Genomic DNA, 138258 nt, shown 5'->3' on the forward strand with positions numbered 1-138258 from the left:
AGTCCCACCCATCAACAGTCAAGTGGATTAAAGTTTTACTGAGCTCTGCCCACCAGAGTAACAGTCAGCTCTACCCACCACCAGTCCCTCCCATCAAGCCTCTTAGATAGCCTCATCCACCAGAGGACAGACAGCAGAAGCAAGAAGAACTACAATCCTGCAACCTGTGGAACACAAACCACATTCACAGAAAGACAGACAAGATGAAAAGGCAGAGGGCTATATACTGGATGAAGGAACAAGATAAAACCCCAGAAAAACAACTAAATGAAGTGGAGATAGGCAACCTTCCAAAAAAGAATTCAGAATAATGATAGTGAAGATGATCCAGGGCCTTAGAAAAAGAATGGAGGCAAAGATTGAGAAGATGCAAGAAATGTTTAACAAAGACCTAGAAGAATTAAAGAACAAACAAACAGAGATGAACAATACAATAACTGAAATGAAAACTACACTAGAAGGAATCAATAGCAGAATAACTGAGACAGAAGGACGGATAAGTGACCTGGAAGACAGAATGGTGGAATTTACTACTGTGGAACAGACTAAAGAAAAAAGAATGAAAAGAAATGAAGACAGCCTAAGAGACCTCTGGGGCAACATTAAATGCAACAACGTTCACAATATAGGGGTCCCAGGAGGAGAAGAGAGAGAGAAAGGACCAGAGAAAATATTTGAACAGAGTATACTTGAAAACTTCCCTAACATGGGAAAGGAAATAGCCACCCAAGTCCAGGAAGCACAGCGAGTCCCATACAGGATAAACCCAAGGAGAAACATGCCAAGACACATAGTAATCAAATTGGCAAAAATTAAAGACAAAGAAAAATTATTGAAAGCAGCAAGGGAAAAACGACAAATAACACACAAGGGAACTCCCATAAGGTTAACAGCTGATTTCTCAGCAGAAACTCTAAAAGCCAGAAGGGTGTGGCATGATATACTTAAAGTGATGAAAGGGAAGAACCTACAACCAAGATCACTCTACCCAGCAAGGATCTCATTCAGATTCTATGGGGAAATCAAAAGCTTTACAGACAAGCAAAAGCTAAGAGAATTCAGCACCACAAAACCAGCTCTACAACAAATGCTAAAGGAACTTCTCTAAGTGGGAAAAACAAGAGAAGAAAAGGACCTACATAAACAAACCCATAGGGCTTCCCTGGTGGCACAGTGGTTGAGAGTCTGCCTGCCAATGCAGGGGACACGGGTTCGTGCCCCAGTCCGGGAAGACCCCACATGCCGCAGAGCAGCTAGGCCTGTGAGCCATGGCCGCTGAGCCTGCGCGTCTGGAGCCTGTGCTCTACAATGGGAGAGGCCACAACAGTGAGAGGCCCGTGTACTGGGAAAAAAAAAAAAAACCATAACAATTAAGAAAATGGTCATAGGAACATACATATTGATAATTACCTTAAACTTAAATGGATTAAATGCTCCCACCAAAAGACGCAGACTTGCTGAATGGATACAAAAACAAGACCCATATATATGCTGTCTACAAGAGACCCACTTCAGATCTAGGGACACATACAGACTGAAAGTGAGGGAATGGAAAAAGATATGCCATGCAAATGGAAATCAAAAGAAAGCTGCAGTAGCAATACTCATATCAGATAAAATAGACTTTAAAATAAAGAATGTTACAAGAGACAAGGAAGAACACTACATAATGATGAAGAGATCAATCCAAGAAGAAGATATAACAATTATAAATATATAAGCACCCAACATAGGAGCACCTCAATACATAAGGCAACTGCTAACAGCTATAAAAGAGGAAATTGACAGTAACACAATAATACTGGGGGACTTTAACACCTGACTTATACCAATGGACAGATGATCCAAACAGAAAATTAATAAGGAAACACAAGCTTTAAACACAATAGACCAGAGATATTTAATTCATATATATATAGAACATTCCATCTGAAAACAGCAGATTGCATCTTCTTTTCAAGTGCGCATGGAACATTCTCCAGGCTATATCACATCTTGGGTCAAAACTCAAGCCTCAGTAAGTTTAAGAAAATTGAAATCATATCAAGCATCTCTTCTGACCACAAGGCTATGATATTAGAAATCAATTACAGGGGATAAGTTGTAAAAAACACAAACACATGGAGGCTAAACAATACATTACTAAATAACCAAGAGATCATTGAAGAAATCAAAGAGGAAATCAGAAAATACCTAGAAACAAATGACAATGAAAACATGACAATCCAAAACATATGCGATGCAGCAAAAGCAGTTCTAAGAGGGAAGTTTATAGCTATACAAGCCTACCTCTACCAAGAAACAAGAAAAACCTCAAATAAACAATCTAACCTTACACCTAAAACAACTAGAGAAAGAAGAACAAACAAAACCCAAAGTTACCAGAAGGAAAGAAATCATAAATATCAGAGCAGAAATAAATTAAATAGAAACAAAGAAAACAATAGCAAACATCAATAAAAGTAAAAGCTGGTTCTTTGAGAAGATAAACAAAATTGATAAACCATTAGCCAGACTCATCAAGAAAAAGAGAGAAAGGACTCAAATCAATAAAATTAGAAATGAAAAAGGAGAGGTTACAACAGACACAGCAGAAATACAAAGCATCAAAAGAGACTACTACAAGCAACTCTATGCCAATAAATTGGACAACCTGGAAGAAATGGACAAATTCTTAGAAAGGTATAACCTTCAAAGACTGAACAAGGAAGAAATAGAAAATATGAACAGACCAATCACAAGCTCCGAAATTGAAACTGTGATTAAAAGTCTTCCAACAAACAAAAGTCCAGGACCAGATGGATGCACAGGTGAATTCTATCAAACATTTAGAGAAGAGCTAACACCCATCCATCTCAAACTCTTCCAAAAAATTGCAGAGGATGGAACACTCCCAAACTCATTCAATGAGGCCACAATCACCCTGATACCAAAACCAGACAAAGATACTACAAAAAAAGAAAATTACAGACCAATATCACTGATGAATATAGATGCAAAAATCCTCAACAAAATACTTGCAAACAGAATCCAACACATTAAAAGGATCGTACACCATGATCAAGTGGAATTTATCCCAGGGATGCAAGGATTCTTCAATATATTCAAATCAATCAATGTGACACACCATATTAACATATTGAAGAAGAAAAACCATATGATCATCTCAATAGAAGCAGAAAAAGCTTTTGACAAAATTCAACACCCATTTATGATAAAGACTCTCCAGCAAGTGGTCATAGAGGGAACCTACCTAAACTCTCCAGAAAGTGGGCATAGAGGGAACCTACCTCAACATAATAAAGGCCATATATTACAAACCCAGAGCAAACATCATTCTCAATAGTGAAAAACTGAAGCCATTTCCTCCAAGATCAGGAACAAGACAAGGATGTCCACTCTCACCACTATTATTCAACATAATTTTGGAAGTCCTAGCCATGGAAATCAGAGAAGAAAAAGAAATAAAAGGAATACAAATTGGAAAAGAAGAAGTAAAACTGTCACTGTTTGCAGATGACATGATACCATACATTGAGAATCCTAAAGATGCCACCAGAAAACTACTAGAGCTAATCAATGAATTTGGTAAAGTAGCAGGATACAAAATTAATGCACAGAAATCTCTTGCATTCCTATACACTAATGATGAAAAATCAGAAAGAGAAATTAAGGACACACTCCCATTTACACTGCAACAAAAAGAATAAAATACCTAGGAATAAACCTACCTAGGGAGACAAAACAACTGTATGCAGAAAACTATAAGACACTGATGAAAGAAATTAAAGATTATACCAACAGATGGAGAGATATACTATGTTCTTGGATTGGAAGAATCAATATTGTGAAAATGACTATACTACCCAAAGCAATCTACAGATTCAATGCAATCCCTATCAAATTACCAATGGCATTTTTCACAGAACTAGAACAAAAAATCTTAAAACTTGTATGGAGACACAAAAGACCCTGAATAGCCAAAGCAGTCTTGAGGGGAAAAAAACGGAGCTGGAGGAATTAGACTCCCTGACTTCAGACTATACTACAGAGCTACAGTAACCAAGATAATATGGTACTGGCACAAAAACAGAAACATAGATAGATGGAACATATAGAAAGCCCAGAGATAAACCCACACACCTATGGTCAACTAATCTATGACAAAGGAGGCAAGGATATACAATGGAGAAAAGACAATCTCTCCAATAAGTGGTGCTGGGAAAACTGGACAGCTACATGTAAAAGGATAAAATTAGAACACTCCCTAACATCATACACAAAAATAAACTCAAAATGGATTAGAGACCTAAATGTAAAACCAGACACTGCAAAACTCTTAGAGGAAAACATAGGAAGAACACTCTATGACAGAAATCACAGCAAGACCTTTTTTGATCCACCTGCTAGAGTAATGGAAATAAAAACAAAAAATTAAACAAATGGCACCTAATGAAACTTAAAAGCTTTTACACAACAAAGGAAACCATAAAAAAGACGAAAAGGCAACCCTCAGAATGGGAGAAAATATTTGCAAATGAATCAATGGACAAAGGATTAATCTCCAAAATATATAAACAGTTCATGTAGCTCAATATTAAACAAACAAACAACCCAATCCAAAAATGGGCTGAAGACCTAAATAGACATTTCACCAAGGAAGACATACAGATGGCCAAGAGGCACATGAAAAGCTGCTCAACATCACTAATTATTAGAGAAATGCAAATCAAAACTACAATTGAGGTATCACCTCACACCAGTTAGAATGGTCATCATCAGAAAATCTACAAACAACAAATGCTGGAGAGGGTGTGGAGCAAAGGGAAGCCTCTTGCACTGTTGGTGGGAATGTAAATTGATACAGCCACTCTGGAGAACAGTATGAAGGTTCCTTAAAAAACTAAAAATAGAATTACCATATGACCCAGCAATCCCACTACTGGGCATATACCCAGAGAAAACCATAATTCAAAAAGACACATGCACCCCAATGTTCATTGCAGCACTATTTATAACAGCCAGGTCATGGAAGCAACCTAAATGCCCATCGACAGACAAATGGTTAAAGAAGATGTGGTACATATATACAATGGAGTATTACTCAGCCATAAAAAAGGGATGAAATTGGGTCATTTGTAGAAAAGTGGATGGATCTAGAGGCTGTCATACAGAATGAAGTAAGTCAGAAAGAGAAAAACAAATATCGTATATTAACGCATATATGTGGAACCTAGAAAAATGGTACAGATGAACCTGTTTTCAGGGCAGAAATGGAGACACAGATGTAGAGAACAAACATATGGACACCAAGAGGGGGAAGCGGCATGGGGGAGGGGGAGGGGGTGTGATGAATTGGGACATTGAGATTGACATGTTTACACTGATGTGTATAAAACTGATGACTAATAAGAACCTGCTGTATAAAAAAATAAATTAAAAAAATATGGACCTAAATATATATATGTGTGTGTGTGTGTGTGTGTGTGTGTGTGTGTAAAAGAATCCTACTGCCAAAGCAGGGGACATGGGTTCGAGCCCTGGTCCCAGAAGATCCCACATGCCGTGGAGCAACTCAGCCCCTGCTCCACAACTACTGAGCCTCCATGCCAGATCTACTGAAGCCCATGCGCCTAGAGCCTCTGCTCCGCAACAAGAGAAGCCACCGCCATGAGAAGCCTGTGGACCGCACTGAAGAGAAGCCCCCACTCACCGCAACTAGAGAAAGCCCATGAACAGCAACAAAAACACAATGCAGCCAAAAATAAATAAATAAATTTATGTTTTTAAAAAGTCCCTCGGCAAGTAGCATAGTAGGGCCAGGTAGTAAACAAATATCCATTGACTAATAATATTTAATGGGAAAAAAATACATTAATATGTAATGTATTATACATTAATCCTTTAGATGGTAGAGGCAGTTTATAAAACTGTATATATGAACCTTATTATTGTCAAAAATATTTTTCTGTATATTTTTCTATATAGAGACAGAAAAAAATGACTAAAGAAACTTACATCCAAATATTAACAAGTTTATCATTTCTGGATAGTGGCTTATGGATAACATTTGTGTGTTTCTGGGATTTTAACTAATAGACTTCCAGAGTTATATGCACCCCAATGTTCATAGCAGCATTATTTATAATAACCAATGTATGGAAGTAACCTAAGTGCCCATCAACAGATGATGCATAAAGAAGATGTGGTATATATACACAGTGGAATACTACTCAACCATAAAAAAATTCATTTGCAGCAACATGGGTGGACCTGGACAGTATTATGCTAAGTGAAATATGTCAGACAGAGAAAGACAAATATACTGTATGTTTTCACTAATATGTGGAATCTAAAAAAATTTTAATGGATGAATATAACAGACTGACAGATATAGAGAACAAACTAGTGTTTACCAGTGGGGAGAGGGGCAAGATTGGAGTAGGGGATTAAGTACAAACTACTATGTATAAAATAAATAAGCTACCAGGATGTATTATACATCACAAAGAATATAGCCATTATTTTATAATAACTATAAATGGAGTGTAACCTCTAAAAACTGAATCACTGTGCTGTACACCTGAAACTAACATAATATTGTAAATCAACTATACTTTAATAAAAATAAATAAATGAAATTATAAAGAGACTTCCAAAGACTCAGCAGCTGGTAGGTGTGATGTGCTATGTTCTCTCACTTCCATCCTCCCCACTGCTACCTGATCACCTCAATTGGAAATAGATGGAGGGAACCTTCTCAAACCTAGAATCTCCACTTGTTAATGTCCCTGGTGTGGCCATCTGTCTCAAGTTCTCCCAGCTGGGTCCCAAGCAGCTGGACTGAAGGCACCACTTACCAGCGGTGCCATAAAATTCCCTCTTATTGCCCTTTGGTGTCTCCTCAGTAAAGGACTGTCAGAGGAACATAGGAACAGCTTGGCTTTCATTCAGGAACTCTCCCAAAAAGAGTGTGGAAGAACTCAGGTGATCCTTTGAGGAAGAGAGAGTGAGGTTCCCCGTGGGGCTCTCCATTCTACATCTTCTACCACTGATGTGCATCTTAGAATCGAGAAAAATACATTTTAAAAAGCATTATAACGTATGTTGAAAATATACTGAAATAAGTTTTTTGTCTGAGTCCTGCCAAGCTTCACAATGCTGAGAATGATTTTCCTAGCATTTATTTTTGCTCTTTGGGAGTCCTTAAAGTGCAATCATCTTTGAATTGTCTATTCTGAATTCTTTTGTCTATATTTCCTCTCAGTTTCCTGGGATGGTTTTTTTATCTCTACAATGGAGATAGAACAGCTACAGAAATCTGTAAAAATATTACTTAAGGTCGTCCCTAATTTCTTTTTGTTTAAGTATTGTCTTTATTTTTTTTAAGTATTGTCCTTAAATATTTCAAAGGGTCTCTGAGGTGGAGTGTCTGAAGGCCAGCACCAACAAGGTGCTCTGGGTGACCATGACAGCCTTCACCAAGTGACCCTGCTCAGAACGAAGCGTCCTCCTTTCTCTCACAGGAGCCAGTCATTTTTCTTCTGTGGACTTCTGATTTTCTGCAGTTTGCACTTCCCACACTATAATTGGCTTTTGTTTTATGAAATGGTGGGTGGCTTTTTCTTTTGTGTATGTATGCAGGATTCTGCTGGCCTTCCTCTTTCTGCCATACTGGCATTCCATTCCTTGTAGCCACCCTCACTGTTGCCTGTTTGGGTTCTGGTGTGCTTTGACTGTCAGAGTACCTCCAGGCTCCTCACATGCACATCTTTTGGATTACCTCAGGTTGAGTTTTTCCACATGTGCATGTACATCTAGCATTCTGCCTGCAATTCAGACAGAAGTCACAAAAAGGCCTTTAAGTCACCAAAGGTAAATATCTGTATCTGTTAGTAAATTTTATACATAGACCTCAGTTGAGATGTATACTTAGCAAAATTATTTTTAAACTGAAATACACAGTAAATAATATAAAGTGCCCCTTGGCTCTTGCTTCCCATGTAACTCTATTGTATTATTACACTTGTTATAATTTTAACTATTAAATCATAAAAGTCCAATTGTTTCATATAGCCAGTTTGGGATGAGCTCCCATTCTAGTTATGCTGTATATAGTTTGAATTATATGGAAATTGTTCCTTCTTCTGGCCACCCCTGCCCATCTTAGTATTTTGCAAGGTTTAATTAGTTGTATAACTGGTACCCTTTACTTGCTACAGTTATTATAATTTGATGGTACCCTTTACTTGCTACAGTTATTATAATTTGATGGCAAAATAGACCTCTCATCATTGAAGGAGAGAGAAAAGATGTGTGTCTAATTGGTCCCAAGATTTTTTGAGCTGTGCCATTCATGGTACTCTTTGCCTATGCATCTCCTTTCAGGAATTTTTTTCGGTCTTACTATTTTTATCATTTCTATAGAGAAGAGGCTTGTGACCAGTACGAATCTTGAGTACAGTTTTATCTTTTCCTGTCCACAAGTAAATTAATGTCTGCTCTTAAATAAATATCTACTTACACGTTCTTGGGGGAAAAAAATAAAATGTCAGTACTAGCAAATGTTGCATGTAAATCGTTAGCAAGTAATGACTACAACTCAGATAATTAAGAATTCTGTAACAGAAAGCTCTGCTATGTTTTAATTTTTATATGCAATTATGAAAATTAGCATATTGTAAGAATATAAAACTTTGCTTTGTAAAGTTTATTTTTACTATTTCTTTATCACTGTTTATCGTATCACCATTGATTTCATAATGTAAATACTATATATTGAGCAAATTAAATTTTTTATTACCATAGTTCATGTTACTAGTGGGGCTTTCAGGTGTTTAGAGCTTTTTTTGGTTAACATTCAGTGCAAAAGTTATAGATGTTGTATAATGCTAGAGTTGAATTTTAAGGGATTCCCTAATATGTATACTATCTTTTTATCTGAAGTAATAAATAAACTATGATCTTGAAAGTGCCAGAATCAGAAAAAAAAAATATTTCAAAGGGTCAAAACTCAGGAAATTACAGAGTAAATATTTGCCCTTTTTATCATTTAGCACATATTTGTTTGGTGCCTTCTCTGTGACAAGTCCTGGGAAAAAGTGATGAATTAAAATATACACTCTTCTTGCCCTCCAGGAGCTTAGACTCTAGTGGACTTCAATCTCACTCACCTCAGGAAGTGATGTTCCTTTTCTCCAATCCAGTCATCTGCCTACGCTCTATGCTCTGTAAATTTTCCAAAATCAAAGTTTTCCATACACACTAAACAGAGATAGGTACAAGAGGAAAAGGAATTACAACAAAAGGAGAAGTTGCCTCACATATTGTCTTCCTAGTTATTGGTTTAACATCTACCTTTACAACAATATTGCAAACTCCATGAGGGCAGAGACCATATCTTCTTATTCATTGCTTTATCTCCACCACCTAGAACATTGTCTGAAATGGAGGAGGCACTCAACAAATACTGATTGATTTATTGAATGAATGACTGAATAAATGAACAAACTGAAGAACATTGCCTAACGGGGAATTCCCTGGCAGTCCAGTGGTTAAGACTCGGTGCCTTCACTGCCATGGGCCTGGGTTCACTCCCTGGCCAGGGAACTAAGCTCCCACAAGGTGTGCAGTGTGACCAAAAGATGAAAAAAAAAGAATATTGCCTGACAAACGTAGGTGCTCATTTATGGATAGTTAGATGAACAGGTGGTAGAGTAGATGAGTGGATAAACATATAGATCAGTTAACAGTGATGAGAAGGGTGCATAGGTCAAGGAGTGGATGGATGGGTGGGTAAACAGATAAATTGTTTATTGTTTGGTGCATATGTGGGTGGGTGATTTTAAAAATGGAAAATTTCAGTATAGTTATCAAGATCCTTGTGATAATGTTCAATTTGTAAAGAGGTTTGAATTTGCTCCAGTCAGGAAGAACTCACAGAAACACCACCAGGGTTTGGAGCAACCCAAGGAAGTGGCCTGAACATTCCTAAATCACTCCTCCACCCCCACCCCAGGTCATGGGGCTCCAGCAGCACTCACGGGTTCATACCAGGTACATATCCTTATTTTGCTGCCCTCACCCATTCTCCCTACTGCTGGCAACAGCATCTATTTACTCATTGAAGAACTGCCCACCCCTCCAAATATGATCTCATGAATGTGCACATTACATAAGCTGGGCTACTCAGATGTTTGCTCCTTGGAGGTTGAACCTGGAGCAGAAAAGCATTGTATTTGTTTCCTAGGGCTGCCATAACAAAGTACCACAAACTGAATGGCTTAAAACAACAGAAATTTTTTGTCTCACAATTCTGGAGTGTAGAATTTTGAAATCAGGTTGTTGACAGGGTCATGCTTTCTCTGAAATCTGTAGGGGAGAATCCATCCTTGCCTCTTCTATCTTCTGGTGTTTGCTGGCAATCCTTGGCATTCCTTGGGTTTTAGATGTGTCACTCCAATCTCTGCCTCCATTGTCAATGGCCATCTTCTCCTCACATGTCTCTGTCACTTCTCTAATAAGGGGACCAGACATATTGGATTGGCCACACTACTCCAGTATGACCTCGTCTTAACTTGAGTACATCTGCAAAGACCCTACTTCCCAATAAGATCACATTTGCAGGTATTGGGTGCTAGGACTTCAACATATATTTTGGCAGGATACAATTCAACCCCTAACAGACACAAAGCCTGAAACCATACGGAGCCCATTCATCTGAAGAGAGAAGCCTAAAGGGACTCCCTAGATCCATGATCTGCCATGGTTTCTGTGCTTTCCAAAGTCTAATGGGGAGCTTTTCCCTGATTCTGTGAACTATACCTACCTAATCATATCTTTCAATTTTATTTGTTTACCCTTTTAAGACAGAATTGGTTTATGTTGCCTACAACCAAAATATCCTAACAGCTAGATGTAGTCTTCCAAGACAAATGGATTGAGTGTGGTGCACACACACACACACACACACCTACACACACACACACAATCAGTCATCTCTCCCATCTCTCTTCCCCTTCGACCTCGATGAGTGAGATTGGCAAGAAGAGGCCAAAGGTTCCTTTGTCAACTCAAATGAAAACAAAAGACCTTTTATTTAAGGAGGGTGCCTCTCTCCCTCTGTATTTTAGTGCAAGAAGTTTGAATGGTTCACCAGCTGGATTATGTGGAATCCTTGCCTAAACTTATCACAGGGATATCGTGAAAACTAAGTAGGGGGAAGAGATTTGATAGCAAAACATGACCTACGAAGTGTTACGCAATAGTGAAGGCCATATCTTTAATCGACGGGTATAGAGAGTAAACTTTAGATCCAGAAGACCCCTATTAATAGTTAATCTCTTGCCCTACTTTATTTTCCTTTGTAAACACTTTTATTACCTGAAATTGTTTTATTTGTATTTATTTATTTACTCACCTATAGTCGGTCTTCTCCACTAAAGACAAGTCCCACAAAGGTGGGGCTTGGTTTCACTGGCTTCAGTCTCCACAGTGCCTGAAGGAGTGAGTGAGTGAACAAATGAATGACTGAAAGAAGCTGCATTGTCAGGACTGAAGACAAATTACTTAACTTGAGGTTTTTGTTATTTGTTAGATTATCACAGGAATTAAGATAAACAAAGACTAGTTATTCACAATGTAGTTTTGAGACCAGTGGCATCAGCAACATCTGGGAGTTTGCTGGAATGCAGGTTCTCAGGCCCCAACTCAGACCCACTGAGTCAGAATTTGCATCTTAACAAGATACCCAAATGGGGGGGGGTGTTCTGAAGATGGCGGAAGAGTAAGACGCGGAGATCACCTTCCTCCCCACAGATACACCAGAAATACATCTACACGTGGAACAACTCCTACAGAACACCTACTGAATGCTGGCAGAAGACCTCAGACCTCCCAAAAGGCAAGAAACTCCCCACGTACCTGGGTAGGGCAAAAGAAAAAAAGAAAAAACAGACACAAAAGAATAGGGATGGGACCTGCACCAGTGGGAGGGAGCTGTGAAGGAGGAAAGGTTTCCACACACTAGGAAGCCCCTTCGCAGGCAGAGACTGCGGGTGGCGGAGGGGGAACTTTGGAGCCGCGGAGGAGAGCACAGCAACAGGGGTGCGGAGGGCAAAGCGGGGAGATTCCCTCACAGAGGATCGGTGCCGACCGTCACTCACCAGCCAGAGAGGCTTGTCTGCTCGCCCGCCAGCGCAGGCGGGACTGCGAGCTGAGGCTCGGGCTTTGGTCGGGGCGCAGGGAGAGGACTGGGGTTGGCAGCGTGAACACAGCCTGAAAGGGTTAGTGCACCACGGCTAGCTGGGAGGGAGTCCGGGGAAAGGTCTGGAGCTGCCGAAGAGGCAAGAGACTTTTTCTTCCCTCTTTGTTTCCTGGTGCACGAGGAGAGGGGATTAAGAGCGCTGCTTAAAGGAACGCCAGAAACGGGCACAACCCATGGCTAAAAGCACGAATCCCAGAGATGGGCGCGAGCCGCGGCAAAAAGCGCGGACCTCAGAGATGGGTGGGAGACGCCAAGGCTGCTGCTGCTGCCACCAAGGGGCCTGTGTGCGAGCACAGGTCACTATCAACACCCCTCTTCCGGGGAGCCTGTGCAGCCCGCCACTGCCAGGTTCCCGGGATCCAGGGACAACTTACCCGGGAGAACACACGGCGGGCCTCGGGCTGGTGCAATGTCATGCCGGCCTCTGCCGCCGCAGGCTCGACCCGCAATCCGAGCCCCTCCCTCCCCCCGGCCTGAGTGAGCCAGAGCCCCCGAATCAGCGGCTCCTATAACCCCTTCATGTCTGAGCAAAACACAGACGCCCTCCAGCGACCTACACGCAGAGGCGGGGCCAAATTCAAAGCTGAGCCCCTGGGAGCTGTGAGAACAAAGAAGAGAAAGGGAAATCTCTCCCAGCAGCCTCAGAAGCAGCGGATTAAATCTCCACAATCAACTTGATGTACCCTGCATCTGTGGATACATGAATAGACATGAATAGACAATGAATCATCCCAAATTGAGGAGGTGGACTTTGAAAGCAAGATTTATGATTTTTTCCCCTTTTCCTCTTTTTGTGAGCGTGTATGTGTATGCTTCTGTGTGAGAATTTGTCTGTATAGCTTTGCTTCCACCATTTGTCCTAGGGTTCTATCTGTCCGTTTTTTTTTTTAATTTTTTTTCTTAATAGTTTTAATAACTTTATTTTATTTTACTTTATCTTCTTTCTTTCTTTCCTTCCTTCCCTCCTTTAGACAACGAATCATCCCAAATTGAGGAGATGGACTTTGAGAGCAAGATTTATGATTATTTTCCCTTTTTCCTCTTTTTCTCAGTGTGTATGTGTATGCTTCTGTGTGAGATTTTGTCTGTATAGTTTTGTTTCCACCATTTGTCCTAAGGTTCTATCTGTCCAGTTTTTTTTTAATTTTTTTTCTTAATAATTATTTTTTAATTTAATAACTTTATTATATTTTAATTTATTTTATTTTACTTTATATTTTTTCCTTCCTTACCTTCTCCCTTCCTTCCTTCCTTCCTTCCTCCCACCAACCTTCCCTCCCTCCCTCCTTTCTTTCTTTCTTTCCTTCTTTCCTTCTTTTCTTCTTTGTTTCTTCCTTCCTTCCTTCCTTCCCTCCTTTCTTTCTTTCTGTCGTTCTTTCCTCCTACTTCTACTAATTCTTTCTCTCTACTTTTTCTCCCTTTTATTCTGAGCCGTGTGGATGAAAGGCTGTTGGTGCTGCAACCAGGAGTCAGTGCTGTGCCACTGATATGGGAGAGTCAACTTCAGGACACTGGTCAACAAGAGACCTCCCAGCTCCACATAATATCAAAAGGTGAAAACCTCCCAGAGATCTCCAACTCAACACCAGCACCCAGCTTCACTCAACGACCAGCAAGCTACAGTGCTGAACACCCTATGCCAAACAACTAGCAAAACAGGAACACAACCCCACCCATTAGCAGAGAGGCTGCATAAAATCATAATAAGTCCACAGACACCCCAAAACACACCCCCAGACATGGACCTGCCCACCAGAAAGACAAGATCCAGCCTCATCCACCAGGACACAGACACTAGTCCCCTCCACCAGGAAGCCTACACAACCCACTGACCCAAACTTAGCCATCGGGGACAGATATCAAGAACAACGGAAACTACGAACGTGCAGCCTGCAAAAATGAAACCCCAAACACAGTAAGATAAGCAAAATGAGAAGACAGAAAAACACACAGCAGATGAAGGAGCAAGACAAAAACACACCAGACCTAACAAATGAAGAGGAAATAGGCAGTCTACCTGAAAAAGAATTCAGAATAATGATAGTAAGGATGATCCGAAATCTTGGAAATAGAATGGACAAAATGAAAGAAACATTTAACAAGGACCTAAAAGAACTAAAGATGAAACAAACAACGATGAACAACACAATAAATGAAATGAAAAATACTCTAGATGGGATCAATAGCAGAATAACTGAGGCAGAAGAACAGATAAGTGACCTGGAAGATAAAATAGTGGAGATAACTACTGCAGAGCAGAATAAAGAAAAAAGAATGAAAAGAACAGAGGACACTCTCAGAGACCTCTGGGACAACATTAAACACACCAGCATTTGAATTATAAGGGTTCCAGAAGAAGAAGAGAAAAAGAAAGGGACTGAGAAAATATTTGAAGAGATTATAGTTGAAAACATCCCTAATATGGGAAAAGAAATAGTTAATCAAGTTCAGGAAGCACAGAGAGTCCCATACAGGATAAATCCAAGGAGAAATATGCCAAGACACATAGTAATCAAACTGCCAAAAATTAAATACAAAGAAAGCATATTAAAAGCAGCAAGGGAAAAACAACAAATAACACACAAGGGAATCCCCATAAGGTTAACAGCTGATCTCTCAGCAGAAACTCTGCAAGCCAGAAGGGAGTGGCAGGACATACAGAAAGTGATGAAGGAGAAAAACCTGCAACCAAGATTACTCTACCCAGAAAGGATCTCATTCAGATTTGATGGAGAAATTAAAACCTTTACAGACAAGCAAAAGCTAAGAGAGTTCAGCACCACCAAACCAGCTTTACAACAAATGCTAAAGGAACTTCTCGAGGCAAGAAACACAAGAGAAGGAAAAGACCTACAATAACGAACTCGAAACAATGTAGAAAATGGCAATAAAAACCTACATATTGATAATTACCTTAAATGTAAATAGACTAAATGCTCCCACCAAAAGACCCAGATTGGCTGAATGGATACAAAAACAAGACCCATATATATGCTGTCTACAAGAGACCCACTTCAGACCTAGAGACACATACAGACTGAAAGTAAGGGGATGGAAAAAGATATTCCATGCAAATGGAAACCAAAAGAAAGCTGGAGTAGCAATTCTCATATCAGACAAAATAGACTTTAAAATAAAGCCTATTACAAGAGACAAAGAATGACAGTACATAATGATCAAGGGATCAATCCACGAAGAAGATATAACAATTGTAAATATTTATGCACCCAAAATAGGAGCACCTCAATACATAAGGCAAATACTAACAGCCATAAAAGGGGAAATCGGCAGTAACACATTCATAGTAGGGGACTTTAACACCCCACTTTCACCAATGGGCAGATGATCCAAAATGAAAATAAATAAGGAAACACCAGCTTTAAACGATACATTAAACAAGATGGACTTAATTGATATCTATAGGACATTCTATCCTAAAACAACAGAATACATATTTTTCTCAAGTGCTCATGGAACATCCTCCAGGATAGATCATATCTTGGGTCACAAATCAAGCCTTGGAAAATTTAAGAAAATTGAAATTGTATCAAGTATCTTTTCTGACAACAATGCCATAAGACTAGATATCAATTACAGGAAAATAACTGTAAAAAATACAAACACATGGAGGCTAAACAATACACTACTTAATAACGAAGTGATCACAGAAGAAATCAAAGAGGAAATTAAAAAATACCTAGAAACAAATAACAATGGAGACACGATGACCCATAACCTATGGATGCAGCAAAAACAGTTCTAAGAGGGAAGTTTATAGCAATACAAGTCCACCTTAAGAAACAGGAAACATCTCAAATAAACAACCTCACCTTGCACCTAAAGCAATTAAAGAAAGAACAACAAAAAAAACCCAAAGTTAGCAAAAGGAAAGAAATCGTAAAAATCAGATCAGAAATAAATAAAAAAGAAATGAAGGAAATGATAGCAAAGATCAATAAAACTAAAAGCTGCTTCTTTGAGAAGATAAACAAAATAGACAAACCATTAGCCAGACTCATCAAGAAAAAAAGGGAGAACACTCAAATCAATAGAATTAGAAATGAAAAAGGAGAAGTAACAAGAGACACTGCAAAAATACAAAAGATCATGAGAGATTATTACAAGCAACTCTATGCCAATAAAATGGACAACCTGGAAGAAATGGACAAATTCTTAGATATGCACAACCTGCCAAGACTGAATCAGGAAAATAGAAAATATGAACAGACCAATCACAAGCACTGAAATTGAAACTGTGATTAAAAATCTTCCAACAAACAAAAGCCCAGACCAGATGGCTTCACAGGCGAATTCTATCAAACATTTAGAGAAGAGTTAACACCTATCCTTCTCAAACTCTTCCAAAATATAGCAGAGGGAGGAACACTCCCAAACTCATTCTACGAGGCCACCATCACCTTGATACCAAAATTAGACAAGGATGTCACAAAGAAAGAAAACTACAGGCCAATATCACTGATGAACATAGATGCAAAAATCCTCAACAAAATACTAGCAAACAGAATCCAACAGCACATTAAAAGGATCATACACCATGATCAAGTGGGGTTTATTCCAGGAATGCAAGGATTCTTCAATATACGCAAATCTATCAATGTGATAAACCATATTAACAAATTGAAAGAGAAAAACCATATGATCATCTCAATAGATGCAGAAAAAGCTTTCGACAAAATTCAACACCCATTTATGATAAAAACCCTGCAGAAAGTAGGCATAGAGGGAACTTTCCTCAACATAATAAAGGCCATATATGACAAACCCACAGCCAACATCATCCTCAATGGTGAAAAACTGAAAGCATTTCCACTAAGATCAGGAACAAGACAAGGTTGCCCACTCTCACCAGTCTTATTCAGTACAGTTTTATAAGTATTAGCCACAGCAATCAGAGAAGAAAATGAAATAAAAGGAATCCAAATCGGATAAGAAGAAGTAAAGCTGTCACTGTTTGCAGATGACATGATACTATACATAGAGAATACTAAAGATGCTACCAGAAAACTACTAGAGCTAATCAATGAATTTGGTAAAGCTGCAGGACACAAAATTAATGCACAGAAAACTCTGGCATTCCTATACACTAATGATGAAAAATCTGAAAGTGAAATCAAAAAAACACTCCCATTTACCACTGCAACAAAAAGAATAAAATATCTAGGAATAAACCTACCTAAGGAGACAAAAGACCTGTATGCAGAAAATTATAAGACACTGTTGAAAGAAATTAAAGATGATACAAATAGATGGAGAGATATACCATGTTCTTGGATGGGAAGAATCAACATTGTGAAAATGACTCTACTACCCAAAGCAATCTACAGATTCAATGCAATCCCTATCAAACTACCACTGGCATTTTTCACAGAACTAGAACAAAAATTTTCACAATTTGTATGGAAACCCAAAAGACCCCGAATAGCCAAATTAATCTTGAGAACGAAAAACGGAGCTGGAGGAATCAGGCTCCCTGACTTCAGACTATACTACAAAGCTACAGTAATCAAGACAGTATCTTACTGGCAGAAAAACAGAAAGATAGATCAATGGAACAGGATAGAAAGCCCAGAGATAAACCCACGCACATATGGTCACCTTATGTTTGATAAAGGACACAGGAATGTACAGTAGAGAAAGGACAGCCTCTTTAATAAGTGGTGCTGGGAAAACTGGACAGGTACATGTAAAAGTATAAGATTAGATCACTCCCTAACACCATACACAAAAATAAGCTCAAAATGGATTAAAGACCTAAATGAAACTATCAAACTCTTAGAGGAAAACATAGGTAGAACACTCTATGACATAAATCACAGCAAGATCCTTTTTTACCCACCTCCTAGGGAAATGGAAATAAAAACAAAAATAAACAAATGGGACCTAATGAAACTTCAAAGCTTTTGCACAGCAAAGGAAACCATAAACAAGACCGAAAGACAACCCTCAGAATGGGAGAAAATATTTGCAAATGAAGCAACTGACAAAGGGTTAATTTCCAAAATTTACAAGCAGCTCATGCAGCTCAATAACAAAAATACAAACAACCCAATCCAAAAATGGGCAGAAGACCTAAATAGACATTTCTCCAAAGAAGATATACAGACTGCCAACAATACATGGAAGAATGGTCAACATCATTAATCATTAGGGAAATGCAAACCAAAACTACAATGAGATATCATCTCACACCAGTCAGAATGGCCATCACCAAAAAATCTAGAAAGAGTAAATGCTGGAGAGGGTGTGGAGAAAAGGGAACACTCCTGCACTGCTGGTGGGAATGTGAATTGGTACAGCCACTATGGAGAACAGTATGGAGGTTCCTTAAAAAACTACAAATAGAACTCCCATATGACCCAGCAATCCCACTACTGGGCATATACCCTGAGTAAACCATAATTCAAAAAGAGTCATGTACCAAAATGTTCATTGCAGCTCTGTTTACGATAGCCCGGAGATGGAAACAACCTAAGTGCCCATCAATGGATGAATGGATAAAGAAGATGTGGCACATATATACAATGGAATATTTCTCAGCCATAAAAAGAAACGAAATTGAGCTATTTTTAATGAGGTGGATAGACCTAGAGTCTGTCATACAGAGTGAAGTAAGTCAGAAAGAGAAAGACAAATACCGTATGCTTACACATATATATGAAATTTAAGAAAAAAAATGTCATGAAGAACCTACGGGTAAGACAGGAATTAAGACGCAGACCTACCGAAGAACGGACTTGAGGATATGGGGAGGGGGAAGGGTGAGCTGTGACAAAGCGAGAGAGAGGCATGAACATATATACAGTACAAAACGTAAGGTAGATAGCTAGTGGGAAGCAGCCGCATAGCACAGGGATATCAGCTCAGTGTTTTGTGACCACCTTGAGGGGTGGGATAGGGAGGGTAGGAGGGAGGAAGATGCAAGAGGGAAGTGATATGGGAACATATGTATATGTATAACTGATCCACTTTGTTATAAAGCAGAAACTAACACACCATTGTAAAGCAATTATACCCCAATAAAGATGTTAAAAAAAAAAGATACCCAAATGATTTATCTGCACAGTATAGTTTGAGAAGCCTTGAATATGAAAGGTACATGAAACTGTTCATTTATTAAGGTAAATGAAACTGTAAAATAATAAACACATACATTATCATTATTATATTGTTGCCACATGTCCCTTGCTCTTTCAGTTGAGTGTCAAAGGCAGGTATCCCAAGGGCCTAGTAGAGCACAATATTTCATACAGGACAGTGATAGTAACAATGCATAATAATCTTAGAGGAGCTCTGATATATTTCTGGAGAGAATATTCTGGCAAAAAATATTTGCAATCATACCAAAACCCTTTAAACTTTTACATACATGAACAAAAATTTAACAAGATGTCCAGCATAGTCTTAAATTGGGGGAAAATGGAGACAATTTGAAACAGTAGATTTAATGGTTTAAAATAAATTATGTTTATCCAAACAGTAGAAAGCTTGCAATCATGTTAAGTATTGTATAAATATATGTATTATTAATACAATAACTAAGCAAGACTCATGCAGCATAATTTTTTAAAACTATTTTATTTGTTTCCAATTCTACCTGTTGATGTGAGAAAGGGTATTTATATTTCGCTCCTTGGATGAAAATCAGGGCAAGTTTTATAAAACACTTGGACACTCTTAGATCATGAAAAGTGCTCCCAACATCAGTGGTCCTTTTAAAAAAAAAAAATCTCACTTTGGTAAGAGATAGTCCAGTTCCATGTAAAAATTTAAATGTCAATCTTCATTCAAGGTTAAAATTTCTCCTTCCTCCACCTGTGCTTCCCACAGCTTCACCACCTACAGTGCTAGTTCTTAAAGGATGGCTAGGAATTATACACAAAGAAAGGGTCAGGGAAGGCAGTACAGATGGAAGGAACAGTCTAAACAAAGTAAGAAGCAACAAAAAGCACACCTTCCTTGGTGGACTCTAAGGAAACCATCCTGCCAAGATAAAGTCCTCATAAATGGCAATAAGCTCTCAGAAGCTGCCAGAAATTCAACCTATCAAAACTAAGTAGAATTTGAAATTTGCAAAAGGAATACTGCATGTGTGTGCCAATAGTATTGTGAGCTGTTGAGAGCATTGGTGTGAGAGTTAACCAGGTGTAAGTTCAAATCCCAAGTTTGCCACTTAGTAGCTGGATGACCTTGAGCAAATTGCTTAAGCTCCCTAAGCTTCAGTTTCCTCATCTGTAAAATGTCCCCTTAGGTTGTGAGGATTAAGTAACGAAATGCATACAAAGAACTAGACACTGTGTCTGGGACACAGATAGTGCTCAAGAAAAGGCTAAATGTTGCCTTCATGACTCAGGAAACTGCAAGCTTGAACTTACCCTTCCCAGTGGTCAAGGATTGGAAACATCTGTCATTTGCAATTCCTACTGAGAAGTTGAGGTTTCCATCTGCCCCTGCCCCGTTCCCAAGAACCAGCCTCTTCCCAGAAAAATGCAAGAGAGGTATTCATTGTGGCCCTGGAAGCCACAGGGCAAGATCCAGTCTCAAACTGGGATCAGAAAAAGAGAGACATTTCTTTCAAGTAAGTACTTAGAGAAGACAAATTTTTAGAGACCAGTGAGACTGGAGTCCAGAGAGCCCTTCCAGAAAGCGCTGCCTTTTCTAAAATAATCTCAGGATATTCTTGAGATGCTGGAGGTCAGGGAAGTGAAACCCAATAATGATGGATTACATTTTCCACCAGCCTGGATGAAGGGGAGAAGAAGTCATGGAAGAAGGAGTGGTTTAAAATATTTTTGAAAAATTATTCATTTTAAATTTGTTAACAAATTAAAATTTATACTTGATTAAAAGCAACGTCCCATAACTCGCTCCTTGCCATCCAGTGTCCTGTGCCCAGAGGCAACTATTTCTAATTCTTTTAGCTCTTTCTCCTGGGTGTCAAGTCCATATCTCTATACAGTGGAGCCTCACTACTCGATGGTTCCATATTTGTGAATTTGTCTACTAGCTAAAATTTATTTGTAACTCCAAAATTAATACTCAAGGTGCTTTTGTGGTAGACAACAAAAAATTTGAGTCATCTCTAACATGCTTGTGCCCAGGTGAGGTAGAGCAAGGCAGTAGTCTGCCTTCTTGTTTCAGCTCTCACACAGATGTCTTCAAAAATAATCAATAAAAAATCTATAATAGGAAAATAAAAGAGTTTTATTTGACCCAAATTAAGGACTATGGTCAGGGAGACAGGCTCTCAGATTAATCTGAGGAACTGCTCTGGAGAAGCATGGTTTTCAGCACAGTTGTACATCTTGTCAGAACAAAGAACATCAAACAAGTCAGGGACACCATCCTTTCAAGGTTTCAAAAATAAACAGATCAGCACATACACAGCAAGTCAGTATGTCTTTGACACCTAGGAAGGCAGTCTTATCACTGAAGGAATACCAGCATTGGCATCACAGGAAGAGAGGCATTTAATCTTTATTGTTAATGTGGACATTCTTTACTTCTAGTCAATGTACTCTTTTCTTTAATGATTAAAGCAGATGTACAATGTATGTTTGATAGACCACAAACAGGCTGTTTAGGTTAACATAAAATTTAAGTCAAATCATGTACAATCCAGAAACCAGACGTTCCCATACCTCAATATGTGAAAATTTCCTTCCATTATTTCTCCCTTCTGATTGCAAATCTTTCAATAGAAAGCACTGATGATCAAAATATTTGTCCCTCAATGCCAGGGTAGTTGCTGCCTGCCCTGGGTTCATCATGTCCCTCAGTGTTAGGCTTCCGTTTTTGTTGTTTATACATGTAAAGAGATTTGCCTAAGAGGGAGGTGGCCCATCGTTCAAGCAGAGTGCCTTCACTGAGCAGGGCTGCAGTGGAGCAGAGACTGAGTGCAGCTGGAACCAAGTGGAGCACAGCCCCAGCATGCGGCGGAGATACTGACCCTGCCCGGCCCTGCCCCTGAGGCAGAGCTGGCAAGGGGGAAGATTGTCAGGTGCTCTCCATTCAGAGCCACGTCATCTGTGGCTACATGGGCAATCAGGCGGTCACACTCCCACTACACATTTTGGGGTTCAAGATTGATGTAGTGAACTCTGTCCAGTTTTTAAACCACACAGGCTACTCACACTGGAATGGCCAAGTGCTGAACTCAGATGAGCTCCACGAGCTGTATGACAGGCTGGAGCTGAACAACATGAACAAATATAACTATGTGCTCACAGGTTACATGAAAGACAAGTTCTTCCTGGCCATGGTGGTGGACCCCAGGAAGGAGCTGAAGCAGCAGAACTCCAGGCTCTTGGTCATGTGCATCCCCGTGATGGGAGACAAGTGGAACAGAGAAGTTTCCATCTACCTCCCTGAGGACCTTCTTCTGGTTTACAGAGAGAAGGTCATGCCAGTTGCAGACATCACGACCCCCAACCAATTTGAGGCTGAGTTGCTGAGCGGCAGAAAGATCCACAGCCAAGAAGAAGACTTAGCAGTGAGTGATGGACATGCTGCATTTAATGGGCCTTGACACAGTGGTCATCACCAGCTTAGACCTGCTATCCCCAAGGGGCATTAACTACCTGATCATGCCAGGGAGCCAGATGACCCAGACCCCTGATGGCACCATGATGATGCAGAGCATCCTCATGGAGATGTGCAAGGTGGACACAGTCTCCATAGGCACCGGGGACCTCTTCACTGCCGTGCTCTTGGCATGGATGCACAAGCAACTCAACAGTCTCAAGGTGGCCTGTGAAAATACTGTGTCGGCCATGCACCATGTTCTGCAGCAGACCATCAAGTGTGCAAAAGCCAAGGCTGTGGAAGGACTGAAGCCCAGCCCAGCCCAGCTGTAGCTGAGGACTGTCCAGAGCAAGAAGGACATCAAGAACCCAGAGATCATCATCCAGACCATAGTGCTGTGAGAGCCGTGTGAACCTACCTCCTTAACACCCAGCGTTAGGTGTCTCCATTTCCATCCTTGTGAAAAATGTAACGTCTGCCTTAGAGCTGTGACCAAAATTTGACATTTTTTTCATTCATGAGGAAAAAAAAAAAGAAGAGATTTGCCTAGTTATCCACTTGGGGGGTGGGAGGGAGGGGGTGTCTAATCAGACATAGTGAACAAGCACAGACGTATGCTAATGGGGAAACATTTTATAGACTATACATTTTATCAATTATGTTGAATTGTCACATAAACATTGTTACACCTGCTTTTTTTTAATTTTTATTTTGTTTATATTTTTATACAGCAGGTTCTTATTAGTCATCAGTTTTATACACATCAGTGTATACATGTCAATCCCAATCACCCAATTCATCACACCCCCACCCCTGCCGCTTTCCCCCCTTGTGTCCATACGTTTGTTCTCTACGTCTGTGTCTCAATTTCTGCCCTGCAAACCGGTTCATCTGTACCATTTTTCTAAGTTCCACATATATGTGTTAATATACGATATTTGTTTTTCTCTTTCTGACTTACTTCACTCTGTATGACAGTCTCTAGATCCATCCACATCTCAAAAAATGACCCAATTTCATTCCTTTTTATGGCTGAGTAGTATTCCATTGTATATATGTACCACATCTTCTTTATCCATTTGTCTGTCAATGGGCATTTAGGTTGCTTCCATGACCTGGCTATGTTACACCTGCTGTAAACAGTAGGCTTAAAGCAAGTAGTGATACATGTTCTGAGTAGCTTCATAGCCAGGAAAAGAATAATAATACATACTATGACAATCATAATCATTTGTAAGCAAAACGGGAAAAAAATGTCTGATCTTGTAGCCATTTCACCCTTTTGGGAAATTGTGTGTGTGTGTGCCTCTACTTCTCCAGAGCTGTTGATATAAGTGCAGCAAGTAGTGCGAGCAATAACATAAATGCTTCCTTGTTTAACCAACAAAAATATGAGGCAATTCTGTTATCTAATATTATATGGGCTAAGGAATTTAGGGATGTCTGTTATGCTGCAATGCTTTTTTTCAGTTTCCTCAACTATTTGACCAATGGTGGGTGATAGATTTCTAATCATATCTCTGTTTACACATACTCCTGCATTAGGAACCAAGATTGCCAAAAGATTTTGTCATGAGATATCTTGGTATCTTGCTAACATGGATCTCTTGACTCTGTAATGAAGAGAGAAAGGAGGTTCATCTACTTACTTATGTATAGACAATGGAGTAACATATTATGCTAGTAAAAATAAACCTTCTATTTGCCAGCTAGTAAGACTATGTGCCCATCTTTAGGAAAGTGGATCAATTCCAATACCACATGAAGACAAAACATGGGGGAGCACAAGTGATCCCTCCTAGAGTGCTCTCATTGATAGCTTCATCAGTTGGAAGTTTTGTTAATGCGGTATTAAACCATGGGTCATTTCTCTTGTAGGCTTTCCAAAATCTATCTGTATGGTATTTGATGTAAGGGGGTTGCTGGCATAATTTTCTTGTGTTTTTCTCTTTAAGGCATTTGTTAATTAAGTAAGGAACAGAGTGAGGTGTCCTAGTGTAAGTTGTGTCAGGTCTCTAAGGATCATGGATAGTATCAAACAAAGGATAGACAAATTAATATGTTAAAGAATTTGAACCTGAAATGTTAGGCCAGAGGGAGGTCAGTCAAGGTGGGTGGTAATGTTAGAAACATCTGAAAAGTCATGATATAGGTGTTAGGAGGGGCCAAATTGGTCTTGTACTGATGGAGGAATTTGATGACAAATACAACAGTTAGATTGCCTCCAGGAGCTATACTCTGTGACAACTTTACTAAAGAATTTTCTTTCCATTTTGAACATTGCATCAAAAATATAGCTAGAAGTAAAACAATAACTTTCAATTTTGATAGGGAGATGAGTATTTGGTAAACAGTACAATTGAATTAATAGGATGAGCCTTACAGGCCCAGTCCAGATTCTTGGGTCAGCTGTCTACCATTGTTGTCATCTTTTTGTCTGGTGTGGATGTCATCTGAGGTCAGAAGTCCTTTCTATAGAACAGTCAGGTGCAGAGGCTTTCTTAAGTCAGAAATATTAATTCAAGAGTCAATTCCCATAAGTTTCACTGTACATGAGCTACTTAAGAATACCTGATAAGGATCCTTTCATCTAGGTTGGAGAGTCCTTTATATGATGTCTTTTCCAGTAAGCATGATCTCCTGGATGCAGGTCATGTGGCATCTGATCTTCATCCAAAGATAGACTACTGTGATCAGCTTCAGAAGCAAGCTTAGAATATCCTTTCAATAATTCAATAAACTTTACAATAATGTAACATAGCAACAAAGAGGCATCTTGGATGTAGGTAGTAAATAGAAAACCTCAGTACATACAAAACTTCAATATCCACAAAGATATATTACGGAAAAATGATTTTTCTCTCTAAATTATCTTCATTTTTCACCAAATATAGTCAAATTAAGACTGATTTATTTTCAAAAATAAGTCTGATTTCAATAAACTTGGCCTGATTATTTACATAAGTGGAATTGATCGTATAGGTTCTTTTAAATTTGGCTTTGCTGGAACTTTTCAAGAGGAATCTCAAATTGAACTTTTAAAAGTCCTCTCAAGATGAGGAAAGCCATGCCAAGAACTTGCCATCAGATTCTGCCTGCAATACCTACAGGTTTAGGTGTATACCTCTCTTCTTGAAGTCTAAAATATCTTGAGGTTCCTGCACCTGCCAGGAAGTGGTCTTACTTATTCACCTGGAAATGCTGCTGGGAACCTAAGGATTTCTAATCTCTGGAGGGATCAAGTAGAGAGGAAAGATAAATGCTTCAATCTGCTTATAAAGATATAATTTACATAATTGCTGTAAGTTATAATTAGCTTAAGAGGAAAGGTTCCCTTATGTCTGGAAGACAAAAATTAAAAGCCAGTAATATTTCAGACAAAAAGTCATAAAAATTGTATTTACCAGTTCATTCAATCCCATGTAATTAATTTTCGTTCTGCTCAAGTCCAGTTTTTCCATTAGTTTTATTTACCTTGCCTGAAGATTGAAGGTGACAGTGACAGTGATAATTTCAAGAAATTTTCAAGTTTTTTTTTTAAGACTCATATGATTTGCCCAATGAAGTGAGTGTCTTGATCACTGGGGATTGTGGAAAATATTCTCCAAGTGGAAAATACATTTTCTAACAGTTTCTTTACCATTGTGACATCATCAGCCTTGCAGAAAGAGAATGCTTTAACCCATCACATGAAAAATGGGGTTCGTCAGAGAACTGGGAAGAATCCAGTAGCCATCTTGGGTTTCCCATAACCCTGACTGTTTAATTCACAGGTATTGCTTACCCACCTTAATATCTCTCATTTAGGAACAGACTGTTGCCTTGTTACAAGGACATCAGGGTGGCAAAATCCCGACAATAAGGGGTCAATTTTCTTGCAGAATTGGAATGGATTTTATCTACACAGATTCTGTTGTTGTTGCCTTTGCATGAAAGTCATCTAGGGCATTCTCCTGATACTTGGGTTCAGTCCCTTTAGCATAAGCCTCAGTTTTGATGACAACATAACATTTTATGTCAGGACATATAAGACTTCCAGGAATTTCATATAATTTCTGGAACTCATAATATACACTTATGTAGATATAACATGAAGAAGACTTAACATTACCTTTTATTTGACAATGCTTCCCACATAATTTAACATACTGAATAAACCTAATTAGTTTAATATCTCTCTTTGAGATGCTTCAGGACAAAAATCACTTTCTTTTCCCTTAACAAAATGCATTTTCATTCTTCATAATTTCTTTTACTGAAAACACACATCTTATTTTCATTGTATACTGAAATATTTCTTATTATTTATAATATCTTTAATTACCTATATATTATCAATTTTAACCTTTAAAAAAAACCTTTTAAAAGGTTTTTTTTAACCTAAAAAAAAACCTTTAAAAAAACCTTAATCTCTGGCAAAAACCAAGATGCAAGCAATTGTGAACAGCATTTCCTGATTGGCAAACTTGTGAACATATTCCATAATCTCTAAAAACATACATTTTCTCATAACCCAATTTCTTCCCTCAATGAGGTACAAGACATCTTTCCAACAAACTCAAGCATCTTTAGTTTTTCTCTAATAAGGAGACAAAAGTAGGTAAATTTAGACTTTCTTAGCAATTAATGTTTTAGTATTTTACCTTAATTGGAAGTGATCTGTATATTCAATGAACTCTTATCATTTAACTTAATCTAGGAAAATTCTAAAGTTTCAAATCTGGAGAAACTATTTTTAGGTAGACATATCACAAAACAATCATTCTTAAAGAGTTCACTTAAAAACTTTTATCCCATTTATCCTCTATTTATTACTTACAAAAATATCATCTTACCAAGTTAATTTTCTTGTTGACAAATTTTGTAACAGAGATAATATGAGCTTATTGACTTTTAGTAAACCTAGGTAAAAGTATTATACTTAATGTTTATGACTCTAAAGACATGTCTGTATTAATCAAACCAAAAACTTATACTTGTTTTCATTCATTAAAGATTAATCCTAGATCACATGATCTTTTAAAGATTTGGGGATAGTTTTTTGTTATATTTGGAAATATTTGATTTGGGGGTAGAGTTAAGATGGTGGAGTAGGAGGATGTGGAGTTTGTGTCTCCTCACAAGTACAAGAATGCATCAGAGCAATTCTCCCAGAGCACCTACTGAGCACCAATGAGGGACCTCAGACACCTAAGGGGACGGGAGGAATCCCCGCACAACTGGGTAGGATGTGAGAGAGAAGGAAAGGGTAAAGAAAAGTGGAGGCGGGATGGGACCAGCACCCCTGAGGTGGGGCTGGGAGAGAAGAGAGGGGATCACCAGGGACAGAAAGGGACCTTCAGGGGATAGGGGGTTTGGAGGGGAATGCAGCAGTTAGTCAGTGGAGGGTAGGACAGAGTGGGACCTATGTACATGGTCCATGCCACAGCCCTGCACACCCCAGCCTGAGCTGTGTTCCCTGGTAGGGAGGAAGGCTGGGTGCCAGACAGTGGAATTTGGAGGGTGGACCCAGGCAGGGGATGGCTGTTGGTGGTGGGGAGGCAGCATGGGGCAGCAGGAAGTGAGGCACCATTGATGAGTGGAGCACAATTGGCAGGGCCTCCATTGTGGCACCCTTCCCCACCTGCTGACCCAACCTCCTCGGGCAGTGGCACAGGTGCACACCTGATCTGGCTCATCCTCCCCTCAAGCCAGGTTCTCCCCTGCCTGTTCAGGCCCTGGTGAGCCTGCTAGGGTCCTGGGCCTGAGCCCCACACCAGCCAAAGCCTCTTCAGGCCACATGGGTACTGGAGCTGAGCCCTGCCACCACCAAGGTCTCCTCTGGCCATGTGGGTCCCAGTGGACCCAAGCACCGCACACCCCACAAAGCCTCCACAGGCTGCATGGGTCCTGGCGGCCCATGTGTGTCCCCTGATGGGGCCTCCTCTGGCCTTATGGGTCCAGGCGGACTGAGAACTGCCCACCTTCAAGGCCTCCTCTGGCTTCGCAAGCCCCTGCAGGCACACACATGGAAGCCTGCACCCCAGCTGGTTTACACAGGCACGTGTCCTCTGGGCCAGCTTCAGGAGCAGATGCTGGTTGAAAGGAATACACGCAGAGGTGAGGCTGACACAGCAGGTCCAGAGACCTACCTAGAAGTCTTGGAGGGCCAGCTGGGGAGGCAGGGTTGCATGCACTTCACCGTGGGAACAAGGACACTCATAGTGGAGGTACCAGGGAATTGTTTAAAATTAATTAATTAATTTTTTTTGCTGTTGTTGTGTTTTGTTTTGTTGTTTAATTTTCATTTTTATTTTTTCTAATATATTTTTAACTTTTCTAATTTTATTTTATATTTTATTCTTTGTTATTGTTCTGTTCTTTTTTGTTGTCTGTTTTTTGTTGTTGTTTTGGTTTTGGTTTTCTGTTGGTTTGTTCTTTGGATATTTGTGTGTTGTTTTCTTTCATTGTGTTTTTTATTTTCTTTTGTTTTTATGTTCTTTTATTATTTCTTTTTTTATTTTTGTTTTTGTCATTTTTGTGTGTTTGTCTTTTGTTCTCTTAGCTTTTCTTTTTTATTTTCTTTTATTTTTTGTATTCTGTTTATGTTAGTTTTGTTTTTATTATTGGTTTTGGTTTTGAACTCTCTTGTTTGTTTGGGTGTCTTCTGGTTTTATGCTTTCCTTGTGATTTTTTTTTCTTGTTGTTGTTGTTTGCTTGTTGCTTTGCTTTTTGTTTGCTTGGATTTGTTTTTCTAATTTGTTTTGGGTTTTATTTTTCTGTTTGTTTTCTTTTCTTTTTTTGTTTGTGTGTTTGTTCAGTTTTGTTTTTATTATTTGCATTGGTCTTTGTCTGTTTTCTGTTTGTTTTTTACTTGCCATGCCATGCAACCTGCGGGGTCTTGGTTCCCAGGCCAAGGGTCAGGTCTGAGCCCCTGTGGTGGGAGCGCCAAGTCCAAGACACTAGACTAACAGAGAACTTCAGGCACCTGGGAATACAAATCGGTGTGAGCTCTCCCAGAGGTCCTCATCTCAGCACCAAGACCTGACTCCACCCAACAGCCTACAAGCTCCAATGCAGGAAACCTCAGGCCGAACTACCAGCAAAACAGGAACACAGCTCCACCCATCAACAAAAATGAGACAATAGAAAAATATGTCACAGACGAAGGAACAAGGTAAAAATCCACAAGACCAAATAAATGAAGAAGAAATAGGTAATCTACCTAAAAAAGAATTCAGGGTAATGATAGTAAAGATGATCCAAAATCTCAGAAATAGAATGGAGGCACAGATCAAGAAAATACAAGAAATGTTTAACAAGGACCCAGAAGAACTAAAGAACAAACAGTGATGAACAACACTATAAGTGAAATGAAAAATACACTAGAAGGAATCAATAGCAGAATAACTGAGGCAGAAGAACAAATAAGTGAGCTGGAAGATAGAATTGTGGAAATAACTGCCACAGAGCAGAATAAAGAAAAAGGAATAAAAAGAAATGAGGAGAGTTTCAGAGACCTCTGGGACAACATTAAGCTCACCAACATTCAAATTATAGGGGTCCCAGAAGAGGAAGAGAAAGAAGAATGGTCTGAGAAAATATTTGAAGAGATTATAGTCAAAAACTTCCCTAAGAGGGGAAAGGAAATAGTCAATCAAGTCCAAGAAATGCAGAGAGTCTCATACAAGATAAACCCAAGGAGAAACACACCAAGACATATATTAATCAAATTATCAAAAATTAAATACAAGGAAAAAATATTAAAAGCAACAAGGGAAAACAAAAATTAACATACAAAGGAATTCCCATAAGGTTATCAGCTGATTTTTCAGCAGAAACTCCACAGACCAGAAGGGAGTCGCAGGTTATATTTAAAGTGATGAAAGGGAAAAACTACAAGCAACATTAATCTACCCAGCAAGGATATCACTCAGATTCAACAGAGAAATCAAAAGCTTTTCAGACAAGCAAAAGCTAAGAGAATTCAGCACCACCAGACCAGCTTTACAACAAATGCTAAAGGAAATTCTCTAGGTGAGAAACACAAGAGAAGAAAAAGACCTTCAAAAACAAACCCAAAGCAATTAAGAAAATGGTAATAGGAACATACATATTGATAATTACCTTAAATGTAAATGGACTAAATGCTTCAACCCAAAGATACAGACTGGCTGAATGGATACAAAAACAAGGCCCATAAATATGCTGTCTACAAGAGACCCACTTCAGACCTAGGGACACATGCAGACTGAAAGTGAGGGGATGGGAAAAGATATTCCATGCAAATGGAAAGCAAAAGAAAGCTGCAGTAGCAATACTCATATCAGACAAAATAGACTTTAAAATAAAGTCTGTTACAAGAGACAAGGAAGGACACTACATAATGATCAAGGGATCAATCCAAGAAGAGGACATAACAACTATAAATATTTATACACCTAACATAGGAGCACCACAATACATAAGACAAATGTTAACAGCCATAAAAGGTGAAATCAAGAGTAACACAATAATAGTGGGGGACTTTAACAGCACACTTACACCAATGGATAGATTATCCAGACAGAAAATTAATAAGGAAACACAAGCTTTAAGTGGCATAATATACCAGATAGGTTTAATTGATATTTATAGAACATTCCACCCAAAAGTGGCAGAATACACTTTCTTCTCAAGTGCACGTGAAACATTCTCCAGGATAGATCACATCTTGGGTCACAAATCAAGCCTCGGTAAATTTAAGAAAATTGAAATTGTATCAAGCATCTTTACTGACCACGACATTATGAGATTAGAAATCAATTACAGGAAAAAAAAACTGTAAAAATCACAAACACATGGAGGCTAAACAATATGCTACTAAATAACCAAGATCACTGAAGAAATCAAAAAGGAAATTTAAAAAATGCCTAGAAAAAAATGACAATGAGTACACAATGACCCAAAACCTATGGGATGTAGCAAAAGCAGTTCTAAGAGGGAAGTTTATAGCCATACAATTCTATCTCAAGAAACAAGAAAAAAATCTCATATAAACAACCTAACCTTACACCTAAAGCAACTAGAAAAAGAAGAACAAAGAAAACCTAAAGTTAGTAGAAGGAAAGAAATCATAAAAATCAGAGCAGAAATAAGTGAAACAGAAATGAAGAAAACAATAGCAAAGATCAATGAAACTAAAAGCTTGTTCTTTGAGAAGATAAACAAAACTGAAAAACCTGTATCCAGACTCATCAAGAAAAAAAGGGGTGAGGACTCAAATCAATCAAGTTAGAAATGAAAAAGGAGAAATTACAATTGACACCACAGAAATATAAAGGATCATAAGAGACTATTATAAGAAACTATACACCAATAAAATGGAAAACATGAAAGAAATGGACAATTTCTTAGAAAAGTACCACCTTCTAAGACTGAACCAGGAAGAAATAGAAAATATAAACAGATCAATCGTAAGTAATGAAATTGAAACTGTGATTAAAAATCTTCCAACAAACAAAAGTCCAGGACCAGGTGGCTTCACAGGTGAAATCTATCAAACTTTTAAAGAAGAGCTAACACTGATACTTCTCAAACTCTTCCAAAACATTGCAGAGGAAGGAACGCTCCCAAGCTCATTCTACAAGGCCACCATCACCGTGACACCAAAACCAGATAACGATACTACAAAAATAGAACATTATAGACAAATATCACTGATGAACTTAGACACAAAAATCCTCAACAGAATACTAGGAAACAGAATCCAACAACACATTAAAAGAATCATACACCATAATTAAATGAGACTAATCCAAGGGATGCAAGGATTCTTGAAAATGCACAAATCAATCAATGTGACACACCATATTAACAAATTAAAGAATAAAACCCATATGATCATCTCAATCGATGCAGAAAAGCTATCGACAAAATTCAACACCCATTTATGATAAAAAATAAAAACAACTCTCCAGAAAGTGGGCACACAGGGAACCTACCTCAAAATAATAAAGGTCATATACGACACACCCACAGCAAACATCATTCTGAATGGTGAAAAACTGAAACCATACCCTCTAAGATCAGGAACAAGACAAGGATGTCCACGTTCACTACTGTTATTCAACATAGTTTTGGTAGTCCTCGCCAAGGCAATCAGAGAAGAAAAATAAATAAAAGGAAAACAAATTGGAAAAAAAGAAGTAAAACTGTCACTGTTTGCAGATAACATGATACTATACACAGAGAATCCTAAAGATGCCTCCAGAAAACTATTAGAACTAATCAGTGAATTTGGTAAGGTTGCAGGAAACCAAATTAATGCACAGAAATCTCTTCCATTCATATACACTAACAATGAAAGATCAGAAAGAGAAATTAAGGAAACACTCCGATTTACCATTGTGACAAAAAAAAATAAAATACCTAGGAATAAACCTACCAAAGGAAGGAAAAGACCTGTACTCAGAAAACTATAAGATACTGTTGAAAGAAATCAAAGACAACACAAACAGATGGAGAAATATACCATGTTCTTGGATTAGAAGAATCAATATTGTCAAAATGACTATACTACCCAAAGTAATCTACAGATTCAATGCAATCCCTATCAAATTACCAATAGCATCTTTCTTAGAATTAGAAAAAAATTTTTTTTAATTTGTATGGAAACACAAAAGACCTCGAATAGCCAAGGCAATCTTGAGAAAGAAAAACAGCTGCAGGAATCAGGCTCCCTGACTTCAGACTATATTACAAAGCCACAGTAATCAAGACAATATGGTACTGGCACAAAAACAGAAAAATAGATTAATGGAACAGGTTAGAAAGCCAAGAGATAAATCCACTCACCTATGGTCACCTAATCTATGACAAAGGAGGCAAGAATAGACAATGGAGTAAAGACAGTCTCTTCAATAAGTGATGCTGGGAAAACTGGACAGATACATGTAAAAGAATAGAATTAGAACACTCCCTAACACCATACACAAAAGTAAACTCAAAATGGATTAAAGACCTAAATATGACTGGACACTAGAAAACTCTTAGAGGAAAATATAGGCAGAACACTCTATGACATAAATCACAGCAAGATCTTTTTTGACCTACCTCCTAAAGTAATGAAAATTAAAACAAAAATAAACAAACGGGACCTAATTAAACTTAAAAGCTTTTTCACAGCAAAGGAAACCACAAACAGGACAAAAAGACAACCCTGGAATGGGAGAAAATATTTGCAAACAAAGCAACTGACAAGGGATTAAGCTCCAAAATATACAAACAGCTCATGCAGCTCAATATCAAAAAAACAAACAACCCAATCCAAAAATGGGTTGAAGACCTAAACAGACATTTCTCCAAAGAAGACATACAGATGGCCAACAAACATGTGAAAAGATGCTCAACATCATTAATTATTAGAGAAATGAAAATCAAAACTACAATGAGGTATCACCTCACACCAGTCAGCACGAACATAATCAAAAGAAACTACAAACAGTAAGTGCTGGAGATAGTGTGGAGAAAAGGGAACACTCTTGCACTGTTGGTGGTTATGTAAATTGATACAGCCACTATGGAGAACAGTGTGGAGGTTCCTCAAAAAACTACAAATAGAACTACCATATGACCCAGCAATCCCACTACTGGGCATATACCCTGAGAAAACCATAATTCGAAAAGAGTCATGTTCCAAAATGTTCATTGCAGCTCTATTTACAATAGCCCGGAGATGGAAACAACCTAAGTGTCCATCATTGGATGAATGGATAAAGAAGATGTGGCACATATATACAATGGAATATTACTCAGCCATAAAAAGAAACAAAATTGAGTTATTTATAGTGAGGTGGATGGACCTAGAGTCTGTCATACAGAGTGAAGTAAGTCAGAAAGAGAAAGACAAATACCATATGCTAACACATATATATGGAATCTAAGAAAAAAAAATGTCATGAAGAACCTAGGGGTAAGACAGGAATAAAGACACAGACCTACTAGAGAATGGACTTGAGGATATGGGAAGGGAGAAGGTTAAGCTGTGAGAAAGTGAGACAGTGGCATGGACATATATACACTACCAAATGTAAAATAGATAGCTAGTGGGAAGCAGCTGCAAAGCACAGGTAGATCAGCTCAGTTCTCTGTGACCACCTAGAGTGGTGGGATAGGGAGGGTGGGAAGGAGGGAGATGCAAGAGGGAAGAGATATGGGAACATATGTATATGTATAACTGATTCCCTTTGTTATAAAGCAGAAACTAACACACGATTGTAAAGTAATTATACCCCAATAAAGATGTTAAAGTAAAAAATACTAGATGGAAAGTGCTTCAATCATATTTGTCTTAAAAAAATAAAAAATAAGAAAAAAAATAAAGCAGAAACAAACACACCATTGTAAAGCAATTATACTCCAATAAAGATGTTAAAAAAAAAAAAACTACAAACAGTAAGTGCTGGAGATGGTGTGGAGAAAAGGGAACCCTCCCGGACTGTTGGTGGGAATGTAAATTGATACAGCCAATATGTAGAACAGTATGGATGTTCCTTAAAAAACTAAAACTAGAACTACCGTAGGAGCCAGCAATCCCACTCCTGGGCATATACCCAGAGAAAATCATAATTCCAGAAGATACACACACCCCAATGTTCATTGCAGCTCTATTTACAATAGCCAGGACATGAAAGCCACCTAAATATCCATCAGCAGAGGAATGGCTAAAGAAGGTATGGTACATATACAATGGAATGTTACTCAGCCATAAAAATGAAAGAAATTGTGCCATTTGCAGAGACATGGATGGACCTAGAGACTGTCATACAGAGTGAAGTAAGTCAGAAAGAGAAAATCAAATATCCTATATTAATGCATATATGTGGAATCTAGAAAAATGGTACATATGAACCTATTTGCAAAGCAGAAATAGAGACACATGTATGAAATAAATGTATGGACACCAAGGGGGAAAAGGGGGTGGGATGAATTGGGAGATTGGGATTGACATATATCCACTATTGATACTAAGTATAAAATACATAATTAATGAGAACCTACTGTATAGCACAGGGAACTCTACTCAGTGCTCTCTGGTGACCTAAATGGGAAGGAAATCCAAAAAAGAGGGGTTATATGTATACATATAGCTGATTCATTTCGCTGTACAGCAGAAATTAACACAACATTGTAAAGCAACTATACCCTAATAAAAAGTTTTAAAAATAAAAAGTAAAAAGAAATATTTGATTTAGGAATTCCCTGACAGTCCAGTGGTTAGGACACCATGCTCCACTGCAGGGAGCATGGGTTTGATCCCTGGCTGGGGAAATAAGATCCCACATGCTGTGCAGAGCGGCCAAAAAAAAAAGAAATATTGATCTGTAAGTGTTAATATTTAAGTCAACTAGTAGAGCTCTTTTAAAAATTAATTTTTATATCATCTGGAGGTAGAAACATCATATTTATAATGTGCACACAGACATACATACATCCAGCTAGACACAGAGATCTCATAGTTTTCCTGCTTGAGTTTTAAAAGGCCTCTTTTCCCTTTTTTTTTTTTTTTTTTTTTTTTTAAGTTTTAGGTTCTACTAATTGAGCCAGGGCTACGTAGTCTCAGGCAATGTGGGCTATGTTTACATTTCAAGGGCATGATACGAGTTATAATTTCCAATATTCTCCTAGGAGTGCTTTTGTTCTCTCAGGGTCAGAATTTTAAAAAGATGTTTTATCAAGGCAGCTTATTCTAACTGTGCGCACAAAAAAACAGTTTTGGAATTTCAAAAGTGTCCCATCCTGGCCATTGTAGGGCTAGTAAGTACTTGCAAGTATTAGCTCTGTACCAATTGTACATGAACCTAACTGGAGTTCCAGTGGGTGGCTTCCTGTCCAGGAGCTGGTAGGCATTAAAAGCACAAGTTCCCGCCCTTAGTTTTGTTTTTTTTAGTTTCATTTTACTATAAAGGACAAATATTTCCAATATGCCACTTTTTAAAAAGAGGTCAGCCAACTCAGTTCACTCCAAAGTTCCTTCTAGGCTTTTCCTGCCTAGAAACTCCCTCTAGGTTCTCTGCCTAGTAACTTTCCCCTAGGTTCCTTCCACTAGGAAATGTACTGGTTTGTTATCTTAAGACTCCAAGTCTTAAGATAACAAACAGCTCAAATAAAATTCATGGACTGTCACTTAATGCAAGGAGACCCAGATATCAGGAAAAACTCACTGAAGCACCTGAAAGGTGCTATGAAGCTGGAGGGGCTCACGGGGCCCGTTCTTTGTACCAAGCGCTGGTCCAAAGTAGACTCCAGGCAATTTCAGGTGGGTTTCTCTGACATGCTACGGACTATGCCAAGCAATGTCATTGGAAATAATCAATAAACAATCTATAATAGGAATAGAAAAGTGTTTTATTTGGCCCAAATTGAGGACTATAGTTGGGGAGATAACCTCTCCAATAACTCTGAGAAACCACTCTGGAGAAGCATGGTTTTCAGCACTTTTACATCTTGTCAGAACAAAGAACATCAAACAAGTCAGGCATACATTCTTTCAAGGTTTCAAAACTAAACAGATCGGCACAGCACATACACAGCGAGTCAATAAGTCCTTGGCACCTGGGAAGGGCGTCTTATAATCGAAGGAATACCAGCACTGCCATCCCAGGAAAGGAGGCATTTAATCTTTATTTTTAATATGGACATTCTTCTAATCAATGCACCCTTTAATGATTAAAGCAGATGTTTGATAGACCACAAACAGGCTGTTTTATCGATAGTTTAGCATAAAGTTTAAGCTAAATCATTTATAAGCCAGAATGATTTCCCCGTACTTCAATATGTGAAAATTTCTTCCATTCCAGAGATGACAAGAGGATGGAGATCAGTGGGCAGTGCAGTGTCCTGCAAAGAGCTCCAGCTCTGGGGTCACTTGGATGCAGTATGAATCCCAACTCTGGCATCTATTAGTGGAGCAGCCTAGGGTTAGTCACTTAACACTTCTGAACTTCAGAAAATTTTTAAAAATAGGATCTACAAGGATGAGTTGTTTTTAAATTTAAGATTATGATCTATGTGAGATATGTGTGTGTGTGTGTGTGTGTGTGTGTGTGTGTGTGTCTGCACATATTTTCCCTAGGAGCAATGGTTCGTTATTGGCTAATTCAGTGTTCATGGCAACTTTATAGAACATAATTCCCATGAATAATAAGAATCTACTGTATATAATATGTTTCTACTACTAATTCTCAATTTACCAATTTTAGACATCATCTGTGGACTTCCACGTGTAATAGATGAGTATTAAGTTCTCTTATAAAACTCCCACCTCCCAATACAGGTATATTTAGACTTATTTTTATTTTAGTTCTTCTCTTGGTTACTTTTGTTACTTCAAGTAATATACTAAAACCTTGATTACTTGCTTATCAACCATATCTTTGGCATCTCACAATGTAACATGAGCCTTTTGGCACCTCTAACATTTGCCTTCATCTATTCTTTCTTTCTTCCACCCTCAAATTCTGTCACCTGTGCCTTTATTTTTGCATTGTTGATGTTGACTGGAGGGCTTTTACCCCAACTAATTCTCTAAATTCTCTGACATAAATTGGGTGTTCTTCAAGTCAGTACAATTCTGACACTGGCCACCTGGAGTAGCAGCAGACCCCACAGGTTTAAGAACTCAATCCCACAAGACTGCCCTCACTTCAGATGGCAGTTCCAAGAATTGCATCCGCAAGTTACCTGTACTCTGTGACTTGGTTACAAAGTCATGGGTTCCCACAATCCCCCTCCCTCAGTGCCCAATAATTTGCTAGAAAGACTCACAGAACTCAGAAAAAACGCTGTACTTACTACTCCAGTTAATAAGGAAGCATACAAATGAACAGGCAGATGAAGAAGTACAGAGCATGAGGTCCAGAAGGATGGCAAGTGCAGGGGCCTCTGTCCCTGTGGAGTTGGGGTGCACCACCCTCCTAGCATGTGGATGTGTTCACCAATTCAGAAGTTCTCCAAAACCCATCACTGAAGGGTTTTTATGGAGGTTTCAATACATAGGCATGATTGTGGCAGTTAGTGATTAACTCAAACTCCGGCTCCTAATGATTAGAGGGTAGTACTGAAAGTTCCAAGATTTTAATCAAGGCCTGGTCTTTCTGGCAAGCAGCCCCCAGCCTACGGCTATCCAGGGCCCTGCCAAGAGCCACCAGTTACAATGAAAGACATTCCTGTCACCCTTATCACTCAGGAAATTCCAAGGGTTTTAATAACTGTGTGTCAGGAACCGGATAAAGACCAAATATCTTTCTTATTATATCACACTGACAATGTTTACATTCTGTTTCATAACTATAATTAAGTCTTATTTGCTTTGTTCATAGATTAATTTTTTTAATTGCAGAAGTTATATTTCCTTTTTCACGTCCATTTGCTTTCCTAAATTTTCTAAATGTTTATTTTTTTTTTGCCCTACTTTTCTTTACCATATCCCAAATCTTTTTCCGAATTTCTCATAACATCAGATATTCTACGATGTCTTCTTTTGCCCCAGAGAACTCCTCCCAGGGCAGTCAATTCTCCTTTGCTTTTCTGGATTGGATCTACTGTTTCCTGCATCCTAGGTCTTCCTCTCTCTTGATTCACTTCCTTGTTTTCTAGAGCTCATTTTGAGAATGTTTCTAAGACAGGTTTTGTGAGAATTAAATTTTCTTCGTCCCAGCATGTCTGAAACATATTTGATTGATGGTCTGACTGGGTATAGAGTGTTCATTTGGGTTCTTTTATAGATAAGCTGTTTTTTCTTCCTAAAAGCTTTTAGGTTTTTTATATTTCCACAGTGACCTTCATTTCACAATGCTGTACTTTGGTGTAGCTATCTCTTATTTATTTGATGGGTATCCAGTAAACTCTTTAAACTGGAGGTTCATGTTCCACATTTCTGGGCAGTTTCTCACATTATTTCTGTGAGAATTTACCCCACTGTATTTTTGCTCTTCTCTTGTATTGACCCTCTAGGTTTCTTATCCTTTTACTCATTTTTTGTGTTAAATTTTCTTATGTCAATTATTTCAATAAAACTGGAAAAAATAAATAAAATAAAATAAGGATTTTTAAAAGTTTGTTTCTCTCTTATATTGGAGGATTTCCTTAAATGTTTGATAGCATTTGAGAATGAGGATATAGTTTTTTTGATCTATTTGGGAGGTTTCACTGATACGCTTTGCTTTAGGGTAATTGAGTGGGGAGTTGGCCTTAATACCAAGTAACGTTTTCAAAGGAAACATTTCACTTTTTTTTTTAATAAATTTATTTATTTTATTTTTGGCTGCCTTGGGTCTTTGTTGCTGCACGTGGGCCTTTCTCTAGTTGCGGCGAGCGGGGGCTCCTCTTCGCTGTGGTGCGCGGGCTTCTCATTGGCTGGCTTCTCTTGTTGCAGAGCACAGGCTCTAGGTGCGCGGGCTTCAGTAGTTGTGGCACTCGGGCTCAGTAGTTGTGTCTCGCGGGCTCTAGAACACAGGCTCAGTAGTTGTGGCGCATGGGCTTAGTTGCTCCACTTCATGTGAGATCTTCCTGGAGCAGGGCTCGAACCTATGTCCCCTGCATTGGCAGGCGGATTCTTAATCACTGCACCACCAGGGAATCCCAGAAACATTTAACTTCTAAGGACCAGAGCCCTCTGGATTTGGGCCCACAGGGTGGAGATCTGGCAGCCATATATTCACCCTGAATGTGACAGTGAGGGGACTGACTATTCTTTATAGAGACTTTCTATTCATTCCCTTGTTTTTGACAACACATTTCATATCCACTGTCTGTCACACCTGATATTTCCAGGACTTGAGTTTCTCTGAGAATATTCTGGAAAGCCTCAGTTACATTCCCATTTTCACTCCTAGACTATGGATTTCACTACTCTGCTTCATTACTAACCATTTCTTCTTCAATTTTCTATCTTCTAGGAAATCTTGAAATCTCTTATTGGCTGATGGCCTTTCTCCTGTTAACCTTTGTCATTGTAGGTTTATACCTTTTTATTCCTATACTATAATTTTAGCAGGGAGTCAATAGGAAGGAAAGATAAGTATGAGTTTTCAATCAACTATCTTTAACCAAAAATCAAAATATGAAGTTATATTTAGAAAAATAAAGGACCAAGACCATTCTCACACTCAGCATTCTGGATTTTTCAAAATCATACCTGCTACTATAATAATAGCTAGTGTTTATTGAACATATATTACAAGAAAGCAGGACAGAAATCATTCCAATATTTCTAGACCACCTTACACCTGCATTGGGATTTGGAAAGAGCTCACTGTGAACCTTTTCCTAACCTGGGTGTAAACTGTCACATTTTCCCTGTGGTGCAGTCTGAAAAAGTTAATAAATTCCTACGGGTTCACCTAAGTGACAATTCCTCCCCTTCTTTGGTCCCTTACCGCTGAGCAAGAAAGGAGGAGAGGTGAGCACAGTCTTATCTCACTGGGATAAGATGCAACAGCCTCAGAGTCTCCAATTCCTCCTCTTTCCCAGAGGACACCCCCACTCTTTCTTATTTACTTATTACTCTAGTAATAAATAAAATTGTTGAACATTTTCCATGTTTCAGGTTCTGTGCTCTGTGCTTCAGGAACATTCTCTCATTTCACAGCACCTTACAAGATGGGTATTATTACTCCCATTTTACAGAACCAGAAGCTGAGATCAGACAGATCTCTGTTTCGTCAGAGATCCAGATTAAATCATGCCCAAGCCCTCTGATCTGTTGTGTCAGCAGTACCAACAGGTGAACCCAAATTTGTCAGTTTTTAAGTCCTGAACCATCATGCTATAAATTCACTGCCGGGGTAAAAATACCAGACATGGGCTCCAAACCCCAAGCCAGTTTGAAAACTCTGGGTTACAACAAACAGCCATCTGTACATGGACTTTTCTCCCCCTGCTCACTGGAGGTCATAGCTGAATCCAGAACCCTGAACCCTCCTTATCCTCTTAGTGAGTTGTTTCAGGGTCAGAGCATGCTCCTGCCACCGCCTTCCTCCTCTTCCTCACTTTGAATAATTTTAGACTTATAGTAAAGTTGCAAAAATAGTACACAGAGAACTTGTCTACCCTTGTACATAACCACAATACACTTATGGAAACCAGGAAATTAGTATTGAAATAATACTATTAACTAACCTACTGCCCTGTTCACATTTCACAGGCCTTCCCCACCGATGTCCGCTCTCCATTCCAGGACTAAATCCAGGATCGCACATGGCATTTAGTTGTCACTTGAGTCTCCTCTGATCTGACACAGTATCTCAGTTTTTCTGTCTCTCATTCTCAATTCTGAAGAATATTCACTACTTATTTCATAAACTATCTTCCAATTTGGGTTTGACATTTTCTCATGATTAAATTGAGGTTGTATATTTTGGGCAAGAACACTACAGAAGTGATGCTGTGTCTTCTCAGGTGTGTGAGGTCAATATGCATTATTACAGATGATGTTCATTTTGATCACTTGATTAAGGTGATAACTGCCAGTTTTCTCCACTCTGAAGTTACTATGTATCTTTCCCTATGTAATTGACAAATACTTTGTAGGGAGATATTCTGAGACTACAAATATCCTGTTTCTCAACATAATTTTACTCACTTATTTTATAATCCATCAATGATTCTTGCCTATGATTATCAGATGGAAACCTCAGGTACATCTTGTCTTCGCATCTCACTCACTTCCAAATTAAAGTGTCTATGTGTGCCCGAGTGAAAGGGTCTAGGTCATAAGCCTGTGCCCTAGCCGCAAGGGAGGTTGAGAATTTGAGCTCTGATTTCTAGACTGAAATAATAACATAAGAATTTCTACAAATATGTAAAGATGACTTTCCAAGGGTGGTAGGCAGCCATGAATATGAATGATGTCCACTACGGTAACTAAGATATTTTAAAGTGAGAAAACAAAACACAGAAAAATATATGTATAGAATACTACCATATAAAATTAAATAGTCTATGCACAAAGACTATCTCTGGAAGGTTCAAGAGGAAATAGTAACAGTTTTCTCCGGGGAAGGGAACTTCATTATCAGAAGAGGACGAAGACTTAATTATCAGTGTATATTCTTTTGTACCCTTTGATTGAGATGGATGCTAAGGAAGGAAGAAGAAAGAAAGAAGGAGGGGAAGGGAGGGAGGGAGGCACCATCTTTCTTGCTCCTCTCACTCTCAACAGCAAGGAGCAAGGCCTCCTTTGCTCTTCCTCACACTTCTTCATCCGGTGCCTGTCGATACATCAAGACACACCTCTTTACCCTGTCAGGGAGAACATTTTAGAACTTGCCTGGGCATAGAAAGTGCTCATTATTTGTACAGCTGGAAAGGAGAGTGTAGCTATAATAGGCACATTCTGCTTCTTTGCACTCAATAGAACACATTGTCCACAAACGTGAACACAACTGCTGAGTCCCAAGGACTCAGTGCAAACAAAAATACATTTTCGGTGACTCTTGTCATTTCTTAGTTGCCAGACTTGCAGAATGTTTATAAGCTGAATGCACAACACAGAAGTTTACATTGGGTAATGGCCTATTTGTTTTGTCAAATAAAAGCATCAGTCCAGAAAAAACAACTCTTTTCTCCTTCTAGCAGCTTTCTCATTCTCTCTAAGTTAATTATAAAGAATTTTTTAAACTTTGAGGGCTCATGTGGTGGAAGTAGAAAGGTGTTAGAGGAAGAAAGTCACTTGTGCTTCACAGGTTGAAGTAGCCAGGATGGTCAAAGGCCCTCTACTGCTGTATTTCCCTTTTCTGTTCAGCGATTAAGAACATGGACACATCTCTCATCCACTCCAATGTATTTATTACCAAGCTCATACTGCTCGCCACATGACAGGCCAATAAATCGAGAAACAAGCTATTGGTGCAAGGAATAGCGAATTTACTTAGAAATCCAGCAGACTAAGAAGATGGTATACTGGTGTCCCAAAGAACCATCTTCCTGGAGTTAGAATTCAGGCTTCTTTTACAGTAAAAGAGGAGCAGTGTGGCTGGTTGTTTCAAACTTCTTGGTGCTGGAATCCTTTGTGCTTGCAGCTATCCATGTAGGTCAGGTCACCATGTTCCTGTAAACCTCCAACAAGGTTCCTGTAAACCTCTGTTCCAGAACATTTTATCTCTACATGAATGAGAAGTGTTATATCTTTAAAGGGAGGCAGAGCCTTGAGAATGGGCTATCATGTACATTTCAGGTTTGTTCTTTTCTGTTACACACTCATATCCCACATGATAATGCAAACATGACTAACTTACCTATTGAGGGTAATGATTCTCAGGCCAGCTTTGCCATATATAAGTATCTGATAATAGTTATTGTTTCAATATTTGCACCATGAACATGGAAATTTTTAAGATCAGGAAATACATCTCTTGAAGTACAGTAACCGTCTGCTAACTAAAAAATACCTTAAAACATTTTTCTAGAGACTACAGGTTATTGTAGGCAACTAAATCTTCCAATTCCATCTCAAAACACATCTCCTCTCTGAAGCCTTTTCTCATACTCCCCACCACACCACACAACTGGGAGAGGTACACACCTGGGAGAGGTACACATCCCTCCTCTGTATTCCTTCGTATCATATTATGATATGAAGATAAAGTCTGTGCCTAATCTGAGCATTCTCAGCACTTGTTTTGGTGTCTAGCTCACAGTTATACAGTGGCTGAATGAATAAATAAGCTTATTCATTGCTTGATGAGTATGTATGGATTAAATAACAGACTCAAAATGTTGATTCTGCTTGTTTTTTAAGAGGGATTAAGGTGAATATTGCTTGTTTATATATGTATGAAATTTTGAAGTCCAGAATATACTTTTTAATACACTTCTGAACTAGAACCTTAGGGGATGAGTTGGACCTGCATCACAATAATAACTAGGTAGTAAAAAAAAAAAAAAAGCCTAGGACATTCAATATGGATGAAACTAAAAAATATAATGCTGAACAAAAGAAACCAGACACAAAATAGCATACATCATCCAACTCCATTTATGTATGGTACAAACATCAGCAAAACCCATCTGAGGATTAGAAGTCAGGATAATGGTTACTCTTGGTGAGGGGTGGTAGTAACTAAAAGGTGGGATTAGGGGACTTCTGGGGACTGGCAATGTCCTGTTTCTTGATCGGAATTTCATTACAACACAGGTGTGTTCAGTACGTGACAATTCATCAGCTGTATATTTATGATTTGTGTTCTTGCGTATAATATATAATATTTCCATTAAAAAGCTTAAAAAAGAATTTAGGCCAAGCAGAAAGCTTAAAACCAGTTAAATTCTTTATCGCAATCCAGATATTTTCAACTAAAATGGAAAACCAATTTGGCGTCAAGAAAGCCGTTACTGCTTCCTGATCATATCCAAGATCCTGAAGACAGTCTATGGTCTAGTCAACCATGCACAGTCTCCAGAAAGCAATTCTTAGACACTTTCTGCCCCAAATAAGTGCATATTTGCTCAGTCAGTATTAGGCATGTGGGGAAGTCAGATCAGAAGACAGCTGACCACTTTCCTATAGCTGACAAACTCTACCAAATTAGGAAATTCAGTTTCAAATTTTTTAATCATTTTAATTATAAAATCCCATATTTGCTGACGGTTGTTCAACTGACCTTTTAAAATTAAATGTAAAGTACTTTCAAAACCATAATAATGGCTGAATATGGTAATGTCCAAGCAAAACAAAGATTCCATTTCTAAATTTTACAACATCTTAAATTAATACTTTAGTTATCAAAAGCTTTATGTACTTGACAAAAATCGCTAAAGACTATTATACTGCATAAAACTCCTCCATGGACTGAATGCAGTTCTGGTGGTGGGAATTCCATCCCTTTACCCATTTTACAGATGAGAAAACTATAATTTCCTGTCTATTTTATAACCACTGTATCCTCAAAGCTCAACCCCAGGCCTGGTGCATAGTAAACACTCAACAAAAGTGTGTAATTTGGGCGAAGGAGGCTTGGAGAGGTTGTGTAACTTCCCCAAGGTCACCCACCCTTCCTGCTCTCTTCGGATGAATCCCACAGGAGGGTGAGCGGAGCGCTGGGTGGTGAATGTGAGGTGAGCCACCCAGACTTCCGCGAGGGGCGGGGCCTTGGGTTTCCCCAGGGTCTTCCATCGTGCATGTTTGGGGTGCCTCACCCTTCTCAGGGGTTTACACCACCCTCTTACTCAGAGATGAACCGCTTTTGTTTCTTCCACCTGGCGACCACAGGTCCTCCAGGCTCTCTAGAGGGGAGGCGGTTATTCCCGCCTGAAGCCGGGGCTCCTGGCGCGTGGACGCACCCCGGGGTGTGAGTGACTGGTACACCCTGAGGGCGGGGAAGTAGCAGGACCTTAATCACCGGGCTAGTACTGGGCGGGCCTCGAGGAACCGGGAAACTGGAGGCGGTCTAAGGGAGGGTGGGCAGGATGAGAGGTCGCAAGAGGGGCACGGGGCTGAGCCTCCGCCAGGTTCTCCCTGCCCTCTCGCCGCGCGGTAGCCGGGCGACCACCCTTTGCCCGTAAAGTCTGCGGAGCGCCTCCTCCTTTGGGCAGCGGGACCTGGCAGGCGGGGGCTGGGCGTGCAGCCGCCTGCCCGCTGTGCTGGCCGGCCTTGCCCCGGGGGCCGCGCGGGGCGGAGACTGGGCGGCGGGGGCGGGTGCCTGTCTAGGTGGCAGGTCCGCGCGCAGCCCTCGCCAGCCGAACCTCGCGGAGCAGCTGCCGCCACCGCGCGCCCCTGGCTCGGCCGCAGTGGCCTCTGGCCGGGTCTCCAGGGGGCAGCGACTCCGCACGCCGCAGGCTCCGGAAAGGAGGTGGGTGGCGAGGGGCCGGGACCAGGCTGGGAGGGGAGGCTGCGATGGGCACCGCTGGTTCCCGAGACCCCCGCCCCTGCCTTTCTACAGCCCCTTGCACTTAAATGGCTGGTGGATTAAAAACCGCGTCCTCGGCTTGTGACCACCTTCTCCGTCCTTGCGTATCTGGCTGCGCAAAGTAAACTGTCCGTCCAGCCGCGGGGGGGGAGGAGGGGGAGGGGGCAGGTTTATGCCCACCCACCACACTCCCCTGGGCCCCAGGACCCTCCAGAGCTGGCAAAAGACAGGCCAGAGGCCTTTATGGGGGTAGGGGGCAGGTTTTTACCCACCCACCACACTCCCCTCGGCCCCAGGACCCTGCAGAGCTGACAAAAGACAGGCCAGAGGCCTTCGGACCCACTCACTCTCTGATCTTCCAGGGGAAGCGTTGGGTCTATTTCCCCGCATCTTTCTCTCTGTCTGCCTGCCTGCGTCTGTCTGTCTTTCTTGATTGAGTTTTCTATAAAGGACCCGAGGAAGTGGGCAACTGGGCTTCCCCAGAGGAAGGCAGGTCTGGTGGTGCGCTTTGCTTCTTGTTCTGGTCTTTAACTTAGATGTGCTTTCCTCAACAAGTAACAGCTTGCTGAACGTGAGAAGTTCGCTCAAAAAGGCGCAGAAAAGATAGGAGAGGAATGTGGGGAAACCAGATTGCCTAATTTTAGCCAGAATTTCGTTGTAAGGGAATCACCATTTATTGCCTAAATGAGAAGTGTTTTGATTGCCCAGGTTAGGAAAAGAAAAAACCCTCTGTCTGATTGCTCACGAAGCAAGCAGTAAGGAGTCACCTTAAAAGTAAGGTTATTTTCTTTATGTACAAAACATTTTAAATAACAAAACCTCAAATCATAGCATTTTAGAAATTGTAAGGATCTTAAAGTCAAATACTTCAATGGCGTGTTATGAGTTTGTCTATGAAAGAGTTATCTTTATTGTGTCCTCACTGGGAAAGATTTATGTTAGTAGGAATGCTTAGTGAAGGTACTGAGAGTTTAGCTCAGAGTTTTAAGAGTTGTACAATATATCCTTGTAGCTTATTTTATTTTTTTTAAATTTTTTTTATTGGAGTAAAATTTCTTTACAATGTTGTGTTAGTTTTGGCTGCTTATTTATTTTATACATAATAGTTTGTACCTCAATTTCCTACCCCTATCTTGCCCCTCCCCCCTTTCCTCTCCCCACTGGTAACCACTAGTTTGTTCTCTATATCTGTGAGTCTGTTTCCTTTTTGTTATATTCACTAGTTTGTTTTATTTTTTTAGGTTCCACATATAAGTGATATTGTACAGTATTTGTATTTCTCTGTCTGACTTATTTCACTCAGCATAATACCCTCCAAGTCCATCCATGCTGTTGCAAACAGCAAAATTTCATTTTTTTTTATGGCTAATATTCCATTCCACATCTTCTTTGTCCACTCATCTGTTGATGGACACTTAAGTTGCTTCCACATCTATTGTAAATAATGCTGCTGCGAACATTGGAGTGCATGTATCTTTTCTAATTGGTGTTTTCAGTTGTTTTGTTTTGTTTTGTTTTGTTTCTGATATATACACAGGAGTGTTATTGCTGGGTCATGTGGTAGTTCTATTTTTAGTTTTTCGAGAAACCGCCATACTGTTTTCCACAGTGGCTACACCAATTTACATTCCCACCAACTGTGTAGGAGGGTTCCCTTTTCTCCACATCCTTGCCAACATTTGTTATATGTAGTCTTTTTGATAATAGCCATTCTGACAGGTATGAGGCAATATCTCACTGTGGTTTTAATTTGCATTTTCCTGATGATTAACATGTGGAGCATCTTTTCCTGTGCCTGTTGGCCATCTATATGTCTACTTTGGAGAAATGTCTATTTAGGTCTTCTGCCCATTTTTTTAATGGGCTGTGTTGTTTTTGCTTTTGTTTTTGTTTTTTACTTGAGCTGTATAAGCTGTTTGTATATTTTGGAAATTAACCCCTTGTCTTTCGCATCTTTTACAAATATTTTCTCCCATTCCATAGGTTGTCTTTTCATTTTGTTTATGGTTTCCTTTGCCATACAAAAGCTTTTAAGTCTAATTAGGTCCCATTTGTTTATTTTTGCTTTTATTTCATTTGCTTTAGGAGACAGATCAAAAAAAATATTGCTACAATTCAAGTCAAGGAGTGTTCTGCCTATGGTTTCTTCTAGGAGTTTTATGGTTTCTGATTATATTTAGGTCTTTAATCCATTTTGAGTTTATTTTTGTATATGTTGTTAGAGAGTGTTCGAATTTCATTCTTTTACATGTAGCTGTCCAGTTTTCCCAGCACCACTTATTGAAGAGACTGTTTTTTCTCCATTGTATATTCTTGTCTCCCTTGTTGTGGATTAATTGACAAGTGTGTGGCTTTATTTTTGGGCTCTCTGTTCTATTCCATTGATCTATGTGTCTGTTTTTGTGCCAGTCCCATACTGTTTCAATTACTATAACTTTGTAGTATAGTCTGAAGTCAAAGAACATGATTCCTCCAGCTCTCTTCTTTTTCAAGATCATTTTGGCTATTCGGGGTCTTTCATGTTTCCATACAAATTTTAAAATTATTTGTTCTAGTTCTGTGAAAAATGCTGTTGCTATTTTGACAGAGATTGCATTGACTCTGCAGATTGCCTTGGGTAGTATGGTCATTTTAACAATATTAATTCTTCTAATCCATGAATATGGTATATCTTTCCATCTGTTTATGTTGTCTTCAATTTCTTTCTTCAGTGTCTTATAGTTTTCCAAGTATAGATCTTTTACCTCCTTAGGTTGGTTTATTACTAGGTATTTTATTCTTTTTGATGTAGTGGTAAATATGATTGTTTCCTTAATTTCTCTGATAATTCATTGTTCGTGTATAGAAGTGCAGCAGATTACTCTATATATATTTTGTGGTCTGCAACATTACTGAATTCATTGATGAGCTCTAGTAGTTTTCTGGTGGCATCTTTAGGATTTTTTATGTATAGTATCATGTCATCTGCAAACAGTGACAGTTTTATTGTTTCCTTTCCAATTTAGCTTCCTTTTATTTCTTTATCTTGTCTGATTGCTGTGGCTAGGTCTTCCAATACTATGTTGTATAAAAGTGGCTAGAGTGGGCATCCTTGTCTTGTTCCTGATCTTAGAGGGAAATACTTTCAGCTTTTCACCATTGGGTATGATTTTAGCTGTGGGTTCATCATATATGGCCTTTATTATGTTAAGGTACGTTCCCTCTATGCCCACTTTCTGCAGACCTTCTCAGAGGTCACCATAGTCCTGGCTTAATAAGTGATCTAGTTAATTTGAAGGGAGGAAATGAGTCCTGGAGCTAATTTTTCAAGTAGCTATTGCAATTTGAGGGTGTGAGAGGAAGACCAGCATTAGCTGGAGCTTGTTATGAATGCAGGGTTTCCACATCCACCCCAGACCTGCCGACTAGAACCTGCATGTTAATAAGATACTGCTGAATAGGATCTGCATATTAATAAGGTTCTCAGGGTTCATGTGCACTTTCCATTAGAGAAGCCCTTTCCTGGGCCGTTTGCATGCACAGATGTTTCTCAAAAACAGGCCTTATGAAAACATAGATTTCTCATAAGCTGTCTTTACCTGGAAAAATGAAAAATACTTGTTATCACTTAAATGACTGATTTTTATTTTAAATCTTAAGATAGCCAAGAGAGGTAGTATCATTTGCTTTCTATTTAAGAGAGAGCTGACATTTTTAAGTTCTGCCAATTTGGAATCCCAGTGTTCCTATTACCCCCACAACACTCAGTTCTGATACTGCTTAGCTTCTTTCATCATAGTTCCTCCAACGAGGAGAACACTATGGGTTTGAAGTTCTCACCCCTAACTGTACTTTGAAGAGTGGGTTTGTATGTCTGTCACTCCTGTTTTAAATCTGTTGCTAAAGGTGTGTCCAAAAACTTAATTGATGCACTTGTTTATCAACCTCTATATGATATAAAACAGTTATTCAAGTAAATCAAATATGTGGCAATAACTAATGACCTGCATCTCTAGGTGCTTAAGATAAAACTACGCTATATGACTAAAAAAGAAACGGTTTTGCTCTATTTTTATTTTTTGAATTTTCATACCAGAAGATGTCATCAGTATTTATGGGAGGAATGTAATAATACATATGTGTATACATTAGAGATAAATTTTTTTAATGTTTATTTATTTGGTTGTGCTGGGTCTTAGTTGTAGCAGGCAGGCTCCTTAGTTGTGGCTCAAGGGCTCCTTAGTTACAGCTTGCTGGCTCCTTAGTTGTAGCATACAAACTCATTGTGGCTTGCATGTGAGATCTAGTTCCCTGACCAGGGATCGAACCCTGGCCCCCTGCATTGGGAGCACTGAGTCTTAACCACTGCACCACCAGGGAAGTACCAAGATAAAGATTTTAATTTCCTTTAAATCAGTTCTACTGAGGTATAATTTGCATACAGCAAAATACATTAAAGTGTACATTTAAATTCAATGCATTTTATTGTATACAAATTATACTTCAATAAAGTTGACTTTTTTTAAGTGTCAAGGATTGCCATGATTTGTTACCTATTGCTAAAATAGTTCAGAGAAGGTCAAGAAGAGTCAGTAGAGAGGGATGGATGCACTGGGCAGGCACAGAAAATAGCCAGGTGGACCTGGGAGGGTGGAAAAGTGAAGTACATAAATTTAGAAGGCCTGAGATGATTTTTATAAGACTTTTTGTCTTTAAAGTTAAGATGCCGAATTTAATATCAGGAGCCCTGTGGCATTTTTGAAGAGGGGGCTAAAATGGGGGAAAAAAAGTTTTGCTCTGCAAGGTCTGCTTGGCGAGTCCCAGCCTCCTTCTGATCTATCTGCCTTTTTACGCAAAGACACCTGCATTTGCCACAATGCTCTCATCCAGTGACTTTGCGTCTGCTTCTTGGGAGCTCGTGATCCAAGTTGACCATCCAAATGAAGAGGAGCAGAAGGATGTCACACTGAGAGTGTCTGGAGACCTGCACATTGGGGGAGTGATGCTCAAGTTAGTGGAACAGATCAGTAAGTTGCTGCTTCTTTATGGTTTCTCTACATTTGAAACCCTCTCTGTTGCATCACCACTAAATGGCTGAACTGGATTGTCTGACCATCTAAATTTTTTTGATCATCCATCTTGTAATGGTCCCTGCCTGCAAGAGGAAGAGAAATGGGAAGCCCTGAAGGAGCCCAAACCACCCCCTGACCCCCAATGTGAAAATTTGAGTCTTTGGTGGCAAACGAAAGCTCCCCAGTAGGTGTAAAAACCTATTTGCACAAGAACAGGACCCCTTCCATGGCGACTTTAGACCACACCTGGGGCCTTAGATTATTGTGTGATTCTCTGTTAATGCTTGATTGCTCCGAGATGCAGGCGGCCTGGTGCCAATATGTCTTTTAACATTGTCCACCATTTGCTACTCACCCTGTTTAAAACAAGGAAAGAAGTCTTCAGGGTCAGAGTCTTCACATCACGAGTCAACATGAGGTACCTAGAATTTAATAATGTTCTATTTTCTTTGTATTTATTTTTTGTCTTCTACTTAAGACCACAGATGTTAGCTTATCATTTACACTAGTGATATATTTTTAAGTAAGCTTTCATTGGAGTATCATATACGTACAGAAAAGTGCACTTATTATAAGTGTACAGTTCAGTGAATTTTCACAAAGTCATATAACCACCACCCAGATCAAGAAAGAGAACATTACCTGTTCCCCCACCCAAGTCCCGCACCTAACCCCTCCCAGCCACTGCCCCACCAAGGGCAACCACTATCCTGAATTCTTACTCCATGGGAGTAAACTGTACAGTAAACTGTATATAAGTGGAATTATACAGGATAATATACTCTTGGGCATCTGCTTTCTTTCCTGCCACATTATGTCTGTGAGATTTAACCATGCTATTGCATATAGTTTGGGTTCATTGATTCTCATTGCAGTATAATATTCCATTGTATGACTATGCCACAATTTATCCATTTACCTGTTGATAGATATTTAGATTGTTTCCATTTGGGGGCTTTTACAGATAGTACCTGTCTTTTGGTCTATATAGTACACGCATTTCTAATGGGTATATAGCTCAGAGAAAAATTACTGAATAGGACTTTCCAAAATAGTTATAGCATTTATACTTCTAATAGCACTGAGAGAAACATTTCCTAATTTAAATAGAGAGAAAGAAAGAGGGAGAAACTATTTTTTAAGTAAATAAAAATACCGGTGGCTCTTAATTTAGCAAAATAAAAGATTGAATACTGACTCTAACATTGGCAAAGGGGAAAGATTCAACCTAGATACCAAGGGGCATTGAAGAAGGGGAAGAATTCAATGTTGATGCTACCATTAAGAGAGAAAATATTCAGCTCTGATTTCAGTGTAAACACTTTGGAAATTGGTAATATGGTGGAGCTAATAAGAGATGGACATTCCTGAGAAGAGTGAAATGTCAGCTTCCCAGTACTTCTGCGTGGAATTTGATTGGGAGCTGTTGATATTCCCTTGTGGAAAGATTCATTTCTATTAGAGAAATAATCTTGATTAAACAGAGGTGATGCTCCTGGCCTTCCCAGAAAGGACCATGGCACCAAGGGACTTGGGAGAAGATAACTTTAGTATTTCATCAGGAACAAAAATTGTATGTCTCTCTTCCTTCCATAGTATTTAAATATAAAGAAGGTAAGGTTCAGTCTGTCTTCTACCTGCCCCGCCTTAGGGACTTTGACAAGAAGCCAAGAATGATGAAACCTTGGATTGTAAGAGGAGGTGGGAGCTGAAGACCAGCGTTGGCTTCAGTTTTGCACACAAGGAACTTGACTCTGAGGTGCGAGTGCTCACTCTCACTTTACTGCACTGTGTTCTCCGTTCTTGCAGACATAGCCCAGGACTGGTCAGACTTTGCCCTTTGGTGGGAACAGAAGCACTGCTGGCTTCTGAAAACGCACTGGACCCTGGACAAATGTGGGGTCCAGGCAGATGCAAAGCTTCTCTTCACCCCTCAGCATAAAATGCTTCGCCTGCGCCTGCCCAATGTGAAGACAGTGCGACTGCGAGTCAGCTTCTCGGCCGTGGTCTTCAGAGCGGTCAGCGACATCTGCAGAGCCCTGAGTGAGTTTCCGCAGGCGCCTGCGCCCTCTGGACTCTCAGCAGAGGAGAACAGGAAAATACGTGCACTTCTGTCCACAAGCAGTTGGCTTTACAGAACATGTGCCTTATTAGGAGCATACTTTTCGAGCGCAGTTCTGGAGACTTTAGCCATTTAAGTGAAGTTAAAACAAACGGAAAATTATTGGAATAAATCAGATTCACTTCCACAAAGCTTAAAACTATTTCAAAGAGATTTGTAAACAGAAGAGACAACCCCATTAAGATTTCCCCCCAAAACTCATTTCTCTAAGCCATACTGAAATCATCATTATATTTAAGACAAAAAAAAGTTCCATTAAATTATTATCACCATAGAGCCAATGTGTCTTTATTGTTTTTGAGATAATGGTGATGCAATGTCTTAATTGCTTCCCTAACATTTGGCTCCAGTAAATAACTCTGTCCACAAACATCATTTGTGGAGTTTATTTTAAGCAGGAAAGTACACTTAATTATGGATCAGAAACTTTAACAGCCACTAGAGACAACACTGTCCAAACTATTTCTTCTTCCTGGGACTTCCATAATAGGAGCAAACCCTGGGTCAGGAAGGTGTTCTTATTTTATATTTTTTGAAAGTGTGTAGGCATATTCTTGAGTTCCAAGGCAAAGATTTAGTATTTGAACACAGTATATACAGTATGTGAGTGAGTGATCTATCTCCCCATTAAACTGTAAACTGCTCATTCATTCCTTCAACAAATATATACGTATTGGTTTGGCAGGCACTAGGATGAGTGCTAGGGATGGGTTAAGCAAAAAAACAGACCAAAATCTCTGCCCTCCTTGAGCTTACGGTGTAGCATACAGAGACAGAAAATAAATCATGTAAAAAAATAAGATGTTAAAAGGAGATAGGTAGTGGAGAAAAAAAGGAAAAAGTATATAGTGTACACAGGATTGAGAGTGCCAGTGTTGGGTAGGGCAGGTTGGTATAGTATTAAATAAGGTGAAGACAGAACCATTTCTTGAACATGTCTGTGTTCCTAACACCTAGGAGAATGCCTGGCACACATCAACTGCTTAGTAACTGCTTGTTTGTTTGTTTTTTTGCTTGTTTGTTTTTTAACACCTTCATTGGAGTAAAATTGCTTTAAGATGGTGTGTTAGTTTCTGCTTTATAACAAAGGGAATCAGTTATACATATACATATGTTCCCATATCTCTTCCCTCTTGCGTCTCCCTCCCTCCCACCCTCCCTATCCCACCCCTCTAGGTGGTCACAAACCACCTAGCTGATCTCCCCGTGCTATGTGGCTGCTTCCCACTAGCTATCTATTTTACGTTTGGTAGTGTATATATATGTCCATGCCACTTTCTTACTTTGTCACAGCTTACCCTTCCCCCTCACCATATCCTCAAGTCCATGCTCTAGTAGGTCTGTGTCTTTATTCCCGTCTTACCACTAGGTACTTCATGACCTTTCCTTTTTCTTTTTTTTTTTCCTTATATTCCATGTAAATGTGTTAGCATACGGTATTTGTTTTTCTCTTTCTGACTTATTTCATGCTGTATGACACTCAAGCTCCATCCACCTCACTACAAACAACTCAATTTCGTTTCTCTTCATGGCTGAGTAATATTCCATTGTATATATGTGCCACATCTGCTTTATCCATTCATCTGTTGATGGACACTTAGGTTGCTTCCATATCCTGGCTATTGTAAATAGAGCTGCAATGAACATTTTGGAACATGACTCTTTTTGAATTATGGTTTTCTCAGGGTGTATGCCCAGTAGTGGGATTGCTGGGTCATATGGAAGTTCTATTTGTAGTTTTTTAAGGAACCTCCATACTGTTCTCCATAGTGGCTGTACCAATTTATATTACCACCAACAGTGCAAGAGTGTTCCCTTTTCTCCACACCCTCTCCAACATTGATTGTTTCTAGATCTTTTGATGATGGCCATTCTAACCAGTGTGAGATGATATCTCATTGTAGTTTTGATTTGCATTTCTCTAATGATTAATGATGTTGACCATTCTTTCATGTGTTTGTTGGCAGTCTCTATATCTTCTTTGGAGAAATGTCTATTTAGGTCTTCTGCCCATTTTTGGATTGGGTTGTTTGTTTTTTTGTTATTGATCTGCATGAGCTGCTTGTAAATTTTGGAGATTAATCCTTAGTCAGTTGCTTCATTTGCAAATATTTTCTCCCATTCTGAGGGTTGTCTTTTGGTCTTGTTTATGGTTTCCTTTACTGTGCAAAAGCTTTGAAGTTTCATTAGGTCCCATTTGTTTATTTTTGTTTTTATTTCCATTACTCTAGGAGGTGGGTCAAAAAGGATCTTGCTGTGACTTATGTCATAGAGCATTCTGCCCATGTTTTCCTCTAAGAGTTTCATAGTGTCTGGCCTTACATTTAGGTCTTTAATCCATTTTGAGCTTATTTTTGTGTATGATGTTAGGGAGTCTTCTAATTTCATACTTTTACATGTATCTGTCCAGTTTTCCCAGCACCACTTATTGAAGAGGCTGTCTTTTCTCCACTGTATATTCTTGCCTCCTTTATCAAAGATAAGGTGACCATATGTGCATGGGTTTATCTCTGGGCTTTCTATCCTGTTCCATTGATCTATATTTCTGTTTTTGTGCCAGTACCATACTGTCTTCATTACTGTAGCTTTGTAGTATAGTCTGAAGTCAAGGAGCCTGATTCCTCCAGCTCCTTCTTTCGTTCTCAAGATTGCTTTGGCTATTTGGGGTCTTTTGTGTTTCCATACACATTGTGAAATTTTTTGTTCTATTTCTGTGAAAAATGCCAGTGGTAGTTTGATAGGGATTGCATTGAATCTGTAGATTGCTTTGGGTAGTAGAGTCATTTTCACAATGTTGATTCTTCCCATCCAAGAACATGGTATATCTCTCCATCTATTTGTATCATCTTTAATTTCTTTCATCAGTGTCTTACAATTTTCTGCATACAGGTCTCTTGTCTCCTTAGGTAGGCTTATTCCTAGATATTTTATTCTTTTTGTTGCAATGGTAAATGGGAGTGTTTTCTTGATTTCACTTTCAGATTTTTCATCATTAGTGTATAAGAATGCCAGAGATTTCTGTGCATTAATTTTGTATCCTGCTACTTTACCAATTCATTGATTAGCTCTAGTAGTTTTCTGGTAGAATCTTTAGGATTCTCTAAGTAGAGTATCATGTCATGTGCAAACAGTGACAGCTTTACTTCTTCTTTTCCGATTTGAATTCCTTTTATTTCTTTTTCTTCTCTGATTGCTGTGGCTAAAACTTCCAAAACTATGTTGAATAAGAGTGGTGAGAGTGGGCAACTTTGTCTTGTTCCTGATCTTAGTGGAAACGCTTTCAGTTTTTCACCATTGAGGATGATGTTGGCTGTGGGTTTGTTATATATGGCCTTTATTATGTTGAGGAAAGTTCCCACTGAGCCTACTTTCTACAGGGTTTTTATCATAAATGGGTGTTGAATTTTGTTGAAAGCTTTCTCTGTATCTTTTGAGATGATCATATGGTTTTTCTCTTTCAATTTGTTAATATGGTGTATCACGTTGATTGATTTGTGTATATTGAAGAATCCTTGCATTCTTGGAATAAACCCCACTTGATCATGGTGTATGATCCTTTTAATGTGCTGTTGGATTCTGTTTACTAGTATTTTGTTGAGGATTTTTGCATCTATGCTCATCAGTGATATTGGCCTGTAGTTTTCTTTCTTTGTGACATCTTTGTCTGGTTTCGGTATCAGGGTGATGGTGGCCTCGTAGAATGACTTTGGCAGTGTTCCTCCCTCTGCTATATTTTGGAAGAGTTTGAGAAGGATAGGTGTTAGCTCTCCTCTAAATGTTTGATAGAATTTGCCTGTGAAGCCATCTGGTCCTGGGCTTTTGTTTGTTGGAAGATTTTTAATCACAGTTTCAATTTCAGTGCTTGTGATTGGTCTGTTTATATTTTCTATTTCTTCCTGATTCAGTCTTGGAAGGTTGTGCTTTTCTAAGGATTTGTCCACTTCTTCCAGGTTGTCCATTTTATTGGCATATATTTGATTGTAGTAATGTTTCATGATCTTTTGTATTTCTGCAGTGACAGTTGTTACTTCTCCTTTTTCATTTCTAATTCTATTGATTTGAGTCTTCTCCCTTTTTCTCTTGATGAGTCTGGCTAATGGTTTATCAATTTTCGTTATCTTCTCAAAGAACCAGGTTTTAGTTTTATTGATCTTTGCTATCATTTCCTTCATTTCTTTTTCATTTATTTCTGATCTGATCTTTATGATTTCCTTCCTTCTGCTAAATTTGGGGTTTTGTTTGTTCTTCTTTCTCTAATTTCTTTAGGTGCAAGGTTGGGTTGTTTATTTGAGATGTTTCCTGTTTCTTAAGGTAGGATTGTATTGTTAAAAACTTCCCTCTTAGAACTGCTTTTGCTGCATCCATAGGTTTTGGGTCATCGTGTCTCCATTGTCATTTGTTTCTAGGTATTTTTTGATTTCCTCTTGGATTTCTTCTGTGATCACTTGGTTATTAAGTAGTGTATTGTTTAGCCTCCATGTGTTTGTATTTTTTACAGATCTTTTCCTGTAATTGATATCTAGCTTCATAGCATTGTGGTCAGAAAAGATACTTCATACAATTTCAATTTTCTCAAGTTTACCAAGGCTTGATTTGTGACCCAAGATATGATCTATCCTGGAGAATATTCCATAAGCACTTGAGAAAAATGTCTATTCTGTTGTTTTGGGATGGAATGTCCTATAAATATCAATGAAGTCCATCTTGTTTAATGTATCATTTAAAGCTTGTGTTTCCTTATTTATTTTCATTTTGGATGATCTGTCCATTGGTGAAATTGGGGTGTTAAAGTCCCCTACTATGATCATGTTACTGTCGATTTCCCCCTTTATGGCTGTTAGCATTTTCCTTATGTATTTAGGTGCTCCTATGTGGGTGCATAAATATTTACAATTGTTATATCTTCTTCTTCGATCAATCCCTTGATCATTATGTACTGCCGTTCTTTGTCTCTTATAACAGTCTTTATTTTAAAGTCCATTTTGTCTGATATGACAATTGCTACTCCAGCTTTCTTTTGATTTCCATTTGCATGGAATATCTTTTTCCATCCCCTCACTTTCAGTCTGTATGTGTCCCTAGGTCTGAAGTGGGTCTCTTGTAGACAGCATATATATGGGTCTTGTTCTTGTATCCATTCAGCCAGTCTGTGTCTTTTGGTGGGAACATTTAATCCATTTACATTTAAGGTAATTATCGATATGTTGGTTCCTGTTCCCATTTTCTTAATTGTTTTGGGTTTGTTATTGTAGGTCTTTTCCTTCTCTTGTGTTTCTTGCCTACAGAAGTTCCTTTAGCATTTGTTGTAAAGCTGGTTTGGTGGTGCTGAACTCTCTCAGCTTTTGCTTGTCTGTAAAAATTTTAATTGCTCCATCAAATCTGAATGAGATCCTTGCTGGATAGAGTAATCTTGGTTGTAGTTTTTTCTCCTTCAACACTTTAAATATGCCCTGTCACTCCCTCCTGGCTTGCAGAGTTCCTGCAAAAGATCAGCTGTCAACCTTATGGGGATTCCCTTGTGTGTTATTTGTTGTTATTCCCTTGCTGCTTTTAATATATTTTCTTTGCAGTTAATTTTTGATAGTTTGATTAATATGTGTCTTGGTGTGTTTCTCCTTGGATTTATCCTGTATGGGACTCTCTGTGCTTCCTGGACTTGATTAACTATTTCCTTTCCCATATTAGGGAAGTTTTCAACTATAATCTCTTCAAATATTTTCTCAGTCCCTTTCTTTTTCTCTTCTTCTTCTGGGAACCCTATAATTCGAATGTTGGTGCATTTAATGTTGTCTCAGAGGTCTCTGAGACTGTCCTCAGTTCTTTCATTCTTTTTTCTTTATTCTGCTCTGCAGTAGTTATTTCCACTATTTTATCTTCCAGGTCACTTATCTGTTCTTCTGCCTCAGTTATTCTGCCATGGATCCCTTCTAGAGTATTTTTCATTTCATTTATTGTGTTGTTCATCGTTGCTTGTTTCCTCTTTAGTTCTTCTAGATCCTTGTTAAATGTTTCTTGCATTTTCTCTATTCTATTTCCAAGATTTTGGATCATCTTTACTATGATTATTCTGAATTCTTTTTCAGGTAGACTGCCTATTTCCTCTTCATTTTTTCGGTCTGATGGGTTTTTACCTTGTTCCTTCATCTGCTGTGTGATTTTGTGTCTTCTCATTTTGCTTATCTTACTCTGCTTGGGGTCTCCTTTTTGCAGGCTGCAGGATCGTAGTTCCCGTTGTTTTTGGTGTCTGTCCCCAGTGGCTAAGGTTGGTTCAGTGTGTTGTGTTGGCTTCCTGGTGGAGGGGACTAGTGCCTGTGTTCTGGTGGATGAGGCTGGATCTTGTCTTTCTGGTGGGCAGGTCCACGTCTGGGGGTGTGTTTTGGGGTGTCTGTGGCCTTATTATGACTTTAGGCAGCCTCTCTGCTAATGCATGCAGTTGTGTTCCTGTCTTGCTAGTTGTTTAGCATAGGGTGTCCAACACTGTTGCTTGCTGGTCATTGAGTGAAGCTGGGTCTTGTTGTTGAGATGGAGATATTTGGGAGATTTTCACTGTTTGATATTTCGTGGAGCTGGGAGGTCTCTTGTGGACCAGTGTCCTGAAGTTGGCTCTCCCACCTCAGAGGCACAGCGCTGATGCCTGGCTGGGACACCAAGAGCCTTTCATCCACACGGCTCAGAATAAAAGGGAGAAAAACTGTACTTCCCCGGTGGCACAGTGGTTGAGAGTCCACCTGCCAATGCAGGGGACACAGGTTCATGCCCCAGTCCGGGAAGATCCCACATGCCACAGAGCAGCTGGGTTCGTGAGCCATGGCCACTGAGCCTGCACATCTGGGGCCTGTGCTCCACAACGGGAGAGGCCACAACAGTGAGAGGCCCGTGTTCTGCAAAAAAAAATAAAAAATAAAAGAAAGGAGAAAAAGAAGAAAGAAAGAACGAGGATAAAATAAAAGTAAGATAAATAAAATAAAGTTATTAAAATAAAAATAATTATTAAGAAAAAAAAATTTTAAGTGAAAAAAAACGGACGGACATAACCCTAGGACAAATGGTGAAAGTAAACTTTTACAGACAAAATCTCACACAGAAGCATACACATACACACTCACAAAAAGAGGAAAAGGGGAAAAAATAATATATCTTGCTCCCAAAGTCCACCTCAATTGGGATGATTCATTTTCTATTCAGGTATTCCACAGATGCAGGGTACATCAAGTTGATTTTGGAGATTTTATCCGCTGCTCCTGAGGCTGCTGGGAGAGATTTCCCTTTCTCTTCTTTGTTCACACAGCTTCCGGGGTTCAGCTTTGGATTTGGCCCCGTCTCTGCGTGTAGGTCACCTGAGGGCGTCTGTTCTTTGCTCAGAGAGGACAGGGTAAAGGAGCAGCTGATTCGGGGGCTCTGGCTCACTCAGGCCGGGAGTAAGGAGGGGTACGGAGGCGGGTTGAGCCTGCGGTGGCAGAGGCCAGCATGATGTTGCACGAGCCTGAGGCGCGCTGTGCATTCTCCCGGGGAATTTGTCCCTGGATCACGGGACCCTGGCAGTGGCAGGCTGCACAGGCTCCTGGGAGGGGAGGTGTGGATAGTGACCTGTGCTTGCTCACAAGGCTTCTTGGTGGCAGCAGCAGGAGCCTTATCGTCCCATGCCTATCTCTGGGATCCACGCTCTTAGCCGCGGTTTACGCCCGTTTCTGGAGCTCCTTTAAGCGGCGCTGTTAATCCCCTCTCTTCGTGCACCAGGAAACAAAGAGGCAAGAAAAAGTCTCTTGCCTCTTTGGCAGGTCCAGACTTTTTCCCAGACTCCCTCCCTGCTAGCAGTGGTGCACTATCCCCTTCAGGCTGTGTTCACGCTGCCAACCCCAGTCCTCTCCCTGGGATCCAACCGAAGCCCGAGACTCAGCTCCCAGCCCCCGCCTTTCCCGGCGGGTGAGCAGACAATCCTCTCAGGCTGGTGAGTGCTGGTAGGCACCGGCCCTTTATGCGGGAATCTCTCCGTTTTGTCCTCCGCACCCCTATTGCTCCGTTCTCCTCCGCAGCCCCAAAGCTTCCGCCCTATGCCACATGCAGTCTCCGCCCGCGAAGGGGCTTCCAAGTTTGTGGAAACCTTTCCTTCTTCACAGCTCCCTCCTACTGGTGCAGGTCCCGTCCCTATTCTTTTGTCTCTGTTTTTTCTTTTTTCTTTTGCCCTACCCAGGTAAGTGGGGAGTTTCTTGCCTTTTGGGAGGTCTGAGGTCTTCTGCCAGTGTTCAGTGGGTGTTCTATAGTAGCAGTTCCACGTGTAGATGTATTTCTGATGTATCTGTGGGGAGGAAGGTGATCTCTGTGTCTTATTCTTCCGCCATCTTCCTCAACTCCAGTAACTGGTTGTTGACTGAGCAAATGAATGGAAGCTTCCATTACAAAACATAAGTTTCAGAATTGTCCCTGATGCATGGTGAGCAAATGACAAGCACAGGGCACCTTGCTTTCAGTAATATTCTATAGAAAATTTGAAAACAGGGTAAATGAGTAAATAAAATTCTACATTTCACATACCACAGTGGACTGGAAGCACACATTGTAGCTGGGGCCGAAAACTTGGAAGTTTTGAAATAAACAGAAACATTCATACATTCTTTTCTTTTCCAGATTACACCTTCATGGTAGTTCTAAAGGACTCAACTTGGCATTTCTAATAAACCCTTTTTTTTTTTCTTTTTGACCATGCCACATGGCTTGCGGGATCTCAGTTCCCCAACCAGAGATTGAACGCAGTCCACAGCAGTGAAAGGGCCAAGTCCTAACCACTGGACCACCAGGGGATTCCCTAATAATCACTTTTTATATGTGACCAATTGAAACTAAATCAAATTTAGCAATAGGGTGATTTTTTTCCCTCGAAGAAAAGACAAGACACAAATCTTGGGCTTGGAGATATCGGTGTTTTGTATGTTTTGTTTGTTTGTAGAGCTTCGAAATTTTGATTCATTTCCAGGTTTTGTGTATAAATTATGCATTTGGAATGTTCACAGGTGTGTGTTGTAACCTGATAGTCAGGCTTGGTTAAAGGGAGGGAATCGAGCCCAGTTGCCAGCCTCAGCCTCAGCACCAAGCAGTGTTTGAATTAAGAGGTAGGAGGACCTATGGAATCAGTGCATTTACCTCCAGGAAAGCTGCCCAGAAACTCTAATATCCACATTCCTTGGCTTTTACCTAGGATCCTAGCAGCGCAGTGTGTTTATAAAGTTATCAGTTCTGATTGGAAATGGCAGTTATAAGTATATTTGATTAATGGAGGAAAATGGGGACTATCTTCTTAGTTTGAGTACTCCAGAAGCAGACCTGAGATAAGAATTCAAGTACAAATATTATTTATTTGGAAGGTGATGCCAGGAAACACTGGCTGGGAGTGGGAAACTGAGACTGGGAAAAGAAGGCCACTAATGAGCAAGTATCACTGATCAAGTCACACTTTGGGCAACTGGGGACCTCTGGGAGGCAGTGTGGACATGTCTTGGAGCTGTGCCACCCAAGGGGCAAGGGAGCTGGGGTGTTAATACACCATTCTCATCAGTCATTGAGTCATCAAGGGCTGTTCTTGGGGACCGTTAATTCACTGAACTTATGTGGCCTGTTGCATCTGTATCTGAGCAGTGTGGACTCTGGCATCCAGAGCAAGCCCTTGGGTAGAGAGACACATCCTAGCTGCCTTTGGAAGGGGGTCAGAGCTCACTGAAATGGTGATGGCCAAGGGGTGGGTGGGGCACCTACCATGTCTGCCTCGGGGATGAAAGTAGCTGTTGGGCAGAGAAAGGCTCTGAAGACCGCTGGTCCATAAAGAAAAAAGATGGGGTCTTTTGTTGTTGCTTAAAAACCTAAAAACAGAAAAGGAAGGAAGGGAGGGAGGAAGGAAAGAAGCAAGGAGGGAGGGGAAAACGTAGTCAATAGATGACACAAGCATAGCGAAATGCTGAGAGCAGTTTAAGCAGAGTGACAAATCACAGGAAGGAGCCACTATACTATCCCCTTCACATTGGATATGTTTGAAATATTTTCACAGTAGATTAAAAAACAAACTAGAAATTTTCCTAGACTGAATCTCCCTCCACTATCTGACCCACACACACACCCATTTTGGGAGTCACTTATCCCCTTCAATTTCTTCAAAAGGAATGCGATTTAGTTCCATTTATCTCTCAGGAATTTCCTGAGAAATGGTTTCAGATGCCCAACATGACTCTTGAGTCTTAGAAGGAATTTTCTTTTTACTTTTTGCATGTCTTCTTTCTTTTTTATATATTTTTTATTTTTTAGATATTAGAAGAGCAGAAGAAGTTTCCTTGTTAAAGCCTTCTGGTGAATATTTTAAAAAGAAGAAAAGAAAAGAAAAAAATAATAAGGAGCCCATAATTGAAGATATTTTAAGCCTGGAGTGTTCTCCAACAAATTCAGGTCCGCCAGGTAAGATTTATGATAGGTGTTTTGTTGTTTTAATTCATTATTAAATCCAAGCATTTCTTAAATTCTTAAGTCCCAAGAACTCTCCTCCCCTCTGGTCACCTTTCTTCTCTCCCCCAAACAAAGAAGGACTAAAATTGAAGATTCCAGTGATGAGGATAGAATATCCAACTAATTTGAGAACTAACAGAAATTTTTTGACAAGGTATGTTGTATGGCTCATTATTTTAATTGTATGTATTAGGTCACGGATGAATGTAAAACTTTAGTAGAATTGGGCATGAATTTGTGGGATAAAGGAAATTTGTTAGATCACTCGGATATACCTCTCTTCCTGATTCTACCTTCATATGACTCTTTCCTGAACTCAATTTAAATTTTGAGTTGGGCGTGTAACAGGAGGGGCAGTAAAAATTCTGTAAAGGCATCATCCTTTTATTTTTACAGTCGTACATCAGAGCTGTTGCAGACCACAGCAATAAAGAAAGTCAAACGAATTTTTTTTGTTTCCCAGCTCATATAAAAGTTTACACTCTAGGGCTTCCCTGGTGGCGCAGTGGTTGTCTGCCTGCTGATGCAGGGGACATAGGTTCGTGCCCCGGTCCAGGAAGATCCCACATGCTGCGGAGCAGCTGGGCCCGTGAGCCATGGCCGCTGAGCCTGCGCGTCCGGAGCCTGTGCTCCGCAACGGGAGAGGCCACAACAGTGAGAGGCCCACGTACGCAAAAAAAAAAAAAAAAAAAGCTAAAAGTTTACACTCTACTGTTACTATTAAGTGTGCAATAGCATTATGTCTTTAAAAACATGTACATACCTTAATTAAAAAATACTTTATTTATAAAAATGCTAACATAATCTGAGCCTTCAGCAAGTCATAGCAGTAACATCAAAGATCACTGACCCCCATGACAAACATAATAATAATGGAAAAGCTTAAAATATTAGGAGAATTACCAAAATGTGACACAGAGACACGAAGTGAGCAAATGCCATTGGAAAAATGGTGCCAATAGACTTGCTCAACACACAGTTGCCACAAACCTTTAATTTCTAAAAAAACAAAAAACCAGTATCTGCGAAGCACAATAAAATAAGATATGCCTATATATAAGAATTAATCTCGGTCGGAGGAAGATGGCGGAAAAGTAAGACGCAGAGATCACCTTCCTCCCCACAGATACACCAGAAATACATCTACACGTGGAACAACTCTTACAGAACACCTACTGAACACTGGCAGAAGACCTCACCTCCCAAAAGGCAAGAAACTCCCCACGTACCTGGGTAGAGCAAAAGAAAAAAGAAAAAACAGAGAGAAAAGAATTGGGACGGAACCTGCACCAGTGGGAGGGAGCTGTGAAGGAAGAAAGGTTTCCACACATGAGGAAGCCCCTTCGCGGGCAGAGACTGCAGGTGGCGGAGGGGGGAAGCTTCGGAGCCGCGGAGGAGAGCAGAGAAACAGGGGGGTGGAGGGCAAAGCAGAGAGATTCCCACACAGAGGATCGGTGCCGACCGGCACTCACCAGCCGGAGAGGTTTGTCTGCTCACCTGCCGGGGTGGGCAAGGCTGGGAGCTGAGGCTCAGGCTTCGGTTGGAGCGCAGGGAGAGGACTGGGGTTTGCAGCATGAACACAGCCTGCAGGGGGTTAGTAGTGCACTACGGCTAGCCGGGAGGGAGTCCGGGAAAAGTCTGGACCTGCCAAAGAGTCAAGTGACTTTTTCTTCCCTCTTTGTTTCCTGGTGCGCGAGGAGAGGAGATTAAGAGCACTGCTTAAAGAAGCTCCAGAGACGGGTGGGAGCCGCGTCTAACAGCGCGGACCCCAGAGACAGGCATGAGATGCTAAGGCTGCTGCTGCCGCCACCAAGAAGCCTCTGTGCGAGCACAGATCACTATCCACACCTCCCTTCCGGAGAGCCTGTGCAGCCCGCCACTGCCAGGGTCCCAGGATCCAGGGACAACTTCCCTGGGAGAACGCACGGCACGCCTCAGGCTGGTGCAACGTCCCACCCTCCTCTGCCGCTGCAGGCTCACCCCGCATCGTACCCCTCCCTCCTCCTGGCCTGATTGAGTCAAGAGGTCCCGAGTCAGCTGCTCCTTTAATCCCGTCTTGTCTGAGTGAAGAACAGACACCCTCCAGTGACCTACACGCAGAGGCAGTGCCAAATCCAAAGCTGAGCCCCGGGAGCTGTGCGAACAAAGAAGAGAAAGGGAAATTTCTCCCCCAGCAGCCTCAGGAGTAGCGTACTAAATCTCCACAATCAACTTGATGTACCCTGCATCTGTGGAATACAAGAATAGGCAACGAATCATCCCAAATTGAGGAGGTGGACTTTGAGAGCCAGATTTATTACTTTTTCCCCTTTTCCTCTTTTTGCGAGTGTGTATGTGTATTCTTCTGTGTAAGATTTTGTCTCTATAGCTTTGCTTTCACCATTTCTCCTAGGGTTCTATAGTTCCGTAGTTTTGTTGTTGTTGTTTTGGTACTTTTTAAAAATTTTTTTTTCTTAATAATTATTTTTTATTTTAATAACTTTTTTTTTTTTTTTTTTTTTTTGCGGTATGCCCACCTCTCACTGTTGTGGCCTCTCCCGTTGTGGAGCACAGGTTCAGGATGTGCAGGCTCAGTGGCCATGGCTCAGGGGCCCAGCCGCTCCGCGGCATGTGGGATCTTCCCAGACCGGGGCATGAACCCATGTCCCCTGCATCGGCAGGCAGACTCTCAACCACTGCACCACCAAGGAAGCCCTTATTTTATTTTATCTTACTTTATTTTATTTTACATTCTTTCTTTCTTTCTTTCTAATTTTTCTCCCTTTTATTCTGAGCCATGTGGATGAAAGGCTCTTGACGCTGCAGCCAGGAGTCAGTGCTGTGCCTCTGAGGTGGGAGAGCCAACTTCAGGACACTAGTCCACATGAGACCTCCCAGCTCCACATAATATCAAATGGCAAAAATCTCCCCGAGATCTCCATCTCAACACCAGCACCCAGCTTCATTCAACAACCAGCAAGCTACAGTGCTATACACCCTATGCCAAACAACTAGCGAGACAGGACCACAACCCCACCCATTAGCAGAGAGGCTGCCTAAACTCATAGTAAGTCCACAGACACCCCAAAACACACCCCCAGACGTCGACCTGCCCACCAGAAAGACAAGATCCAGCCTCATCCACCAGAACACAGGCACTAGTCCCCTCCACCAGGAAGCCTGCACAACACACTGAACCCACTTTAGCCACTGGGGACAAACACCAAAAACAACGGGAACTATGAACCTGCAGCCTGCAAAAAGGAGACCCCAAACACAGTAAGATAAGCAAAATGAGAAGACAGAAAATCACACAGCAGAAGAAGGAGCAAGATAAAACCCACCAGACAGAACAAATGAAGAGGAAATAGGCAGTCTACCTGAAAAAGAATTCAGAATAATGATAGTAAATATGATCCAAAATCTTGGAAATAGAATAGAGAAAATGCAAGAAACATTTAACAAGGACTTAGAAGAACTAAAGAGGAAATAAGCAATGATGAACAACACAATAAATGAAATGAAAAATACTCTAGATGGGATCAATAGCAGAATAACTGAGGCAGAAGAACGGATAAGTGACCTGGAAGATAAAGTAGTGGAAATAACTACTGCAGAGCTGAATAAAGCAAATAGAATAAAAAGAACAGAGAACAGTCTCAGAAACCTCTGGGACAACATTAAATGCACCAACATTCGAATTATAGGGGTTCCAGAAGAAGAGGAGAAAAAGAAAGGACTGAGAAAATATTTGAAGAGATTATAGTTGAAAACTTCCCTAATATGGGAAAGGAAATAGTTAATCAAGTCCAGGAAGCACAGAGAGTCCCATACAGGATAAATCCAAGGAGAAACACACCAAGACACATATTAATCCAACTGTTAAAAATTAAATACAAAGAAGACATATTAAAAGCAGCAAGGGAAAAACAACAAATGACACACAGAGGAATCCCCTTAAGGTTAACAGCTGATCTTTCAGCAGAAACTCTGCAAGCCAGAAGGGACTGGTAAGACATATTTAAAGTGATGTAGGAGAAAAACCTACAACCAAGATTACTCTACCCAGCAAGGATCTCATTCAGATTTGATGGAGAAATTAAAACCATTACAGACAAGCAAAAGCTAAGAGAGTTCAGCACCACCAAACCAGCTTTACAACAAATGCTAAAGGAACTTCTCAAGGTAAGAAACACAAGAGAAGGAAAAGACCTACAATAACGAACCCAAAACAATTAAGAAAATGAGAATACGAACATACATATCGATAATTACCTTAAATGTAAATGGATTAAATGCTCCCACCAAAAGACACAGACTGGCTGAATGGATACAAAAACAAGAACCATATATATGCTGTCTACAAGAGACCCACTTCAGACCTAGGGACACATACAGACTGAAAGTGAGGGGATGGAAAAAGATATTCCATGCAAATGGAAAGCAAAAGAAAGCTGGAGTAGCAATTCTCATATCAGACAAAATATACTTTAAAGTAAAGACTATTAGAAGAGACAAAGAAGGACACTACATAATGATCAAGGGATCGATCCACGAAGAAGATATAACAATTGTAAATATTTATGCACCCAACATAGGAGCATCTCAATACATAAGGCAAATACTAACAGCCATAAAGGGGGAAATCGACAGTAACACATTCATAGTAGGGGACTTTAACACCCCACTTTCACCCATGGACAGATCATCCAAAGTGAAAATAAATAAGGAAACACAAGCTTTAAATAATACATTAAACAAGATGGACTTAATTGATATCTATAGGACATTCCATCCAAAAACAACAGAATACACGTTTTTCTCAAGTGCTCATGGATCATTCTACAGAATACATCATATCTTGGGTCACAAATCAAGCCTTGGTAAATTTAAGAAAATTGAAATCGTATCTGGTATGTTTTCTGACCACAATGCTATGAGACTAGATATCAATTACAGGAAAAGATCTGTAAAAAATACAAACATGGAGGCTAAACAATACACTACTGAATAATGAAGTGATCACTGAAGAAATCAAAGAGGAAATAAAATAATACCTAGAAACAAATGACAATGGAGACACGACGACCCAAAACCTATGGGATGCAGCAAAATCAGTTCTAAGATGGAAGCTTATAGCAATACAATCCTACCTTAAGAAACAGAAAATATCTCAAATAAACAACCTAACCTTGCACCTAAAGAAATTAGAGAAAGAAGAACAAAAAAACCCCACAGTTAGCAGAAGGAAAGAAATCATAAAAATCAGATCAGAAATAAATGAGAAAGAAATGAAGGAAATGATAGCAAAGCTCAATAAAACTAAAACCTGGTTCTTTGAGAAGATAAACAAAATTGATAAACTATTAGCCACACTCATCAAGAAAAAAATGGAGAACACTCAAATCAATAGAATTAGAAATGAGAAAGGAGAAGTAACAACTGACACTGCAGAAATACAAAAGATCATGAGAGATTACTACAAGCAACTCTATGCCAATAAAATGTACAACCTGGAAGAAATGGACAAATTCTTAGAAATGCACAACCTGCCAAGACTGAATCAGGAAGAAATAGAAAATATGAACAGACCAATCACAAGCACTGAAATTGAAACTGTGATTAAAAATCTTCCAACGAACAAAAGCCCAGGACCAGACGGCTTCACAGGCGAATTCTATCAAACATTTAAAGAAGATCTAACACCTATCCTTCTCAAACTCTTCCAAAATATAGCAGAGGGAGGAACACTCCCAAACTCATTCTGTGAGGCCACCATCACCTTGATACCAAAACCAGACAAGGATGTCACAAAGAAAGAAAACTACAGGCCAATATCACTGATGAACATAGATGCAAAAATCCTCAACAAAATACTAGCAAACAGAATCCAACAGCACATTAAAAGGATCATACACCATGATCAAGTGGGGTTAATTCCAGGAATGCAAGGATTCTTCAATATACGCAAATCAAACAACGTGATACACCATATTAACAAATTGAAGGAGAAAACCATATGATCATCTCAATAGACGCAGAGAAAGCTTTTGGCAAAATTCATCACCCATTTATGATAAAAACCCTGTAGAATGTAGGCTTAGAGGGAACTTTTCTCAACATAATAAAGGCCATATATGACAAACCCACAGCCAACATTGTCCTCAATGGTGAAAAACTGAAAGCATTTCCGCTAAGATCAGGAACAAGACAAGGTAGCTCACTCTCACCAGTCTTATTCAACATAGGTTTGGAAGTTTTACCCATAGCACAGAGAAGAAAAGGAAATAAAAGGAATCCAAAATGGAAATGAAGAAGTAAAGCTGTCACTGTTTGCAAATGACATGATACTATACATAGAGAATACTAAAGATGCTACCAGAAAACTACTAGAGCTCATCAATGCATTTGGTAAAGTAGCAGGATACAAAATTAATGCACAGAAATCTCTGGCATTCCTATACACTAATGATGAAAAATCTGAAGGTGAAATAAAAAAAACACTCCCATTTACCATTGCAACAAAAAGAATAAAATATCTAGGAATAAACCTACCTATGAAGACAACTGATCTGTATGCAGAAAATTATAAGACACTGATGAAATAAATTAAAGGTGATACAAATAGATGGAGAGATATACCATGTTCTTGGATGGGAAGAATCAACATTGTGAAAATGATTCTACTACCCAAAGTAATCTACAGATTCAATGAAATCCCTATCAAACTACCACTGGCATTTTTCACAGAACTAGAGCAAAAAAATTCACAATTTGTGTGGAAACACAAAAGACCCTGAATAGCCAAAGCAATCTTGAGAACGAAAAACGGAGCTGGAGGAAGCAGGCTCCCTGACGTCAGGCTATACTACAAAGCTACCGTAATCAAGACAGTATGGTGTTGGCACAAAAACAGAAACATAGAATCAATGGAACAGGATAGAATGCCCAGAGATAAACCTACGCACATATTGTCACCTTATCTTTGATAAAGGAGGCAGGAATGTACAGTGGAGAAAGGACAGCCTCTTCAGTAAGTGGTGATAGGGAAACTGGTCAGGTACATGTAAAAGTATGAGATTAGAAAAACCCCTAACACCATACACAAAAATAAGTTTAAAATGGATTAAAGACCTAAATATAAGGCCAGAAACTATCAAACTCTTAGTGGAAAACATCGGCAGAACACTCTATGACATAAATCACAGCAAGATCCTTTTTGACCCACCTCCTAGAGAAATGGAAATAAAAACAAAGATAAACAAATGGGACCTAATGAAACTTCAAAGCTTTTGCACAGCAAAGGAAACCATAAACAAGACCAAAAGACAACCCTCAGAATGGGAGAAAATATTTGCAAATGAAGCAACTGACAAAGGATTAATCTCCAAAATTTACAAGCAGCTCATGCAGATCAATAACAAAAAAACAAACAACCCAATCCAAAAATGGGCAGAAGACCTAAATAGACATTTCTCCAAAGAAGACACACAGATGGCCAACAAACACATGAATGAATGCTCAACATCATTAATCATTAGAGAAATGCAAATCAAAACTACAATGAGATATCATCTCACACCGGTCAGAATGGCCATCATCAAAAAATCTAGAAATAATAAATGCTGGAGAGGGTGTGGAGAAAAGGGAACACTCTTGCACTGCTGGTGGGAATGTGAATTGGTACAGCCACTATGAAGCACAGTATGGAGGTTCCTTAAAAAACTACAAATAGAACTACCATATGACCCAGCAATCCCACTACTGGGCATACACCCTGAGAAAACCATAATTCGAAAAGAGTCATGTACCAAAATGTTCATTGCAGCTCTATTTACAATAGCCAGGAGATGGAAACAACCTAAGTGTCCATCATCGGATGAATGGATAAAGAAGATGTGGCACATATATACAATGGAATATTACTCAGCCATAAAAAGAAACGAAATTTAGTTATTTGTAGTGAGGTGGCTGGACCTAGAGTCTGTCATACAGAGTGAAGTAAGTCAGAAAGAGAAAGACAAATACCATATGCTAACACATATATATGGAATCTAAGAAAAAAAATGTCATGAAGAACCTAGGGGTAAGACGGGAATAAAAACACAGACCTACTAGAGAATGGACTTGAGGATATGCGGAGGGGAAGGGTAAGCTGTGACAAAGTGAGAGAGGGGCATGGACATATATACACTACCAAACGTAAAATAGATAGCTACTGGGAAGCAGCTGCATAGCACATGGAGATCAGCTCGGTGCTTTGTGACCACCTGGATGGGTGGGATAAGGAGGGTGGGAGGGTGGGTGACGCAAGAGGGAGGAGATATGGGAACATATATATATGTATAACTGATTCACTTTGTTATAAAGCAGAAACTAACACCATTGTAAAGCAATTATACTCCAATAAAGATGTAAAAAAATGAAAAAATAATTAATCTCTAGCTTGCTTGCAACTCTGAGGGCTTCTTGCATAGTATATTCCAATGCAAAGAATGAAAAGGATTATTTATGCTTTCCTTATGCAAATTAGAGTCAGATGATTTATAAACTGTCAACTAGCTGGTTTCTTAAAATTTTCAATACTGTGATTTGTTTAGGGGATTTGCCAAAAAAATATAGTGTATTCATGCATTCTGCGAGAGCTCCAGTTTTCTAATAGTGCCAGAACTCACTACTGAAATAGGAGAATTTTGAATTATTGAGGAGATAGTCCCACATCTGTCTGGGTTGATTTTGGAAGTTTTTACAGCCTATGAGTTCCCAAGCTTCCCAGGAGCTAAATATTCAGACAGGAGTTTTACCTGTGTTTAACTTCTCTCCCCATCACTCATGACTTATGTGATTATTTTCAATGTTAACAAACATTTAACTTCAAAATCCATTTTAGTACAAGCAATATTGGTAATTATTTTTCTAAAGATTCCTATCCCAAATCTCATATCCTAGTTCATTCTCTCCTTTGCTTTGCAGTAAGTCCTGGCTTATACAGTAGAACCATGACCCCCACATATGACCCCATCAACGGAACGCCAGCGTCATCCACAATGACTTGGTTCAGTGACAGCCCTTTGACTGAACAAAACTGCAGTATCCTCGCATTCAGCCAGCCCCCTCAGTCACCAGAAGCTCTTGCTGACATGTACCAGCCTCGGTCTCTGGTTGACAAAGCCAAGCTTAACGCAGGGTAAGGACATGACTTCGTTTTGCGTCTCTGTGAACTGATGTTGATATAGTAAGAGAGATGCTGCAGGGATGGGGGAAGGGGTGTTTCATTTTTAAGTTAGCATGCCTAGGGGTTGTATACTATTCACAAAAGTCAGTGCTGATTTTAGCAACAAAAGGGAAAAATGCAGCCTTTCATCATTTCAATACATTTAAAGTGTAACAACATTTACTCACTGGGTTAATTCAACGGTTTACCGTATGTGAATACTAATTCTTTGACCATACACGTGTGCAAAGTGTATTTTATGGAATGTAGAACAGCTTATAAGTGGGTTGGTCCCCATGGAGCAGCAGGGGAGACCCAAGGTGACCTCACTGTCTTTCGTAGAGCACTCCTCCATTCTGTGATCCAACAAGTGAGTCCTTCAGCTTTTGTATGAAGTGGTCTCAGAAAACACAATTTATTTCTCAAACCACCATCTATTTCACTCCCTGTTGTCAACCAAGTCAAGTCAAGTTTGTTAACAGCATTCCACTCCCTGTGAGATCTGGCCCCGAAGATGTCCATCTGTCCGTCCTGCTGTGCTGTCATGCACCCCATCCCCCCACGTGCATGCTCACTCTTGTGTCACCGCCTCACCTCCAGCTTTTCCCCTGCTCCAGAACCCTCTCCTTCCCTCCTTCTCTACCAGCCCGTCCCTGTTTGTCCTTTAAAGCCCAGCCACATACAGTCTCCTTCTGAGATGTCACCATTCAAGATCAGTCACTTCCCTTGAGTTCTGTTCTTTGGCTCCAGTGTTACCTTGTTCCTTTAGTATAAGGCTTGGTTGCCCCACAGGACTGTCAATTCCTTTAGGTTGGAAACTGCATCTTGGTTATCCTTATTCTCCCAAAAGGGAATATATAATATGTAATAGAATATTACATATATAAGTATATATAATCAATATATATAAACATATATAAAATACTTGATAGAAGCTCAAACCATTTTCCTTCAGTGGTATTGGATGCCCTTCATTCCCACCTTGTTTTGTTGTTAACTTTTCATCACACCTCACCATTGCCAGTATTTATCTTTCAAACATAGAATTGTGCTACCCAGTACAGGAGTCACTAGCCACATATGGACATTTACATTTATGTTTGAATATAATTAAAATTAAAATGTGGCACTAGCCACATTTAAACCTTCAGTAACCACATGTGGCTAGTGACTACTCAGTTGGGCAGGGCAATATAGAATATTTCCATCGTTACAGAAAGTTCTACATAGAACTTTCTGTAAGATAGAGCCAGTTCTGGGTTGGACCACCTAGTGTAGAAGTGGTCAGCAGTCAGCAAATACATGCAGAACAAGTACATGCAATAGTCACCAAGCGCAGATTCTAATTCTGGCTCCACCACGAGGCATGTGACCTTGAACATATCACTTAATGTTGCTGAGGCTCATTTTCCTCATCCGTAAAACTGAGAAAATAAGAACTGCCCTGGGGGACTTCCCTGGTGGTCCAGTGGGTGAGACTCTGTGCTCCCAATGCAGGGGGCCCTGGTTCAATCCCTGGTCAGGGAACTAGATCCCGCATACTGCAACTAAGAGCCCGCATGCCACAACTAAAGATCCCACATGCTGCAACTGAGTCCACATGCCACCACTAAAGATCCCACATGCCGCAACTAAGACCTGGTGCAGCCAAAATAAATAAAACTAAATTGTAAAAAAATTAACTCAAAAAAAAAATAAAAATAAGAACTGCCCTGGCTCCTTCAGTTGGTTACTTTAAAGTGTCAGTGAGAAAATATATACAAACAAAAAAGCACTTGGAAAGCTGTATGATAAAATGGAGATATAAGCTATTATCAAGTCATCTCCCTTACTGAGTTTTGGTTATATTACTAACCTGGACTTTGTTCAAGGGTGTATATATACACACATATACATTTAGATATACATGTATATGTATATAAAAACACATTGTATAATACTATAATTATGTATGTAAAATTGATTGACTTTTAAAACTCATCCTGTTGTTTTCCAGTTGGCTAGACTCCTCACGTTCCCTTATGGAGCAAGGCATCCAGGAGGATGAGCAGCTGCTGTTACGATTTAAATACTACACTTTCTTTGACTTGAATCCCAAAGTAAGATACTTTTTCTGTATTCTGTCTCTCCCTTTTTTTTTTAATGTGAATGCATGAAAGTGTAAAATTGAGTTATTTAGTTTTCAAAATTAGGATTAATTTATGTAACCTTCTGTTTAGCTCTGTAGGGTTAGACCAATAAATGTATACTGGTCTCTGGATTTTCATCTGTTTGTCTCTAGCGAGCATGGTAGGCTACCCCTGAGTTAGGGGAGTCGCTAAGGGTCTTCACTCATGGCATGTGCTGTCCCTCTCCATTCACGGTGAAGCAGGAACAAAAAGAGAGTGATTCACAGAGTTGGAGCCCTTCATGCTTAGGAAGGAGGGAGTTGTCAAGGCCCAGGTTAAAAGGGAAGGGGTTTTGGCAAAGAAGCCAGGACCTCATGATAGCACACACCTGGCTCCCCACTGCGGTGCTGAATGAGTCTTGGGTGATGAGACAGAGGGATTATCTGGATAAATAAAGACCCCCAGCTGGTTTCCAACTCTCATTTTAAGTGCACATCTCCCACCTGAAGTTTCCTAGGACAGCTGAATGGTGAAATAAGTCCTCTGAACATCTGCCCCTTCCTTGTCCCAATTCTCCCTTTTGTAGAGTTGTGAATCGGCACTTAAAGTGACCCAAAGTAGAAAACACACACTGGGTCACCAGTCCTCTGAGTGCACAGCATGATGGTATCCTTCCCATCCCAGTTCCGAGCTGACTGCTATTCTTCAATTATCACCGGGCACTTGTTCAAGGGGCCTGCCTCGGGTCACCTTTTCTGCACCCGTTCCTTCCTCATCCACGGCAGTGTTTCCGCTTCTTGTGTCACTGTCTTCTGCTTGGTCCTCATTTTATCTGGTCTCCAGAGGCCCATCTGGACTCCCACTGCTTACCTAACTGGCATCTGCTTCAAAATAAGCCCTCTTCCTTGTTTCTGTGGAGCTCTTGCTCAGTCTTTGATTGAGATCCAACTTACTGCCCATGGTCCTAGCTTGCATCTGGAGTACATCACTTCCAGTGAATCATGGTAAGAAAGCAAACTTTGGCTCTTCTTTGATAAAATCTTCAGGAGAAATTACTGTTACGGCTTCTCTTAACCAATTGTTTTGATTTTCTTAAGGGCAATGTGAATTATACAATTATTCAGGTTTTCCTTTTTGTGTTGCCTGCTAGAACCAAATCTTTACACTTTCTGTAACCTCATTTTTTAGCCTCATTCCTGACTCAGCTTTACTCTTTCCTTGCCTAGTTCCTAGGTAACTTAATCTACCTTGTTGTATGCTATCTATTCTAATAAACTGCCTTAAATTTTTTTCTGAAACTAGATAACACATAAATAAAACATACTTATGCATTTTCTAATTGCTAAGTCAGGAATGTGGCCCCAACTTATCTCTTCAGACTTGTGCCCCTGTTGTTTTATTTATTCAATTATTTATCGAACAACTACTGTGTGCCAAGAACTAAAATAGAAGTTGAGGGCCCAAAACAGCTGGACGTTAGAATAACGTTTTCAAATTTATGAAATAAAATACATAGGATTACAAAATGGAACTATATTGAACTATAGTAACCAAAATATTTTTCAAAATGGGTATAAGTAACATATCTGTTTAATTAGTTGATATCAAAGTGATGATGAATGTGAGCATTGTTTGAAAATAGCAACTGTGATGCAATATGAAAAATCTGTGATTCTGGTAGTCATGAAGTCACAAGTGCTCTGTAGTACTGTGGTTTGTGGCCTACATTCACCATGGAAGGAAATGCTAAATTTCCATTAAAAGCCAGTGCAAATGGAGGTGTAGTTTTTTCTAATCCAGGCTTATGGACCACCTGATTTAGACTCCCAAATCCAAGAATCGCAGATTCAGAAACCCTGCCCTAAGATCGCATTCCGGTCTTATTCCTTCCAGAAAGGAGCTTTTCTCTACTCTTGGTCACACTGGCCCATCTCTTCTCTGAGCCACAACTGAGTGTAATTTCAGGACTCACACCTCTAATTGTACCACATTCATGGATTTTCTCTACAAATAAGCTTCAAAGTCCTTGGAGTTATGGAGCACTTCTGATATTTCCTTTACCCTCAACCCCTACGTGCTGCAAGGATGCTGGGAGAGTCAGACTTTCCTAGTCGCCTCCTCCAGGATGGGATCGGCTGGTCCTTGGAGACCCTCCTATCAATTTCCTTGCCAAGAGATTCCCCATTAAAACCCTTGCTTTGGCAATTGAGCTCAATGTTAAAAGTAAACTCAGTCATCTACTGCTTAAAATAATAGTCAGGAACATGTAAGTGACATCACAGTCAAGGAATTCAGACATGGCAGATCATCAGCATAAATATCAAACATGGAGGGGCAGTGTTAAAAATGTGTTGTCTAAAAAGCAGAAGATTAAAAGGAATCATTCTTCCAGAAGGAGACAAGAACCCGGAAGGCAAATGTTACTAGGGCTGTTGTCCTAGGCTCTTTGCCTCCAGCCCCTGCTTGCTTAATTGGTAAGGAGTTCTGTGTCCATAGCCTATGAACAAAATGTATCTGAATCTAACAGCCAAATAGCAGCTGTCAACCCAAAGGTGACAGGAAAACTCAAGCTGGTGGGATAGGACTTTGGGGTGCAGGATGATTCCCCAACCACTCTAGAGTTGTGGCAGCCCTCCCTTCTCTGCCCTCCTAAAGTACAGAGTGCTATAAATGAAACCAAGTTTAAGGCTCCTGGGTAGAGGGATATAGAAACTTAAGATAGAGTTTGTGCTTTCAAAGAATCTACAATCAAATCAAGAAGAGCAAAGATAGCACCCATGAAACCACTGCAAACATACAAGGTATCCTACATTTAGGAGTTAAATCATATAATAGGACCAGGGAGCTTCTCTTCTCTGGCTTTCAGAGGAGAGATCCAAGCAAGCTGTAGAGCTGAGGCAACAGGCACTGATTAAAATCTCAGATGTATGAAAGTACTAGAATACATTTCAAATATGATATACTTTAAAAATGCAAAATCCAGAATCCATAAAGAAAAGATTGGTACATTTAATTAAAAAATGAAAATTTTATGCATGACAAAAAAACTATAAATGAAGTTAAAAAAAGTCATTGCAACACATACTACAAACAAAAGGCCAGTCTCTAATATATCAAGAGCTCTTCCAAATCAATAATAAAATACCAACAACCCAGTAGACTAATGAGCAAAGGATGTGAACACATAGTTCATAGAAAAGGAACTACAATGGCTCTTATAAGGTCTTATACTGGCAAAGATCAAAAAGTTTCATGCACTATCTTAGTTAGCAAGAGTATGGGGAAATAGGCTCTCTCATACATACACTGCTTGTAGGTCAAATTATGAATTAATCTAGCCTCTATGGAAGGCAATTTGGCAATATCTATCAGAATTACCATTCTGCATGGCTTTGACCCAGAAAATCCACCCCTTGATATTTATACCACAGTTATACTCAAATATGTGAGTTGATATGTCTGTACACAAGAACAGTTATTACATTATTTGTTTTAGGGAAAAACTGGAAACACCTAAACATCCATCAATAGGGAACTGGTTAAATATGTTATGGTCCATTCATATAGTGTTTTGATTAGGAGGAATGAATCAGCTTTCTTTTGATGGGGAGCATATTCAGGGAATATTACTGAATGAAAAAGAACAAGGTACAAAACAATCGGTAGAGAAACTACACTTTGTGGGGAACAAGGAAGGGAAAGAGACTGACTTTTTATTGTACACCCCTTGTCCCTTTTGAATTCATTCAAAATGAATTCCATCATTATATACTCTTTTGCCCCATTTAAGTGCATTTTAAAATGTGTGCATTTAAAAAAAACAAAAAAACTTTTGTGACTCCAGTAGTTTATAGTATTTTTTTAAATGTTCACTAGAGAAAAGGTACATCAGTTTTAATAAGAGGCCTAGAAGATACTAAAACTTGCTATCCAACTGGGGACTTCCCTGGTGGTCCAGTGATTAAGAATCCACCTTCCAATGCAGGGGACACAGGTTTGAGCCCTGGTCCGGGAAGATCCCACATGCTGCAGAACAACTAAGCCTGTGCACCACAACTACTGAGCCTGCGTGCCGCAACTACTGAGCCCACATGTCACAACTACTGACGCCCGCACACCTAGAGCCCATGCTCTGCAACAAGAGAAGCCACCGCGATGAGAAGCCCGCACACCTAAACGAAGAGTAGCCCACGCTTGCAGCAGCTAGAGAAAACCTGTGCGCAGAAATGAAGATCCAGCACAGCCAAAATAATTAATTAATTTAAAAAACTTGCTACCCAAGTTTTTAGGGAATCACTTAAGAGTGATTAGATCCAAATAGTAATCCTTTCCTGAGAGCATGAAAACTATGGGAGGTAGGTTTTGTTATTTTTTATATTGTTGGTTGGTGGAAGGAGGGAAGGGTTTACTGAATTGACTAGATAGGGAGAAACAGGGATTCAAGCAGTGGAGTTGGCAGAAACCACGTGCTTTGGTGGTTTCTATTTTCAATTAACCAGGAGACAAAGGAAATTGAGGGCCAAGGAGAGGGCAGCAGTAGCCAGTTCCCACCAGGGAAAAATTTGTTTCTGAGTAGCTGAAACCACTGAAAGAGTTCTCAGGAAAAAAGCTTTTGGGACACCTGTTAATGAATGAACCTGTGAAGACCCAGGACCTTGTGCTGTCCCAGAGCCTCAGTGGGAATGTGAACAAGCCTCCAAAGAGGAAAATCCAGAGCTCTGTGGATGCCGCAGAGGAATCCAGGTTCCTCAGCAGGAGCCAGGCTGGCCCGGCCTCTTCTCTTGATGTTAGTCGGTAAATGCAGGCAACTCTTGTTTAACCAATATTCTGCCAAAGAGGTTTTTTTTAATCTGGCTTGGGGTGGAGGGGAGTTAAGTATTTTTAGGTGAGAAAGCTCTTATTAAATTTTTAAAATCTTTACTGACTGCATTTGAGAGAGAAGCCTTACAGGGTAATTTAACTTACTCTCACTAAAACCCCTACAGCAGACAGAGAGGGAGAAATAGATGATTGACTGATAGATAGATAGATAGACAAATATGACAGTTTGTTAGTCCAATTCAGATTTCGGCAACCACACATACTATTTAGATTTTGTGTTTCAGCTGTGAATTAAAGTCAGGGGCCTCTGGGGGAGTGGGTTGGGGGTTGCTTGCCTGGTTTTGGTGTGCACTGTGTGTGTGGTTTGTTTAGTTGTCATGTCTTTGGATTACAGTATAATTGACATGCCATAAAATTTACCCATTGTAAGTATACAATGTGATTTTCAGTGAATTTATATAGTTGTGCAACCATCACCACAATCTAGTTTTAAAACACTTGTGTCACCCAAAAATGTTTCCTCATACCCATTTTTGGTCAGTCCCTGCCCCCAGCCCCAGCCCGCACCTGGTCTGCTTTCTGTCTTGAGTTTTGCCCTTTCTAGAAATTTCACATATGGAATCATACAGTGTGTAATCTTGTATCTGGACTCTCGGCATGATGACTTTGAAGGTTATCTGTGTTTTTGCCGGAGTGGTGTCCTATCGTGTGTATGGACACATTTGGATACACTTGTTTATCCATTTTCCAGTTGAGGGACATTGGGTTGTTTCTGGTTTGGAGCTGTTATGAATGATGCTACCATGAATGTTTTTATGCGTGTCATATTTTAGTTTGTTTTTGGAGGATTCTGGGGCAAACTCCTGAGGGTTTCTATGACACCTGTCGAAGTTCACAAAACAAGGACAGACTTTCTTAAGATTCTTATTATTCCAGCCTCCTGAAAACCACACCCCTGGATCTGCATTTGCCCTCCTTTCCAAGCAGCTTTAGAAATGCTGAGAAGGAGGGAGCCTGTGGACAGGTCACGGTCCCACTGGCCTAAGAGCAGCACCGCTTGCCAGGCTCGGGCTCACTGCGGATTTTGACCTTCCCTGTCACCTTTTTCCCTAGTGTGCATAAAGTTAATGCAAAATGAAAAACAAACTCATGCCAACCAACCCGTGATAAACCTGTTTAGGTACTCTATCTTTCTATTTCTCCCCCATGTTATCTTTAACATTATATCTTTTTTAAAGGATACAGTAAAGTATAGCCTCAATATGAAAAAAAAAAGAAAAGAAAATCAAACATAGGAGAGTTATTGTTTAATTGGTACAGAATTCCAGTTTTGTAAGATGAAATGAGTTCTGGAGACAGATGGTGGTAATGGTTGCACAGCAATGCAAGTGTACTTAATGCCACTGAACCATACACTTAAAAATGGCTAATACTAAAAAGGAATTATTTAGAGTAAAAATGGAAAATAGTCCTTTACCATGACCTTTCTCCTGAGAACTAGCCACAGTTAACAGCTTAATGATTAATCATTCATGCAGATTTTTTCACATACATTTATAAACGTATTTTTGAACAGATTTTCAGGATCTTTTCTTCCTACATAAATAGGATCATGTATTTGCTGTGTAGCTCGCTTCTTTTTACTTCATAATATATCACAGCCATCTTTTCATGTCAGCATATGTGTCTGACTCACTTTTTTTAACCAGTACAAAATAATCAGAGGAAAGGCTATAGTTTATCAGGACATGTGGGTTGCTTGAAATTTTTCCTGTTTCAAAAACTGTGAACATTCTTGTACAAGTGTCTTTGATGAGTGCTTTGCATTTCTTTAGAATAGTAACTGTGAACATGCTCATGAAAGGGCAAAAAAAACATTTAAATATCCCACCAAAGTTCTTCCTACTGATCTCATATGTGTAAGTGCCCGTTTGCACCACATCCTCACCAATACCAGCCATTACCAGCACTTACAGCCTGGGTAAATCTCATAAGAAAATAGAAATTATGTCATCTTGTTTTTTGGGATTTTTTCTAATATATTTATTTATTTATTTTTGGTTGTGTTGGGTCTTCGTTGCTGTGTGCAGGCTTTCTCTAGTTGCGGTGAGTGGGGGCTACTCTTCGTTGTGGTGTGCGGGCTTCCCATTGCAGCGGCTTCTCTTGTTGTGGAGCATGGACTCTAGGCGCACGGGCTTCAGTAGCTGCAGCACGTAGGCTCAGTAGTTGTGGCGCACAGGCTTAGTTGCTCCACGGCATGTGGGATCTTCCCGGACCAGGGCTCGAACCTGTGTCCCCTGCATTGGCAGGTGGATTCTTAACCACTATGCCACCAGGGAAGCCCTATGTCTTCTTGTTTTAATTTGAATTCTCTGATTACTAGTGAGGTTGAGAATCTTTTCTAATGTTTATGTGGCCATTTTGGTTTCTTCTGTGAATTGCCTGTTGATATATATATTTGCCCCATCTTCTATTGAACTCTATATTTTTCGTATTTATTTATAGGAGCACTTTGTGTGTAATGGATATTACCTTTTTTTATTGCAGATATTTCCTTTCAATCTATACCTTATAAACATATGATCTTATTCAGGGGATTTTTCACTTAAAAATGTTTAGTTATTGGGCTTCCCTGGTGGCGCAGTGGTTGAGAGTCCACCTGCCGATTCAGGGGACACGGGTTCGTGCCCCGGTCTGGGAAGATCCCACATGCCGCAGAGAGGCTGGTCCCGTGAGCCATGGCCGCTGAGCCTGCGCGTCCGGAGCCTGTGCTCCGCAATGGGAGAGGGCACAACAGTGAGAGGCCCGCGTACCGCAAAAAAAAAAAAAAAGTTTAGTTATTGATTGTCAAGTCAGCCTTATACAGCATAACCTAAAGTTTTCCTGTCTTGCTTAGAAAGGGCTTCCTTGCTGAAAAATTACAAAAAGTTTTCTCTCATGTTTCCTTCTAATAGTTTTGATTGTTATCTTTAGATTTTTTTTACAACTGCTTTTAGCTATATAATTCACATAATACCATGCATTTCACATACCAACATTTCACCCATTTAATATGTACAAATCAATGGTTTTTAGTATATTCACAGAGTTGTGCAACCAACACCACTATCTAATTTCAGAGCATTTTCATCATCCCACCAAGAAGTCCATCACCATTTGGAGTCTCTTCCCATTTCCCTCCAACCCTCCTAATCCTAAGCAACCATCAGTCTACTTTCTGTCTCTATGGATTTGCTTATTCTGGACATTTCATGTAAATGGAGTTATACAATATACAAACTATGTGGTACTTTGTGACAGTTTCTTTCACTTAGCGTAGTATTTTCAAGGTCTATTCATATTGTAGCATGTATCAGTATTTCATTTCTTTTCATTGCCAAATAATATTCCATTATATATATATGTATTTATGCATTTGTCAGCTGACGGACATCTGGATTGTTTCTACTTTTTGGCTATTATGAAAAATACTGCTGTGAACATTCATGTACAAGTCTGGGTTTTGTTTTGTTTTTTTGACTTTTTAAAATTAATGTAAAATATACAAAACATAACATTTGCCATTTTAACCATTTTTAGGTCTACAATTCAGTGGCATTAAGTACATTCACAGTGTTGTGCAACTATCACCACTATTTTCAGAACTATTTCATCATCCTGTACAGAAACGCTGTACCCATTAAACAAAGCTCCCCATTCTCCCCTTCCTCCAGCCCCTAGTAACCTCTATCCTACTTCCCATCTGTATGAATTTGCCTAGTCTAGGTACTTCATGTAAGTGGAACCATACAATAATTGTCCTTTTGTGTCTGTCTGATTTCACTGAGCGTAATGTCTTCAAGGTTCATTTATGTTGTAGCATGTATCAGAATTCCTTTCCTTTTCAAGGCTGAATAATACTCCATTGTATTCCATTGTATGTATTGGATATACATTACATTTTGTTTATTCAATCATCTATTGATAGATATTTTGGTTATTTCTAGCTTTTGGCAATTGTGAATAATGGTACTATGAACATTGGTGTAATAGTATTTGTTTGAGTCCCGGTTTTCAATTTTTTTTCAGTATATACTTATGAGTGGAATTGCTGGATCATATTCTATGTTCAACTTTTTCAGGAACTGCCAAACTGTTTCCCATGGAGGCTACACCATTTTACATTCCCACCAGCAATGCACAGGGGTTCCAATTTGTCCACATTCTCACCAATATTTGTTATTATCTGTCCTTTAGATTAGATTTATCCTAGTGGATGTGAAGTGGTATCTCATTGTGGTTTTGCATGTTTAGATTCTTTAATCTATCTGTAATTTATGTATTTTGGATGTGTAAGATTGTTTTGTGATTTTCAATTTTTGTTCTCCAAATTGCTTGGCATTTTTACACTGTTATAGTGCTGAATTCTTTCTTCCCCTGCTGATAAAATGCCATTTTCTTTTATATTAAATTATATACATACATAGGTCTGTTGCTGGATATTGATTTACTGACATTTTGTGAATTGCTATACCAATACCACACTATTTTAGTTGCTGCCACTTTATTATATATTTTAATATCTGGGAGGACAAGTGTCTCCCCAGCATTGTTCTTTTTCAAAGTGTTCTTGGAGATATTTGAACATTGTCTCTTCCAGCCCAACTTGATCAGCTTGCATGAAGTTCCACTAAAAACCCCTGTCAGATTCTGATTAGATTTACAGAGTCTACAGATCAGCCTGGGGACCCCTTCTCCTTATACTACTTATCACATAAACCATTTCACTACCTGTGTTTCCCAACAATAGAAGTGTGATAAGAAAGGGAAAATACTGGAATCTAAGATGGGTCAGTTTGGCCCCTTCAAGAAGCTCTGGAAGATATTTTGAGAAAGAAAGTTCTTAATTCAGAAGTAAAATGAGCTGGGGCAGTGGAAAGATAGAGGGGTTTCTTTCCATTACCTGAACTAAAGTTTATTGCATCTGATTAACAAGGATTGGCCTCAGTTATTCTAGATCTTTTGTACTGTGGAATGTAAATATGCCCCCTCATACATACACACACATATATCTCTTTCTTTCTCCAGTACGATGCTGTCCGAATAAACCAACTTTATGAACAAGCCAGGTGGGCCATTCTCTTAGAAGAAATTGACTGCACGGAGGAAGAAATGTTGATCTTTGCAGCACTACAGGTATGGGAACCTCGGTACCTTTCTCTGAAAGGAGACAAAGCAAATTTGTTCTCCTTAAAGTTTCATTTTCTTCATACTGATTGTTTTTCTTTGAAAAAGAGCTGAAAATGAGGGTAGTAAATTATTTAAAATATTCCTCATAACCCATCCACATGCACATCTTATGAGGCATCAGTCTTGCCGTCCTCATCTCTTCTGCACTACAAGGTCAACCAGTGATGGGAAAGAACTGAGTTGGAACATGACTAACCATAAATCTCAAAATAATTTAAATTATATTTCATTTTCCCTACATAGCTGGGGGATCTCCTTCCAGGAGATGTTCAGTATTACAGGGGAATTGTCTTCAAAGAAGAAATGGCCGCTGGATTCCCTTGTGTTTATAACATTCCTAAAACCTCTGTTTTTGTTGTAGTATCACATTAGCAAACTGTCGTTGTCTACTGAAATACAGGATTTTACAAATGAGTCTGAGGTCGACGAAGTAGAAGCAGCACTTTCTAATTTGGAAGTGACCCTGGAAGGTGGAAAAGCAGACAACACTTTGGTATGAATTTTTCTGATAACTCGGAATTGTGGCTTTGCTCTGAGTGACAAACATAGATGAGTTTTTTTATTATTATAAATAAGGGAATATTTTGTCTGATTTTGAAAAATAGAAAATACTCTCTTCATCTGACAAACTTAAACCTAGCAAGAACTGACTAGCTTTTCTCAGGTCGCTCTGTAAGAGACGGTAAGGTATTTTCATCACTCTCAATGACAATTCTTTCATATTGTATTTCTTCTTAAAGATAAGCTAGCTTGTATGAGGGAAAGACTGCTGAGGGCTCCATTTCACTAGTGTGGAACATGAATTGGCCCTTTAACTTAAGTCTAGAAGAATGAGGTAGCTGTGAAAGTAGAGAAACCATATGATCTGTTGACTTAGTCATACATTTCAACTGGGCAAGGTTGGACATTGTAAAAAGTTCCTGAACCTTTTGACTTTAGTAAATAAAGAGAAACTCTCCAGTAAAACATAAAGAAATAACACTGTTTTATCATCTTTATTGCTCCTTACCCAAGAAATGTGGCTGAATGTCAGCTTTATAATTGCAATGCCCCTCCTTGTTTGATTCATTCTTTGGGAGCCACTCTTTTGTACAACTTCTTCAGTCATTAGTTTAATCACATTGAATCATAGAGGTAGAGTCATTGTAATTGGCTATAAATAGTAATAGATAAAAATGAGTCATTATATAGTTTTGTATTTAATGTGTGTTCTATTATGGTTAAATTCCTTAAAATAGGAAATTGGTATCATGCCAAAGCAAATACTTCATACAAACTGAATTCCCAGGTTCTGTAGAGATTCAGGCCCTGAATCACATTTATTAGAGACATGGGCCCCATGAAACTGGACTTCTCTTTTGTCTACATCCTCCACTAAATACTTACAATGGAAAAGTCATCCTTCTTAGAATGAATAAAAAATTCCCTTCTCACCTCCCTCAGTATTTTTATTTGATGCCAAACAATAGTCTTTTCAGTTTGAAAAAAGGCACCAACCTACACTGCAGAATGAACTTTGAACGAGATTCCTTCTGAGAGTTTAATCAGTGAACTAGATATAGCAAGACTTATCCACTCTGATGTAAACATTGTAAAATATTTTGTTTATACATAAAAGTAGTAGTTTTTTTATAAATTTATTTCTTTTATTTATTTCTTTTTGGCTGCGTTGGGTCTTTGTTGCTGCACGTGGGCTTTCTCTAGTTGCAGCTATCAGGGGCTACTCTCCATCGCGGTATGCAGGCTTCTCATCGTGGTGGCTTCTCTTGTTGAGTAGCATGGGCTCTAGGCACGCGGGCTTCAGTAGTTGTGGCACGTGGGCTCAGTAGTTGTGGTGCACGGGCTTAGTTGCTCTGCGGCATGCGGGATCTTCCCAGACCAGAGCTCGAACCCGTGTCCCCTGCATTGGCAGGTGGATTCTTAACCACTGCACAACCAGGGAAGCCCCAAATTAGTAGTTTCTAACTCAAATTTTTAACTTGAGTGATAGTGTGTGGTAGTTTTTAAAATCTTTTTTCATTTGTGTAATATATGACACAGAAAAGTAAAAAATACAAAAACGTACAGCTTAACAAATTAGTATTAATTTATCACCCAAGTTACCACCCAAATCAAGAACTAGAACTTTACCAATCACCCCAGAAGTCCCACATGTGCCCGATCCTAGTCCTAACCCTCCCCCACCTCACCCCCAAGGTAACAACTGGAAATGTAGCTGGTGTGACTGAGGAACTGAGTTTTTCAATTTATTTAATTTTAATTAATTCTAATGTAAATAGCTACACATGGCGGGTGGCTACAGTGTGGGACAGCGCAGGTACAGAGTATCAGCACCACCTGTCTAATTACTGCCTGTCAAATGTTATCTGCTTTTCCTCAGGAGGACATTACTGATATCCCTAAACTTGCAGATAATCTCAGATTATTTAGGTAAGTCACCCTTGAAGAGGAAAGAAGTTACACAAAATCTTGCAGGTAAAGAGTCTAGGAGTTTAAATTGAACATCCATTAGGCAGGTTCATTGTTCAAAGGTAGGAGCATGAGCTTTGGCATCAGGCAATGGATGGAGTCCTAGCTCCACTATGCACATCAGCTGGGTGACCTCAGGTATTGTCCTTATGTCCCTGAGCCTCAGTTTCCTGATCTATAAAGTGGGGATATACCTTCCCTTAGGCTTGTTGGGAGAATTAAATTAGATGATGCATATGAAGCATTGAGCATGGTACCTGGCTCATTAAATGGTGGTGTAAACACGGCTGGTGTCAGTGATACTGAACACATATGCCAGACTGGAATTCTTTCTATGGTCCACCTGCTCAGGACTCTCACACTATTTGAAAGCTCTTTCATGGTTTAAAAATCAGTTGTCTCTAGAACTTTGATCCTGGGCTTATAGAGAGTAGTCACCTTAGTTTATCTACCTTCACCTGTTAAAGTATTTCTGATAAACTCCCCAGTCACCTCAGGTCAATCTGAAACTGTTAAAAAGGCAGAGAAGTTTTTTACCTTCTTCATGGGAAGAAAGGGCTGCCACATTTGTGATGGTGCCAAGGTGGGTTAGGATGAAAAGAGTAGGGTCCTTTTGAAGTTCTATCAGTTACTTTATGGTTTGTTGACTTTTCTTAACAAGCTGACACTTCACTGAGTCAGTTGGCTTGAAAAGAAACACAAGTCGCTTTTTTTAACATATGATGCAAAGAAAGACTTGGAAAGAATGAACAATGAATCAGCTATAAATGAGAAACAAGCGTCTGAAGGTAACAATATTTGTCACTGGGTTTCTACAAGGTTTTTTTTTTTTAGTGTGATTTTAGCAGATGGTTCCAAACAATAGGGTCATTCATTTAACTTCCGTGGCATAAATAGTTGCAACCATGCATATTGTTATAGTCAGAGCTACAGAAAAAAAATAAGGATTTGAATCCACAAATATATCTTAATAAATTATTAATAATTGTTCTTAAAAGAAATTCAGTTGCCGTTTTCTCTATATAGAGCAAATTGAGCTCTTCACAAACCAAATAATGACAATATTCTTCCTATAGATGTTTTTGATGAAGGAAGCGATATCCTGAAACTAAGCCCTGAATCCGTATCACTTTAGGGTGATTATTATGCTAAAACTCACAAAGTTGTCCTCATATTTCACCAGTGGCCACTTTATCTACCAAAGGTTTCAAGGCATTGAATGTATAATATAATATGGTTTCTGGAAGAAAATAATAAAGGAGGAAGGGGGGGGTTGAAACAGAAAAGGAGAAGGGAAGGGAGGAAAGATGTTGGAGAGTGGAGCTCTGCTGCTAGTGGGTGTGTGACCCTTATAGACCCTTCGTTTCTCTGGGCCTCCTTTCCTCAGCAGGAGAAGAGCATTGAACTAATCCTTTGATTTTTAATTTTTTTTTTCTTTGACAGTGAAGCTCTTTTTTTCCCCCTAAACACATCTATTGAACCACTATATAAATAGTGAACTTCACTTCCTAGCAACATGGCCTCTGATCTGATGCAAATCTCAGTCTCACTATAAATTCATTTGAATGTTGGGTAAGATAAAAAGAATTGTCAATACAAAGTTGATCTTGAAGTGAGACTGGGAAATCTCAGCTTGCAGGAAACGAAGAGGGAACTAGTTCTACAAATGAAGCTTCAGCTGCACAGGGGGATTTGGCCATGAACATTGATTCTCATGGCTCAGGGCTGGAATTTTAATCCCCACACAGGATTCAAGGTGGGGTTGCCTCCTGTAAAGTTATGAGCCAGGACTGAAGCTGCTGCCTAAAGCCAGAAACTTGCAAGAGCTGCCTTCTCTGCTTAACAGGGAGTAGAAAAACTGCCCATCAGTCAAAGGAAGAGTAAGTTCATCCTTGCATAGAGTTCTGTGTAGGGAGATGAAATGTCTCTTGAAAAGTCAGAGCCAAGGTCTGTGCCACACACAGATGTAGATCTAAATTTAAATGTCTTATATGATAAGAGAATTCTGAAAAATAAAACACAAACTGGTCCAGAACCACAAAAGCTATGAAACCCTAGCAAATGTAATTGCAAAAATACTTGGAGGGAAATATTCACAATCTAGCATGCGTGGACCTTCTACAGAAAACAGCAACACCCCCAAAACAAACAAACAAACAACCTCCCAATAAAAATGACTAACCATGTGAGTTCATGAACCACCATAAAGAAGTCAGTAGGCCCAGTAAATAAGAGGATTAGCCATTTTAATAATTTTAGGTAATAGAACAATCTGAAGAAACCATAAAATGAGTACGTTTAGAATCATTAAGTACATTGAAAGGTAAAAATTGTAATGAAAGGCAGTATTAGAAACTCTAAAAAAGAAAAATATAGTCATAGAAATTAAAAATTGAATACATGTATTAAACATCAAGTTCAAAACACAAAGAGAGGACTTAGAAAGGTAGAATTGGAAGATATGGTATAGATAGAATGAGAAGGTTCAACTAGGAGTTTCAGAAGGAAAAAAAGGGGAGAAGCAAACATTCCAAAGAGAATGCTTATTTTCCATAATTGTTGAAGACAAACTCCTTAAATTCAAGAATCACAAATCCCAACAAAATAAATCAGTATAAACGTACATCTTGGTGTGGCCAACCATTGGTAAGAGAAAGTCTTTAAAGTCAAAGAGAAGAGATAGATTTCCTATAAAGGAAAAACTGTTCTTGTTGGCTGGAAGATATCTTGAAAGGGCTAAGAGAAGATAACAATCAATCTAGAACTTTATGTCCAATCTCTCAACATTTTACTTGCTACAAACCCTTAAATATAAATCAGGCAAGATACAATCCTAATAGTCAATTACATATTTAATAAAAACAATGATTTATCCCCAAACTGTAAGGTGTAACCACTGTTGGAGAGACTACCTTGGAATAAATGGCTCCACAGCAGGGTTATAGGGAGAGGTTACAAATAAAACTCATTCATGGAGTCATTCATAATCAAGTTACTGTAGCAAAGAAGTTCCAGTCAGACATACCCAATGTGCTATAGAAGACTGTCAGTGTGATTTAGTTCATAAATAAGAGACTCTTAAATTTGGTAGGATCTTTACAGTATTTTTAAAGAGATGGAGGGTGACTATGAAAATCTTTGGTCCTACTCTAAGGCTCACTGGTTATCACATGCAAAATTACCTGTAAGAGTTATACTTAAAAAAAAAAAAAAAGAGGGACTTGCCTGGTGGCTCACTGGTTAAAAACCCACCTGCCACTGCAGGGGACACAGGCTCGATCCCTGGTCTGGGAAGATCCCACATGCCACGGAGCAACTAAGTCCAAGAGCCACAACTACTGGGCCCACGTGCTGCAACTACTGAAGCCCATGCCCCTAGAACCCGTGTTCTGCAATGAGAAGTCACTGTAATGTGAAGCCTGCTACCGCAACGAAGAGTAGCCCCTGCTCACTGCAACTAGAGAAAGCCTGCGCACAGGAACGAAGACCCAACGCAGCCAAAAAAAAAAAAAAAAAAAAAGTTCCAAATCTATGACCTCTCTGTGATGATAAGTGGCCATCAGTAGTGAGCCTCCAGATACTTTCAAAATAATAAATGCACTTAATCTGTCATTTAGGAAAAGGTGATTGTAAAATGAGTGAGAAAATAACAGTTTTTGAAAGATATTAATGCTGTGAAGAGAACATTTTGGGTTTTGGGGGGGGATTTTTTGCTTTTGCTTTTTTTAACATCTTTATTGGAGTAAAATTGCTTTACAATGGTGTGTTAGTTTCTGCTTTATAACAAAGTGAATCAGTTATACATATACATATGTTCCCATATCTCTTCCCTCTTGCATCTCCCTCCCTCCCACACTCCCTATCCCACCCCTCTAGGTGGTCACAAACCACCTAGCTGATCTCCCTGTGCTATGCGGCTGCTTCCCACTAGCTATCTATTTTACGTTTGGTAGTGTATATATGTCAATGCACTTTCTCAAAGCTTACCCTGCCCCCTCCCCATATCCTCAAGTCCAGGCTCTAGTAGGTCTGTGTCTTTATTCCCGTCTTACCCCTAGGTTCTTCATGACCTTTTCTTTTTTTCTTAGATTCCATATATATGAGTTAGCATACAGCATTTGTTTTTCTCTTTCTGACTTACTTCACTCTGTATGAAAGACTCTAGGTCCATCCACCTCACTACAAATCTCTCAATTTCGTTTCTTTACTGGCTATGTAATATTCCATTGTATATATGTGCCACATCTTCTTTATCCATTCATCTGTTGATGGATACTTAGGTTGCTTCCATGTCCTGGCTATTGTAAATAGAGCTGCAATGAACATTTTGGAACATGACTCTTTTTGAATTATGGTTTTCTCAGGGTATATGCCCAGTAGTGGGATTGCTGGGTCATATGGTAGTTCTATTTTAGTTTTTTAAGGAACCTCCACACTGTTCTCCATAGTGGCTGTATCAATTTATATTCCCACCAACAGTGCAAGAGTGTTCCCTTTTCTCCACACCCTCTCCAGCATTTACTGTTTGCAGATTTTCTGATGATGGCCATTCTGACCGGTGTGAGGTGATACCTCATTGTAGTTTTGATATGCATTTCTCTAATGATTAGTGATGTTGAGAATTCTTTCATGTGTCTGTTGGCAATCTGTATATCTTCTTTGGGGAAAAGTCTATTTAGCTCGTCTGCCCATTTGTGGATTAGGTTGTTTGTTTTTTTGTCATTGAGCTGCATGAGCTGCTTGTAAATCTTGGAAATTAATCCTTTGTCAGTTGCTTCATTTGCAAATATTTTCTCCCATTCTGAGGGTTACCTTTTCGTCTTGTTTATGGTTTCCTTTACTATGCAAAAGCTTTGAAGTTTCATTAGATCCCATTTGTTTGTTTTTATTTCCATCTTCCTAGGAGGTGAATCAAAAAGGATCTTGCTGTGATTTCTGTCATAGAGTGTTCTGCCTATGTTTTCCTATAAGAGTTTGATAGTGTCTGGCCTTACATTTAGGTCTTTAATCCATTTTGAGTTTATTTTTGTGTATGGTGTTAGGAAAATTTCTAATTTCATACCTTTACATGCACCTATCCAGTTTTCCCAGCACCACTTATTGAAGAGGCTGTCTTTTCTCCACTGTATATTCTTGCCTCCTTTATCAAAGATAAGGTGACCATATGTGCGTGGGTTTGTCTCTGGGCTTTCTATCCTGTTCCATTGATCTATATGTCTGTTTTTGTGCCAGTACCATACTGTCTTGATTACTGTAGCTTTGTAGTATAGTCTGACGTCAGGAAACCTGATTCCTCCAGCTCCATTTTTCGTTCTCAAGATTGCTTTGGCTATTTGGGGTCTTTTGTGTTTCCATACAAATTGTGAAATTTTTTGTTCTAGTTTTGTGAAAAATGCCATTGGTAGTTTGATAGGGATTGCATTGAATCTGTAGATTACTTTGGGTTGTATAGTCATTTTCACAATGTTGATTCTTCCAATCCAAGGACATGATATATCTCTCCATCTATTTGTATCATCTTTAATTTCTTTCATCAGTGTCTTATAATTTTCCGCATACAGGTCTTTTGTCTACTTAGTTTATTCCTAGATATTTTATTATTTTTGTTGCAATGGGAAATGGCAGTGTTTTCTTAATTTCACTTCCAGATTTTTCATCATTAGGAATGACAGAGATTTCTGTGCATTAATGTTGTATCCTGCTACTTTACCAAATTCATTGATTAGCTCTCAAAGTTTCCTGTCAGCATCTTTAGGATTCTCTATGTAGAGTATCATGTCATCTGCAAACAGTAACAGCTTTACTTCTTTTTTTTCCAATTTGGATTCCTTTTATTTCCTTTTCTTCTCTGTTTTCTGTGGCTAAAACCTCCCAAAACTATGTTGAATAAGAGTGCTGAGAGTGGGCAACCTTGTCTTGTTCCTGATCTTAGTGGAAATGGTTTCAGTTTTTCATCATTGAGGACAATGTTGGCTGTGGGTTTGTTATATATGGCCTTTATTATGGTGAGGAAAGTTTACTCTAGGCCTACTTTCTGCAGGGTTTTTATCATAAATGGGTGTTGAATTTTGTCGAAAGCTTTCTCTGCATCTATTGAGATGATCATATGGTTTTTCTCCTTCAGTTTGTTAATATGGTGTATCACGTTGATTGATTTGTGTATATTGAAGAATCCTTGCATTCCTGGAATAAACCCCACTTGATCATGTTGTATGATCCTATTAATGTGCTGTTGGATTCTGTTTTCTTGTATTTTGTTGAAGATTTTTGCATCTATGTTCATCAGTGATATTGGCCTATAGTTTTCTTTATTTGGGGCATCTTTGTCTGGTTTTGGTATCAGGGTGATGGTGACCTTGTAGAATGAGTTTGGGAGTGTTCCTCCCTCTGCCATATTTTGGAAGAGTTTGAGGATAGGTGTTAGCTCTTTTCTAAATGTTTGATAGAATTTGCCTGTGAAGCCATCTGGTCCTGGGCTTTTGTTGTTGGAAGATTTTTAATCACAGTTTCAATTTCAGTGCTTGTGATTGGTCTGTTCGTATTTTCTATTTCTTCCTGGTTCAGTCTCGGCAGGTGCTGTCTACAAGAGACCCACTTCAGACCTAGGGACACATACAGACTGAAAGTGAGGGGATGGAAAAAGATATTCTATGCAAATGGAAATCAAAAGAAAGCCAGAGTAGCAATTCTCATATCAGACAAAATAGACTTTAAAATAAAGACTACTACAAGAGACAAAGAATGACACTACATAATGATCAAGAGATCGATCCAAGAAGAAGATATAACAATTGTAAATATTTATGCACCCACATAGGAGCACCTAAATACATAAGGAAAATGCTAACAGCCATAATAGGGGAAATCGACAGTACCACAATCATAGTAGGGGACTTTAACACCCCACTTTCACCAATGGACAGATCATCCAAAATGAAAATAAATAAGGAAACACCAGCTTTAAATGAAACATTAAACAAGATGGACTGAATTGATATTTATAGGACATTCCTTCCAAAAACAACAGAATAGACATTTTTCTCAAGTGCTCATGGAATATTCTCCAGAATAGATCATATCTTGGGTCACAAATCAAGCCTTGGTAAATTTAAGAAAATTGAAATTGTATCAAGTATCTTTTCCGACCACAACGCTATGAGACTAGATATCAATTACAGGAAAAGATCTGTAAAAAGTACAAACACATGGAGGCTAAACAATACACTACTTAATAACCAAGTGATCACTGAAGAAATCAAAGAGGAAATCAAAAAATAACTAGAAACAAATGACAATGGAGACACAACGACCCAAAACCTATGGGATGCAGCAACAGCAGTTCTAAGAGGGAAGTTTATAGCAATACAGTTCTACCTTAAGAAACAGGAAACATCTCAAATAAACAACCTAACCTTGCACCTAAAGCAATTAGAGAAAGAAGAACAAAAAGCCCCCAAAGTTAGCAGAAGAAAAGAAATCATAAAGATCAGATCAGAAATAAATGAAAAAGAAATGAAGGAAATGATAGCAAAGATCAATAAAACTAAAAGCTGGTTCTTTGAGCAGATAAACAAAATTGATAAACCGCTAGCCAGACTCATCAGGAAAAAAAAGGGAGAAGACTCAAATCAATAGAATTAGAAATGAAAAAGGAGAAGAAACAACTGACACTGCAGAAATACAAAGGATCATGAGAGATTACTACAAGCAACTCTATGCCATGAAAATGGACAACATGCAAGAAATGGACAAATTTTTTTAAATGCACGACCTGCTGAGACTGAACCAGGGAGAAATAGAAAATATGAACAGACCAGTCACAAGCACTGAGATTGAAACTGTGATTAAATATCTTCCAACAGACAAAAGCCCAGGACCAGGTGGCTTCACAGGCGAATTCTATCAAACATTTAGAGAAGAGCTAACGCCTATCCTTCTCAAACTCTTCCAAAGTAAAGCAGAGGGAGGAACACTCCCAAACTCATTCTACTAGGCCACCATCACCCTGATACCAAAACCAGACAAAGATGTCACAAAGAAAGAAAACTACAGGCCAATATCACTGATGAACATAGATGCAAAAATCCTCAACAAAATACTAGCAAACAGAATCCAACAGCACATTAAAAGGATCATACACCATGATCAAGTGGGGTTTATTCCAGGAATGCAAGGATTCTTCAATATGCGCTAATCAATCAACGTGATACACCATATTAACAAATTGTAGGAGAAAAACTATATGATCATCTTAATAGATGCAGAAAAAGCTTTCGACAAAATTCAACACCCATTTATGATAAAAACCCTGCAGAAAGTAGGCATAGAGGGAACTTTCCTCAACATAATAAAGGCCATATGTGACAAACCCACAGCCAACTTTGTCCTTAATGGTGAAAAACTGAAACCATTTCCACTAAGATCAGGAAAAAGACAAGGTTGCCCACTCTCACCACTCTTATTCAACATAGTTTGGGAAGTTTTAGCCACAGCAATCAGAGAAGAAAAAGAAATAAAAGGAATCCAAATCAGAAAAGAAGAAGTAAAGCTGTCACTGTTTACAGATGACATGATACTCTACATAGAGAATCCTAAAGATGCTGCCAGAAAACTACGAAAGCTCATCAGTGAATTTGGTAAAGTAGCAGGATACAAAATTAATGCACAGAAATCTCTGGCATTCCTATACACTAATGATGAAAAATCTGAAAGTGAAATTAAGAAAACACTCCCATTTACCATTTCAACAGAAAGAATAAAATATCTCAGAATAAGCCTATCTAAAAGACCTGTATGCAGAAAATTATAAGACACTGATGAAGAGAACATTTTGAAACAATTATTTGGAAATGTTTCCATTGCCACCGTGTTGCCAATAATGATACTGCCTATTAAAACAATATTATCTGCTCACCTTTAAAACCTGGAAACAGAATTTTTCTGTGTTAAAGCATCCAAATTAAGAGTGATAGTGTATTTTAAACCCACTTATTAAAAATATTAAAGAGCAACGTATCCTGATCAATTTGCATATGTGAATTATTGACATCAGCGAAGATGGAAATTAGCAGCCTTGTTTCAACAAAAACCTTCACAAACAGGTAGATGGCATTAAAATATGAACAGTGTGATTTAGTAAACATGGCCAACAGTGTGCTTCCTCCACTGGGGTTTGTATAACTGAGCAATAACCTCCCTTCTTGAAACAAACCAAACTTTTCACATATATTTATTTTTAATTTAGGTTTATATAAGTTTTGTAATGTGTATATTGTAATATATTACAAATAAATAATTGTAAATATGTTAGGGGGTAGGTACTCAAAATATTTTAAGGATTGAGTGTGCCACATTTTAGTTTGGAGATCACTGGTCTGGAGTTGTGTTTCTCAAACGAGGGAACCATGTTAGGAAAGGTTACTTAAAATGAAGATGCCTGGGCCCTAACCTGGACCTGCGGAATAGGAAGGATTCTCTGGGACTGGGCCCAGGCTTGTATATCTTCAACAAGTTCCCTCCCAATTCTGATGAACACCAGAATTTGAGAACCATTTTTCTAGAAAATAAAGCCCAGCTCCTTAGGTGGACATTCAGAGTCCCACCGTGGCCCTCGTCTTCTTGCTGTTCTGGTCCCCATCAGCCCCACACATGGAAATGCTGTAACCTCAGAAACTGCCTCTTTGCCCATTTCCATGGCTCAGCCCGGCACCCAGCATGAGGCAGATGTCCAAGAAGTGTTGACCCAACTCCTACCAGCAAGGTGCCAGGCTCTGACTCGTCTCTGCATTTTGCACATGCAGTTGCCTGAACTCTTTTTTTTTTTTTTTAATTTTATTTATTTTTGGCTGTGTTGGGTTTTTGTTGCTGCATGTGAGCTTCCTCTAGTTGTGGTGAGTGGGGGCTACGCTTCGTTGCAGTGTGCAGGCTTCTCATTGCTGTGGCTTCTCTTGTTGCGGAACACGGGCTCTAGGCACATGGGCTTCAGTAGTTGCAGCATGCAGGCTCAGTAGTTGTGGCACACGGGCTTAGTTACTCCATGACATGTGGGATCTTCCCAGACCAGGGATCAAACCCATGTCCCCTGCATTGGCAGGTGGATTCTTAACCACTGCACCACCAGGGAAGTCCCTGAACTTTTCTTTTTGAAATTTCTTTTCCCTGTTCCTCCCATCAAATTCTTATTGATCCTTCATTCTATGTTTAAATGTTGTGTACTCTGTTACTCACCACTCCTATGTCCTTGTGGTATGACTTACCACGTTTTATTATATTTATTTACTTATACATTTCCCTCTTTTAATTACAAGCTCCATGAGTATTTGACACTGTCTCTTTTCTTTTTTTTTTTTTGTCATACTTCAGATAACATTTATTGATTGCTTGTTTTGTTTTTTGGTTTTCTGAAATTTATTTTTATTGAGATAACATTGATTTATATTATATGTTTCATATGTACAACATTATATTTCTACTCCTGTATACCCTACAGTGTGCTCACCACCAAAAATTTAGTTTCTATCCATCACCATACAGTTGATCCCCTTTACCCATTTTGCCACCCCTGCCCCACCCCTACCCCTCTAGTAACTACTACTCTGATCTCTGTTATCTAGGTGTTTGTTTTGGTTTGGTTTGGTTTGTTCATTTATTTTGTCTTTTGTTTTTTTATTAGTTCTTTGTATTCCACACATGAGTGAAATCATATGGTATTTGTCTTTCTCTGTCTGACTTATTTCACTTAACATAATACCCTCAAAGTCCATCCATGTGGCCACAAATGGCAAGATTTCATTCTATTTTGTGGCTAATATTCCATTGTGAATATATATGTATATATTCATATATATATACATACCACATCTTCTTTATCTGTTCATTTATCGATGGACGCTTTGGTTGTTTCCATATCTTGGCAATAAATAATGCCACAGTGAACATAAAGGTGTATATATCTTTCCAAATTAGTGTTCTCGTATTCTATGGATAAATACCCAGAAATGAAATTGCTGGGTTATATGGTAGTTCTATTCTTAATTTTTTGAGGAATCTCCATATTTTTTTCCATGGTGGCTACACTGGTTTGCATTCCTACCAACAGCGTATGAGGGTTCCCTTTTCTCCACAACCTCACCAATACTTGTTATTTCTTGTATTTTTTATAATAGCCAATCTAACAGGCATGAGATGATTTTAACCTTGTAGTTTTGATTTGCATTTCCCTAATAATTAGTGATGTTGAACATCTTTTCATGTACCTGTTGGCCACCTGTATGTCTTTGGGAAAATGTCTATTCAGCTCCTCTGCCCGGTTTTTAATTGGGTTGTTTGTTTTTTGTTGTTGTTGAGTTGTATGAGCTCTTTATATATTTTGGATATTAATGCCTTATTGGATATACCATTTGCAAACATCTTCTCCCATTCAGTAGGTTGTCTGTTCATTTTGTTGATGGTTTCCTTTGCTGTGCAGAAGCTTCTCAGTTTTATGTTATCCAATTTTTAAATGTTTGCTTTTTTTTCCCTTGTCTGAGGAGATTTATCTAGAAAGATATTGCTAAGACCAATGTCTTAGCAATGTTAGCAAACATAGGCATACTGCCTATGTTTTCTTCTAGTAGTTTATGGTTTTAGGTATGGTTAAGACTTACATTCAAGTCTTTAATCCATTTTGAGTTGTTTTTTGTGTATGGTGTGAGATGGTGATCTCGTTTCATTTTTTGCCTGTAGCGGTCCAGTTTTTCCAACACCATTTATTGAAGAGCCTATTCTTTCTCCATTGTATGTACTTTGCACCTTTGTCATAAATTAATTGTCCATAACCGCATGGGTTTTTCTGCCAATACCATGCTGTTTTGATTACTCTGGCTTTGTGATTTAGTTTAAAATCAGGGTGGGTGGTACCTCCAGCTTTGTTTTTTCATTTGTTTGTTTGTTTTTTGTTTTGTTTCATTTCATTTTGTTTTGTTTTGTTTTCCCCCTTAGGATTGCTTTTGCTATTCAGAGTCTTTTGTGGTTTCATACAGACTTTAGAATTATTTATTCTATTTCTGTGAAAAATGTCTTTGGGATTGCATATAATCTGTAGATTTCTTTAAGTAAAATGGACATTTTAACAATGTTAATTCTTCCAATTCATGGGCATGGAATATCTTTCCATTTATTTGTGTCTTCTCCAATTTCTTTCAACAGCGTCGTCTAGTTTTCAGTGTACAAAAAACTATCTCATTCTTGTGTGCACCATTCCCCACCCAGCCACCTTCTCCACTCCTCCTTCCCTGCCCTGCCTCAGCCTCTGGAACATCATTAGTTTTGGGGATATGCAAAAGCAGCTGGAGGATGAACCAACCTGGAAGAAAATAGTAGAGGGAATTTAAGATCTTTTGATACTCTTAAAGTCCAGTTAAAATAGAGAAGCAGAGTTTCATTCTTAACTCTGAATAGAAATATTTAGATGCTTAGGACTAAACTGAGACTTCACTGTCTTTTGGTTGTAGGCTGTGTCTTTAGATTTTATTTTGAAAATATTAACTTTAGAGACTCTGATTCTTAGACAAGTAATTAGAATTATACTACCTACAACTCTCAACATGATAAATACTATTTTAAGATAGTGATTTTCTAAATCCTAGAAATATTAACTCCGTATAATGTTTTTCAGTTTTATTGTGTGATTGTTATATAATAATCTCCTGTAATACATTGGTTTTTTAATGAACATATTCTCCCTTATCCTGGTGTTAAGGATAGCACATTTTTAGCTAATGAAAGACTAGTACTGACATGTTAAAAGACTTACCCCAAATTATATATGAGTGCAGTTAAGCCCAAGCTTCCTCTCTTCCTCTGTTCTTGAATGCAGAAATCTACCCCTCAGACATGAGATACCCTGATGCACCCCCAAGGCTGGGATTGTTCCATTGAACCACATACAATTCCTATCACCTTTTCTCTGTCCATCTGTATCCCCTTCCCTACTCCCCAGCTCGATCTCTTGTTTTCTATTTTGAATGACCCAGCTGAGGCCTGCCATTGGCATTGCCAACCTTGTCTAGCCCAGAGTACAAAGTTTTCTGGCCCCAATGGATATCATGGTTGGAGGTCTTCCCCCAAAATATTTTTAAATTGAAGTATAGTTGATTTACAATATTGTGCCAAAATATTTTTTAATAAGAGTGAGTCTATGTAGATTAGCTGTAGATTTTGGTGATTTCCATGGCTCACTAGGAATTTTCTCATGGTTTCTCTTAAGGGTCAAGAGGAAAGTACAGAAAAGTACCTTTATATCTGATTTTTATGTCTGATAATCTGAAGATTGTGTTGTCCGTATAGACAGCTTTTTCAGATTCAAGAAGTAAACTGAAATTTTAGATGTCACCAGATTCATGGATGTTTCTCACATCATCATCATAGTAATAATAATAATTTGTTGAGCACTTCAGTTTGCCAGGTACCTTATAGAGATTACCTCTTTCCATCCTCACAAAAGCCCTATGAACTGGAGGCTGATACTCTCCCATCACACAGAAGCAGTACATGTGGCCCAGAAAGATGAAGTGTCTTTTCCAGGGTCACACATTTATACAGTAGCAGAGCCAGAGTGTAGCCCCAGGTGGTCTAGCTCCTGAGATTTTGCGTTAACTTCTGCATCTCATATCAAAACCCCATTTTCAGTTTTTAGAAATGAGTTAGCAATTTGAAAATTATTTTAAAAAATACAGAGGATGTTGTTTCAAAGGGTCCCTAGAGCATCTTGATCCACTTGAATTTGCAATGTGTCCTACATTTCTGGATGCTTTTTCAAATGCTTACTGTACTTTAATTTGCAGGCCCAAGAAGCTAATATTAAAAGCTTTCAAACAATATTGGTTCGTCTTTAAAGACACGTCTATAGCCTACTTTAAAAATAAGGAACTTGAACAAGGAGAACCAGTAGAAAAACTAAATCTTAGAGGTAAGAGGGTCCAATATCTTGGTATGGCTTGTCACGGCCCAGCAAGGGGATGAAAGCCAAGACTCCCACCAGTGAAGCAGGTTCACTCCCAGAGGAACCTCTTATGTCACGGGTTGTCAGTGACCGCCTGCCTGCAGCTCCTCCTCCCTGTGAAACATGGACCTGAAATGCAAACCAGTGAATGGTTATTTGTGTTATGTTGTCCCTTCTTTCCCAGTGTGTCCAAGTCTCTGAAGTGGTGGTAATTAGTGTCATAAACATAATACATTAGACATTGTTGGATCCTGAAAAACACTCTGAATTCCAAAACAATTATGTCTAATTCAGTATCACTTTTGTGCCTGATTTCTGAAAGTGGCCGTGAGTGTACTGGTAACTCCATTAACTAAAAATTTAATTAACTAGTGCACTCAATTCCCTTATCATTGTGACAATCAGAGGATTCCCTCTGCTTTAATTCATTTCAAAGCTTATATTCAATAACTGATTATATGAGTTAGAATAGCCAAGTCAACCTGAAAAATGAATTCAACTGATGATTATTTAAGAAATCCATAAAAGAAATATTTTTATTTATCCATGTTATGTTCATAACTTATCTAGTTATCCTTTAATTAATGTTATCAGCCTGCTCCTCAGTTTTTCAGAAGAGAACCAAATCTGAGGAGCTTATGTTCAAAGTCTTTATTTTAGATGCACATCTGATATTTGTCTAAGAGACCTCTCAGAACTCAGTTCTGTCCTTGCCTTTTATCACTCAGGCTGTGAAGTTGTGCCAGATGTAAATGTAGCAGGGAGAAAATTTGGAATCAAGTTACTAATCCCGGTTGCTGATGGTATGAATGAAGTATATCTGAGATGTGACCACGTAAGTAAAACCACAAAAATGGTAAGTCACTTCACCTTTATTAAGCCTCAGGACAAACCATCTCAGGTGTTTTCTCAAATGAGGGCACTCATCAGTCAGCTATTGCTTTGTAACAAACAATCACAAAAATCACACAGACACATACGAATAAACGTTCTGCAGGTGGGCTGGGGATTGAGTGATCCAGGCTGAGGGCATCTGGGCAGATCTGCTTCAAGCCATCCACCTGGCTCGGCTGGCTCCTTATCGCAGGCTGAGCTCATGGGATTTATTCTGGGTCCCAGGCTGCCTGTGGAGGAGGCTCTTCTCATAGTGATGGCAGAAGTGCCAGAGGGGAACTGGGAACGTGTGAGACCTCCTAAATCTTAAGCTTGCAGTCAATCGGTAGGTACACTGTCATTTCCACCCATGCTCCATTGACTAAAGCACATCCATGGCCAGGCCCAAAGTCAAGATATGGGAAATTACACTCTAGCTCTGGTGGGAGGGACTGTAAAATTACATGGCAAGAGGTGTGGATGCTAGGAGGGTGAAGATTGAGGCCAGTGATTCAGTGAACCACACCTACTGTTGCCCTGAAGAATTAATTCGATTCTTCACCTGCATCCCCTCGGCTTCTGGGACCACTCCCCTTTGCTCCCTGAGGTAACAAATGAGCACAGACATTAAAGAACAATAGAAGCCACCACTAACTGGTTCAGCACCACCAATGGACCTGATTCCTGCTATGGGATTAGAGTCTTTACTAAGGATAGGCCAGGGGAGAAATAATATGAGAAGTCAGTTAATGATTTTTCCTCATTTTCTTCTGTCATAGAGATAAGATGTGATATGAAAATGGAAATATGTGTCAAGGAGGCTATCGGGTAGTTTGGGTTTTCACCTGTCTGTGCCCCATGGAGCTCCTTTTTGTCCTTGGTTCATCTTTTTTTTTTTTTTAATTTATTTGGTTGCATCGGGTCTTAGTTGCGGCAGGTGGGCTCCTTAGTTGCAGCTCATCAGCTCCTTAGTTACAGCACACGGTCTCCTTACCTGTGGCTCGCAGGCTCCTTAGTTGTGGCATGCAAACTCTTAGTTGCAGCATGCATGGGGGATCTAGTTCCCTGACCAGAGTTCGAACCCAGGACCCTGCATTGGGAGCATGGAGTTTTATCCACTGCACCACCAGGGAAGTCCCTCCTTGGTTCGTCTTTAAATGCAAAGTTCTCCACATGGAATTTCTTAAAGTTGACATTCGTATTCTCTAGCCCCGTGGTATCTAGAAATTCAACACAGGACTCAAAAGCTCTCATTGGACTTTAAATTATGTGGTTAACAGTCAGTGTGAATGTGTGCCACTTCATATCTTTCCTTGCTGGGAAGGTGACGGTTTTGATGAAAGCCCAGGTCCTGCTCTGTTCCCAGCATGGCTGCTTTGCATTTGAACTTACTTCTCAGCCCTCTGGTGTTTGCTGCAGGAGAGTCAGTATGCCCAGTGGATGGCTGCCTGCATCTTGGCATCAAAGGGCAAAACCATGGCGGACAGCTCCTACCAGCCAGAGGTCCTTAACATCCTTTCATTTCTGAGGATGAAAAACCGGAACTCAGCATCTCAGGTGGCTTCCGGTCTTGAAAACATGGATATGAACCCGGAATGTTTTGTGTCACCTAGGTGTGCAAAAAAGCACAAGTCTAAACAGGTACTGCTAATCTGGTTGGGGTGATTGTCTGCAGCAAATTCTGTATTTTCTGAAATAAAATAAATAATTTAAATGACTGAGATCATCATCATGAAAAATCAGCTGATAGGGAAATTTGACTCTGAACTGGGTATTAGATGATATTAAGAAATTTTTGTGAACTTTGTTAGCAGTGACTATACTGCTAACTGAACATGGCAATATTCTCAGAATAAACCTAATTTAAAAATAATGATTTAGTCCCCACAAATTAAAATTTTAAGTTATGCTTCCATAAGAGTGGGGTTGAATGTTACACAGATAAACTGATTCAAGTAGAACCATTGTCCATGGAGACCACAGACCCCGGAAAGAACTCAGGACTCTTCATCTACATAAAGCTTAGATATTTATGTGTTGGTCCATCTTCCTGTTTCTCCACAGGGATTTGCATGTATTATAGAAAGAGAGAGAGAGAGTGAATGATTGAATGGGAGGAATTGTCTTTGTGGAGCTGTAGTTGGGCCTTGCATTCATTCTTCTCGTTGGGGACCCGGGGCCAACGGGATGATTGCTGTAGAGAGTCAGTGCCTGCTAAGGAGAATTTGACATCTCCCACTTCTGCTTAGCTGGCAGCCCGCATCTTGGAAGCCCATCAGAACGTGGCCCAGATGCCCCTGGTCGAAGCCAAGCTGCAGTTCATTCAGGCATGGCAGTCTCTACCTGAATTCGGCCTCACCTACTACCTTGTCAGGTGATTACAATGCTCACTTGCCTCTCTCACTTTCTGTTCAATTTTAAGTGGTTTCATGGAGCCCAGTTTATTCTCATTTGGTCTAGAATGTAGAACTCTTTCTTTCTTTTTTTTTTTTTAATTTTAGAATACTGTCCTTTCACAAATGGCCCAAACACTTTTGGCTGCTCATGACAATCTTCCATAACTCTGTTCACAGTACCTACCAGATCTCTCTGCTTCTCCTGGTCCCCTAAGTTTTCGACTTCGCAGCAAGAGTGATCCTGTTAAGATCTCAGTCAAACCACGTCAGGTCTCTGCTCACCACCACTGAAAGCATTGTGTCACACTCAGAGTAAGAGCCAAATCCTTACAGTGGCCCTGCAAGACCTTAGTGCTTGAATTTCACATCCTCTCCCCTCCTTCACTGTGCCCAGCCACACTGGCCTCCTAGCAGGGCCTTGAGCCTGAGGAAAAAAAAAGACTCTGGCTTTCACACTGGCTGTGCCCTCTGCCTAAGATACTTTTTCCCCAGATATCCACATGGCTCACTCCCTCACAGACATTAGTTCTTTGATCAAATCTCCCTTCTCACTGAGATCTTCCCTCTCGATTTAAAATTGTAACAACCTCATTGCCAGTATTCCCTGTCCCACTTCTGTGCCTTATCCTCCTTTATTACCTTATCTGGCATGTATATTTCACTTATTCATGACTCTCTCCCCCAACTAGAACACAAGCTGCATGAGGTCAGGAATCTTCTGTCTGTTTAGGTCACTGCTATATTCCCAGTGCCTAGAAGGGTACCTAGCATACACAGTTGGTGCTAATTTGAATTAACTGACTTGACTGCCTCTTATTTTGCTTTCCTCTGATGTCAGTTTCACTTAAATAATGTCTGCAGGACAGCCTACTCTCCAGCCTTCATATTCTATCCTAATAAAAATGCCCTTCTATAGAAAGTTAATCCCTCATTGTCTGTTCTTCAGAAATGATTTGAAATGTTGGTATTCTCTTTAAGAAGTTGTATGTGAATGAACATCATGTTACAGGAAGCAGTTTCATATTTTAATTATTTTTTTTTCAGATTTAAAGGAAGCAAGAAAGATGACATTCTGGGAGTTTCATATAATAGGTTGATTAGAATCGATGCAGCCACTGGGATTCCAATTACAACATGGAGATTTACAAATATGAAACAGTGGAATGTAAACTGGGAAATCCGGCAGGTAAAGTGAAAGTTTTTGGTACATTCAGCATTGAGCCTATAAATGTGTGTTCCCTCAGAACTGCAGCTTATTTTGATTTTAAGAAGGTATTATTATACTTAGAACTCAGAAACCACAAGCATGTGGTAATTGTCTGCTAAAATAATCACTTGCAGTTCTGAGCAGTTTCCTAGCAAGCACAGACCAAATGCTTTTGAATTAACACAAGTTGGCTTAGTCTCCATACAGACAGACTCTAAAATTGCTGAGCAGTTTGATTAATTTCTTTCAACTCAGTGTACGATTATGTAAGATTTAGGCTGACAATTACTTAGCTGAAACTACCTGAGATGTAAATATCATACAAAATAAATACAAAACAGGCGTCATCTGACTGGCTGCCAAGAGGTGTAACTGGCTGAGAACTCAGAGGCTCAACTGCCCACCTGGAGAGCATTCCAGTCCCAAAGGGGAAAAGTATCAGAGAAGCCAGCGAGGTACACAGGGGTCATGGAGGAAACTTAGCCTCTGAGTTCAGGAGCCCTCAGCCCCCATCGTCCCCGCCCTAGGAACCAGGTCAGGCCATGCCTGCATCACAGGACGTGCTAGACCAAGTCAGACACACCTGAGTGTCCTGATGATTTAAAACATTCTGCTGTTGCTGATATAGGATCTTTATCGCATTCCTTTGGCATTCCCATTTTTCCAGTATAAAGCTGTCAATGTAGAGCGAGGATAAGTGACTCACATTTTTCTTTTTTTAAGAACCATGGATTCCTCTCAGCAGGGCTGTTGACCATCTGGACTCATTTGCAGAACAATGTTCTGAGATTAGATGGCCTCTAAGGCAGTGACTCGAAAACCTTGTTGTACCCTCAAGGTCGTGTAAATCCGACTCTGGGAAATGCAAATCAAAACTACAAAAAATGAGGCACCGCCTCACACCAGTCAGAATGGCCATCATTAAAAACTCTATAAATAACAAATGCAGGAGAGGATGTGGAGAAAAGGGAACCCTCCTACACTGTTAGTGGGAATGTAAGTTGGTACAGCCACTATGGAAAACAGTATGGAGGTTCCCCAGAAAACTAAAAATAGAATTACCATATGATCATTACCATATGATCCAGCAATCCCACTCCTGGGAATATATCCTGACAAAACTCTTAATTCAAAAAGATATATGCACCCCTATGTTCATAGCAGCACTATTCACAATAGTCAAGACATGGAAACAACCTAAATGTCCATCAACAGATGAATGGACAAAGAAGATGTGGTACATAGGTACAAAGGAATACTACTCAGCTATAAAAAAAGAACAAAATAATGCCTTTTGCAGCAACATGGATGCAGCCTGAGATTATCATACTAAGTGAAGTAAGTCAGAAAGAGAAAAACAGGGCTTCCCTGGTGGCGCAGTGGTTGAGAGTCCGCCTGCCGATGCACAGGACATGGGTTTGTGCCCCGGTCCGGGAAGATCCCACATGCCACGGAGTGGCTGGGCCCGTGAGCCATGGCCGCTGAGCCTGCACGTCCGGAGCCTGTGCTCCGCAACGGGAGAGGCCACAACAGTGAGAGGCCCGCGTACCGCAAAAAAAAAAGAGAAAAACAAATACCATATGATATCACTTATATGTGGAATCTAAAATATGACACAAATGAACCTATCTACAAAACAGAAACAGACTCACGAACATAGAGAACAGACTGGTGGTTGCCAAGGGGGAGAGGATTGGGGGAGGGATGGAGTGGGAGGTTGGGGTTACAGATGTAAGCTTTTATATATAGAATGGATAAACAAGGTCCTACTGTATAGGATATAGAGAACTATATTCAATATCTTATGGTAAACCATAATGGAAAAGAATATTTTAAAAAGAATGTATATGTGTATAACTGAATCACTTTGCTGTACAGCAGAAGTTAACACAACATTGTAAATCAACTACAATTTAAAAAAAATGATCCAACTGTGCACCTTAAATAGGTCTGTTTATTATACATTGGTTATACCTCAATAACACAGTTTGGAAAAAAATCTGACTCTGGGAATTACTGAGATCAGTGATTCTTTTTTTGTTTGTTTGTTTTTAAAATAACATTTATTTTTTAAAAGTTAACATGTGCGTAATAGGAAACCGAAAAACACAAGAAGCAAAAGGCAAAGTCATCCATAATCATAAGCAGTTTACCGTTTGATGTGTCCTTCTAGGTCTCATTTGTGTATCTATACAACTGAGCATCCATTTTCATATAAGTAAGATCATACAGTTATGTACTGTGCTTTTTCAGACATCAGGAATATTTACCACTTCAACGTCCCAAAGCTATTTGAGTATTTTGATAACCAAGAATACACTACACCAACTCAATCTACAAGGAAAAAAATGTAATCCTGCCTTGCTTGGCAACAAAAATTTCATAAAAGACAAAAATGGCAACAGGCCTCTAGATAAAGATATTGGTAGAGTTATGATTAAAATACCACATTTCCTTAATGTTCCATTAAAAATGAGACAGAAAGCAAAATATAAATATAAACACATCCACATACATGCCTCCCTTTATACTTCCTTCTGCCCCTCTGCTGCTAACCTAATGAGCTAGTCCTGACGTACATTTCTCAGAGACGGTTTAACAATTCCATATCCAAGATGCTCCTTTTTTTTATCAGTTGTAGCAAAGATATTTACCAATTGGTTAATTCACTAGCTCTACTTTTTATCATACACTGTCACCTCAGGATATCTAAAAGCTTAGATGTTGCAAAATAAAAAATGAGCCTTGCAAAAGACTTTTGCTGGTGTGTACTATTGAACATTTCAACTTATCCATTGCTCTATATGTTACATGCCTTTGGTTTAACTTTACTGTATATATTATGTACATACTGGACAAATGGGTCCTAATTTTATAATATCTAGTCTCTAGATATTAAAGGGGTTGCCAATGTATGACAAAAGTAGAGTTGGTAAACTAACACATTTTTTACACTTTTGTGTTAAAATTCATTGAAAGGCCATCTTTTGAAAAGGACCTTTGGAAATGAAATTGTAAATCACATCTAAGTGACACATGTGCCTGTACTCACCCACTGTTGGATGATGGAAAGAAGTAATTGGGAGAAATGAAGGGTTCTAGACTAGAATGTTTCTGTGTAGATCAGTGATTCTTAAAGGTCCCCAGCTGATTCCACTGGGCAGCCAAGGTGGAGAACGGGTGAAGCTTCAGTTTCTTCCAGTGTTAGAGTTTATGACTTCCAGCTGGGAAGGAGTGAGGGCCGTGGCTGTAGGAAAATTCACGTGGGCCTTTTTCTCTCCACTAAAAAATCTGCAAAGCACTCTTCCCCTCCACACAGGGAGTGCTTAGACAGTTCTTTCATCTAAACAAGAGCCAGACAGGAAATATCTTTTGTGTTGAGCGTTAGAATGTTTTGCCAGGTGTGCAGCAAAGCTGACACCACAAGAGGGCGCCCAGAGAGCAGAGACGTTTTCTGTAAGCTTTGATGCAAGCAGTGGGTTTTGCAGGGTTTGGGGAAACCCATCTGTCAGCACCTCAGCAGTCCTCAGCTCTGGGACCATCTCCAGCCAAGCGGCTTCTTTCTCATTCGTCTTTGTCAGAGCTTAAGTATACCTGTGCCTTCCTCTTCCAGGTGGCGATCGAATTTGACCAGAACGTCTCCATCGCATTCACCTGCCTGAGCGCGGATTGCAAAGTCGTGCATGAGTACATCGGGGGCTACATTTTCCTGTCCACCCGCTCCAAGGACCAGAATGAAACTCTCGACGAGGACCTGTTCCACAAGTTGACCGGTGGCCAGGAGTGAACAAAGCAGGCCTGCTGGACCTACACAGAGGGCAGGCCTACCCGGACGTTGGGTCAACAGCCTGCACCATGTGTACATTCCAGGCTGACAGCATATATTCACCACCGGACACCCAGACCCTCGCCTCATTTCCAGCACCCTGCCTAGCACATCCCTCTCCTCACTCTGCCCTCTGCTACCCGCTGTGGACGGGGCCTCAGTTAACCTCTTCTGTAATGCGGGGCGGGAGAGAGGACACTGCTCGGCATTACTCCAAGGCTCCACGTGTAGCTATGACCTGCAGAACCTGCAAGTGCATGGCTAGAAGCTGTCCGTGTGCTTATCTGCTTTTTTACTAAGTCAAAGGAAAGACAGGTTAAAAGCACATGTAGCAAGGACAAATCTTATTCCCCAAACTCAGGTATGAAAAGAAATGTCTTTCCTTAACAGAAGTGCCTTTAACTACCATCTTGTGAAAATGGCAGAGGGAGCCCCCGCATACACTTTTGTCCCGTAGGTCAAAGTCTGGGGGTGAAGGTCTGGGGAAAGGTGGAGTTACCTGGTACCAGTTGGTGACAAGGGGTCAGAGTAGTGGCCCTCAGTGTCATCAGTCCCGAGTGACATCTGCCAAGGTGACCACTGACCCATCTGGTCTTGGACATCGGTTACTGCCCCACCTGCAAGTCCCATTCCATCCCTGGGGAGCCTTCAGCCACAATTAAAGGGGATCCCTTAAGTCCTTCTAAAGACACAGTGACACAAGTGTTCAGGGAAACCCATTTCTCAAACCCACTCCATGTCTCAACAGCTTCTACTCTGGGTTGGGGCTCAGGAAGATGAGCTCAGTTCTCTCTTCATAAAAACCACCTCCCAGCATCAAGGTTTCCAGTGAGGTCTCCATCCCAACCAGTCAGGGAGAGAAGAACAGGACACAGGGCAGCCCCGTACCCAAAGACCACCAACTTAAGGGCTCTCAGCTTCCCCAGGGGCTTCTGTCTACTTAGGGCCTTTGGCTGGTCTGTGGGGTAGGGAAGCCTTGCTCTTATCACTACCCAGTGTTCTGGATTTGTGTCTGTTTATATGACTCACGGCCTTTCCCCTGAAGGCTTTGTAAATCAAAAGCAGATAATGGACTTTTTTTTTTCTCTACTTTTTGCTCTGTTGTCTCTGCCTTGAGACATGAATGTGGGCCACTTAACAGCTGCCTCAATTGTCATTTTCTGTTTTGGTTCATCAGTGTTGGGAGGATTGAGTTTTAAGAAGGTAAAAGGCAGTACTGGGGTTAGAGGGAAATATCAGATGTATTTTAGTATGTTTTTATAAATATTCTCCTGTCACACAAAGGATGTGGGTTGCAAGGGTAAGGCTGAGACTCTGTTTCCATTTTGAAGTTCTTTTAGGATGCAAACCTCAGGGGGCCTGGCTGGACTTCAGATGCCCAAAAACATTGGCTGTTGCTTTATTTTCTAACAAAACTGTTTGAGAAGAGAGATCTCTGCAATTCTGGGGGCCACCTCGAGACAGCCTTGGCTGGGGACCCTTGGGCCCTGAGCCAGAAGCTGTCACTGGAAATTCTTCTTTCACCCTCTCCTTAGAGGTGAATGTTATTGAAGAATCTTCAGGCAACTGAACTTCTGAGGCCTAGCTTAAAGCCTGGATGTGGCTTGGGCACTTGGAAAATCTGGTCCATGTCAAAAAGAACTGAGTTTGAAACGTTTTGTACAGAAACCAGTGCCAAGTGAACTGCGTTGAACTTGGTGGTCATTTCTCCATAGTCCTGGGCTCTATTATTTTAGAGCCTAGCTGGGCCCGACATTAAAGTAATGCTCCTTGATGTCACAGTTTCCCTGTCTGCTGTCAAATGCAGCTCTGCCTAATTTACCAAAGCTAAACCTTTGGTTCAACCTTCTGCCTTAGCTTTTCCTGGTTGTCTGACATTTCCATGAAAACACTCAGAAGAGCTGACCAGTTTAACCAGACTTTCAGGGGAGCATTTCTTCCACAACTCCACAGCCACATCCCAGAGGAATAAACAAGCATGGCAGGAAAACCTTAAACACTGCTATTCCAAAGAGCAACTTAAGGACTTTTTTTTACATTGGGTGCGAAGGTCACCTGACTTCCTATGATGAAATTTGAAATTAATGTGTGCCTTTCAACCCTGTTTGATTTCTTATCTACAGTACATGGGGAAGTCTGCATTTTTTTGTGTGTTATTTTATATGACTTCTTAAATTAAAAGATTTATATGGATTTGAATATGGTCTAGTTGCGTCCTCTCCAGTCTGTTGCCTCTAAAAAGGCGAATATTTTCTCCATTATGAAAAAGGAGTGCAACTTTCAGGTTTAACATTTGCTTTTCCTCACAATTCCAATATCTGAGCTATTCTCTGCAGTGAGATTGACTTAGAAACCTCACTTAACCATTGGTTTCAACTCTTTTCTCATTGACTGTCACTAGATTTCCTGACATATCGTGAGCTCTTTTTATCCGGGTCCACCTTTTAGAAAAAGCACTATAGAGCAAAAAAGTAGCCAGAGGCAGAGGGACATCAGAGGGCCTCTGATTTGATGACCCAATGTCACGGGCACATCTTTGATTTAGTGATAGATGGTCCATAAGGGTTAGGAATGTGTAGTTTTTAGATATCCCTTCATGCAATTCTTTTTTTTTTAATTTAACTACAGTTGATTTACAATATTGTATTAGCTTCAGGTGTACAGATTCTTATCCATTATAGGTTATTACAAGACATTGAATATAGTTCCATGTGCTATATAACCCTTTGTGCAATTCTCACATCAACCCACAGGGAGCAGAAACGGCTTGCCTTCTCATTTCACAAAGGAGAAACCAGGCTCCGAAGGTGAAGTAACGTGCCCAAGGTCACACCAAGAGTAAGCAGTGGAACCAAGATTCAGAGCCAGGTCTTAACTCCAGAGCCTACTGAACTTAACCCAGCAAACCCCACCCTTCCATTTCCAGCCCTGCTCAGCCTTGAACTGCCTGCCCCACTCCCAGCCCCAAGGCAGGCCTCTCCTGAGCTCAGTGTCCCCATGTCACACACCGGTGGGGGAGGGCCAGGGAAGTCAGAGGATTGGCTGCCCCAGAGGAGCTGGGGAGGTACAGGTGGATCAAAAAGGTCTGGAAGGGACTTCCCTGGTGGCACAGTGGTTAAGAATCTGCCTGACAATGCAGGCGACATGGGTCCAAGCCCTGGTCTGGGAGGATCCTACATGCCGTGGAGCAACAAAGCCCGTGCACCACAACTACTGAGCCTGCGCTCGAGAGCCCATGAGCCACAACTACTGAGCCCATGTGCCACAACTACTGAAGCCCGCATGCCTAGAGCCTGTGCTCTGCAACGAAGAGTAGCGCCCACTTGCCACAACTAGAGAAAGCCCATGTGCAGCAATGAAGACCCAACGCAGCCAAAAATAAATTAATTAATTTTTTTAAAAAAAGGTCTGGGAGCCAGAGAATTGAGTATTTTGATTCTGGGCAAGTTTCATTTTCAGTCCCATGGTAGAAAAATAAACAAATGAGTCTTTCATTTCAAAACTCATCTTTGAGTTGTAGGCACTTGAAGCCAAGACATCCTGCAATATTTGTTTTCTGAAATTGCTAAAAAGAAAAAATGTAATTCACTTGTAATTAAAGACTTCTTTTTCACTTCAGTACATTCAGTAAAGAGTAAAATAGAAAGGGAGGCTCCCTTCCACACCTCCAACCTCCCTGAGAGATTCTGCGGTGACAGGAGGAAGGGGAAAAGGCAGGAAAATCATGTGAAATAATGAAATACATACGAGCTATATTCTTTCATTATTTTCCCACACAAACACATGATTTTTATGAAATCACAGGAGATATGATCATGTGAAATAATGCTATATATATGAATTTTTTTCATTATTTTCCCACACAAACATGTGGTTTTCCTGCTTCCTCCTCTCCCCACTGCCCCACTATCCGAGAGCCATTGAACCCTGGAAATCCTGGAAAATCTGAAGGTCAGCACGTGGCCCTTCCTTGTGTTCAAGTTTTCCTGTCCCCTTTCTCAACAGTAGGTACCTTCCTGAAGCCGAGTGGAGTTACTGAGCTCCATCAAAGGGAACAAAACCAGCCTGCACATTCTCCCTCCTCACAAATGCCTGTGCTGCCCTGGAGCTCCCACCGGCCTTGGGGTGATGGGTTCTCAGACTTCTTCAGAGCTGAACCCTTTTACTGAGTAAAAGGTCAGATCCCAATGAATTAAGCCACCCTTGAGCCCAGAGCTCCATGGGAGCCACTTCACATAACACCAGATCGGACGATTTAGAAACAGCCTCCGGGAGCCTACCCACATTTGCCCAAACATCCGTGTTGCATGAAGACCCAGTTCCCTCAGAAGAGCCCCTATGAACGCACGTAAGCAGAATGGGAATGTGAGGCTTCTCTTCAGGCTCACTAATGCTCCTCACTAACAACTGTTGAAGAGATTTTCAACTAAATGAATTTACTTCCTTCTGACTTGTCATGTGACCTTGAAGACCCATAATTCCCCAGCAGGCCTCAGTTTCTCCAGTCGTTACAGAGGAAAAATCCCACAGCCCCTCCTTCTCAGGGGACCCCCACTGATGGTGCTTTCCTGTCCGGGAACCCAGCAGGATGTTGTTTCTCTTCTTGGGCCAGTGAGTTGGGAGGCAGGGCCCCTGGCTGCTCTCTGAGATCCCTGGGATGCGGGAACTGCCCAGGGAAGAGGCGAAGCCCTTTGTGAGGTGACCCAGGGCCTCAGGGGAGGGGAGGGTCCAAAGCCCAAGCCTGTGTCCTCTGACTCAAAGGATGTGTCATCAGGGTCCTTGATGACCCCAAGCAGGGCCCATGACAGGGAAGCAGGGAAGGCAAATGAGGTTCCAGAAGGGAAAAAATTTTTTGTATATATATCTCCTTGAGAAAAGAGGGGGCGGGGAATACAACAGAGCCTGGGGGGCCCGGGCTCAACAGTAGGGGTTGGTGATGGGATGGCTGGTTTGAGCCCACCACCTGGCTGGTAAAGGAAGCCCCCACTTGTGCCCACTGTGGCTATTGGGAGAGAACAAGGATGCTCTTGCAGGCAACACAATGGAAAGTGGGGGAGCCAGCTCTGGAATAGTCAGGTATCCCAGGAACCAGTCAGGCTTTGGGATGGAGGTCTGATGAGGGACTTACAAAGGGGCCCTAGATATCCATGCTACCACTTAACTCCCTGCAATGTTCCCAAAGCACCAATATTGGCAGCCAGGTCAGCCCACAAGACCCAGCATTAAAAACATAGCAGAACCAGTGTCCTTTTCTACGACTTACAAAGCCCACGCACCCAGCTTCAAAATGGAAAGCATCCTCTTCACTATTGAGGGTCAGATACCGAGCATTAAACCCACATAGACTGTAACTTGAGACCTTGCTACTCAAAGTGTGTTGCTTGAATCCACAGCATTGGTCAGAAATGCCGAATCTCACAGGGCCGGGACCAGCAAGTTACCCAGGGCACAACATTTAAGGAGATCCTACCATCAGGGCCTCCTTACCTCACCCTAGTCCCAGCTCCAAGGCCCACCCCAAACTTCTGAATCAGACTCTGCATTTTAACAAGACTCTCAGGTGCTATGTGTACACAATTAAGTTTGAGAAGCTCTGGCCTAAGACACGTGGCATGGATTTGGTGGGGAGGACACCAAACACTGGAGGAATTATGAGCATAAATGCCATAAACTCTGCATGCCAGTGTGTGGGTTGACTAGTGTCCCCCAAAACTTCATGTTCACCCAGAACCAGTGAATGTGACCTTAATTGGAAATAGTCTTTGCAGATGTAATCAAGTTAGGATGAGGTGTACTAAATTAAGGTGGACCCTAAATCCAGTGTCCTTATAAGAGAAGAGACACACAGAGACAAAGAGAAAGAAGGCCATGTGATGACAGAGGCAGACATTAGTGTGGCGTAGCTGCAAGCCAAGGAATGCTGGCAACCACCAGAGCAAGGAGGTGTTCTTCCCAAGAACCTTCAGAGAGATCACAGTCCAGCTGACATCTTAATTTTAGATTTTTAGATTCCAGAACTGTGAGAGAACAAATTTCTGTTTGAAGCCACCAGGCCTATGATAATCTTTTATGGCAGTTCAAGGAAAATAACATAGCCAGAATTTTCACATCTTTAAAAATGGGGTTGTTGCTTTCCCCACCATATCACTGGGCTACTGGAAAGAATATAGGACGGAATGACAGCAAAGATGTTTTAAAAACTATAAAATGCAATACAAAGGTAAAGTATCGTTATTTTTAATGAGGACATACTTTCAGTTATAAAAGTATTTACGTACTTATTTTCAAAGAAGTTCACATGATAATTTGGATACTTGCTCCCTTCCCAGTGTGGGTAGTGCATACCTCCTGCCCCATTGTACGGGCTTGGTCATATCACTTCCTTTGGCCAATGGGATGTTAGTGGTTGATGTGAGTAGAGGCCTCCATGTGCTTGTACAATCTGACTGGCCTCTTGCACTCCTGTCACCGGCTGTGAGAACAGGCTCCCTAGGTAATCACCTGGGCCACAGAATGAGACACATGCAGCAGGTCAGAACCTAATCCACAAGTTGGACCCAAGCCTGGCTAGATCAGCTGACCCTCAGACTATTAGTACGGGAATCAATTCTTGCTATTGAAACTGAGTTTTGGGGTCATTTGTTAAGCAGCATTATTGTGGAATAGCTAACACAGAATAAAGTATCACAAAGAGTAGAAAAAGAAATCGATCCTCTATCTATCTATCCACCCTAACGCTATCCAAAGACATACTCTGTTGGCATTTTTGAGTGTCTTTCCAGTCTTTATACTATCCTGTACCCTGGTTTGTTTTTGCTTTTGTTTTTTTATATTTCAATATAGTATCTATTAAGGTATTACAGACTCGTGGAAATTGGTTAATTAATTGATAAGAAATTCATTGGGGAAAAAAAAAGTAGCTATTTGAGTGCTGTCTGAATGCACATTGTGGGGCTATGATCCTGCCCTAAGCTTACAACTTCTGATGTGGAAACATAATGCTTCATCTTTTAAGACATTATCTTTCTTTTTTTTTCCCACCTTCACCAATTTCTCCCACCTTCCATTCCCCACCTCTGGCAACCACCAATTTGTTCTCTGTTTCTGTGAGTTCAGTTTTTTTAGATCCACATATAAGTGAGATTATACAGTATTTGTCTTTTTCTGTCTGACTTACTTCACTTAGCATAAAACCCTCCAGGTCCATCCATGTTGTTACAAATGGCAGCATTTCCTTTTTTTCTATGATTAAATAATATTCCATTGTGTGGATGTACCACATTTTTTTTACCCATTCACCTGTCAGTGGACACTTGAGTTTTTTCCACATCTTTGCTATTGTGAATAATGCTGCAGTGAACATGGGGGTACAGATACCTCTTTAAGAGAGTGATTTCATTTCCTTCAGATAAATACCCAGAAGTGGAATTGCTGGATCATATACGGTAACTCTATTTTTAACTTTTTGAGGAACCTCCATACTCTTTCCCACAGTGGCTGCACCAATTTACATTCCCATTTTAAGATATTTTCTCGCTTGCTTTTCTGATCCCATTCAGAAAATTCTCTTACAGATTCTGAACTTGATCTGGTTTTCACCATAATCAAAAGCTAAGAGCATCAGCCTGGTCAAAAATGAAACTGGAAAAACAACAGTAAAGGAAGATCAAGCCTCGGTCTGAGGGTGTTTGTCTCCTCAGCTGTAAGGCAAGGGTTTGGCACTGTGTGGTTTCTTGTTGCCCCTTACGTCCCAGCATTCAGTGATTACAGTCCATTCCTCCCCCTCCCCCCCCCCAATCAGGCCAAGTTGCATCCCCTACTCTGCTGTAACACTCCGGGCCTTTCTACCACGCATTTGCTTTTCTCTCAAAGCTCTGGCATCACTCTGCCAACAGGACCCTGTTATCTGTGTCAGGCCACATAGATGACTCAAATATCAGGACAGGTTGACAGCCTGCCATGGCAGTCAAATATGCCCCAGGGGCAAAAGGGATACTGAGGGGTTAAATGGTTGTGCCATTTTAAAGCCGCTGAAGTCAGCTCCTGCCTCCCCAAAGAACAGTCTCAACAATAATATAGCTAACAGGCCACAGCTAAAAGAATTAGGAAGCTAACACGTATTAAGGGTTCTCACTTGTGCTTCCCACCAGGTCTTTCAATTCATCCTCTAGGTGAGATAGGTATTATCAGCTGCATTGTACAGATCTGGAAAGTGCAGTGGAGTCCTGGTAAATTTTTAATAACTCCATGGGCAGGAGGGAGCCCTGATTTTCCAGTTTCCCTGGTACAAAGACTCCTACTACAGCCAACATGACCCCAAGAGGACATCAGTGAACACAGAGTTGGGAAGAGATTCAAACACCTGGCTCTCTGACAGGGCTGACCTGACTCCAGCACACACTGGAACTGTATACAGAGAGGTCAAGCAACTAGTCAAGATCACCCAGCTAAAATGTGGGAAGTGAGGATGTGAACCCAGACCTCTGACTTTAGCACAGCTCTTGATATTCGCAGGTGAACGGCAAGGCCTTGTGAGCCAAGAGCCCTAGACTGTCTTTATACGTGATAATATACCACTGAGGTGACTTTTCCCAGAACATATTAGATCAGGACTACAAAACTCCATAGACATTTTCCCCCCAATTAGATTACATCAGATTTCAAATATGAAAATGGTGAAAATTTCCTCTAAAAACATCTTTAGACCCCAACAGCTGGTCTACCTGTCCAATACGACATTTGACTGCAAATCTGGGTCAGAGGTGGGGTTTAGGAGGGGGAAAGAGTTCTGCCTTCTTCCCAGCAGAGCAAACACCAAACCATGACAGGAGGCAACCCTTCCCACCACACAACCACCCCCCACCCCCCCCACCCCCGGCCCCGACAAAGGGTTGGCCTAGCTCCTGCCATTGCATATAAATGATTGATGACAATTCAACCAGGGAGAGGTGACTCTTCTTCACGGACTGAGCTCTGTTTTCAGAGGCTGAGTGAAATGTGTTTATTCTTCCTTTTCCACCCTTATAAATGGTTCTTTGAAACGGGTAAACATCAGGAGAACAAATGGGCCAACACTTTGCAAGCTGTTGAATAATCCATTGCTTATAACCTAGCAGAGTCCACTCTAGGCTAAAGCACTGTAAATGCAAATGCATTCAGGGGTAGGCAATGTGCATGGGCACAGTAAGTCAGCTATGAGACCACAGGGATTCATGAGGCATGCCCAGCCTAGTATTCGCATATCTTTAAAATATGTGATTATATAGCCAATATATCTGAGAACGTAATGCAGCCTATGGGCCAAGAGTTTTCAAGCCATGCTAGGGTTCAGCCAATTATAATTCAACCAATTTAGTTAAATACACACACACACACAATTTTTTCACATTTCAGTTAAGATTGTTTAGCTACAAGTGACAGAAAACCCAAAATAATAGTGGCTCAAAAACAAGAAAGTTTTTTTCTCTTCCACCTAAAGCTAAGGCAAGCCTAGGCCAAAAAGACATTATATACTATGTCAGGGACCCACATCCTTTTAGCTTTTTACTCTGCCATCTCATGGTGTGACTTTGATGTCATCTCTAATGTGGCTGCTTTAGCTCCAGGCATTATGTCACATGGCTTCATTTAGCTACAAGGCAGATTGAAATATTTGGTCTTTATTCAAAGTAACATGAACTCAATTAAAAACCAGCACTCTTTTTCTGATAAGGGTGAGAATAGTTGTTGCGAGATGAGGAGCTCCCTCTGCCATAAGCTCCTGTTACATGCTACACACTATGCCAGCTGCAAAGGAGAATCTACTGAACAGAGTTTATAATCTAGCAAGAGACAGGCCTCTGAGCAAATAACTTTGTAATGCTGTATAACATGTACTATTCTTTTTGTTTTTAGGTACGCGGGCTTCTCACTGCTGTGGTGTCTCCCATTGCGGAGCACAGGCTCTGGATGCACAGGCTCCGGACGCACAGGCTCAGCGGCCATGGGCTCCGCGACACGTGGGATCCGCGACACGTGGGATCCTCCCGGACCGGGGCACGAACCCGCGTCCCCTGCATTGGCAGGCAGACTCTCAACCACTGCGCCACCAGGGAAGCCCCTTATTCTTGATATATAAAACAGACATATGAGGAAAAAAAAGGAGAGAATAGTTTTGTTAGATCAGGAGCAAAGTAGGAAGGATTTCCCAGAGGAGGGGACATTTAGACTTGGCTTCGAAGGAAGAGTAAGAGTTTGCCAAGTGAGGAGATGGATGGGAATTAGGCCAAGCTTGCCAGAGCAGCCACTAGTAGAGAGAGCCACTGAATGTTCTTATATTTGAGGGGCCATAATCAGATTTGCATTTTAGAAACGTAAGTGTGGCAGCTGATGGAGGATGGTTGTAGGAGGGCTACATTGGAAGTTGGAGGTTCAGTTCAGAGGCTTCTGTGATGGACAAGTCAAAAGACACTGAGGACTGGAGCTAAGGCAGTGGAGAGAGAGATAGGAAATGTGAGAGCTATCTCAGAACTAAAATCAGCAGACTTTGCAACTGTGACCAACACTATTATTTACCCACCAGCACAGTTTTACCTACCAACACAATTTTCCCTTCTTCCTTGCTAACAGAATTGGAATTTGGCTGAGGGAATGTGTCTAGCCCCAGGCATGGATCTTTATTGGTCTGGACCAATCTGACAATCTTGTTCCACACTTCCCAGTTCCCTTTGTAGGTAGGGGTGTCCATGTGACCGGTTCTGACCAATGAAGCCTAAGCGAAAGTACACTGTGCAGATTTCTGGGAAAGCTTTTTCTATCCTGATAAAAGGGATATGCAGCTGGCTTCACCTTTCCCATTTTTCCTGCCTTGAATGTGGATGTGTTGCCTGAAGGTACAGCAGCCCTCTTACAACCCAAAGGCAACAGACCTGAGGATGAAATGATCCCCTTTGATTGTGGAGCCTAAAAACAGGAGTCCATGTCATCATGGGACAACTGAAGGAACACCAACAGCTGCCTAATTCTGGACTTTCTGTTATGTGAGAAAAATAAACAAATTTGTTTAAGCCACTATTATGTAGGTTTTCTATAACTTTCGGCTGAATATATTCCCAGCTGATTGTAGTTAACAGTAAACAAGTGAATTTGTAGAGTAATGGAGCAGAGGGTCGAGCTTTACCTACAGTTTCTAACTTGGCTAGTTGGGTGGATGGAAACCCAGTTGATAAATATAAAGGATACCGGAGGGAAAGGAGGCATAGATAATAATCAGTGGACATAGACAATGAGTTTGTTTTGGGTGAGTCTGATATCTCTATCATTCCTGACATGATGTAATTCTATGAAGTATGTGTGGACTTTGGCAAAGGTGCATCCTCAGAACTCCCCTTTGGAAATTCTCAGCAAACCCTCATTCACCTTATTTGGGATATCCTGGCTGTAGATGAATATTCATTACTTTCATGGGGGATACAGTTTTTGGAAATATTTAAAACTAAATAAGGTGAGTTACGAGACTGTAATAATATTTTTTTATAAATTTATTTTTGGCTGTGTTGGGTCTTCGTTGCTGCACGCGGGCTTTCTCTAGTTGCATTGAGCGGGGGCTGCTTTTCTGGTGTGTGGGTTTCTCACTGCGGTGGCTTCTCTTGTTGCAGAGCACGGGCTCTAGGCCCGCGGGCTTCAGTAGTTGTGGCTCGCAAGCTTAGTTTCTCTGCGGCATGTGGGATCTTCCTGGACCAGGGCTCAAACCCGTGTCTCCTGCATTGACAGGCAGATTCTTAACCACTGCGCCACCAGGGAAGCCCCTAGAACAAGATTGTGATAAAATATTTTGGTGAATGCTCTACTAAATAAAAGTAATCCCATTGATTGTTTTGTGCGCAAATCATAAACTCCTTCTAAAAGCAATTCCAGAACAAGAATTACAAATATATTTTCAACACTAAAAGCATCATTTGCAAAAGGATACCACCTACCAAGTAACTCTGCTCACGACCAACTCTTGCCAGAGTTTTTTAAATAAGTCTCAGGAGTTGATGATCCAAATATCCTCTCAAGTAAAACAGGCAGTTATTTTCCATGTCCTCAGTACTCCTAAAAAAAAAGAAATTATCTCAGAGTTCTAATCCTGGGTTATTTCTCAGACTTACTTTATGACGTTACTCTAGTTCCTCCAAGCAATAAAGCTGAAATAACAGCACATACCTCCCATCTAAAGGAGTGTGGTGAGCAAGAATTTGTCGTCAACTTCCTAGAATTTGGAGCATCTCTCATATGTTCCATAAATACTTGGCATAATTAACATTCACCAATAAACTGATTTTGTTGTTAATATACTCTTGAGGATTAATAATCATGTACTGGGCTTCCCTGGTGGCACAGTGGTTGAGAGTCCGCCTGCCGAGGCAGGGGACACGGGTTCGAGCCCCGGTTCGGGAAGATCCCACATGCCGCGGAGTGGCTGGGCCCGTGAGCCATGGCCGCTGAGCCTGCGGGTCCGGAGCCTGTGCTCCGCAACGGGAGAGGCCACAACAGCGAGAGGCCCGCGTACCGCAAAAAAAAAAAAAAGAAATGAAAACTTGATATATGTTACAACTCAGTGGACCTTGAAAACATTATGCTTAGTGAAATAAGCCAGACATAGAAGGGTAAATATTATATGACTCCACTTATAGGAAGTATCTAGAATAGACAAATATAGAGACGGAAAGTAGAATAGAGGTTACCAGGAGCTGGGGATGGGGGGAAGGAGGGGTTATTAACGGGTTCAGCGTTTTTATTGCAGATGATAAAGTCTTTGAGGCAAAAATAATGGTAATAGTTACACAACATTGTGAATGTGTTTAATGTCACTGGCTTGAACACTTAATGAATGGTTAAAATGTTAAATATTATGTTATGTATATTTTACCGCAATAAAAACAACAACAGTAGCATAGACATGTATTCTCTTAAGAGTTCTTGAGGTGAGAATTCTGAAATCAGATTCACTGGGCCAGAATCAAAGTGTCAGCTGGACCACGCTCCCTCCAGAGGGTTTAAGGGAGATTCCACATCCTTGCCTTTTCCAGCCTCTAAAGCTGCATTCCTCACTCCAGCAGTCGAGCATCTTCCTTCAGTCTCCACTTTGCCTTCTTCTTCTCTGCAGTAAAATCTCCCTCTGCCTCCCTCTTCTAAAGATACTTGTGATTACATCCAGATAATCCACGATAATGTCCCCATCTCAAGATCATCAACTTAATCACACATGCAAAGTTCCTTTTGCTATATAAAGTAGCATCTACAGGTCCCAGGGATTAAGACATGGATATCTTCGGGGGCCATTATTTAGCCTACGATACCTCACTTTTAATCCATTGACAAATTCTGTGGATTCTACTTTCAAAACATATTTCAAATGTGTATACTTGTCTCATCTTTTATTGTCATCACTCTCAAGCCAATATCATCACCTCCCCCTTGGACACATTCAACAGCTCCCTAATATAACTCTCTAGCTTTGCTCTTGCCTACAACAGACATAGAAAAAGAGTGACCTTTTAACACACCAAGCAGGCCATGCACAACTTACTTGCAAGATAGCGTCCCTAAAAAAAAAAAAAAGATAGCATACCTGCCTCTGCCTCTGCTCCCCCACATTCCTCTAGACACAAAGATCTGCTTTCTGTGACTCAAACACAGCAGGCCCTTCCCTGCAGGCTCTTCGCTGCTGTTCCCTGGGACATTATTCCCATCCTCTTGGCATGACAGCTCCATCCCCCACTTGTGTCTCAGTTCAAATGAAGCAACCCCTCTTGATGACCATCTTCTCTCCTCCCCAATTCCTTTACATCATATCAGCCTGCTTATTTCCTTTATAACTCTTACTGCAATCTGTAAGTCAGATTGTGAATTATTCATGTGTTTGCATGTTGTCTGTATTCCCCGACAGAATGAAAGCTTCTGAAAGAAAAAACTAAATCTGCTCCAGCATTTAGAACACTGGTTAGTGCAGAGCAGAAGCTCAGTGTGTTGAATGAATTAATGAATGAATGAATGAATTAGTGCGTGAATGAATAAATGAATAAATGAACTTGACACCATAATCAAGACCTGTATCAACCCGAATAGACAAGGATATGCTGCAGTAACAAGCAACCTAAAACTACAAGGTTTATTTCTCACACTATATATGCCTGTGTTCAGCCTCAGGGGAGTTCTGGTCTTCCTAGGGACCAGGCTGATGGAGCAGCCACCATCCCAAACAGTGCCAATTGCAAGAGGGGAAGAGAGATCCCTGAAGGGTCTCATACAGCAATTAAATGCATTGCCTGGAACTGGCACACACCACTTCCTGTTACAAGTTATTGGCTGGAACAAAACATGGAAACATGGTCCCACTCAACCACAAAGGGCCAGGAGTACAGTCTCACCAAGTGGCCAGAGGGAAAGAACCTGAAATATGCAGCAAATAGCACAAATGACGACCACAGGGTCTTTTACAGAATGGCCCAAGAAACCTTCCCATTCTCTCTCCCTCCACTCCTCCTCCATGGCTCCTGCAATCTTTGAATAAAGCTGTTATAAACTTCTTTTTGTGGATATATGCACTCATTTCTCTTGAGAAGAAACCCAAGAGTGCAATTGCTGGGTCACTAGGTAGATGCATGCTTGCCATTCATGGATCGATACTGCCAGTTTTCCAAAGTAGCTGTACCCCCTGACACTCTCATCTGCAGAGTATAAGAGTTCTAGCTGCTCCACATCTTCCCCAAAACATGGCACTGTCAGTCTTCTTCATTTTGGCCATGCCGGTGGGTGCATATTAGTATCCTACTGTGGTTTAAATTTGCATTTCCATGGTGAGTATTGACATTGAGCACATGCTTGTATGCCTATTGGATGGCATGCATTCCTTCATCCCACAAAATGTTATTGAACGTCCACATTGCATGTGCATGTGGCTATAGCAATGGGAATAAATAACATTCAAGCTCCATGAAATTCCAAATCATTGCCTTTTTTGTGCAACTCAAACTGTTGATTTTGGAAGAATTTTTTTCAACATATTAAAAATCTAAATAAATATACAAGCAAACCCTGACTGTTCTTCTATGTAAAATCCCAAATTAGGAAATATAACTGACCAGAAACATAAGGGGAGGACACAGTTAATAGACACTTATTCATTCAGCAAATATTTCTTAAGCACGTACTGTATGCAGGTACAGCCAGACCCTGGAAACAGCAGTGCATGGGCTAGACGCCCCCTGGGGCTAACAGAGCTCACAGTTCAGCCCTTTGTAACGCAACAGCACACTCACACTGTGTGGGATTGTTTTCTGTCTTCTGCCCCTTCTAGACTGGGAACTGCTTGAGGACGGGGTCCCTCTTTTATATACTGAGAACCTGGGGCAGGTGCTGGCATGTTCTGAGGATACATGTGCTCAATTGCTAAGCCTGAACCAATTCATTTACTTAAAAATATGAGACAGATAGAAGTTTAAGGATACATTGTACCCAATAAAATACTAGCACTGTTAGGATGCGAACCCAGTATCCTGTCCCAATTTAAGGAAATTTTCACTGGTACGCTGCCTCTGGGCTGTGGTAAATTCGAGAATGTAGTTTATAAGAACAGCCTATATGCTATCTTATCCCGCTCCCTACAGCCACATGCAGAATAAAGTGGCATATTCTGACTTTTCAGTTTTAATATTTTCCACTACAGATTTTAACAAGACCCCAAATGGTATATATATATTTTTATTTCTAAACATCCTACAAATCCTCATGCTAAAATTTTACTGCCACTGAGTGACGCCTCAATAGAAAAATAAATGAGTCTCAACCCGTTACTATTTCATTCCCTCAAGGTCATTCCCTCACAGGCAGATCGGCCACATCAGTGGAGCCCACTCAGATGTCTTGGGCCCCACCTCTGCTCTGCATACCATTCCATGAGAGCTGCTGCCCGGAGACTTGACAACCTGGTACCATCTCCTCCCACAATCACCCTCCCAATTCCTCCAGCTTATCTCTGGTGTCAGAGAAGAATGAGCCTTCAAGTTTGTACATTCCAGTTCCAGCACTTGGGGGAAGAACCCTCAGCACAGTTATCTGGCATCTGGACGGCAGAGCAGGGGAGCTGGCTGCCCAGTCACCTGTCATCTAGGCCAGGCCCCTCACCCCACTCAGGCTGCCAGAACTGTGAACAGAGCCAGACAGGACCCCCTTGGAAAGCACAAATTCTGGGTCTCTGGGGCAGCCTGTATTAGGGGTATTTATTTCTGGGGTTCTGGGGGGTGGCATCAGGACAGCAGGTGTCAGAACCCCTAGAAACTCTGCCCAGTCGCCTGATGAGTCAGATGTGTTTAGTCATGGGACACTATGGGGAAAGACCCACAATGCTAATGCCAGGGCAGGTGAGACCCGGCTGACTGTGCAAATGAGCCCAGAGCCCAGAACAGAACAGTGAGAATTAGGTCACCCTTCCTTCTCACAGGACTATTCGGACACAACTATGTGACCCCAGACAAGCCAATTTCCCTCAGCGGCACTCAGTTCCCTCCCTCTAAAATGGACAAGGAGGGGTGGAATCAGACAAGTTCTAAAGTCACGTCTAAGGCTAAGGACCCATGACTCTGATTTTGATCTAAATCCAGAAAAGAACTGTGGCCAGGTGTCTAATTACTGGCTCATTGTTTTTCTCCTGCAGGCTATGGGTTTACTAACACTCTAACCTTGTGATCTTCTTCCAAGAGGTCTTCCCCCCAAAGATCCATGGGAGTACTGGGAAAATAGATTGGAGACTTCTTTGTGACTCAGTTCTCTCCTTCCATTCCTACCCCCACCTGCACCCGCCATGCCCATTTCAACCCTTACCTGAGCCCTTCTCAAAGCTGGGACGCTGGCAGACCTCGGATGCAAATCTCAGGCACTTGCATTTAATGTTTGCTGTTTTGTGTCCTGCCCTATCCACTCCTGGGCACCTCGGAGGACATTCTAACTCACCATGTACTCTTTTCCCAACCATTTGTTGAATGTTTCTCCCAGGTGCCAGACTCGACTCTGAGCACCTGGGATGCCTAGAAGAACAATGCGGCCCGTTCTCAGGAAATTGAGTCTTAAATTAGGGAGGAGCCGCATCAGTCCAAGTGACAGCAGTTAACCCCAGGTCACCTGGGAGAGAACACCAAGTGAGGACCTGCCTGAGCGAAACCTTGAAGGTGCTACAGCAGATGCCGCCAGTGCCCACCCACCCCCTAGCCCTCCTTAGAGTCCTCAGGGCAAACCAGATGTGCCAGGCAGTTAGAGCCACAGGAAGAAGCCTTGAGCCAGCAAGCAGCAGAGACTAGCGGGTAAATACCCCACCACCTGGCCACGTGATGAAATAATCCCAAGGCCCCTGGCCACAGCCTCCCAGAGGATCCCAGGGGGACTGAGTGACCTGCTCATTAACACACCTGCAGTGCCTGCCCTTCCCGGGCTCCCTTCCTTACTCCCTCTCCATGTTTCTTAGGATGGTCTCTGGAATAAACTACATGGATTCATGTCTTTACATCAGGGCTGACTTTTGAGGGAAGCCACAGTAGGTCTGGAAGAGTGAGCTGGATTGGAGAGTAAGGTGTTCGGGGGGAGGGCACCCAGACAGAGGAGCTGCTTGGGAACAGCGCTGGAGGGCGGGACGAGGCATGGCATTCGGTATGGGGCAGCATGTGGAGGACACACTTGACCCCAGGACTCTGTTGTGGGACCTTAGCACCCTTGTCCAAAGGGGACAAACACTTCAGTCATCTTTTCCAGATGTGGCTGGAAGAGGAGAAGCGGCTGGAGAAGACAGCCAGGGCTTTCCTGAGAGGTGCCCGGTGGCCCTGCCCAGCCATCTGCCTCAGTCCTGGGTCCACAGGGAACCAGGAAGTCAGCTCTGTTTCTTTGGAGAATGAGCTGCTCAGCTATGAAAGGAAATATCCCAACTGTCCTGGCTTCCTGAGTGATTTGGATCTATCTAAATATTTGGAAGAGTTTCTTTTGTCATTACAGGGATATTACAGCATCAAATGCTGAGGCCTGTGGAAGGCAATAGAAAGCAGTGGGTAAGCCAGGCAGACTAACTGGTAGTGTGCTCCAGAGCCTAGTCAGCCTCTGGGGGCCTCAGTTTCCTTACCTGTAGCATGGGAAAAATCGTACCTGGTGAGCATTCAATAAGATAATGCGAATGGCATTAGGCTCTGAGTATAGTAAGTGCTCGGTTTTAAAAGGTGGGAGGATGCTGGTGACAAGCAGAGTGCACCCCTGGGGCAAGGCCCACCTGCCACCTGGGTGAGATCACAAAGCAAACACCGCCGTGCAGGATCTGCCACCAGACTCCCCAGCTCTAAGGCCCAACTGGGCAGCCCCCCGAGAGGGTGTCTGCTTGGGTTGGGTATGACCAGAGCAACAGAGCAGTCCAAGGGCCAAGCTCAGACGTCGGGTCCGCCTGTCCAGGCCAGGCCCTTGCTGACACTGGTGAGTTAGCCAGCAAGCAGCAGGGACAAGAAGCTAGCTCAGAGGGCCTGGGGCTCTGGCAATGACGCTGGCCAGGTGATGACCTCAGCCAGGGCCTGTCCAGACCTCTTACCCCTCTAGTGTACAGAGGAGCACACTGACATCACTTCTGGGGTCCTCTTTATAGGCCTCCATGTTTTCTTGTTTTTGGCCATGCCATGAGGCACACAGTATCTTAGTTCCCCAACCAGGGATGGAACCCCTGCCCCCTGCATTGGGAGCTCCGAGTCCTAACCACTGGACCGCCAGGGAAGTCCCTTTGTAGGCCTCCATGGAGAGCCACTTCCTCCTCAGTCTCAGTTCAAATGGGTATGTTTCAGTGGGTTCGGCTCCCTCTCATCTGGCACCCCTGCCTGAACACCCCAAACCTCTGCTGGCCTCAGGCTGTCAGTCACCTCCAGGGCAGTCCCAGCTGTTACACTCTGAGAGAAGCTGAGGCTTCAGTTGACCTGCTGGGGGCTCTTCTGCCCATGAACCAAGTGAAGGCAGAGGTAAGGGCCTTACCTGAGGCCGCCCACTGACCCCCCACATTGGTCCTCTCACCTTCCCACCTTTCCCTGACTCCTGCATCCCTCTTGATCTCCCTGTTGTTTATGGCACAGTGTTTCTACCTCTGTGGCCTGCGCCTCAGGCTCCCTGGTAGCAAACGCACTGCCCCAAACAGGGCTGCACAGAACAGACCTCTCCCCACCCCCATGTGGGGCTGATGAAGGTATACTTCTGAGCAGCAAGGCCCGGGGCTAGCAATTAGGCTGAAAGGATATTTTTGAGGCTTTGGGTGGAGAAGGCCTCAAAAGAGATCCCCGGGGATTTGCAACTAACCAATTAAACATGCCAATTCCCAGAGGTCCTGGAGTTCCTCAGCTCTGCTCAGATAAGAACTGACAAGAGGAAAGATGAAGTTCTGGTCTCAGAGGTCTGTGTACACAATGCTGGGGATGATTAACCCCTGGCCTGGGGTGGGAGCTAGGGTGTGCAGATCAAAGGCCCTCAGATGAATGAACAGTCTTGGAATTCTGGGGGAGAAAGGCACTGATTGCTCTAAACAAATGTGCTCTAAGCAAAGCACATTTAGCATCCCCACGGTTTCAGGGAGACCTGGGGCTTTTGGTAACCAGGATTGATCACCCCAGCCACAGGGCAGGAATGATCTTTCTGCATTTCTGCCCTCTTTATTGATTCCCACCCCTTCGAGAGACAAACATCCACGCTGTCACTGAACTGAGTCCCAGAGAAACCAAACCCATCCTTCTTGGGGCTCCTGGATCCGGTCCATGCCTGCCCCTGCTCTCACGTTCCTCTGAGGACTCCCCACTCCCGCCGCTTTTTCCTTCCTATAGACTGGGGTACCTTCCACTTTTGGGGAAGGGGGCTTCCTCCTCATACTAGCTCACCATTCAGCCTCCAACCATCCCAGGAAATGGGAGCCACCTGGCAGGAGGATCAGATTCCTGGGAAGTGATGGGGCTGACTCTGCCCCACTGCCCCCATTATCCCTCAGTGCTCACCTTGTCCCGGAAGAGCGGACTCCCTCCATCTCTCAGGCCTGGGAAAGGCAGCTGGCTGGCTGGCTTTCTGGCTGGAGAAAGGCCAGGTGAAGATGGGGGAGGGTTGGGGGGAGGTGCCATGCCTGGAAAGGGGCAGGGGCAGGCCCAGGAGACAGGCAGTGAGAGTTATTGGCTAAAGACCACAATATCTCGGTAGGGAAGGAGGGGCTGCAGGGGCTGGGGTATCTGAGGATCCCTGGGTGGGTGGGGCCAGGGCCAGGGGCATCTGGGAAACAGACCTCCTTCTGAAATTCAAAGTTGAGCTGCTAAGCTACTGGCTCCTGGAATCTGTAAGACAAAACTGAAGACTGTAGACCGGCATCCAAGGCTGCCACACTCTGAAACGACAGCTTCCAGGTGAGTATGACACACTGCTGGACACATGGACTCCTAGTCTCAGTTTCCAGGATCTTTTTCACTGCCTTGACCCCCCAGCTAGCAAGAGGGAGGCCCTTTCCCTGGAGCCAGGGTGGTTGCTCAGGGACTTAGCAGTCAGCAGAGAGAGCTGGAGCAGGAATGCACACCTGCAAAAATGAGGGGATGTCAAGCAGTGACCTCAAGGTCAGGACCTAGTTGGAAGTAGCTCTGACACATCCACAGCAGCCCGTGGCTGCCTGATCTATCCCTACCTGATCTCCCAGCTGCCCTGTGCAATCCTGGGTACTCCAGAAACTCCACTTCTAGCAGCCCTCAGTCATCCCTTCTGGGCAGGGCTGACCTCAAGAACCCTAGCTTTTGTTGGGACCAACATGGGATGAGGAAATACTTGACTCCAGGTTCCCAAGCCCCACAGTGGTCTGTGGGCTCCCTTCTTCCCTGAAGGCAACACTGAGTGTCCTCCCAAGAAAGAGATCCCAGAATTTAAAGTGTGACTTGCAAACTAGTTTACAGGCAAACTGGACTCACCTGTGGCTCCGCAGTTCTAAGGGGGAAAATTGGGGCAACTGAGTGTCGTTGGAACTAATAAAGTCTTCCTTAAGTCCCATGTTTATAATACCCCAGCAGAGCTCCCTCCCGACTGAGGCCATCCACTGGCGTGTTACTAATATACGTTTATGCAGCAGCGTCTGCACACCTGGGGAGAATTTGCAAAGAGAAAGGCCATGTTCCCTTCCCCCCAGAAACTCATGGGATGGGGACAAGCAAAGGGAGAGGGTTACTGGAAAGTTCAGGGACAGATAAGGGAGGCCTTCCTCAAAAGGTCACCTGTGGGTGGAAATCCTCGAGTGAATGAGAGGGAAAGGCAGAGCTAGGGGAAGGAAGGGCAGGGGGTGCCGCGGGGTACATGCGGGAGATGATGGGGCAAAGCAGGCAGGGACCAAGTCACCGCACATCTGGTGACGCGGGGAAACAGCTCTCGTCCTTCAGGGAACATCCAGGCTCTTCCTGGGGAAGAGGCGGCGGGGGTGGGGGCGGCGCATTTGCCCCTTCGTTCGGCGTTTCCAATGCATTTAATGGGTTGGTCCGCTCTTCTGTCTCCAGCTAAGCGCCATGTGGTGGGATCTGCTGGTGCTGCTGCTGCTGCCGTGGACGGCACCGCGACCGAGCCGGGCGGGGCCTCTCCAGAAGGCCCCAGTTTTCCAGCTCACTCACCAGGGCCCCTGGGGGAGCGGGGCCGGCAACGCCACGGTCTCGCCCTGCGAAGGGCTCCCCGCCGCGGGAGTCACGACCCTGACCCTCGAGAACCGCAGCCTGGAGCGCCTGCCGGGCTGCCTGCCGCGCGCGCTGCACAGTCTCGACGGCAGCCACAACCTGCTGCGCGCCCTGAGCGCGCCCGAGCTCGGTCACCTGCCGCGGCTGCAGGTGCTGACGCTGCGCCACAACCGCATCGCCGCGCTGCGCTGGGGCCCCGGCGCGCCCGCGGGACTGCACACGCTCGACCTCAGCTACAACCTGCTGGAAGCCCTGCCGCCGTGCTCCGGGCCCGTGCTGCCCGGCCTCCGAACGCTGGCGCTGGCCGGGAACCCGCTGCGGGCGCTGCAGACCGGAGCCTTCGCCTGCTTCCCCGCGCTGCGCCTGCTCAACCTGTCCTGCACCGCGCTGGGCCGCGGCGACCACGCTGGCATCGCCGACGCTGCCTTCGCGGGGGCTGGTGGCGCGCCCCTGGCTGCGCTCGAGGTCCTGGATCTCAGCGGCACGTTCCTCCGGCGCGGTGAGTGCGGGCGCCGGGTGTCGAGCCCGAGGGGCTGGCGATCTGGGGAGAGAGGGCTGTGAACTTCCTCGAGGGGCGCTGCCCCTGGCGCCTGCTCACAAGACTACTCAAAAAGACCCGCCCCGAGCCGAGGGCACCCTGTTCGAAGCGCCGCACCAGGATTCACTCCTTGAGTTCCAAGAGGTGGGGACTATTATCTCCGTTCTGCATGTGAGGGAACCAGGGCACAGAGAAAGAGGAATGGCTGGCCCGCAGCCTCCCAGGTCATTAGCGGTGCCTCCACATCCGAACCCAAGCATTCTGGGTCCAGAGCCCACACTTTTAGCCTCTCTGTTCTGCTCCCCAGCAGAGCTGGTCAATGCTTGTAGAATGGGGAGTGGATGCAGCGCTTTGGGGCTGATGAATGGAAGAACTTGGTACCAAACATTTAGTTAACGTGAAGCACCTGATGCTCAGAGGATGCATTCATTGATTTCTATTCAGTTGGCTAAAACTCTTTCTGTGAATGTTGAATCCTTCAATAAGACACAGGAGGGAGGTGAGGATACCTGTTTTCCTGTACTTGGCATGTTCTGACTCTGATTCACAAGGTTGGTGTTATTTTTTAAAAAACACTTCTCATCTACACAGTAAGTCCCCTACATATGAAGGAGTTCTGTTCCTAGAACATGCTCGTAAGTCCAATTTGTTGGTAAGCCCAACAAAGTCAGTCTAGGTACCCAACTAACACAATCGGCTATATGGTACTGTACTGTAATAGGTTTATAATACTTTTCACACAAATAATACATAAAAAACAAACACAAAAAATAAAGAAAACATTTTTAATCTTACAGAACAATACCTTGAAAAGTACAGCAGTAGAGTACAACAGCTGGCACACAGGGGCTGACTCCGAGTGAACAGGCAAGAAGAGTTACTGACTGGAGGTGGGAGAGGAGGTGGGAGATGGTAGAGCTGGAGAATCGTCAGCAATAGGAGATGGAGGGTGAGCTGCAATTTCACTCACGCCTGACGTTGATGGCACAGGTTCTGGTTCCTTGCTGGATTCAATTCTATCTACCCTCTTAAAACAAAAATCCAGTGATATCTGGGTATTAGCTCTTTTTTTCTTATCATAGATGACACGGTAGCACTGGATTGCATTCTGAATGGCTGCTGCAACCTTCATGTACTGTTCTACATTCCAGTCCTGTGCCTCAAAAACTAACAGCGCCTCCTCAAATAGAACTAACTTACATGATTGGACATGCGAATGCATGTTCGCATCTTTGAAAGTTCACAACTTGAATGTTCGTATGTAGGGGACTTACTGTAATCACCTGTTCCACCACCGACAAGAGAACAAAGAACAGGAAACAGAAGAAGGGGCACGTTCTCCATTTACTAGGAGAGCCACGGAATGAGGTTTCTGGGCCTCCTCCTACCTCACTCCTCCTCTCCTTCCTTACATTCCTCAAAGATTTCCCTTGCTCCTAGTAGCCATCAGAGTAAAGGCTGGGGTACTTCTGTGAGGGGTTTAACAAGAGGGTGGGGCAACAGTGGACTTGGAGACAGTGTCCTGGGGTCAAGCCCCACCCTGTACCTTCCCCACTGTGTGGCCTTTCGCCAGGCATTGTCCTCTGGGGCCTCAGCCACCTGGGGCTGGAAAAGGAATAACTGGTCATCTCCGAGGGCCCTTCCAGCTGAAATGGCTCATGCTTCTGAGATTCCCAAAGCTGCCCACAGTACCCATGCTCTGCAATGACCTTCACCACTCACCTTGTCACTCTCATTGTTTCCTTAATCCCGTGCCGGCCTCCTGGGTTTATGCCTTCCCAGGTAGTGGGCAGTTTCCCCTCTGTGTTTCAGTTCAGTCAGGATGGATCAGAGACCTGCCGAAGCTCACGTCCCTCTACCTAAGGAAGATGCCCAGGCTGAACAGCCTGGAGGGGGACATTTTCAAGGTGACCCCTGACCTGCAGCAGCTGGATTGTCAAGATTCGCCAGCACTTACCTCTGTCCATACATACATCTTTCAAGACACGCCTCTCCTACAGGTCCTTCATTTCCAGAAGTAAGTGTTCCTGAAGCACGTGACTGATTTTTGCCCATTACACTAAGTTGAATAGGCGTAACTATTTTATAGGATCAACCAGACCTTACTTTTCCTTCCACTGCTCCTTCAAGGCCTCGCTGGGGTCTTGTTCCTCCGCATCCTTCAGGTGATATGGTGGGCACATCCTAGAGAGTCCATCCAGCCTAAAAATCAAGCAAATCAGTCCTGTCCAGAGTAATGTTAAAACTTCAAACTCTCATGCATGTTAAGTTTCCTTTAAGCCCAGGATGAGAAACTTGCAGTGGGAAGAGGAGTTGAGGGCATCAGGGTCTTCTCTATTTCTCCAACCACCTGCTTCCCCATGTGTTTATGCAAGTCAGCAGCCCCTTCCAGGGCTTGAGCAGGTCCTACTTGCATTGGGACCTGGGGATGGTGCCGTCTGGCCCAGTGGATGTCCCAAGTGTCTATATCCACCCTCCTTCCCAAGAGCAACTACTGTTCTGACTTCTAGCAGGAAGGGCAACGTCCCTTTGAAGATGATCCCAGGCCACCTCCTTTCCTGTGGGCCCACAACTGGGCCCTGGGAAGCAAGCACTGTTGCCCCACCATCACTCTCAATGTAGCCACTTCTCTTTTTTCTCTGCTAGCTCCAGAGTACTCACTTTGGGGCCTATCACAAGGGAAAAGGACATAGAACATGCAGAGCACTTAGCTCAGTGCCTGGCACATTGTGGTGCTCTATAACATTAGTTAAGATCATCATGGTGGTTGTGATGAAGGTGATATAATGATGACAGTGATGGTGGTAATGGTAACTCTGATGATGGTGAACTGGTGATAGGATGGTAATGGTGATGACGATGGTGGCAGTGGTGATGATGTGGATGAGAGTGATATCATCTCTGGCTCAGACTCCTCTTTTGAGCTTCAGACTGATGCAGCATTATTTAAGGTTATCAGATACGGAACCAAACTGCCTGGGCTCAATCCTGACTCCACCCACCACTTACTAGCTATGTGAGTTGGGGCAAGTTACCTAATGCTTCTGTGGCTCAGTTTCCTCATCTGTGAAATGGGGATAATGATCAAATCCTCCCCCACTGCATTGTTGTGAGAGGAAATGTTTTGATATGTGCCTATAACAGCACCTGGCACAGAACAGGAGGTTTGTATTATTACTACTGGGCATCTCCACTGGATGTCTCCTAGGTCTTTCAGGATCTAGCACACAACTAGATACATGAGCCTGGAAATCATGGAAGGTCTGGGCTGGAGATCCCTAACTGAGCACCTTCAGCACAGAGATGGTGGAGGAGGCATCAGGTGATGACGGTGGATGCTGATGGGGATAGTGGTGAAGGCACCAGTAACAATGATGCTGTTGAGGGCGATGGTGGTGTTGATGATGACAGCATGGCCCTTGCTTTCAGGGAGTGCACAGTTCTGTAGGCAGCGGACATCTGCCAATTGTCATGATATGCTGGGATCAGTAACAGAGGCACACACCATGTACCGTGCTATAAGGCAAGTGGGGTTAACGCTCAGCTCCAGCAGACTGGAAGAACATGATTGATCCATATCTTCAATGGTGAGTCCAAACTCACCAGGTGGAAAAAGGCAACCTAGACCCCAAGAAAAGCAGGCATACCTGGGTCAAAAGTGGTGGCTGCTTCCTCTCCCTACGCTTCTCAGTTCGCTGCAATCTGACCACCCACTTCAGCTTCATGATTGAATGGGACCAGTGGCATTTCAGCTGCTACATCCAGTGGACACTTCTCTATCCATTGAGCCCCTTGTTGAGTCTTTCCCCCTCTTGACATGCTCTCCTTGTCCTCAGTATGTTGCCCTGGTGCTTCTCCATCCTTTCTGGATAGGCCTTCTTAAGGTCATTGGCTATTTCCACTTCTTACAACTTTTTGGCATGTCATTTCTCACCCTACATGCTTCCTCTAGCATTGTCCCCACCCCCTTGTCTGATGCCGTAGGATTTGGCAAAATGTGGGGTGTTGGTGACATTCATTCTCAGTGGAGCCAGATGGGAGTGGGTTGAAGAGTCAGTGCAGGTGTAGATGGATCTTAAGGTTGGCTCCCCAGTTACCAGGTCCAGTCTGGTCTCCATTCCCAATAGCTCCTGTGCCAGCCCTTCCTACCTGCCCTGCAGGGCAGCTTGATATCAAGTTCTCATCATTCCCTACCCCAATAACCGAGAGCCTTCTAATCGGTGACTCCACCTTCAGAGGCCCACATGTTAGTGCAGGAAGCCTCAAACGTTTCTGTGCCATGGACTCCTGTGGCGTTCTGTGAAGCCTATGGGCCTTTCTCAGAAGAATGTTCTGATATACATAAAGTAAGGTATGTACGCAGGATTCCAAAGAAACCAATTATAGTTAACAAAATATTTTTAAATGTGTGTTTTAGGAATATATGTGTGTGGGGTGTGCTTCTTTATTTAACACCATAAATAACAAAATCCAGCAGCAGGTCCAATAACTTCCATAATTTTGATGATTATGAGTGACAGAAAACTACTGAAAAGTGATATGGAAATATCTGTGATTTGTTGGTGATTCACCTGTGATTTGCTGCCTTCTTTTGCCACTGTAGCAAATGGTAAATTTCAGTTAGAGGTTTGTGAAAGTAAAGAAGTAATATTCTCCATCCAAGTTCACAGACCGTGTCTCCAAGGACTTCAGGTTAAGAACCCTTGTAACCCAGTCACCATATTCAGCCAAGAGGTCTGTCTAAATTGTAATCTGATTGAGTCTTAAGCCAAATGAAAACCTTTCCATGCTTTCCGTGGCTGGAGGGAAAGGTTTAACTCTCTGGCTGGCTCAGCCCAGGCCCCCACTGTACCCCACTGTGCTCCAGCTGGGGGAGGAGCCACTCCCAGAAGGCTGGGAGCTCTCAAGCCTCTGAAGCTCATTAAATGCCCTCTCCCCTGCTGGACCCTCTTCCCTTCTCAGCCCACTTTGCTTCTGGCTCTCCTTAGCTCACCCACAGCCTCCCCTGGGAGGCTATCTGTGATAGATGCTGGGGGACGTGTGCGTGCCCTGGCACAGCCAGCACCCTCTGAAGAGGGGGTGGCACCCTCCTGGCTGCTCTGCCAACCCAGCATGCCCAACGCCATCCACAGTCCTCTCCGACAACACTACATGCAGGAGGGAGACGCCTTTGGCAATATTGCAGCAAAAAAAGAGAAAAGGGATTGTTTAGAGGGCGAGGGGAAACTTCTTGCACACTAGGGCTCTGTCAGCTCAGATGCAGAGAGCACCTGGGTGCCATCATGCGTCAGGACGTGATGCAGGCTCTCCCTCAGCATGTGGATGGCAAATGCAGCTTGTCTTTATCATATGCAGGTTGCACTGGATGGCAGAAAGGGCTGTCAGATAAGGAAAAGACTCCTTTTCCTTATTTATAAAATGAGTGAAATATTGGGAATTCCCTGGTGGTCCAGTGGTTAGGAGTTGGCGCTCTCACTGCCGGGGCCCAGGTTCAATTCCTGGTCAGGGAGCTAAGATCCCGCAAGTGCAGCCAAAAAAAAAAAGAGTGAAATATTATCTACCTCATGATCAATGAGAT

At 41.2% G+C, this 138258-nt stretch overlaps 2 protein-coding genes and 1 pseudogene across 4 annotated transcripts in view; all 3 read left to right on the forward strand.

Annotated features, from left to right (window-relative positions):
• The first annotated feature begins 21908 nt into the window (after positions 1-21908).
• LOC111165646 (pyridoxal kinase pseudogene) lies at positions 21909-23248 on the forward strand (annotated as a pseudogene).
• Positions 23249-46469: 23221 nt separating this feature from the next.
• On the forward strand, positions 46470-113995 carry FERMT1 (FERM domain containing kindlin 1). 3 transcript variants are annotated; one of them, XM_022556511.3, is made up of 15 exons: positions 46470-46617; positions 51512-51680; positions 53535-53768; positions 64138-64284; positions 73285-73498; positions 75522-75624; positions 85522-85629; positions 86045-86176; positions 88064-88113; positions 101976-102100; positions 102862-102968; positions 104426-104647; positions 105256-105380; positions 106447-106588; positions 110223-113992. In XM_022556511.3, the coding sequence occupies exons 2-15, from the start codon at positions 51530-51532 to the stop codon at positions 110394-110396; spliced, it is 2034 nt and encodes a 677-aa protein (XP_022412219.1). In that variant the 5' UTR covers positions 46470-46617; positions 51512-51529; the 3' UTR covers positions 110397-113992. The 3 variants fall into 3 exon arrangements, with proteins under 3 accessions (XP_022412219.1, XP_089752708.1, XP_089752709.1); XM_089896582.1 differs by lacking the exon at positions 53535-53768 and having other exon boundaries at positions 46533-46617; positions 110223-113995; XM_089896583.1 differs by lacking the exons at positions 46470-46617; positions 51512-51680 and adding an exon at positions 51687-52143 and having other exon boundaries at positions 110223-113994.
• Positions 113996-131965: 17970 nt separating this feature from the next.
• LRRN4 (leucine rich repeat neuronal 4) overlaps positions 131966-138258 on the forward strand; it is an 11301-nt gene continuing 5008 nt past the window's right edge. The window contains exons 1-2 of the mRNA XM_022556515.3: positions 131966-132641; positions 134493-134697. Coding sequence (XP_022412223.3) covers positions 131981-132641; positions 134493-134697 — 866 coding nt within the window. The 5' untranslated portion in view covers positions 131966-131980. The remainder of the gene's footprint in view (positions 132642-134492; positions 134698-138258) is intronic.

This window comes from Delphinapterus leucas, chromosome 15 (assembly GCF_059928025.1).
Source record: "Delphinapterus leucas isolate spDelLeu-1000000601 "Yukka" chromosome 15, BTC_Dleu_Yukka2, whole genome shotgun sequence".
NCBI classification, from domain to species: Eukaryota; Metazoa; Chordata; class Mammalia; order Artiodactyla; family Monodontidae; genus Delphinapterus; species Delphinapterus leucas.

Bases quoted from the DNA above. Each gene is read 5' to 3' on its own strand.
- FERMT1 (XM_022556511.3), top strand. From the start codon at position 51,530: ATGCTCTCATCCAGTGACTTTGCGTCTGCTTCTTGGGAGCTCGTGATC. The intron at 102,101-102,861 runs GTAAGAGGGTCC...TTTATCACTCAG, and splicing joins AGAAAAACTAAATCTTAGAG to GCTGTGAAGTTGTGCCAGAT. The intron at 102,969-104,425 runs GTAAGTAAAACC...TGTTTGCTGCAG, and splicing joins TATATCTGAGATGTGACCAC to GAGAGTCAGTATGCCCAGTG.